Source organism: Castor canadensis, chromosome 11 (assembly GCF_047511655.1).
Source record: "Castor canadensis chromosome 11, mCasCan1.hap1v2, whole genome shotgun sequence".
NCBI classification, from domain to species: Eukaryota; Metazoa; Chordata; class Mammalia; order Rodentia; family Castoridae; genus Castor; species Castor canadensis.
In genome coordinates this window covers 58,988,078-59,131,937 of record NC_133396.1, presented here as the reverse complement: position 1 = coordinate 59,131,937, position 143,860 = coordinate 58,988,078, and the positions used below count along the sequence as shown (strand labels likewise).

Below are 143,860 nucleotides of genomic sequence, written 5' to 3'. Positions count from 1 at the left end.
ACTGGTGATAAGAGGTGGCTGTTGCCGGTTGGGCCAACCCAGACAAGTTGAGCTCAAAGATCAGGAGTTTTAAAGCCAATTCTAAATTTAGAGTCCAATTTTTGAGGAAGCCAAAATGAGCTTTCCTAGCATGAGATGTGTCAGAAGAATAGAAGATACAAACCTGACTAGTAGAGAGGGGGTGGGGAACCTCTTTGCAGCCAGAGAGACTAAAAATAAGATCAACCAGGGTTTTTTCTTTCTTTGATTCTTTCTTTTTAAACTTAGTATCTTTTCAAGCTAAGAGCTTTGAAAGAACAAAACACTACCTTCTTTCTTCTTTCTCCCCTGCTGCCTTTTAAAAATTGTCTCTTCAAAGCAACTCAGGGTATATGTGGAGGAGGGAAAGTACAAGCCCAGTCCCAGTCTAACCTGGCATTGACCAGGCCTCAGTCTCTTCGAGGGGTCTCCTCCTGGCAGGAAAGAATGCAGGCCACCCACCACAGTGGGCACTTTTTACCTCAAGCCATGTGACCTCTTAATGAACAACTCAGGGGATTGACATGGACACCATGTGGAAGTCAATGTGCCTCCCACTTCCACTGTGCTTGAATGGACTAGAGCTCCATTCCAACCCGGGTCCCTCCCCCACTTAATCTTTAGCACTATGAACTCTTAGCAGAAGCTAAGAGTTCTCTGTTGGGAGATCTTGGAAGGTTAACTTCTCAGAGCCATAATGTCCCTAAAATACCAAGTGTGTCAGCCCCCCTTCCCCCACACCATGTGATGCCTCCTGTGTTTGTATCTACTCTGTTCCCTCATGTGCTATGTAGGTCAGGTCATGGTGACCCTCACAGGGTTCATCTCATTTATTGGGCTGCCTCCCTTTACTTAGGACACATGGGGCTGGACAATTTTCCTAAAGTTTAGTCCTGGCTGGTCACTGTGCTTAGAACCTTCCCATGGGTCCCCACTGCCTGTGGAATCCAATTGAAATAGCTAAACCTGGAGTTCAGGGTCATCCACCATCTGGCCCCAGCCTACATTATTTGTCTCACTGGTTTCCTGACCCTTCTCTAGGTTTTCATGTCAAAGGATCACTCGCTCCATTTAATCTAAAAAGTCCTTTCCCACACTTCTTCACCCAGAGCTTAATTGTTAGCTATATGGCCTTCTGCAAGTTATTTAAACTCCATGTCTTTTTCTGAAGATGGCCACAGCAATGATCTTGATCATGCATGCCAATTGTCCATGTCAGTTTTCCTGCCACTTGAACCTGGGCTGGTCCTGTGATATTCATTGACCAATCAAATGCTATGTCACTTGCAGTCTGCTTTGTGCTCTGGAGAGCCGGCCACCATATAAAGAAGTTCCTGCTATCCTGCTAGAGAGAGTGCTCATGTGAAGGACAAGCAAAGTGCCCAGCTGACAGAGGGAGCCCATGCGACCTTCTCGATGCTCCCAGCTCTAGCCAACCACCTGACTCACACTGAAGAACAGATGATCTAAGCCCTGCCTTAGTTCCTGACCCACTGAATTGTGAAAAAAAAAAAAAAAAGAAAAGATGACTGTTGTTTTAAGTCACTTGGTTTGGGGACAGATTGATACACAGTAACCGCAGTGGTTGATCTCTTCAGCTCTGAAATGGGGATAATAATGGTTCCCTGCTTACAAGGGCTGGAGGCTTACATGACTCACTCTGTATGGAGCCCCTAGAAGGAAGTCTGCACATTGTAAGCACTTGATAAACACCAGCTCCTTACTGCATGAAATTATCTCTTTTGTCCCTGTTTCTTGTTCATCCCCAAACCCTTCTCCCCAGTGCTTACCATGTAGAAGGTACTCAGTAAATATGATTGAATGTCAAATGTCCCTTCCTTCATTAAGCCTTCTTGGATTACCTCATACCAGTTAACAGCCATCTCTCCTCCCCTGGCTCCCCTTCCCACAATAAAGACTGCATTCAGCCCTGAACTCTGGTACATCTGCATAGACAGTGAGCTCTTTGAAGGCAATGACCTGTCCGTGATACATGGGCAATAAATGTTGGTTGAATGAATGAATGAATGAAAAATGGGAGTGATGCTACTTCTACGAGTCTCACCGGCTTGTAATTCAAAAGAGGAGAAGAATGGAGACGAGCTTGGACACCTCTGGGCCTCCTTCAGAGCATATCTAACTGTGCATTTGCTGTTTCTGTGTCTTCCTGTCCTGTCTCTGTGAACTTTATACTTCAGAACAGGAGGGACTCTAACACAGCATTCCTGAAGGAAGTTTTCCTGTTTCCTGTTCTAAGAGCTGCTTGGCCTCAAAGGCTGTGGAAATATAGGGTGTGATGTCACAAACCTGGGAAGGAACTGGTGACCCTTAAAATCCGTTCCCATGGCTGACAGATGCGTGAGGCTCCACCAGTAGCGACAAATAGTTGATTCCTAAACCATAATTCAATCAGATGTCATTTTCATACCTCCAAGACTTGTGTAGTCTAGTTGGGCACCAGTGGCTCACACCTTTTATCCTGGCTACTTGGGAGGATTAAGGTTTGAAGTCAGCCTGGACAAACAGTTCTAGAGACCCTATCTAGAAAAAGCCCATCACAAAAAAGGCTGGTGGAGTGGCTCAAGGTGTAGGTCCTGAGTTCAAGCCCCAGTACCACACACACACACACACACACACACACACACACACACACACAAAACCAACAGACTTGTGCAGTCTAGCAAGAATGTAGAACATGAAAGAAGGCAGGATTCCTTTTGGGTCAAAGGTCTTTCATGTTAGAAATGACTTCACCAATCTTAAAACCAAAGGCATGCAAAATTGAATCAGGTGGTAAGGGGTAACACACAAGGTAAATTTAGGTGTCTAGGTTATGTAGCACCTTCTTCATAGTAATGAGAGACAGGCAGAGGGTAGTTGTTATATACTCTCCGGAGAAGTCAGGGAAGCAATCCCCCAAATTGGAAATGATCTTACAGCTTCTTCGGTGGGTGAGAATCTTTTAATGACACAGAGATTTAAAATCAAGTGTAGAAAACTTCAGGGAATCCAAATGTGGTATTAGTGATTTTTATGTAAAAGAATCTACACACACACACACACACACACACACACACACACACACACACACAAAGAATCTATACACATTTATGTACTTATAATGCTTAATAGAATTTAGCCTATTCTGAGCAAAAAAGCTCGAAATTCCAACTGAAAATAAATATTTAATTGATTCAAACTTGTGATTTTAAACAAAAAGCTTCCTAAACTTCTCTGTGCTATTAAAATATTTAAAAGAACTCAAAGTTTGCCATATTTATAAGGTTAATTCATTGGATAAATAATTGAAATTTAAGACTGGAAAGGTTTCATTTGTTAAGTCAGATTATTAAAGTTCATAAAAGGAAATTGAATACAATAAATGACTGAATGCAATTTAAAATGTTTAAAAGGAGTTTAACTTTGTAATTGGGATCAAACATTCAAAATTCTTTTAAAAGTGATACTTAAAATACACTGGACACAAATAGAATGAGGTTTGCAAGTGAAGCTTGAAGAACGACCTTATTTGAACTATAATTTCAATACATTAAATATTAATTTTAAAAGCCAGTCAAACCTCTGGATCATCTTTTCTTTTGTCTATGAAATGAGATTTATGGTAATGAAACAGGAGTTTTGGACCTAAGGTCCAAACTCCTGAGATTCCATATGCCAGGTCAAGCCACCCGCCCCCAAACGCCAAATAAAGAGGCCTGGTGAAGGCAGAGAAAGGAGGTTTATTACACAGCTCAGGTCATGCTGTGGGAAGAGGCAGTTGAGCACTCAGCCCATCTTCAGCCATCTTTCGGGGTACAGACATGAGCTACAGGTTTAAGTAGACAAAAGAACTGGGGGCGGGGGACACAGGTATGCATAGTTAAACAGTGCAGTTACAGGTGTGTTCTGGTTGACAATGACCTCAGTCTGAGAGTTCACGGGGGGTCTGGAGAAGATGTCATTGCTGTCATCACTTGAAGGAGTAGTCTGGTTCTCATGAGATGATTGCTTCTGCCTCACTGTGCAGCCTCATCATTAGAGGTAATTGTCCTCATTTGGAGGGGTGGTCTTTCCTGCAAGACTCTGTTCCTTGTGGGACGTTTCAGTTCCTTCTCATAAAGATGTTATCAAGTTCTAGCTGGGTGCTGGTGGCTCACGCCTGTAATCCTAGCTACTCAGGAGGCAGAGGTCAGGAGGATCCTGGTTGGAAGCAAGCCTGGGTAAATAGTCTGTGAGATCCTATCTCAAAAAACCCATTACCTAAAAAGGACTGGTGGAATGGCTCAAGGTGTAGGCCCTGAGTTCAAGCTCCAGTACAAAAAAAAAAAATGTTATCAGCTCTGTCCTTTCTGGAATCCAAGGTGGTTGCAAAGAGAATGGCTTACAGCAAAGACAGATATAAAATGTAGGCAGAGATGCCGACCTTCTCTTGTTTTTGGTTAATTTGTGGGCCCAAGTAAGAAATCAGTGCTTCGCAATAAAAGCAGTTTGAGAGCCTCTTATAGTAATACCAGCCTTGTTGAGGGGATTAAATGAGACCCTGAGGTTAAATTCTCTGGCCTTGTGCCTGTCACACACAAGCATTCAATGTAACATGCTGGCAATTACTAATACTGTTAATTCTTCTTTAGAGAAGAGTAGAAAATATTTTGAAAAAAAAAAAGGAATATGGGTGTGTTACAGAACATAGGTAATTCTGGTGGCAGGGGCAAAATAGTCACCATATACTTTTGGCCCTCAGACCTGCTCTGGCTAGCAAGGTTCACCCTCATCTTGTCAAGTCTCCTAGGTTATTAGGCTCCTTTAGCACGGGAAGTGTTTAGTTCATTCCTAACACATCACCCAGTGTTCTTTTGCAAGGGCCATAGAAGCCATTTCTCTTAGGTCCCTCATTCATCTATCTTACAGGCATCTGTTCACGTTGTACCCAGCATCCTTCTAAGCAGAAAAAGGATGCTGCAGCCAATGACAGAGAAGAAAACTCCCACCCTATGGTGTTTATTTCTGATAACAGAGGCAGCCCATAATTGAAATCAAGTAAGTTATGCATATGTCAGGAGAGGGTATGTTATGGAGAGAAGGAGTCTGGGGAAGTGGCTCGAGTAGTAGAGTAGAGCACCTGGCTAGCATAGCACTAGATAGGCCCTGAGTTCAAACCCCACTGCTGCCAAAAAAAAAAGGATGGGGGCATCAGGGTGAGCATTGGAATTTTAGCAATAGTCGACCCCATTGAGAAGGTGACTTTCAGGAGGTGAGAGGGCATTCTGCACCTGGGACAAGCAAGTGCAAGATGAGGTGGAGGTGTGCCCGGCAGGCTAAGGAACATGGAGGAGGCCAATGAGGCCGGTAGGGAGAGAGCAAGGGGCGAGTAGAAGATGAGGTCTGAGAAGTGATGGGGGAGGAGAGGGAGCTATCGTAGAGGGCCTCATGGCCTTTGTAAGGATTTGGCTTTGATTCTGAATGAAGTGGGAGCCATTAAATCACTTTGGGACAATTGACAAAATTCCAATATAACCTGTGTATAGATATTATTTAATGAATGATAAATTTCTTCCCGATAAATTGAAATAAAACTCTTGGGTATTGTTATGGACTGTTTGTGTACCCCCAAATTCATATGTTGAAGCCCTACTCCCCATGTGATAGTATTTGGAGGTGGGGTCATTGGGAGGTAATTAGGGTATGGCAAAATCTGAAGGTAGGACCCCATGATGGGGTTAATGACCTGATAAAAAGCCTTATAAAAGCTGAGAGAGAGAGAGAGTTCTCTCTCTCTGAGCACAAGGAAAATTCATGTGAGCATAATGCAAGATGGCTACCACTTACACACCAGGAAGAGGCCTCAACTTAAACCTACTCTGGTAGCACCCTAATCTTACAGCTGTGACGAATAAATTTCTATTACTTAAATCACTCAGATTGTAGTATTTTTGTGATGGCAGACCAAGCTGACTAAGGTAGGTGTCACTGTGGAATCATGATATTTATAGGTTATTTTTGAATGTTAGGCAAAAAAGAAATTTAGCTATTAGTAGTAATCCATGAGTGGCTGTTATAACTGGAATTGTGCCCGCCTCATTCATATTTTGAAACCCTAGACCTCCCATGTGATTGTTCTTAGAGACAGCGTCTTCAAGGAGCCAGGCAAGGTTGATTGAGGTCACAGGGTGCAGACCTAATCCAATGTCTTTTTTTTAATTATTATTTTTGGGTGATATTGGGGTTTGAACTCAGTGGCTCTCAATTTCTAGGCAAGCACTCTACTACTTGAGCCATTTCACCAGTTCTTTTTCACTTTAGTGATTTTTCACTTTAGTGTTTTTGCCCTGGGCTGGCTTCAGACCTGTGTCTTTCCAATCTCCACCTTCTGAGTAGCTGGGATTACAGGCGCAAGCCAGCATACCTGGTTTGAATCCAATACCTTTATTAGAAGAGAAAAACCAGGGAAAGTGTGCAGAGAAAAGGCCATGTGAAGACACAGTGAGAAGGTGGCCATCTGCAAGTCAAGGAAAGAGGCTTCAGGAGAAAACAGTCCTGCCAACTGATCTTGGACTTCCAGCCATCCGATCAGTGAGAAAATAAAGTTCTGTTGCTTAAGCCATCCAGTCTGATATTCTATTACAGCAGCCCTAGCAGCAATCCACTAGCAAATTCCTCAAATTGAGAGGCTTAGAACAATAAGATCACTATCTCACATGATTTCTGAGCATTGTAAATCTGGGAGCGGCTCAGCTGGGTGGTCCTGGCTCCAGGTCTGTAATAAAGCGCAGTCAGGATGTTGTCAGGCTACAGTCATCTGGTGGCTTCCTGGGTTCACTCGTGTGGAAGGAGGCCTAAGTTCTTTACCAGGTGGTCTTCTCCATGGGGATACTTGAGTGTCTTCATGATACCGCCACTGGCTTTCCCAGACTGTATGAATCCAGAGAGAGAGCAAGGAGGAAGCTACAATGCCTTTTATAACCTAGTTTCAGAAGTCCCTCACCTTCACTTCTGCTGTATTTATGTTGGCAATGAGTCACCACACTCATGAGGGGGAAATTAAGCTCCTTCTCTCAAGGAGCAGAGTGGCAGAATTCTCCAAGTGCCATGCAATTTGCTATTGTAATTGCTATTAGCAATATATTTAACTCTGTTGGTTCTTCCCATGGCCGACCTTCCTCTAAATGGTTCTCAAACCTCTCTTGATGATTAGGTACCTGAGAGAAGCCTGAGAGGGAAGAGAGGACAAATATGCGGGGAAGAGTTAGGATGCTGACCAAAAACTCAGCCTGAGAACAAGAATTAACTTTTGCTGTGCCTTGGGAAGGAAGAGGTCATGAGGAGTTACAAGTTTCTTCTGTGGACTCCAAATTCTCTTGTGAATGCTTCCTCAATGCTATGACTTGGATGAGCGTCCCCTAAAGGTCCATATGTAAAGACTGGATCCCCAGGCTGGTGTTATTGGGAGTGGGGAACCTTTAAGAGGTGGGATCTAATGAGAGGTCCTTAGGTCATTGGGGGCATGCCCTAGGAAGAAATTGTGGGACCCCCAGCCTCTACTCTCTCTCTCTCTCTCTCTCTCTCTCTGCTTCCTGACTTAAGATGTGATGTGTGCTCCAGCCATGATGTGGGGCCCTCACTAGAGCCCCAAACCAGTCGGGGCCACCTGATCTTGGATTGAACCTTTAAAATAGTGAGCCATTGCCTCATTCCAGATGAGAGGGGGCACTGTTGATTGGTGTCCTAGATTGGCCAATGTGGCTAAATTGAGACACAGGTCATGCTTCCATCACAGTAAATGCATTGCAGTGGTGACAATGAGATCTGTAACATTTTGCTTAAGCTCATGGATGAAAAGATGCAATGAGAAAAATGTTTCCTAGAAAAACTTGGTATTTATAAAGTGCTTTCTATAATTAATCTCCTAGGACATAACAATAAATTGCTTCAGGAAATTAAATCCCACAGGTCCTCAGATGGGGAATTTTGAAGTTGCCATCAATAATTCCAATCTGCAATTCAAGTGGCCACGTTAAAGACGAAGCCCAAATTTTGTGGACAACTGGATTAAGCATCTATTAAAGAGGGCTATCCTGGAAGAAAAATCAACTTTAAAGGTGACCTTGATGTGCAGTAAAACCAACCAAAACATGTAAAATTATTAAATAATTTATTGACATTAAATAATTTTGCCTATAAACACTGTAAAAAAAAAGTGAGCCAAAATAAATCTTTCTTTACATCATAGATAGCCTGCATGAGGCATTTTTTATAGTACAATGGAGGTGACTAATATGCCCAAGGATGGCCTGGGCAGCAGTTACTGGACATCCATGGTCTTCAGTAGACCACTCTGGTGCTTCATGTCACAATTATGGGAGCTGTGGTATTCAGTCAGTGTTTGATGATGTTGAAGATATCAAGAGGTTGGCTGAATCTTCTTATCTATCCATATAGTCACTCAATGCTTGTTGATTCATTGAGGGTCATAATTTTGATGAGAGACAGGACTCATGATCTCAATTATCAGGCTTCTCATAAAAACGTGAAGCAGAATGATGGCATGTGAATTCCTTTGGTCATTACAATAATAGAAAATACTGAATATTTTCCATGTCCCAGGTTTTGTTCTAAATAGTGTACATGCATAGTAATTTATTTAATCCTCAAAACAGCCTTATGGGCTATCCTTCCCTCCATTTTACAGAAGAGGAAACAGGCACAGAGAGGTTAATCAACTTTCCCAGCATGACAGGGTTCAGTGTCTGATTCTAAGAGTCTATCCTTAAAACCAGTGGACTAGAGTGCCTCTCAAAAATTGCATAATGCATCTTTCACATTTTACAACATCTGAATACAAGCAGGAGGTGATACTTAAATAATATAAATAATTGAGAGCAAGAGTTAGGAAACTAGAAAGTTCAGATAACAGAATGCTAAGCAGGAAGGAACCTAAGAAATAACAGGGCTGAGAGTTTTAAAGCTGGGTTCTAAAGAGTCCTAGTCCCTAGATCCAGTGGTGTCTCTGGATCTGCATGTCAGGAGCCAGGGAAGTCTTTGGACTCCATCACCTCAGTTCAACCATAGTACCTCACTCACATACTATTCCTTTGAACAAGTTCAAGTTTGCTGGGACCATGGAATCAGCCTTGGGTTTTCAGGAAAATTTACAAATGACTTTGATATAGGTAAAAAATATAACTGGGTTTCCTTTCAATGGCGTGGTCTCTAAGGATCTTTCTTGGGGGTTTTCTGATTCTATGGAGGTTTTCTGATTCTATGGGGGTTTGTGCCTTTCTTTGTAAGTCTGTAGAGATGGAAGTTAAGTTGTAGAGATGATGCAACTGATTCAGGTTCATAGAAATTCAACTGAGTTTTGTGTAGGGAAGATGTGGCTAATTTCTGCCCTGTGGAAGAGATCATTTCTGTATCTCTGCAGAATTAGCAAATTAGTTGTAGTATTTCTATCCATGTGTATTTTTTCTTAAATTCTCCTTCATATTGGTTATCTCAATAAATTACATACATGTCCATTTTATATTTATTTGGCAGTCATTATTTTACTTTATCCTTTAACAAGATGCATCCACTCAGGCTTCCTTCCTTGCATCCCCTACCCCATCTAATCCATGAAGGAGCAGGTTTAGCTTTTCCAGGAGCATAATTGATCATGTTTCTTGTCAACTGAAAACTGATACCTGATATGCTGCTGTTAGAGTTTGGATCTTGAGTGTCCCCTAAAGACCCATGTGTTTGAAGTCTTGGTCCCTAACCTATGGTGCTATTGGAAGGGGATGGAACCTATAATAGGTGGAGCTTAGTGGAAAGAAGTCAGGTCACCAGGGGGCATGCCTTTGAAGGGGATATCAGGACCCCAGCCCCTCCTCTTCCTCTCCTTTGCTTCTTGGCCACAATGAAGTGAGGGCTTCCTCCATGCATGCCTTTTGATCTACCACTTCCAGATCCAGGTTCATTTCCCCCTCTTTCTGCTCCTTCTCACCATTGTCTAGTTAAAAAACACCTGTTTATTAAAGTCTCTTTCTACACATTACATTGGTGGCTCTCTCAGAAAGACTTGGTTGGGTTCCACACCTCTCCTCAGATAAGATTCTATAGCACCAGCTCTTCTTGACAGCCAGTGCAGTGACAATTATTTAGTGGCTTAGCTATTTAGAACTATTGGCTTAATGGCTCTCTTTCTTAAAAGGCTATAAGCTCTAAGAAGCAGGAACCGTATCAATTGTTTCATGATTGACAGAAGGGCTCTTTAGTTCAGGGGTGAGTTTGGGGAATGATACATTGGGGTTGTGAAGAGACTTTTTACCTCAGACAGTGAGTTATGTGATGATGACTACCTGGTCCCTCATGGTCCAGCCTCCTTCCCCTCAAAGTTTGAGCAGTCTGTCATTGAGTATTATATCATCAACCTTGAACTGTTCCTAATCATTACTTCACCAAATCCTGGTTTTCCTTCTGCTTCTTGCCAGGCTGGACTTCCTTTTTATCAATTTTCCATTGGTTTCTGAAATGAAAATTCTCCCATAGCATTTTTAAATGCAAACAGTTTAGCAGGTGCTCAAGATGTTAAACATAGAGTTACCATATGATTTAGCAATTCTGCTCCTAGGTAGATACCCAAGAGAAATGAAAACATATGTTTACACAAAAATTTATACAAAATGTTTCTAGTGGCTCTAGTGGCTCTTATGTTTCATAAGAGTCAGAAAGTAGAAATTACACGAATATGTTATTGAATTAACAAAATATAGTATACCACAAAATATTATTTAAACATAAGAAGGAATGTTGTACTAATACATGCTATGTCATGGATGAACCTTGGAAATATTTGGGAAGTGAAAACATTATATTATGTACAAGACCATATATGTTATATAAATCTGTTTAGATGAAATATCCACAATAAGCAAATCCATAGGAACAGGAACACATCAACAGTTTTCTGGGGCTGGGGCTGAGGGTGGGAAAGAAACGGGAGTGATTATTAATGGGTATGGAGTTTATTTTGGGGGAGTGATGAAAATATTCTAAAATTGATTATGTTGATGGTTATACAACTTTGTTAGTATACCTAAAAGGACTGAATTGTATATATTTGATTTTTTTTTTAATCTGGCAGCACTGGCAGTTGAGCTCAGGGTCTCATGCTTGCTAGGCGAGCACTGTACTGCTTGAGCCACTCCACCGTCTGAATCATATACTTTAAATGAGTGAGTTGTATGGTATGTAAATTTATATTTCAATAAAGCTATTATTTAAAAAATCAGTAATTCCTAACCTCATTTGTTTAAAATTTCTGGGAGAATTCACTGAAAGTTACAAATGTTCTGTCCCCAGGCTCAACTATGTTGAGAGTGAAAAACTCCATGCATGTATATAAAAGTTTCATAAAAACACTGGGAAATTCCCAGACTGATGGAGGCCCATACATTGACTCCTGAGAGGTCTCTAAGTACCAGGTGAACACTGCCTTGACAAAAATATCCGTAGTGCATGTTAGGTCAGGTGCTTTCTTTCTATCTCTGCCTCACCTTGGGCCTTAACCACCTTGTCATAAGCCCTCCTTGCCCCTCCCCCTCTTCTCCAGCTGTGTGGACATCCTTTCCCGATCAGTGTGGTAGGAGGAGGATGAACTCCCTGGTGTTCTCACTAGCTATATGGCAAAAGGGAGCTTATGGGGGTGGTGGGGGGGATCATCTAATCACAGGAGTTCTTCAGAGATTTGCTCTGGCGGGGTATACAAAGGGTCAGATTCAAAGCCTGACAGGGACTTCACTGCCATTGAAGATGGAGGAGGCTGTTGGCCTCTAGGAGCAGAGCAGCCCCTGGCTGACAGCCAGCTAGGAAATGGGGACCACAGGCCTGCAGCTGTAGGAACTGCATTATGTCAACAACCCAAATGAGGTTGGAAGTGGATTCTTCCCCAGCCTCCAGATGAGAACCCAGATGGCTGATACCTTGATTCCAACCTCAGGAGTCCTTACCTAGTCTGGCTGCATGGACTTTTGACCCACTACTGCAAGATTCTAGGAGGGAAGAGGGTGTGGATTTAGGATTCCAAGTTTGTGATAATTTGTTACGCCAACTACAAAACTACTATGATCAGTTTTGTATTGCTATGCAGCTGGCTGTCATTCTGTTGATATTTCTAGATCCAGCTCTTTTCCTCATAAAATTCCTAAAATGGCTATTTTTCCTACCTCCCTTTTCAGTGATGTCACATTCTGGATGTCTCTGAGCCTGGCTTTTATTCCTGACTCCACAGTCTACACTGAGGGCCTGCTCCTTGAAACATCAAAAGTTAAAGGGAGGGGACCCGTAGCCCTTGCAGAGAGGAAGTTGAGGGGAAGCCTATGTCTGGCTAGTCCTTGGTGGGCTCTTTCCTTCCAGGAGAAGAGAAGTTGCCAGAGGCGGGAGTCTCATGTGACCCTGTATGATCTCAGCACCCTGCTGTGTACACAGGAGACTCCAGTAAACATGGGCTTGAAAGTCAGAGAGCAAATGGGTTCACTCAAGTACCCAAGCAATCAATCCTAGGATGACTTGAAATGACAGGCAGAAAGTTCCATAGCTCCTCCTAGCTGACCTAAAGCCTTGTCCATAAGATGTGGAACACTGGCCTCAAGCTTGGGAAAGGGCTCTGAAGGTAAAAATTGTGAGGAAAGGGTGTGAGTATAAGGACTAATTGCCAATCCCACAGATGCAGGGGGTCTTTGGCTATCCTAGAGAGACTGAGATCACCCTGAAAGGCTTTCAGTTCTAATCCTGTCCTCACCATTATCTGTATGTATGCTACATTATATGTGGGAATGTCTGACAACCTAGCTGCTGTGGGCTCTACCCTTGCATACCTCTTTCTCTTCTTTCTCCCCCTTTTTTCTTCCTTCCTCCTTCTGTCTACTCCTTTCCCTCAGGGAAAGCTAACAGGTTTTGATGGGGGCAGGGTGCTCTTAGCCCTGAGAATGAGTTCCTGACAGACTTCCTTCCTTTTCCCTCCCTTTATCCATAAAACACCCAGAGCCCTGCTTCCTGTCTTGGCTGATGAGAACCATTCACCTCTGGAAGCGATCAGTTATTTCTGCTCTAATGAGCTCATGTCTTTTCTTGCTGGGAAAACTCCAATCAGACACTTGACCTCATCTTTTGATTCTTGGAAGTCCAAATCTCTTTCAATTGGGCAATCTCGGGCTTCTTCATGTGGGTGCAGATCCCGGGAGCCATGTTGAGGGGTTGGGGAGAGGCTGGGGGTGGAGAGTCTAGAGAGGAGGGATGAGGGCCTGCCTGTGATGGCTGCCCTCACTTGGGTTCCTGAGACTCCTTGTACCTTCTGAGTTTGCTCTCCCCCTTTCTGTAGACTTGGGGATGAGTTCGTGGATTTGTGGTTTCTCTTGCACTCAAGAAATATGCCTAGACCCACAAAATTTCTTCTGTTCCATGGCCAGGCTCATTTTTAAACATGAAAAAAATGCAATAATATCAGAATGAGTTATACACATTGAGCTCTGTGTGATCACAGGAATTCCAAGTGTGACCCTTCTTGATTCCTACTTCAGTCAAGCAGGAAACATGACACTGCAAGGCAGTGGAGGGTGGAGGGAAGCTGAGAGAGGGCCTCTGGCACCTGGCCAGGGCCCTGGGGTGGAGCTGAGGGGCTTGAAATATTTTCAGTCCCAACAGGCTGGACTTCTCAAACACCACCTCTCAAGGACAGCAAAAGGTTGGTGGGGGGATTGTGTATATCAGGGAGTTGGAGGAACTGTCTGTGCTTCACCCTCTCTGGCTTTCCAGGGCCCAGCCCAGGGCCCAGTGTTAGGAGAAGCTATTTCAGAGGCTCCTCCACTCCCCAGGGCCTTGACTCATTACCCTCTGGGCACAATCATGGAACTCCATCCTAGGGTTTAGGGAGATGACCTCTGATCTCCAACCCAGTCCAGAGAGAGCTCCGTTTGGACAGCGCCAGCTCCACTGAAGATTCCTAGGGTCCATACCTCTCCTGTGAAGCGTGGCCTCCATTTCCCCAGGGTGAAATGGAAGTAATGGCCTGTGGAGGCTTGTGACTAGAGCTGGACTAGGCTGAACTCTGTTCCCTGGAATTCCTCCTCCAAGGTGTTTCCTTTTAACGTGGGTCAGAGAGCTTCCCTGGGAGAAAAGCTGGGAGGGCAAGGGGAAGAGGCAGCCGTGTTGCTGCTTTGCCAACTTGTCTCCATGGCAGGGCCTTCAACTGCTTCATCTGCTGGGGTGTGTGTGTTCAGTTCTGTAATAAAGGACCCTGGCTTCTGCAGGATACCCACATCTCCCAGTTCAGAAGCAACAACGACTGTCACGGGCTTCTGTTTGTCCCGGGGTGGAGATCCAAATTTTCTGACTTTTTGCTTGATCTTCCCCACTTCTCCTCAATGTTTCTTTCTCAACCACCTCCCCTGTGAGTTCACGCCCCAGTATTAGACGTGAATGCAGCAGCTTTAAAGAGACTGCTTGACCAGCGACCACATTCCTATAGCAAAAAAGCTGATACTCAGAAGTATACAAATAGATAATATATATATAACTTAAAAATTCAAAATCTAAAATGCCCCCAAATCCAAACTTTCTGACTGTTCATGTGATACCACAAGTAGAAAATTCCACTCCTGACTTGATATGATGGGGAAATCAAAATTATTAAAAATATTTCATAAAATTACCTTTGGGCTATGTGAGACAAATGAGTATGTCATTTTAGAGTTGGGTCCCATCCCTAAGGTATCTCACCAAATGTGTATGACAATATTACACAATCTGAAAAATGGTGAAATGTGAAACACTTCTGGATTTTGGATAAGGGGTACTCAACCTGTACAACCTACTTTACGTCTCTGACTCAACGCAGACGGGTAGGTAGATCTGACCCAAAATGGATGGAGACGATTGGAGCTCAGGTGCTTAAAAGTGTTTAGTCATGGTAAAGCAAGTGGTTCTCCATTTAAAAAAAATTTTATTTTGGAAACAAGATTTCTCTATGTTGTTCAGGCTGACTTTGAGCTCTTGGGTATGTTATGTGATCCTTTTGCCTCAGCCTCCTGAGTAGCTGTGATTACAGGTGTGCACCATAGTACCCGGCTTGAGCATGCATCGGAATTGTGCAGAGGGAGTGCTTGTTAAAATCCAGATCACTGGGTCTCACCCCCAGAGTTTCTGACTCTCAGGTCTGGGTTGGTACCTGAGAATGCGCAGGCCTAACAAGTTCCCACGTGATGCTGCGGCCCCTGGCCAGAAGACCACACCTTAGGACCATGTGAAAGCCATTGCACACCAAGGTGAGGGGTTACTGTGACCCATCCAGGGCAGCTGCAGCAGTGCCTGCCCTATAGGATCACTGGGAGAAGGAAGAAACAGAATCCCTGTTAGGGTTTGCGCCTCAGTCAGGGGAAAAGACACTTGAAGCACCTCTGTCTTTTGGAGCAGGGTAGGAGGCAGACCTCAAGTGTGAGTCCCGGCCCTGTCCTCCATAGCCAGTGTCCCTGGGCAAGTGTCCTTGAAACTTCAGGAGACAGACCCTGTGGTGCCTCACAGGGTCTTCACGATGCCCACATATATGAAGTGCATGTTTCCTCCCTGCTGCTGATTTAGAAATGCGTGATTAAGGTTTTGAACTTAAGTCCAAAACTTTACATTGATCTATTCAAGTTAGTTTTGCTGGCTTTAGTCACCATCCCTGCCTGCTAAGATGCTCCTGAGCCTTGAGGTTGACCTTGGCACAGCAGTAATCCCTCACTGGTTATCCAGCAGCCACTGGCTGTTTCTGCATTAGCACTGGTGACACTTTTCAGGTGCACAGGGGCAGGGAGCAGGGCTTGCTCCCAGCCCAGGGAAGAGTTTTTAACTCAGCGTCTTTAGAACTTTGACTTGGGAAGCTGCCTTCCTAGTTTCTAGGGAGTGTTTGCACCCTAATTAGAAACACCACTCTTTTTTTTTTTTTTTTTTTTTTTTTTAATTTTGAAGAGATAGAGGAGAGAAGGGTTCCCTGAACTGTACTCACCTGCTGGCTTATTGCCTACCTGCACTCTTACTATGTTTAAGTCCACAGACAGGAGACACTGAGACCTAAGGCATGGTTTCCAGCTCCCCAGCAGCCTGAGTGACCTGCTTTGAAAGAGTTCTTGGGGGTTCTCCCCTCACTGACTTTTTTTCCTCATGAAAAAAAGTCAGTGAAAATTTCAAACAGAGAATTTCAAAACAAACTTCTTCGGACATTTAATGCTTTCAGGGCTGGGAGGGACTGAGGTCTGATGTGGTAAATGGCAAGGTGTTCACCAGCAGAGAGCCACCAGGTCCTTGGGACTGGGCCACAAATTCACCAGGAACTTATTCTGCCACAGTCTCTGTCTCAGAACATTCTGGAAATATGCTGTCTCCTTACACCCGGACTTGCTGTTGTTCCTTCTTCTTTACCTCTGCCCAGATGTCTGACAGGTCTTGGATAAACTGCTGGATCTGATAAGACAAGGAGATCAGTTAACCCCAGCCAGCCAGAGGCCTCCCCCGTCCCAAGACAGAGTGTCTCCTTGGAAGGAACTCATTGATCTCCCACACTTGATTTCCAGAGGCGGCCACATGGCCTCATTTGACTTTTCCTAAGTGAAATTGCATATTGAGTTTCTCACACTAGAAGCCAGAGTAGGGACGGAGTTGCAGCCTCCTAGAGGCAGATGTACTAGGAGGCACAGTGGCAAGAAAGAGAGAGGATCACAGACGGGCCACAAATAAAGGCATCTTGCAGGCAGGGCCCACAATGGCTTTGTGCAACTTCAAAGCCCTCGGGGTGGTCGTGGGCTTGGAGCCCAAACCTGATGTTCACTCTGATAACCTTGAATCATCCAGGGAAGTTTAAATTCTATTCACTAGCTCTGGGGAAATCATTTCATCCTTCTGGGACTCTTATTCTTTTTCAGGGCCTTATGTATGCTAGGCATGTGTTCTACCACTGAGTCACATCCCCAGCCTGGTTTCTTCATCTTTAAAGGTGAAGCTCAGAGGTAGAGTATGTTCTTTGTCCTAGATTTAACCCCCAGAACTCAAAAAACACTTTTTTGGGGGGGTAGGGTACTGGGCTTTGAACTCAGGACCTTGTGCTTGCCAGGTAGATGTTCTACCACTCGAGCCTTCTGTTGCTGTGTTATTTTTCAGGTCTCACATTTCTGCCTGGTGCCAGTCTAGACTATGATCCTCCTACCTATGCCTCCTGTGTACCTGGAACCACAGGTATGAGCCACCATGCCTGGCTTCTGGGTTGAGACTGGGGTCTTGCTATCTTTTTGCTTAGACTAGGCTTGAAGTATGCTACTCCTGCCTCTGACTCCTGAGTAACTGGGATTATCGGTGGGATCCACTATACCCAGCCAATTTTTTTTTTTTGGAAAGGGAAGAGGGAGGAAAGGTTAGCTCGATGACTTCTAGGACATCAGTTCTAGCCTGTCTCTGCAGTGAACACCACATGACTTTCTCCAAAGCTCCCAACACCTGGTCAGCTGCTGATGCTGTTACTCCTACTACCAGGATTCCTATTTAGGAAATGAAGAAACCGGACCTAATAAATTAAAGCAACTTCCCAAAGATTACAGAGAAGATAACTTTAGCATCTCCTGAGCTATCTTCTTGTAAAAGTCACATACCCCCAAAGGGTGTGGTGGATAAATAAGTTTTAGAAACACCCATCTGCTTAAGAATCTCAAAAGAATGGAACCTAGTAAAGACTCCACCAAACTCAGTATTTTTTTTTAAATCTGAACTTTTTAAAACTTAGAATTAGATACATTAGTCAGTTTTATTCATCTCTCCCTCCCTCCCCCAGAAGACAGTATCTCAGGATTCTAGGATTTGCCAAGCATGGAGCAGAGCTTGTAAGATGCTGCTCCAGGTAGTTTGGCTTTTATTCTTCGGTAATTCTAGACCCTTCACAACACAATATATGAATTCAGATAGTCTTGGCCTTTTCCTAAGGGATACCATGAATCATATTCCTCCTCCTATCTACACAGCTACCATAGGAAGCCCATGTCTGTTTTTGAGAACTTTATTCACTGATTGCCTCACTGAGAATTTCCAGTTAGAGGTAAGTGTCTGGAAAAGGTATGCTCTCTCAGGAGACCTTATGTTTTCCTGTTTTGGTAAAAGAATTATGTGTTGCTTTTCACTGGCTACTGGGAAGCTCAGAGTCCCTACCGAAGGACTTCACTATCCAAGAATCAATGTATTCTGTACTTGTCTTTCTGTAGCCTGACCTCTGACATTTGCTTTTATTTTCCCAGGTCTTTATTTTTTTTTAGGCTACTTATCATGAGTATTTCTTTCAGTAAGCTCATACCCTCTGGGAATAAGGTGTGAGTATTTTAAGACAAGCTTTCGGGCAATATGGTGTACTGCTGTTGAGGCAAATCAAAGCTGAGATTTCTGAATGAGAATTCAGAAAATCATTAAGGATTCAGAAAGCTCAAAATTTGGAATGGTTGGATTGGAAGCTCTGCTCTGCACAGGGAATGCACAGGTGGGAGTACAGAGCTGCAGGCCACCACCTTCCCGGGCACATTTCTTCATAATGTCAAAGGAAGGGAGCTGAGCACCCTTGGAGCCTCTGCATCTCTGTGAGGATGGGGTATGTGAGGCCAAAGCTTGCAGGAACACCAAGATCTTCTTTGCTTTTTTTCCCTCTTATTCTCTCATGTGCATACAGTGAGAACAGTCATTTAGCATAGTGGGGGTTCCATGACGTGTTGTCATGACAGAACAACCCACCTGCTACTCAAGGGGATTTGCCAAAGCGTATTTTGTGTCTCCTCACAAAATATGAGAATTTTTAAAAACAAAAATGCTATTTTGGTTAACATACTTTTCACCGTTGTTTTAAAATGAATTGGTTTCACAAGTATTTAACATTTTTTTTGTTTTAATTGTAATTTGGTAACTATCAACAGATGTGACCTATAGAAAGAAAAGCTCTCAGGGAGGGAGGAGGAATCATGGATAAATATTAAGGTATCCTGATACCAAAAACTCTGAGAATTGCTGCTTTGGGAACAAACTTTCTTGGAAATCCTCTTTTTTGAACTATAAAATAACTCTGCTCTAATATGCCTAAGGATGCAAACTATGTGTTTCTTCCTACTGGTCAGTGGGTACAATCCCAGTCCCCACCCCCTGTCTTTTTAAAAAAAAATAGGGACAGTGCATCTTGGTCAATTCCTTTTATTGGCTGTGCTTCATATTCATTCACCAAATACTGATTGAGTTGTCTACCATGTGTCAGGCATTGTCCAAACAAAAACCTCAGTCCTCAGGAGCTTTCCAGCATTTCACGGTAGAGCTAAGACATTTTGCCAAAGGAGCAAGTAACTCAGTAGTCATCGTAGTTCTGTGCGGGCCAGAGGAACCACTGATGCATCTGCTGGTACAGTTTCCAAAACGTGCATCATGTGTAAATCTGGCTACGATTTGAGGTGGCACAAGGACATGGGTGACATTAAATAACTGAACTATACAATGAGGAATTCATTTCTTTTTCTGTTCTCTTCCAGTACTTCTAAGAACACCTCAGTTTGGTGCTAAGCTGACTTTAACACGTGTCTAAAGTTGCCAGTTTCCCTTTTTAACAGAGTGGGCCTCCAACACAGGCTCTCAGCAAGCCAGTGTCTCTCTAGAGTGTAGTAAGAGTGTTTTGTACAACTAATGAATTCAGTAGTGGGTCCTTGTTGCTATCCTGAGATAGGGGCCAGAAAAGGTCTTTGCCCTAAGTGCTTCTCAAAGTGTGGCAACCTGATCGGCAACATTACTTGAACTTGCCAAATATGAAGATTCATAGGTTCTCATCTCAGACCTACTTAGTCAGGACAGTGGGGTGGGGTCCAGCCATACTCCTCACCCCCAACCACGTGCTTGCCAGGCTGTTAACATCTGAGAGCCACAATTCCTCCATTTAACCATCTGAATCTGCTTGGCTAGCGGCCCCGGGCAGTCTCAACACCAGTATTTCCCTCCTACCATGTCCAGCTGTTTGTGCGTGTCCTCCAGGGACACCTGGGCTGTGTCCTTCTGCTGTTTGCTCACGATCTGGAAGAGGTTCAGAGTGGCCATCTTAATGGTGCCAAGGAGGAGGGTCTTCTTGGCGGCGGTGTTCTGGATGTGCGCCCAGCGAGATTCCTGGGGAAGAGATGGGGGGGGGGGGGGCGGTCAGTGAACGCGATTTTGTGAACATATCTGTGTGTGCATGCACTTGTGTGTATATGTGCATGTGCATATGTGTACGCATGCATGTGTGTGTGCATGCAAGTGCGGACCTCGCGCACCCAGAGCGCTGGACCACCCACTTCCCAGCCTGCGTGGCGCGGGCTGCTCACCCAGAAGATGACGTCGCTGCGGGCTCGGTCGAAGCGCATCTGCAGTCGCGCCAGCTCGTTGTTGTGCTGCAGGACCTCGTCGTCCTTCTCCTCGGTGTACCGTGCCAGCCGCGCCTTGGCGCGTTCGATCTTCTCCTGGCCCTCTTGTGCAGACTGCATGAGGTCGTGGCGCATGCTCACCAGTGTCTTGTAGCGGGCGATCACCTCGTGGATCTCCTCGAACTGAGGGGGTTGGAGGGTAGGGCCATTGCACACTTGGCTTCCTAGTGCCCCGTCCAGCACCCCAGCCCGGAGGCCAACCCCTGGGCAGGGGCAGACCGTGGGCCACAGTCAAGAGCACAGGCTGGGAGGATGTTGGGCTTCCACCGCTTGCTTCTTCTGGCTTTGTATGTGCCTGCCCCTGAGTTGACGCACAAGTGGACCCCATTTGTTCAGGATTCTCAAGCTTAGCTGCGTGTTACAATCAGCCGGGGAGCTTAAAAAAATCATACCTGCCAAGTTCCACTCTCAGAGATTTGGGTTTGTAACAGATCTAAGGTGGCCCCTGCTATCCGAATTTTGAAAAAGCTTCCCCAACTGATCTAGGCAGAACTAGAGTTGACAATTGCTGCTGGAAGTCATTTTGAGAAGTCTTTTAAGTCAGCAATTATCCCACTCAACAAGAATGTGCCAAGAACCACTTACAAGCCAGGGTCTGTGCTAAAAGGCTAGGGCCAGCAAGAGATAAACAAAGCCAGACCTGCTCTTCCCAAGTTTTCAGGTGCGGGGTGCTGGTGCGGTGGAATGGATGGTGGTGAAGGGAGGACAGATAGACAGACAGCCAGACAGACAAGTAAACAGTCAGTTACAATACAGAGCAGTTAGCCCTATCTGAGATGAGAAGTGGGGCTGAGCAGAGTCTGAGCAACAGCTTCAAGCATGGTGCTCTATGATGGGTGTTCAAATTTGTGGTGGGAGAAGTAGGGGGGCGGGCAGTGGGGCAGGTGGCCTGCTAGGTTTGGCTCACCTCCTTAGTGTGGTCCAGAACCGTGCCCCTCTGGCCCTAATCCACAGACCTCACCCAGTAGCACAAAGCCATGCAAACTGCCCTCTTCAGAAGGAGATAGGAGCTCCAATTCCAGGATGCCAACTCACCTCCCTGGGGGCTTATCAAAGTGTACCTTCCAGCTACTCAGGGGACACACCCTGAGCACTTGTCTCCATATCGTGACATTTTCTAGTGACAGATTGGTATCTGGGAACTGCCCTGCTGACCTTTCATTAAATATGCATTTTTAGGGGAAAGCCACCCAACCAATGTTGGAGGAGGTGGGAACAGGCAGGAATGGGCACCAGGAAGAAAAGATGGTGGATATGAAACTGGAGGTATGAATAGAAGATAGCCAAGCGAAAGCGTTGTGTGTGTGTGTTGGGGCGGGTGGTGGTGAGGCTTTGTTACAGGTAAAGGGAATGGCCTGAGTAAAGACAAAGGGGGGATAAGGGGGCCATGTTCAGACTGCTCAAGGTAGTTTAGTGTTAATTGCCTGAGTTGAGAGGTGAGAGGGAGGAAGAAAAGACCTGGAAAGTTTTTTTTGTTTGTTTTTGTTTTTAAAGTGCCTGGTAGAAGGTAGAAGGGAGTTGAACATTATCCATTGAAGGATTTTAAAAACTAGAGAGACAACTTCATGTTCACTCAGACACAATGTAGCAGCATACAGCAGTTGAAATGAATGAATTATATCAGAGCCATTAGGAACGAACCTTGAAATCTTATTTGCTATTAAAAGGATGCAGGTATCAGCTTAAAGAGGTTTCCAGTGTCCAAAGAGGGGACAATTTGAACATCAATAATCATGAAGGATTGAAACATACCAAATATGTTTTAAAAATCCATGAATTCATAATGATACTAAAAACATTACTGGTCATTTTTGGAGGATGCTGGAAAACCTGATTTATTATCCTGAACACTGTAAAGAATCAAGAATTTAACAAGATTTTTCTTTAAGAGCTATGCAGTAATCAAGTAGTCAGTCAAGGACTTCTCTTTATGGTACTATTTTAGCTAATAAATGAAGAAGGGTACCAGCGTATTCCTGCCCTTCCCAGTCAGCATCTGTCCTCTACCCCGAGAACCCAAAATTTGGACTTTCATGAACAAAAAATTTGAAAATTCATCAATGGACTCATAGAGCATATCCTTTTTGTGTCTGGCTTGTTTTGCATAGTGTAACGTCTGTGCAATGTGGGGCAAACCACTGTACAAAAAGCATTATTGTAGTAACTGGGGAAATTTTAACATTGATTAGATGGATATTTTGTATTGAGGAATCTTCATCAATTTTTTTAACCAGGTATGACAATGGTATTGTCTTAGCAACAGTTCTTATCTTTTAGAGTGCATACTGAAATACTTATGTATGAAATAAAAAGCATTTGCTTCAAAATGGCAGAGGTGGGAGGGTGTGGGGGATGTGGTTATTTTTAACACAGGGTCTTGCTTTATGCCTGGGCTGGCCTGAACTGCAATCTTCCTGTTTGTGCTTCCCAGTGTACCTGGAATGACAAACATGTGCCACCAAGTCCAGTCATTGGTTAAGATGGAGAGTCTCTCTAACATTTTGCCTGGCCTGGCCTTGGTCTTCCTAATCTCTGCTTCCTGGTAGCTGGAATTACAGGCATGAGCCAACATGCCCAGGTGGAAAGAATCATTTCTAATGTTCTATACAGCACAGAAAGACAATTAAAACTGACAATAATTAATAGTATATTTCAAAATAGCCAGTAGAGAGGATTTTAACTGTTCCCAACACAAGAAAATGAATGTTTGAGGTGATGGATATACCAGTGACATTGACACGATCCCTATGAATGGTGTATATATATATATATATATATATATATATATATATACCATTTATATATATAAATATATATATATATATATATATATATATATATATATATACCATTTATATATATAAAATGTCACATTGGACAATATGTACAATTATGTGTCAATTAAAAACAGAAAATATATATTAAAAGTCACTGATTAAAAAAAAAAGTAACAGAAGGATAAGTAGTACTACACACAGTTTACAAACAGGTGAACAGGTGATATGTCACAAAGTAATAAAGATGGGCAGGAAAATGCAAAGTTTAAAAATTAGGATACTGGTTATTCCTGAGGAGAGGAAAGGAAGAAAAATTTGGAAGAACACAGAGGGCTTTCAATTACTAGTGGTGGTGTTTCATTTAGGAAAAAAGAATCAGGGGAAAATAAGATTTGACAAAGTTATGTGGTGAGTACTTGGGTACGTTTCTCTATACTGAACAAAATAAAAGAGAGAGAGAGAGAGAGTGAGCTGAAAAATGCCGACCAAACAGCAGGCTGCCCAGAAATGACCCGGAGCTGACTCCAGATGAGGTACACTGATGGGGAAGGGGGAGCAGATGGATTCCAGAAATACTTAGGAGGGGGAATTGACCAGATCTGCTGATTGATGGTTGCAGGCTGAGTGAGGGGGAGGAGTCAAGGAGGAGGTGGAGTTCTGGTGGAGAGTGTTCTGGTGGCTTTGTCGCTTACCAGCATGGGACCACCAGCAGCAGAGATGGCCTGGGAATGGCAGGAAGCAGATAAGTTGTGGACGGGATGAATGAGGTCCAGGGGCTGAAGCTTACCAGCCAGTCTACTTAATTCCAAGACAGTCATCTTACTCACTCAGACTTCAAGACATATGTCACAATTTGTCTGCTGCTTTAATATGGTGACCTTTCTTCACCCTCCACCTGCACCCCTAATCTTGAAGTGAACAATTTCTCTTGCAGTAGGTAGGCTGTAGCTTATTTATTTCCTTTTATGGTACTGGGGATTGAAGACAGGGCCTCATGCTTGCTAAGGAGGCACTCTACCACTTGAACCATGCACCCAACCCCGACAGTATCTTAAAATGGGGGAAATAACATAGATTTGGGACTCCTCATGCATTTGGGACCTAAACACTTAGGTCGGTGTTTGTATATGGAAATTGCAGGAACTTTACAAAGCCACATGTCTTTTGTTTCCCAAAACCCTCACAGGACATTGGTCTCAGCCCTTACTGCACCCTGTTGCTGGTCCCATGAGGGGGGGGGGGGGCGGGGTAATTACTGATGACGTAGCATCCATGGGAAGGCCCAGGAACTGCTCAGGGAGAAAGCAGAGAGTCTGAGGCAAAGACCTAGGAACATGTAAGGAAGGACCTGGGAAGAGGAGTACCTAGAAGAGCCTGAGTTGGGGGCAGAGGTAGGAGAAGAGGAGGGAGATGTCACAAAGTCAAGGGCAAAGTTAAATTTCATGGAGGAGCAACAACAGCAGCAAATGTTGTAAGAAGCATGGTAGGAGGAGACTGAGAAGTTCCCCGAGCTCTGACCACAGGGCCTGCGGGAAAGCTGTGGTGTGGCGGGGTCCACAGAAGACTGGGAAAAATCACAGGCTCTGCCACTTACAAGCTATGGGACCCTGAGCAGGTCCTTTAACCTCTCTGAGTCTCCATCTCCTCTGTAAAAGGGCACTCAGAGTGCTTTCTCCAGAAGGCCATGTAGGATGTAGGGAAAAAAGAACCCTCTTACACTGCTGGTGGGAATTCAAACTAGCACAACCACTCTGGAAAAAAAATTGGAGGCTACTTAAAAAGCTACACATTGATCTACCATTTGATCCAGCAATACCACTCTTGGGGATATACCCAAAAGAATGTGACACAGGTTACTCCAGAGGCACCTGCACACCCATGTTTATTGCAGCACTATTCACAATAGGCAAGTTATGGAAACAGCCAAGATGCCCCACTACTGACGAATGGATTAAGAAAATGTGATATTTCTATACAATGGAATTTTATGCAACCATGAAGAAGAATGAAATATTATCATTCGCTGGTAAATGGATGGAATTGGAGAACATCATTCTGAATGAGGTTAGTCTGGCCCAAGAGACCAAAAATTGTATGTTCTCCCTCATATGCAGACGTTAGATCAAGGGCAAACACAATAAGGGGATTGGACTTTGATCACATGATAAAGTGAGAGCACACAAGGGAGATATGAGGATAGGTAAGACACCTAAAAAACTAGATAGCATTTGTTGCCCTCAACGCAGAGAAACTAAAGCAGATACCTTAAAAGCAACTGAGGCCAATAGGAGAAGGGGACCAGGTACTAGAGAAAAAGTTAGATCAAGAAGAATTAACCTAGAAGGTAACACATACGCACAGGAAATCAATGTGAGTCAACTTCCTGTATAGCTATCCTTATCTCAACTAGCAAAAACCCTTGGTCTTTCCTATTATTGCTTATACTCTCTCTTCAACAAAATTAGAGATAAGAGCAAAATTGTTTCTGCCGGGTAGCAAGGGGTAAGGGGGGGTAAGGGAGGGAGCGGGGGGGGGGGGCGGGGGGGCGTGTAAGGGACGGGGCGGAGGGAAAGGGGAAGAAATGATCCAAACATTGTATGCACATATGAATAAAAGAAAAATTAAAAAAAAAAAAGAAGGCCACGTGGGCAAAGCTGTAGGCTAATGCGCATAGAGCACCCAGGCTGTGTGGTAGGTTCCATGTTTTTCCAGTTTCTCTCTCTTCCTCTCCCCAACTTACTCTCCAGTAAACAAAAGATGACAGGGGAAGGGGGAAGCAGGGGATAGACACAGGCAAAGCTTATGTTGGTGCTTCAAATCTACATTCCTCCAACACACACACATGCACTCCTTCAAGACACACGTGCAGATGTAAACACACAACTCATGCATGGACATTTATAGTTGTCATGCACACAGACACACAAAGATATACCAGCAAGTCCCCACCCTTTGAGAAACACACCCAGCCACACTGGGGCCTTGGCTAGCTGCCCTCCAGGACTGCCACATCTCCTCAAAGCAGAGCGACCATCCCTGAAGAGCCTCTGGAGGCCCTAAGAGTCTCCAAGCCCCACCCAGCTGAGGGGAGAAGGGGGTGCTGAGGAAGAGACCAGGATTCCCCCTCCCTGCCCCCTGCCCCCTTCCACTGGGATCCACCTCGGAGTTCTCCACCACCTTCTCTAGGTACTTTTTGAAGATGGAGTACTTCTGCAGCTTGACACTGAGCCGCTGGTGCTCCAGCCGCAGGGCTACCATCTCCTGCTTGGCCTTCGCCAGCTCCCGTAGGCGCTGCTTCTTCAGATCTCGCTCCTTGTTGGCTTTCTTCAGGGCACGGATCCGTTTCTGGTCATTCTCCTGAGAAGAGGGAGGTGGTGTGCGACAGGCAGCCTCTTGTCCTCCCTGGGGCCCTGGCCTGCCTGGGGCTGGCAATACCCTCAGCTCCCCCATCTGAAGAGCTTGGCCACTGGAAGGACAGGCCAAGCTTTCTGGGTCACCCATGTGGGAGATGAGGTACACAGGAAAAGGATTTTCAGGGTTAACCAAAGCTAGGTTTTGGTTATTGAAGGAACTTATTGAAGCTAAGGGATTTCTGTGGACTGTGGTGGGGCTCAGGAGGCTGTGAGCACAGAGGTTTAGTTCAAAGTCAAAGAGGTGGCCTTGAGAGGAACAGACAGGAGATGATCTTGATTCTGTGGGCTTGGAGCTATGGACTTGAGAGAGAGAAGAAACAAGGGTTGAGGAAGACCCATATTGCATCGGGCTCAGTGTCTGGAGAGCACTCAACTCTGGGGAAGGCTGAGAAAGTCCAGCAGTGGGAGCAGGAAGCCTTCTGACAAAGCTTCCATTGTTTCTGCTCTTAGTGGTGGCCATTTGTCATTGAGCAGATGGCTAGGCCAGGATTGGGAAGCCCAAATATTCCTTGATTTGGTACTTAGAGCTTCAATTTCTCCAACTGTAGAAATGTCAAGCAGTAGCCACTCTCTTCCTTGAAAAACCCGAGGAACCGTGATGGAACTCCAAAGGGAAGGAGATGTGTTCCTGGGAGCTTGACCTGGGCCAGGGCTGGGGGAGACAGCACAGGCAGGTCCTTGCCCTTTAGAAAGCAAGGATCGATCAGTGTGAGCCTGACTTCTTCCCTGTGCAAAGCCCTCCCTTGAGCTGAGGGGCAAGCCACCCCTTGCACTGTACTCCTGGGAGCGCTTTGATTCCACATGGATGGGCACGAGTGGTGGTAGTATTTGGAGGACATGGAGAAAAGCACATGGAGGCTTTGAACTCTACCCCAAAGCACTGGAGAGGCCTGATAAGCCCTCTCCAGTGACTTTTGAATCCACCTGTACATCCGAATCACTTGGGGAACTTTTAAAAACTACAGATGTGTGGAAACAACCAAGGTCATCTGTATTTATAATAAGCTCTATGGGATTCCACAGTTGCTGACCTTTGAAAGTCATTTGCAGAACCCCTCACCCCCAAATCCCATGTCATCCCAACCACTCCACCAGCTTTGCTCTGGTCCACATGGGCTGGACTTCAGAATAATGTGCCCAGCCAGTCTACTTCCTGTCTGCATGGTTAGGCATACAGTATGACAGAGTGCCTTAAGAGCAATGATGCTCTGTAGGAGAGGACAACAATTAGTTCCCTGCAGCCAGGCCAGGCCCTTCAGGGCTCTGTTACTGCAGCAGGAGAGAATCTCTGGCCAATAAATGCAATAAATCTGAATGTTAAGATATTAAATCATTCTTCTAAGGTTGGATTGAGAGGGATTGTCTTGGAATGTTTAGCAGTTCCCCACCGTTGGTGTAAGGACAAAGGCAAAGAGGGAGGGTGAGTGAAGAGACTAGAACCCTGTATCTCCAAATCTTATCCATCCATCCATCATCCACCACATTCATCCATCCACTCACCCCATCCATCCACCCATTGGATAAATTGTCCCAGATACTGGCAAGGAACTAAGAACAGCCATTTGGAGAGACTGACAGGTAAATAGGACATTATGAACAACATAAGTACAGGGGACACAAAGGATGCCCGGAAAAGCACAGGCATTGTTGGAGTACTGAGGACGCTTTTCACCCAAGATGAGGAGACTACAAAATCAACAAAGAAGAGGGGACAACTTGCTGACTGCAGAGTGTAGATGAGCTGGCCCGCTGTAGCCCAGGATCATACCTGGATGAACTGCTCGAACTTCTGGATGTGGGCCTTCAGCTGCTCTTCCTTCACACCCAGTTCCTCCCAGCGCAGGTTCAAGCTTTCCATTCTGCGCTTAAATGTCTTTGGGGTGCAAGAGCAGAGAGACAAGGGGAACCTTGACATGAGAACCCAAGAACATGCCAGAATCCCCTGCTCCAGAGTCTCCATTCCCAGAGGCCCAAAAGGATCTATAGGAGGCCTCCAATTTTGTGCCCCATGCCTGACTCAAGAGAAGAGCATCCTAAGACACTGGATTCCTTCTCTTCTCCTCAGACAGAGCAAACAGACCAGAGTCACAAGGCAAACTCTGGCTCCAGTTGCCCTCACCCACAAAATAGAGAGCTGTCCACCCACTGTCTCTGAGCCCCAACCAGATCCCTCTCTTATCCTGCACCCCTGCCTTCATCCTGCAGCCCTCACTTCACCTCCTTTTTCTGCTCCATGGCTTGATGCATGATCTTGGCCTCCTTTTTTTTCTCCAGTAGCCGGATGGATGGGGACTCTGACTGCTCCTCAACATTGGGGAACTTCCTGCCCAAGACAAGTGGGTTATGAGGATGGGGCAGGCTGGGGCAGGCAGTAACCTGGGAAGGCAGATACCCCCAAGGAGGGAAGGGGGTCTTTCCCCCCACCTGAGTGAAAGGAACGGTGTGTTGAGGGGAAGTGAAGGCCACACTGGTTCTGTGGGGCAGGGAGAGTGGGTTACAGGAGAGGGGATGCAGGCTGGGAGGCAGGGCATGGTGTGGGTGTGGGTAGTCCCAGGCACTGGGCATGGGGTAGGCCAGGGCCCCAGACACTCACTGCAGCAGTTTCAGTAGCCGCTCCCGGTACTGCAGCCTGAAGTACTCTGCCAGGTCCTCCTCTTCCATTATGCCCAGACTCATGGTGGCAGTGACCTGAAGGCCCAGGTGGCCTGCTCTTCACAGAGAAATGTGGGTGGCAGAGCCACAGGGGATTCAATGGGCTCTTGTTTCTCCCTTCCTCCTGCCTACAGGGTGGCAGTTTGGGAGACTCAGCAGAAGCCAGCCAGAAGCCAAGGGTGGGCAGTTCAGGATGTGCTTGGGTGGTGATGGGAGATCTGGTTACTTAGCAACAGGCTGCCTGGTTCTGTGGACCATACCTGAAACCCACACTTTGCCCTCTGACCTCTGTCCTCATTAACCTCTTCACTCCCCCCTTGCTGGGACTGCATGTGCTCTCTGTTCCTGCCCTCACCCCTCAGGAACTCTGGGAAAAATTTAGGCATGATTACATGCTGATTGCCATGGTGCCCAGGACAAGGAGGCAGAGTACGAGCATCCCTGGCTGAGAAGGGGGATTTGGTAGAGAGAAGTGGAGTGTGCAGAGCCTGTCTCCCAAGTCCCCCTCCTGGGGTTCAGGGGTATGTGAAGGAGAAGTAGAGACAGGCTTCAGTCAGGTGGCCAAGATGGAAAGGAAAGGAGGAAAGGAGGCCTTAGCTGAGGTGGGGAGGGTTGGGGTGGGCAGAGAAGAGGAGAGTCTGTGAGAAGATGGGAAGAGGCCTGAAGTTAGACCCAAAAGGTGGACCAAGGATGCGTAGAGGTGTGTGTGTGAGGACCAGCAAGAAGCATGGGGCCAACTAGGGAAGAAGGGCTCAGACATGGTCCCTGGGGCTGTAAGGGACTGGGTGGCATCAATGCAGGTTTTTGAGGTTCTCAAAATATTAAAAAAAACAAAAAAGTAGAAAACTCAAAAGACTCCCAAAACCGTAACAGAAACGTTCCATATTTAAATGGTCTTCTTCATGATGGCTACCTTCCTTGATCCCAGACATGAAGTCATTTGACTTGAGGTCCCACGTGTACTTGAGACCCTGTGTGAGGGGACACCATGCCGGCTCCTTGCTCTTGGAGGTGACCCGGCGCCGCGGCTCTCCTGCGCGCACTTGGCTCGGCTCCCGCGTTTTGTCCCCTCTCTGTCGCGGGCGGGACCCAGGGCGCGTGGCATGGGATATGGAGGGTCCCGGGCTGTTGTGTCCCAAGCTCGGCAACCGGTCCTCTGGCGCCCCCTGCTGGCCTCCCCCACCCCCGCTTTAAATCCCGCTGGGAGGGATATACTTGGTGGTGGAAGTGGGGGGTGGCACTGACCACCTCTCTTGCCCCTTCCATTCTGCCCAGCCTCCGCTCTAGAGCCGGCCATAACACACACCCTGTTGCTTCCAGCCAGCCCAGTGGGCTCAGCTGAGGCAAAAGGACAACCCCCCACACACACTCAGAACACACACTACCATCCCCTCACCATCCCCACCTCACCCTGAGTCCCTAAACCTAAGATGCTTCTCCACTGGGGCAACCCAGAGTGATAGACACCGCAGAGCGACAATAAGACAGTCATAACGAATCTAAGCTCTGTAAAGGGGAGTGTTTCTTCCTTGTTTATCCAGACTGCCTGGTGCAGTCAATTAGGGGATCCCCCTCCAGGTGGTAGCTCAGTTTAGTGGGCTTCCTGATGCCAGCCCTTGAGGAAGAGGTCATCTGATTCTAGAACCACCTGATCACCCTGGGATATAAGACACATCCTTGTTTGTCTGTGGGATCAGGTGGACCAGGGCCAGGTTGGTCCATTAAAGTGGACCATTCTTTTTTTTTCCCTGCTTATGTGTCCCCTCCTGTCTGCAAGCTCTTTCTGCTGCTTCATGAATCATGAGAATCTTGATCCATGTCACCTACTGTCATCCTTCTTTGGGGTCCCACTGTTGTCACTCTGGCTATGGAGCAAAGCATGGGGCTGTCAGATTCACACTCATCTATGCTCCCCCAGCACCTCTGCCTCCCCTGGTGAGTTCTGCTTTCTTTTAAAGCCACCCCATCGCCTACCCCACCTGCCCACTGACCTTTTCTGTCTTGATAGTTGCCTCTCCTACTGGATTCAGGTAGCTGGAAACTAATAGGCATATTTTGTTTTCTGTCCTATCCTCCCTCTGAGACAGTTCTCTACTTAAAAGTAAAGAGGGGAAGAGTATCAGGAGAAAAAAAGGTATAGGTTACTATCCCAAAGGTATTGTCCTGGCATACAGACCAACACAGTGCTGGTACACAACCCCCTGGTTCTCCTGGGAGATGCTCTTCCAGACAATGATGAGGAGTCTAAGCTTCTTCTATCTCAAAGGCCTTCTCTGTTCACCTGGGACCGCCAAGGTCACGGTCAAGGGGGAAAAAGAAAATACAGAAAAGGACCTTCTGCTCTTAACTCATTACTGCCTCACTCATTGACTTCTGATGGGAACTTGTCACATGGCTACTTGCACTGCAAGGGGATAGAAATGTGGCTTTGCTGTGTCTCCAGGAAATAGAAATGACTTTCATGAGCACAAAACCAGTCGTTGCCATATTCCTTTGATGAATTAAAAGGATGTTTGGAAGGAAGCTGAAAGCAGAGCTTCATAAAGGATTTAATGGTAGACAAAGAAAGAAAGCAGGCCAATCACAATCTCACATATGAAAATCTTAATGGAAACATTATCAAGTTTAATTTATTCACACAACCTCTCTGCTCTTCTGGGAGGTTCTCTTCTGTGCAGTGATCAGGAATCTAAGCCCCTTCCATCTTGCAGCTTTGTCATGTTTGCTGTGACCTTCCAGTTAAAAGAATAATTTAAAAAGGACTTGAATGCAAAATCATTTAATACTGCGGAATCAATTAATAAAGTTAGTTATACCCATCAGTCTCAAAATGGATGCAGTTACCATAATAGATGCCAATGCAGCATTGAAAAATACAACATCCGTGCTTTAAAAAACATTAGTGCACACAGGCACTTTAATAACACAATAAAAAATATCCAAACATGACAGACAGCATTTACATCAAAGACATTTTCCCTCTAGTTGGGGACATGATAGGCTTTCTGCCCTCACTGTGATCATTTCACATTGTTTAGGATGCTCTGCTAGTGCAGAAAGATGAGAAAATTAAGTTTTCTTTTCTTTTACACAATGGCAGATGCTGGGATCATGTACTATGAAATTCCAAGAGAATGATTAATTAATTAAAGTGGTTTGAATTTAATGTGCTGCTATGCAACTTACAAGAAGAATGAAGTTGATTTATATGCATGGGCATTGGAACAGTATCAGTGATAAATTAAGTGACAAAAAGCAAGATGCAGAACAGTATGAATCATTGATGACGTGTGGGTGTGGCTAAGTATAAGAGAAGCTGTGGAAGGACATGACTAGACTTCTGGGGACAGGAATGGTATGGGGGTGAGGGAAGTTATTTGAATGATTCTTTGACTTTTTACTTTATGCTGTTGGCTTATATTTGCATTGTTTGATTTTTTCACAATAAGTATATATTGGTTTTGTAATTTTGGAAAAAAATAGAAAAAATATATATTTGTATTTGCAGTAATAAAGAAAATTCTTAGAAATAAATTTAACAAGAAATATGCAGGACTTTTAAAAAGAAAACATGGGGTTGGGGGCAGAGCTCAATGGCAGAGCATGTGTAAGGCACTGGGTTCAATCCCCAGCCCTGGAAAAGAAAGAAAGAGTGAAGAAGAGAAAGAGAGAGAGAGACAGAGAGAGAGAGAGAGAGAGAGAGAGAGAGAGAGAGAGAGACAGAGAGAGACTCTTACTGTAAAAAAGTAAAAAAAGAAAACTTGAACAGAGACATAAAACTTCTGAATGATGACTCAATATCATAATGATGGAATCCTATCTAAATTAGGAAATATAGTGTGATTGCAGCCCAAACCCCAGGGATTATTTTTCCTGCAGAAACTGACAAAATATTGTAAACATTCACCTGAAGAATCAGTGTATATAAGGAAATATCAAAAAAGAAGAATGAGCAGGAATGTCCACTGCTAGATCCTGAAATGTGTTCTGAAGATGCAAAAGTGAAAACAATGTGTTGAAACACTCCAGGCAGAAAAATTCCAAATGCCCTAAACTGAGACCAGTAACTGGGTTTAAGACAGCCTGATTCTGAATTGCCTCATGCCATTAAGATGGGAAATTTCAAGAAATACCTCTAGTCAAGGGTAAAACACAGCAGGAGGCCTGATTGGGTTCATAGGGCCCCAGTTTGTGATCCTTGATACAAGGAAACAGAATGGAAGGCCCAGAGAGAGAGAGAGAGCTAGGCTTATTAAGAGTGCATTATTTGCCAGTCAGCCAATGGAGAAAGTGGATTATTCAACACATGGTGCTGGACTGTCTAGCTAGCTATTTGGGGGAAAAAAAGATGGACACAAATAAAATTCTATGCATTCTAGTTAAATGTCAAAATAAATTCTGTGATAGGATATCCGATGGAAATGATAATTTTCATTTTCTGCCCCTGGGGTGAGAGGTGCTATAATAATAGTCTTGACCTCATCCAGCTCCTAAGTCATTTTTGAGTCTGGAGATTTTGCAAGTCTGATTTGTAAGTTTAACTTCTGACCCAAAATGTGCTGAGTCTTCATTTTCTGCATCGGCACTGCTATGGGCTGAGTGTGTGTGTGCCTCCAAAACTCATATGTTGAGAGCCCAGGTCCCAAGGTGGTGGTACTTGGAGGTGAGCAGGCCATCAGGATGGGGCCCTCTCTCTCTCTCTCTGTCTCTCCCTCTCTCTCTCTTTCTCTGCCATGTGAGGATGCAATGTGCTATGGTTTGATTGTTGCTCAGTTTCATGTGTTGGAAGCTTGGTCCCCAGTGTGGCTTGGGAGATGGTGTGGAGTCCTTAAGATGACAAGCCTAGTGGAAAGTTCTTGGCTTATTTGGGGTGCTTCCCTTGGATGGGAAAACTGGAGGGAGTTCTCCTGAGAGTGAGTTGTGGAAGTCTGAATCTCTCTCTTACTTCCTGTCTGACAATGTGATCACTTGTTCCTACCTGCGCTTCTCCCATTGCCATCTGCCATGCATGACACAGCCAAGAAGGCCCTCACTGGCACTGAACCAAAGCAGACACTATACTCTTGAACCTCTCAAGCTAAATAAGCTTCTTTTCTTCATATTTAGCTGGCCTCAGGCATTTCATTACAGCAATGAAGAAACATTGAGAAGACAGCCATTTGCATTCTAGGAAGCAGGCCCTCACCACCACCTTGATCTTGGACTTCTCAGCCTCCAGAACTGTGAGAGATAAATGTCTGCGATTTGAGACACCTGGTCTGTGGTAATTTGTGCTAAGAAGACACTCAGCAACACTGTCATATGATACCAATCTCTAAAATTTTTGCTAGTCTGATAGATGCAGTTATGCATCTCCATGGAGCCATTCTCCTTCTGTGTTTCTTGTCTATGCTCAATGCTCATTTATAAAATTGAGTTGTTTTGAATTTTTAATGATTCTAGATAGCAATCTCATCTGGAATTGACCCCAGGGTCTCATGTTTGCTAGGCAAGTGCTCTACCAGTTGTACTACCAGGCCCCATAATCCCTGATTTTGATGGTCATAGTTACTCTTCTTAATATTTTAGGTGTATTAGAACCTCATTGGATGCAGCAATTGGAGAAGGCCACCAAGGCAGTAGCCAAGGACAAGCTGACTGACACTTAGGAACACAAGGTGACTCACCAAGTAACCAGAAGACTCAACTGCATCTTTTCTTAGTCAGGATTCTCTAAAAGCAGAAGTGGCAAAAAGCAGAGGGGGTCGTGGTTTGGTGATTTGGTCTATTTACCCTTGAACATGTCCCCAAAGCTTTGAGTCCTTGAATCCGGTGCCCGAGCCTCTAATTAATAACCCAAGTCCATAATAAATAACCCAAGTGGGTTCATTCTTTGACGTTGCACAAATGCCCCCAGATTTCCTCCTAGACCCTCCTCGCCTCGTTTCCATGAGGCTTATAGGGCCAACTATCTGAGGGCTGATCCTGTAGTGGAAGTAATGCAGACTGCCCCCTGTGTATTTCCATTTACTAGAGTAGCTGTTGTGTGCTCTGCTTAGCCACTCTTGGGGTTACAAACAGGTCCACACTCTGCAGTCCTCTCCTGCTATCGTTGTCTCCCACTGTTTCCGAATTCACTGACTTCAGCCATTTGATTTCTACTAACGAGTATGCTTCTGTCCTCTCATGCAGTACTTTTCCTTATGACTCATTCTCCCTCCACATGTGTGTGTGTGTGTCACCCAGTCTATTTGTCTTTGAATTTTGCTTGCAGTGTCTTTTATCATAGAAATATTAAAAATGTTTATCTAGCCAAATCTATTGTGCATTCTTTCCATTTTTCTAAATTTTGTGCTTTTCTTAGAAAAGTCTTCTGTCCTCAGAGTTATAACTCTATTCCAACCCATTACTTTTAGACTTGTGTTATTTAAATTTTATTTATTTTTAATTGCAGTAAAATACGCATAACATGAAATTGACCATTCTAAGCGTAGCATTTGGTATTGTCAGGGATATTTACATTGTCAGGCAGTGACTGTTCTCCAGAAAACTTTCACATTGCAGAACTGAAACTCAACAACTTCCTTCCCCCAGGACTTAGCACTCACCATTCTAGTGTCTGTGTCTTTGATTTTGACTACCCTGTGTACCTTATTTGGTAGGAGTCATACAGTGTTTGTCTTTTTGTACCTGGCTTATTTCACTTAGCTAATATCCTCAAGGTCCATTTGTGTTGTAGCATGTATAAGAACCTCTTCCTTTTGGCCAGTTGTGGTGGCTCACGCCTGTAAGCCCAGCTATTCAGGAGATAAAGATTGACATCCAAGGCCAACCTGGGTAAACACAGACCTTATCTGAAAAATAACTAAAGCAAAAGGTGGGGGGGAGTGGGGGGATGCTCATGTGGTAGAGTGCTTGCCTATCAAGCATAAGACCTTAAATTTAAATCCCAGCACTATTAAAAAAAATCCTCTTCCTTTTTAAAGGCTAAATAATATTCTATCGCACCACATTTTGTCTCTCCATTCACTCACTGGTGGACCTTTGGGTTATTTCTACCTTTTAACTATTATGAATAACGCTTCTATGAACATTAGTGTTCAAATATCTCTTTGAGACCCTGCTTTGGTTCTTTCGGATATATACCCAGAGGTGCAATCATTAGATGTAGTAATTCTGCTTTTAATGTTTCAAGGAACACCTTATTGTCTTCCATCGTGGCTGTACCGTTTTACATTCCTTCTAATAGTGCACAAAGGCTCTAATTTCTCTAGATCTTTCCCAATAATTGTTTCTGTTATTTTTTTCCTCTATGGTTACATCCTGATGGGTGTGAGGTTGATACTTCATTGTGAAATTATGTTATTTTTGAATTCCAATGGTAACCCTCAATCCATTCTGATTACACATCATTTGAACGGTACAGATCCAACTGGAGCCGTCTTTGTACTGCTACCCAATCCCATATCCCAGAGGTGACCAGGCAGCTAACAGATACTTGTGTCCTGTACCTGTCATGTTCCTGACACTCTTCTAGACGGCAGCTAAAGTGATGAGCACCAGGTCCCCACTGTTAGAGCAGCCCAGGAGGAAGAAACAAGCCCTACACAGATTGTGGTGACTGCACACGGGGGTGTTATCTCCAGGGTACTGCCTTGCTACCACCACGAGTGACCATTGCTGGGGAGGCAGTCGATGCCCACAGACATGAGCGTACCACCTTCTGCTGGGCTGCTGATCCTCCACGCCTGTGAGCACAGGGCCTATGAGATTTTCAGGAACTCCAACAATGTTTAAAGCCTAAATATAATCATTGCTTCTAAAATCCAAAAATCCTGACCATGAAATAGGGAAGAGCTGGTTAATGAAATGTATACAGATGTAACCTGCCAGCTTCATGAAACATTAATGTTAGCGATCATACAGCATTTCACACATTTGAAAATCATCTGTGGATTTCATTTCCTCACTTTTTAAGAATTCTCAACTATGCACAGATTCTTGGAAAAAGAGAAGAGCACATTGTGAATTAAATGAGTTACTCAGACATAAAATTTCTAAAGCAAACTTATAAAAAGTCTTTCACTTTCTCCCCCATGTTATTTTAATGTCAATGGCAGTGTATTTTAATCCATTTGTTATGGCAGCCTTTGGGACTTAGTTATGTCCCTTGTAGGGTTGGCATCTAAAGATGGTGGTTTTTCGTGAATAGACTTGTGCAAGGCCAGGGGTCTCCTGAATCCAGCCACTACCACCTTCTCTGTCTTCTCCTTCTCCTCTGTTATTGATTATTATTAATTTTTTTTCTTTAACTTAGCAAATACACCTTGACTAAGTGATCAAGTGATTGCCAGTAACAAGACACACCAGCATCAGGTTCCCATCCAGTCTTTCACAGAATCGTTCTGTTGTTTCATTTTGGCAGCTTGCTGAGGCTGAGGACCAACAGGCTCCCCTCAGGGATGGCTGCAAGGACCATTTACAGGGACAGGGTAAGGAGGAACCCCACAGGCTTCCCTGTAGCTTGTTCCTGAAGTGTTAAATGGCTCCCTGTTCCCTTCTGATTTCCCAATGCTGGTGTTTCTCCCAGGGAACTCCCAGGGGTCCAAACTGACATCTCTGCCCTGCAGCAGCTGAAGTCAATGCCTTCCTCCTGACCTCAGGAAGATAGCTGATGCCTTCCGTCCCTCTGTGGAAGTTACTGCCAGTGGCCGTGTCACCTAGGAGACCTAAGCAAGCAAGAGGAAATTCTTGGGCTTTGACCCAGGTTATTCCACTCATTTTATTCTTCTCACCTGGGCTCCTGCAGCAAGCACGCCTTGCTTAACCTCCGCGATTTCAATGCTCATACCCCTCTGTCTTCAAACGGCACATCTGTTTTTGTTTTTTTAAATAGTGCAAAGCTCCACTGGGAATAACTACTGAGCTATAATGGTCACTGCCTCTTGGTAGGGAAGGGACATGGGACCATGAAATGGTGACTATCTATTGGTAATGAGTAATATTTTAGACTGGGCACTGGGGACACGGCATCCATTATACTGTTCCGTGTATTTATAATAAATTTAAAAGAAACTATTGAATCTATTCCCTTGCTGGGTTCATCATGACGGTCATTCTTAAGATTTGCTGATTCTCCCTCCTTTTTGTTTTTTTGAGACAGGGTCTCACTATGCAGCTCAGGCTGGCTTCATCCTCTTGTCTTAGCCTCCCGAGTGCAGGAATTTCAGGTGTGCATCACTTGTCTGGCTTCCAAGCTGACTTTTGATCACTTTTCCTTTTCCCTTGTGAAATTCTACCGATATCTTCCCCCTTCTCTGTATTCCCTGAATCTTGATTGACATCCCATCCTTTCAACCTGACACCCATTCTTGCTGCTAACTCCCACTTGGTGGGTATTCCCCCATTATGTTGCTGTATCTGCTTGGAAGCTGTGTAGTCTTAAAATATCTTCATGTCCCTTATCTGCTACCTCTGCACTTATCATATAGACTCACAGAATTTTAGAGCCAGGATAACTGGAGATCATCTATTTCAAACTTCTCATTATATAAAAGAAAAAAAGGAAACTTGAAGATTCAACTTTGTCTTTATCAGTGGCAAAGTCAAGGTTTCCTAGAAGACTGCAAACAGGGAAGGTTTTACTTCTGTCCCTGAGATGCTGCTGATGTGGAAGGGAGTTTGGTGTACTGGAACTGAAGACCAACAATGAAGGAAACCCTAGGGAGATAGAAAGTGGCGAGATGCCTGTCTGTGCATGTGTGCACACACATGTGTACCTGTAGATGCAGTCTAAAGCAGAGGACAGATGCTGAGGGTGGGGTGAGGGCCACGGTGCCATTTCTCTCCTTCACGTTGTCTGGCAAGACCACTGAAACCCTGTCACCAGTGTGTGGCAAAACCCAGAAACAAACAACCTCCTCAAAGCCAGCACCAACTCAATGCCAATTTAATGCCAACCTCAAGTAGCAAAGTGAGTGGAGTAGCTCTGCAACTGGTGCCAGGGCAGTGAGGCAGCCCCTCATGTCCCTCTGTCCCATTATTGGGACAAACCTGAGTGTTTCCTCTTCCATAGGTGCTATGGACTGAATTGTGTCTCCCCACCCCCCCATTCATGTGTTGAGACTCTGACCCCCTCAAGACTTATTTAGAGATAGTCTTTTGGAGGTAATTAAAATGAGGTCCTAACAGTGGAGTTCTGATTCCACAGGATTAGTGGCTCTTTAAGAAGAGACACCAGAGAGCTAGCATGAGCCCTCTTTCTGTGTGTGCACAGCAGAAAGACCAAGCGATGCACATGGTGAAGGTAGCCATCTGCAGCTCAAGGGTTGAGCCTTCACCAGACAGCAACCCTACTGGCACCTGGATTGAGGACTTTCAGCTCCACAGCTAAGGGAAAATGAATTTCTGTTGTTTAAGTCACCCAGTCTGTGGTATTTGGTTATAGCAGCCTGAACAGATGAATATAACAAGACAGGCAGTTGCAATCCTTGGAAAATCAATGTCTGGGGAGAAGGTTCTGGAAGCTTTCCTGAAGAAAAGAATTGCCTAGCTGGGGGAGGCAAAAGGGAAGTGAGTGCTCTCAGATTGCAACACCAGCGGTGTTGTCTGAGGAGGGCAAACATCATACAAGAGATAACAGACTGAACAACTGTACTAAATGAAATGGAACCAATAGACTAACAGGATAAGTATGTAAAATAAGCAAAGCAAATATCCTTAGAGAAGGGAGCAGGGTATCAGAGCAATGAAGCACAAGCAAGCATGAATGATGCAGAAGAAACCAGATGGACAGCCTGAACGTAAAAACAGAGTGATACTAAAGAACTCAGTGGAAGGGTTGCAGAGTGACTCAAGTAGTAAGAGTGTCTGCATAGCAAGTGTGAGGCCCAGAGTTCAAACTCCAGACACACACACACACACACACACACACACACACACACACACACACATGGAGTAAATGTTAGGTATATTAGTTTCTTTTCCATTATTGTAACGAATGATTTATTTGGCTGAGAGCTCTGGAGGTTCCAGGGCCTTGGTGTTGGCTTGGCTCCAGTGAGGGCTCCGTGGGAGACAGCTGCATCCTGGGAGTGCTTGTGAAAAGGGATGGTCACGTGGAGAAAGGAATCCAGAGCTCAGGGAGAAGCCAGTAACAATCTCCTACTAAGCCTCACCTCATTTTTTTTGGTGCTACTGGGATTTAAACTCAGGGCCTTGTGTTTGTGAGGCAGGTGTGCTGCTGCTTGAGCCATGCCTGCCGTCCTTTTTGTTCTGATTATTTTTGGAGATGGGAGTCTCATTTTCTGCTCAGGCTGGCTTGAACCACGATCCTCTAGATATTTATGCTTCCTGCCGCGCCTGAGATGACAGGCTCGTGCCACCACAACCACCTTTTTACCATTGAGAGAGGTATTTTTGCGTGGGCTGTTTTTGAACCTGCATCCTCCTGATCTTAGCTTCCCACATAGCTGGGATGATAGGCTCACACCTCCACACTCAGCTATTGGTTGAGATTGGGTCTCCAGAACTCTTTGCCTGGGGTTGGCCTAGAACTGTGAACCTCTTGATCTCAGGCTCCCAAGTAGCTAGGATTATAGGCATGAGCCACAAGCTACTGGTTTAAGCCCCACCTCTTAAAGGTCCCACTACCTCTCAACACTGAGGACCAAGTTCCTTGGGGGTGCTGTTCCCATCAATAGCATGAGGATACAGAGGAATAAGATGTAAAATCATAGTAATAAGACGAATCTCATATGAGGAAAGATATAGGGGAATAAGATATTTGAATAAAAATGACAAAAAAAGTCCCCAAAGAGACTTCAAATTGCCAAAAGAAACCCATATCTAAGAAAAACAAAACAGTCAGACACTGGTGGCTCACAGCTGCAATCCTAGTTACTTGGGAGGCTGAGATTGGGAGGACTGTAGTTTGAGGCCATCCCTGAGCAAATAATTCATGAGACTCCCATCTCCAAAGTGATGGACTGAACTCAGCTCAGTAGAGTGAGCTGAAGGTGTGGCTGAAGCAGTAAAGTGCCTGCTTTTCAAGTGTGAGGCCCTGAGTTCAAACCCCATACACAAAAAAGAAGCTCTAGCTATACCTAAACCTATTATGGTAAAATTTCAGAATATCAAAGACAAATAGAAAACTTTTTAACTTAATTTTTATTTTGAAGGCATAATTCATTTTCAGAGTTCAAAAAAATTAAAAAAAGGCTATCTACTGCAAAGTTTAATCTCTTCTTTATCCATCCATTCCCACCCCTTTCCCCACAGATAGCCACTCTATTAATCTTTGTATTTTCTGGTTTATTTATGCATGCAGGCATAAAAGTAGGCATTTTCCCTATTGCAAATCTACAAAGGAATCATTCCACATCTTCTTCAAATACTTTCATGGATTCACTTTAAAATATTTTTTATCTTTTAACTAATTGGAGTTTATTCTGTTATATGAGATAGGAATTTCACTTTTCCTTTCATCAGATGAATGTCCAATTTTCTCCAAACCATTTACATATGAGCCCTTCTTTTGTTCCCAGAAACTTTCTGTTCAGTTGGTTTGCCTACTCATTTTCCTTTATATACCAAGACTTTAAATGTGCTCTTACATCTTTTAGTGCTGGTCCTGTCTTTTTAGGCTTCTTTTTCAGCTTTCATAGATATTTTTGAATTAGCTGTTCTAGTTCCACTAAAATTTTAAAATCAGCTTTTCTAGGTCTAAACAAAGCAATCAACTAAATAACAGCAATGACAAAACCCAGTTAATATTTTATTGGGATTACATTAAATGTATAAATTAATATAAATAAAATTGACATGATTCGATACTGATTCAAAGTTGGTATGGCTGTTCATTTGTTCCAGTTTTCTCTTTGCTCTTTCAACAGAATTTTAAAGTTTTTTTTATATAGGTCTCAAACATTTTTTGTCAAGTTTGTTCCCAGGTATGCTGTTATTTTGTTGTTGAGCGAGAAAATTCTAAAAGCTTTCAGAAAAAAAGAAACAATAACCATAGTGACAACAGACTTTTTAACATTGAATTTAATGCAAGATAACAATGGAGTCATACATTCAATGAACCGAAGTACAAGAACTTTTCAAAGCCCACAAGTTTGTATGCATTTTTTACTGCTATTAAAATGTGCCCATGATTTTCAAATATTGTCCAGCCATAGAAATCCTCAAAAAATTTATCATATCAACACATTCTTTGAAGCCATTTAACAAGTCATTTTCTTCATGGCTGCTCTGGGGATTATAATTAACCTTTAATTTTTATTTCTAATTTTTGGTATTTTTGAGACAGGGTCTTACTATGTATCCCAAGCTGGACTTGAACTCAAGATCCTCATACCTCCACCTCCAGAGTGCTGGGTTTATAGGCATGCACCACCACACCTGACCCAATGAGCCTTTTAATTTAAAAATAGTTAGTTTGGATCAATATTAACTTAATTTCTACAGTTCACAAAACTTTTACTCCAATATACCTCTGTCCTCCTCTTCCTCTACTTCCTCCTTCTTCTCTTCCTCCTCCTCCTTCTGATAGAACGAGGATTTGAACTCAGGGCCTCATGCTTGCTAAGCAGGTGCTCTACCACTTGAACCACACCCCCAGCCCAACTGCATTTTTGCAGGAGAGTTTTGCTGAGTATAGAATTCTGAGTTGACAGTCTTTTTCTTTCAACATTTTGAAATGTCATTCCACTGTCTTTCTATTGCCATGATTTCTGATCAGAAGTTAGGTGTTAATCTTATTGCAGAAACAAGATAGGTTCTTTTCCTTCTGCTGTTTTCAAGACTTTTCTCTTTGTTTTTGCCTTTCACCAGCTTGACTATGATGTTTCTAGGTGTAGATCTCTTTGAATATTCTACTATAAGAATGTTACATGCCAATGTGAAATATTGTGGGTTGGTGTTGAGGGTCCTTGCCTTCACAGGCCAGAGAACTGGGTCATGAGGCAGCTGATTGACTTGTGAGCCAAAGCCAGTATACAAGGTAGGATTTATTAGTGAGAAAGGAAAGGCTACAGCTAGAGCAGTGCAGTGGAGCCTGGAAACTGGTGGCTTCCTGCTCAGGTGAAGGCTGGGGCTTTTGTGGATATTTTAACTCTGGGTTTGGGTAAGGGTTAGGTGGCTGTGGATTTGTGGGCTTTCTTAGATGAGCTGGTCTGTTTGCCCCTTATTGGGGGGAGGGGACCAATCTTGAGAGCATTTTGGTCATCAGCCCTGTGGCAGATCTATGAGACCCTGTATCTATCTCCTCTTCAGGATGCAGGAATGCAGGTTTACAACTCCTTCTCAGGATGCAGGAATCACAGTGCTCTCCATGGGGGATGGGATACTCACTCTGCCTTAGGTCTCCAGACCCAACAAGTAGAATAAGCTTCTTGGGATATTTACTTTAATGATTGTACTACATTTCAGGAGAGTATCTCTTCAAATACTCTTAATTCTTATACTTTTTCTCCTTCTAGGGCCCTCATTTAGGCATGCAAATATGCTTGATGTTGTCCCATAGATCTCTGGTTGTTGCTGTTTTTTCTTTCTTTTTTTTTGTTACTGTTTTTCCTGTTGTTTCTTTGGTGACTTTTCTGGATTACTTCAGTGCATTCTATACTCTCTCTGGTGTGAGGGCCCTGAGTTTTCTGCTAGCATTTCCTTTTAAAAAAAGGAGTTTTTCTTTTTTATTTTTAAGTTTAGTTTCTAGGGTTCATTTTCAGGTCAGTATAATTTAGTGGTCAACCAACGATTGTGCTAAAGATCTCCCTAAATGCCTTTTCTGTGTGTCTTCCACTCTTTGCCAAAGGGATCTATATCTGAAGGCACACTTTCAAACTTCAGGCAGTTTATAGATGGTCTTAGCTTTCTCTTCCTTCTTGCATAAGGACTGAAGGTCAGCCAGAGGTGAATGACTGAGACCTTCTTCCTAATGTCTTTCCCAAGCATGCTCATATACCTAGACTTCTAGATTCCTGGAGAATATCAGAGTTTGAAAAAGTTTTCTATAGTTTTCTATTTCTCAAAGATTTCCTTTTAAGCTTTTATTGTTGTTGGCTAGGCTCTTGTTGGCTGCAACCAAAATCACAGACTTAGGCAGCTAAGATATTGCCTGATGGCTATTGTTTTGTTTTGTTTTTGGGTAATGTCCCAGGGGTAATTCTCCTCACCCCCCACCTCCAGCTGAGTTGTGGTCAAAAAAACATAGCCACAATGCTCTGGGAATGGAAATTTTCCATGTAGCTGCTGATTTAGACAAAATATTGTGCTGCAGTGAAGGGGTTTTTGACACAGCTCCAAAAAAAGGTTAATTGTCTCTATTAAATATGAGATTGTTAGCTCTTCATGACTACTGAACCACCAAATTACAGTGCCTTAGACACCCCTATCTTATTGAAAGTCAGTATTTTCTCCTGGATAGGTAGTTTTCAGTTCATTCTGTAGCTATGGTACATTTCCAGAGTTCTGAAACTTTTTTTAGTTGTTTTGCCAGCACTTTTTTGTTGTTGTTGTTTTTAAGGAAGAGTGAGTGGTTCACCACAGTTCTCACTTCACCATTCCAGAAGTCTGTCTCCCTTGAAAGTATTTGAAAAGGGGAAGTACCCCAGAAACATGGCAAATGAATCCAGGAGAACGCATAAGCTGTGCAAAGTAAGTGGAAGAGCATCTTGGAAAACTGCATTGTTACCTAAGTTAGCAATACCTCTACCCTCCCCCTCCAATTATATGTTATTCAGACATTAAGCCTTGGACTGGAAGCATGACTGGGGAAGGGAAACGGACTGCTGGTTGAAGAAAAGACTGGAGAGTGATGAGAGGACATTAGCACTTGTCCTGTTTGTGGAAACATATAGATGTTGTTCACCTTAAGAAATCAACAAGGGAAAGAATCAGCGTGAGTAAGCAACTGCAGTAAGTTAAGGCTAACCATGTGAAGACTGTAAATAGCATGTGTTAGTTTCTAAAAAACTAAATTTGGTTTAGTTCATGGAAACTGGAAAACCCAAACTTTTTGATGGAAGGAAGAAAATTTTGAACAAGTCCAAAGAAGATGGAAAGAATTACAAAAAAATATAGTAAATAGAGAACACAAAATGACATAGCAGAAATAAGTCCTCAAATAATACAATTGATCTAAATGTAGATGAATTAAACTCACAAATCAAGACTGATTGAATATAAAAGCCAAAATTTTGTGATATATTGTTAGCAAGAGAACATTTAAGTAAAACTGGAAAATAAAAGGTTAAAAAACCCAGGCACATTTGAAAAAGAAGAACATCAGGGTAGCAGTTTTTAATATCAGAATAAAAATTAATTTACAGTGAAAAATAATGTAAAGGACAAAAAAGATGTTATGTAATAATGAGAAATAATAAAGCAAGAAGAAATAAACATATATACACTCAGCAAATATGTTCTCAAAGTGTATAAAGAAACAACCAGCTAAAAAGGGCAGAACTGGTATGTCAACAATTAAATTTGGAGTTTCAGTACACCTCTTTTAGGATATGATAAATCAAGAAGACTAAAAATAAATGTATTAGTTTTCTGCAAATTCCTAAGACCAGTACCTGTACAGCATTGCCTCTGGTGAGGGTGCCCCTGGCTGTGTGGTGTGTGGCATCATGGCAGCAATGCATAAGTGAGAGAGAGAGAGATCATGTAGTGAGACAGGAAGTCAAAGAGCACTGAGGCCACTCTGGTGACCTCCCACTTTGGTCCCACCTCCTCAAGTTCCCACCCCTCCAAGACATTGCTACACTGGGGACCAAGCTTCCAACACATGAACCTTAGTGGACACACTCAAACCACATCCAAACTATCACAATAAATAAAACAGAATATTTGAATAGTACAGTTAATAATCCTGAACTAAAATAGGCATGCATGTACACACACACATACACACTTTAGGTATGCTTGTATACATACATACACACTTTATATAGCTAACAAAGGAAATCTCCACAAACTACAAAAACAAATTACAAAGAAATTATATTCTTAAAATACAGTGAAATAAAGTTAGAATTTAATAAAAAGGAAGCACTTAAAAATCTCATATTCCTGGAAAAAATTTAAATTGCCTTTGAGCTAAAGAGGAAATGACAAGGGAAATTATAAAGTACTTAGAACCAAATTACAATGTCAAAGCTTGTGCTGAATCATGATGCCAATATTTGTACTAAAGTGGTACATAAGAGAAATTAAAATTTTTGGTCAATTTATTGAAAGATAAGAAATACTGAGAACTTTTTGGTAAGTGTGCAACTTAAGAAGAAAAGCAATGGAGTGAACTCAGAGAAATGAGACAGAGGGAACTAATAAAGATACAACAGAAAAAAAAGAAAAGAACCAAACCAATGGATAAAATGAATAAAACCCAAAGTAATTTTTTGACAGCATTATACACACAATAAGAGGAAGTGAAAGCGGGGTGGGAGTGTGACTCAGTGGTATAGTGCTTGCCTAGCATGTGTGAGGCATACAATTCAATCCCTGGCACCCCACCCCCAAAAGAAAGCAAAAAAGAACTGTATTCAACTAAGTATAGGACTTTCTAGCTCTTGCTTGTCACCTCATGATTGTGAGACAGCTGTTTGTCTTCTAAGGAAAGGGAAAGAGGAGGAGACAGAGCTTATCTTTGGAAAGCAAAAACTTTCCCAGACATCTTTTCAGACTTCCAACTGCAGAGGAGTCTGCATTTTGTTTGAATACTTGCTTCTAGGGACACAGTTCAGGTAAAGAAGAGGAAATGGGTATTGAGTAGACAAGCCATGTTTTTTGCCTCAACAATTGCACAACAAGATAATGGAAAATGTGAGTACAAAAGGATAAATTTCCAGAAAAATTAAAATGTTATAAGAAGAAATAGAAAACTATGTAAACAACTTGTATATAAAGTTTTTAGATGCAAGAAAATTTGTTCTACCCTAACCAATCTTCAGGCACAGTGAGTTTTAGCATATGTTGAATAAATAAGTCCCATCTTATACAAGTTGTTTTATAAAATAGGAAATATGAGAAGGAGGGTAGTCTGCTTAATTTATTTTATGAGGCTAGTATAACCATAATGGAAAAAACTGAAAGGAAAGAAAATAAAGTTAACATTAATGCAAAAAGGCTTAAATAGAATGCTGACTATGCCTGGGCATGGTGGTTTCACACCTGTAATCCTGGCTATGTGGAAGGCATAGGTTAGCAGGATCATGGTCTGAGGCTGACCCTGGGAAAAAAGCCCAAAATTCTATCTGAAGAATAACTAAAGCAAAAAAGGTCTGGGAGGTGTGGCTCAAGTGGAGCAGCACCTGCCTAGCAAGCCCAAGCCCTGAGTTCAAACTTTGGTACTCCCTTCTCAAAAAAATATGCATATAAAAGCATATATACAAATATATATGTATATATATTAGTCAAATCCAATTCTGTATTTGAAAGACATAATTTATGAGAACCAACTGGAGTTAGCTAATAATTCATGTTTAATTAAAAATCACAAACTACACTGATATCAAATTGAGCATACAAATGGACCAGAGAAGAAAAAAACCACATGATCCTTTCAACGGATACCCAAAATTTTTTGATAAAAATCTATGATCACAATGTTATGAAAACTAAAGAAAAATGAACTGTAGTAGTTAATTTTCTCATCATCATGACAAAATATCTGACACAAACAACAGAAAGAAAGAAGGATTTATTTTAGCTCGTGGTGTCAGAGATTTCATTCCATAGTCCTTGGCTCAATTGATTCTGAGTCCACGGTGAGGCAGACCATCATGGTGGCAGGAACACGTGAAGAAGGAGGCTGTTCACTTCATGGTGGACAGGAAGTAGAAAGAGAGAGAAAGTGACTTGGGACCAGGTAGAACTTAAAAGGCACACCTCCTGAAACCTATTTCCTGCAGCTAGGACCCACCTCCTAAAGTTTCCACAACCTCCCAAAATAGTACCACCAGCAAGTCCAGCTCCAAGAACAAAAAGTCTTAACAGTTCCAACGTTATTCAAAAGTTGAAGTCTAGTTTCTACTGAGACTCGAAACAATCTCTCAGTTGTGATGCCCCTATAAAATGAAAAGAAAGGTACATACTTACAAGCTACAATGGCTCAGAGTACACATTCCCATTACAAAAGGGAAGAACAGGTGAATAGCAAGGAAGGACTGGACCAAAGCAAGACCAAAACCCAACAGGGCAAATGATGGATGTGTAGCGCTATGCCCAGCATCTGGGGCATGTGGTGTTGTGATGTGCACTCCAATGGGCTTGGACAGCCCTACTCCTGGGACATTTGCAGCCTACATGGCCTCTTTCTTGGGCTGGACCACTTGTTGCCTGCAGCTTTCCTTGTAGATGTTCCATGTTCCTGGCATCTCTGACTTCCTGGGGTCTCCAATGCAACTTTGGCTTCACCCTCACAGCTTCACACATTGCTCTCTCAGGGAATGTCTGCAGGGACTCTGACCTTGTTACACTGCCTGACCTACCAGGCCTTACTGTGAAATCTGGGTGGAAGCCTCCACAATACTGCAAATCTTGGATTCTACATGCCTGTAAAACCAGCATCATGTGGAGACAAGGTCTGCCAGCAGCTGGAGCACTAATTGGACCCAATTGGACTATGGCTGCAGCAGCTTTGAGTGCCTGGGTGGTTAAATAAGGTGAAAAGAATCCTGGGCAGATATATTCCTAGGCTGCCCTTTGGTAGCACAGTGCCTAGGAGATACTCTCTTAAGGGAAAGGCTTTCAAATGAATTTACTCTTTCATACCCTTGATCCTGAGATGTGTGAGGTCTGGTCAATTCTGAGATGCCCTCAAGGCATCTTTCCTATTGTTACAGTGCTAAATAATTCCTTCCCTCCTTCCTTCCTTCCTTCCTCCTTCCTTCCTTCCTTCCTTCCTTTCTTCCTTCCTTCCTTTCTTCCTTCTTTCCTCTCTCCCCTTCCTCCTCTCTCCCCTTCCTCCTCCCTTCCTCCCTCTCTCCCTCCCTTCCCTCCTACCAGAATCTGAACTCCTACCAGAATCACCCATTAAGCACTGCTGACAGCATTCTGGGCTTTGTCTAGCCTTTTTTTCAAAACTCTTCAAATTCCTCCCACAAACCAGTTGCAAAAGCTTAAGAATGATATGATCAGGGTTAGTCACAGCAATGACCCCATTTGTACCAATTTTCTGTATTTGTTACTTTTGCATCATTGTGACCAAAATACCTGATATAAACAACTTAAAGGAGGAAGGGGTTTTTTTAGCTCATGTTTTCAGAGATTTCAGTCCTTGGCTGTGTTGATAATGAGCCTGTGGTGAGATAGAACATCGTGGTGACAGGAAGGGACCAGGTATCATCTTCAAAGGTAACTTGGTACCTACTTTCTCCATCTAGGCCCCATCTTTTAAAGTTCCTACAACCTCCCAAAATAGTACCACCGGTTTGGGACTAAGCATAGAACACATGAGCCTGTGGGGGTACGTTTCATATTCAAACCATAACAGATACTTCTTTAGCTTAATAAAAATGTCAGCCAACATCATACTTAAAATTTTAAATGTGAAAGGAAAGGAGCAAGCCCTGTGCACAGCATTTTGGGGACACAAGGTATTCTGGGAGCATGGCCCGACATCGGCTAGATTCAGGCATTCACTGTGGCAATATTTGTCCAAACCAAAGAAATGGAGGACACGGCTGCAGTATAGCTCTCTCCCTGCCAGGATGTCTGTTAGTGTGTCACTTAAAGTCCTGCCACATCATGATGTGTGAAACAAATGCCAGTGAGGTCTGTCAGAGGACAACACGAACTGCCAGGTGTTAAACTTCACAGTCATGTACAGAGACAGCTGAGTGGCACAGCTGGAGCAGGTATGCAACCATGGCGGCCAGATCTGCTGTCTGATTTTGCCCGACATGCTAAAAAGGCACCGTTGTTGAAGAGCAAAAGACATAAAAATGAAGGGTCAGGAACCGGCAGAGGAAAAGCTGCTATCCTGACAGCCTGAGTGGCCAGCAGAGGAAGAGAGTGAAATGGGGTGTGAAAACCTCTCCCAGAAGGGAAGAGAATAGAACTTTGGCCTTTTTTGTTTTGGGTTATCTGAGTTCATTGGGGGAGGGGGTTGCCTGTGTCTTAGGTGTCCTTTGGACACCATAGATCAGAGGAACTGTTAACTAAATAAATGTGGCTGCTTTGTTTTTTTGAAGAGAAAAACCTTTAGATGTATTCTTTTTAAGGTTAGGAACAAAATAAAAATGGTTCCTTTACCACCACTGCTCAGTATGGTACCAGAACATAGCAAGACCTCAGACACCACCACTATCAAGTGGGAAGAGGATAAAGGCAAAACTGTTAGACATTTTTAAGTGTAAGTTCAGTAGTGTGAAGTATATTTATGTTGTTGTGCAACCAATCTAAAACCCCTTTGTCTTGCAAAATGGAAGGTGTGTACCCAATTAAACACCTCCTTCTTTCAGCCCCTCGTAACCACTATTCTATATCCTGGCTATGAATTTCACAATTCTAAGTACCTCATGTAAGTGGAATCATACAGCATTTGTCTTTTTGTGACTGGCTTTGTTCACTTAGCATAACATCCTCCAGGTTTTCCTTCTTTAACCTGAATGATGCTCTTTTGTACATAGACACACACTTTGTTACCACTTACCCGTCAATGGACACTTCTGCTTTTCTGTGTTTTGGACTGTGAGTAATGGTGCTGTGACCATGAATATAAAAGTATCGCTTTTGGCAGTACTGGGCTTTGAACTCAGGGCCTTGAGCTTGCCAAGCAGGTGCTCTACACTTGAGTCGTGCCCCTAGCTCTAAAAATGTCTCTTTGAAGCTGGGCATTGGTGGCTTACGCCCTGTAATCCTATGTACATGGGAGGCCAACAGTGGGAGGATCTCAGCTGAAGGCCATTCTGGGCAAATAATTCATGAGACCCCCCCCATCTCCAAAATAACCAGAGCAAAATGGATTGTGGACTGGAGGTGTGGCTCAAGCATTAGAGAGCCTGCTTTACAAGCACAAAGCCCTGAGTTCAAACCCCAGTTCCACAAAAGAAACACACACACACACACACACACACACCCCTTTGGGTAAATACCCAGAAGTGAGAATGCCAGATCACACCATTTTCTATAGCGGCTGCACCATTTAATGGTGCACAAAGATTCCAATTTCTTCACACTTCTGGTTGTTTTATTTTTTCATAGCATCTATTGTAATGGGTGAGAAATGGAATCCCATTGTGCTTTTGCTTTGCATTTCTTCCTAACGAACATCTTTTTTTTGGTGGTACTGGGGCTTGAACTCAGGGCCTCATACTTGCTAGACTTGCTAGGCAGGCTCTCTACCACTTGAGCCACTCCGCCAGCCCTCCCAGGGAACCTTTCTACGTTTGTTAGCTTTTTGTCCATCTCCCTAGAGAAGTAGTCACGTTCATGTCCTTTGCCCATTTTACACCGGGTATGAGGCCACTGTCTTTTGCTGCTAATATAATACCACAGTCTCGGGAAGTAACAAAGAAAAGGCGTTTATTTTGGCTCACAGTTCTGGTCAAATGTTGAGTGGCTGTATCTGGTGATGACCTTCCTGCCAGCAGAGCCCCAGGCCAGCACAGGGCATCACCGTGGTGAGAGGCAGGGGTGTGGGTGTGTCCTCTGGTCTCTCCTCCTCCTCTGCCTCCTCAAAGATTCAATCATGGGGCTCCACTTTGAGGGCCTTATCTAACCCTAATACCCAAACGCCCTACCTGCCTGTCAATGCTACAGTCAAACTAAGTTGCTACCCTCTCAATACTTCACAATGGGGATTATATCCCAGCATGAGTTTTGGAGGAGACAACCCATATTTAAACCATAGTATGGGTTTCTTGGGGAGGGCAGTACTGGGGTTTGAATTCAGTGCTTCACACTTTCTAGGCAGGTGTTTTTGCCAATTAAGCCACAACCCCAGTCTTTTTTATGCTTTATTTTTCAGATAGGGTCTCACTTGTTTGCCAATGGCTGGCTTACATCTGTGACCTTCCTACCTGTGACTCCCAAGTAGCTGGGGTTATAGGTATGCATCATTATGCCTGACTTGTTGAGATGGTGGTCTCACTAACTTTTTCCTTAGGTTGGCATTGAACTGTGATCCTCCCCATCCCCGCTTCCTGAGCAGCTGGGATTATAAGTGTGTCATTGTGCCTGGCCTTTTGTTGTTGTTGTTGTTGATATGGAATGGTCAAATTGTGTGAATACTTCTCAGCTGCATATTAGCCCCTTACCAGATATGATTTTCTACTATTTTCTCCCATTCTATAGATTGCCCTTTCACTCTGCGGTTAATGACCTTTGGTTCTAGACCTGCCTCTTTGCTGTATGGTTGCTTGAATGTCATCCACTCCATCGCTTGTTTCCATTGGTGGTGATCATGGTAGTGGTGGCGGTGGTGAATGTAGCAATGGTACCTGGTACCTGGTGGCATTTCTTTCAGAAGATGCCCTTACATAGATTCCTTTGGTTGCAATGAGACAAAGAATTCTTGGCACAAATTGACAAAGAAGAAGAGTTGTTAGTGTTTTTAAAATTGTTTTGTCTTCTAAATGTTGCTTTCATCCCCATGCAAGACACTGCTAAGCGAAATGCAGTTATCACTACCTCTGGCTTTCTGTGAGTGCCCAAACATCCGAGCCCCAAGTTGGTCTGGCTTACTAGTCCCCAGAACAGACACACTGAGGGTTATTTGTGCTGGCAGCCAAGCAAGATGGGACAGTTATTGGCAAGGGAAAGGCATTCAGATCTCTCTCACAACTTTCCTTAAAAATGATGGGTCTAGCCTCTTCAACAAAAGTTGCTGGGAAAACTGAATATCTGCCTGCAAAGAACGGAAACTAGATCCATGCATGTCATCCTGTACAAGTATCAACTCAAAGTGGATTAAGTGATGCACGGATGACATGCGTAGGAATTTCAGGTGCTCAGTGTTCTTGAGCCTGCTCTGAGAATGAAAGCACAGACAGACTCTAACAGCAGAGGTCAGAAAGATTTTATTTGTAGAGAATTTAGTTGGAGAAGAGAGAAGAGAAAGACTGCATATTGGAGAATGCAGGGGGACCCAAAACCGGTGATCCCATGGGTCAGGGTGGGGAGTGGGTTTTATAGCCTATTTTTGCATTGCCTGAGGGTGGAGATGCCTTTCAGATGCAAACAGGCATTTCCTAGGGAGCTGAAGTGTCTCCTTGACCTCCTGCAGTCTGTCCTTCAAGTCCCCCCTCTCAGTGACCACCCCAACTGCTGTTAGGGATAGGGATGATGAAGTCTGTTCATAACAGCTTCCTGCTGACAGGGGATGATGAAAGGCCCGCAGCGTCAGGGCTGACCACGAGAGGGGTTGTCAAGGGGACCACGGTAGTAGGTCGTTTTCATCTCCACCAGAGGCATTTGTAGTTCGATGGATTCTAGGCGAGAAGAAACAAACTTAACAAGTAAGTTTAAAATGCAAGGCCCAAACACAAGCAAGAGGATAAGGGCAACTATAGGCCCCAGAAAGGGTAGGAACCAAGTCCTGGAGGGAAGCCAGGATTTTATTTGGTCCCATACCTGAGTAGAAACCTGAGTTTCAAGAGATTGCTCCCGGAGCTCTTTAGCCTGTTGGAGAATGTAATCTGTACGTTCCTCTACAATGCCTGAAGTGTTTATATATGTGCAACAGGAGGTATTGGCAATGGCACCTACCCTCCCTTGCTTGGCCAAAAGAAAATCTAGGGCCAGGCGGTGGTCCGTTACCATACAGGCAAGGGACGACAAAGACCTTTGCATGTCCTTAATGGCAAGGCCTACCTGGTCTGAGGTGTCCTCTACCACTTTGGTTAGGTTTTTTGCAGTTACATGATTGGCAATCACCCCATAGCTGATTCCAGCAAGGGCTGCAACTAATGCTGTTATCTCTAAAACTATTAAAGTAACCTCTCTTATTTCTATGGGAAGCTGTTCCTGTTGTAGTTAGCATTCCTCTTTTCTTCCAAATGGCTGCATGAGCATGCAGGATCAGGAAGGAAGGTATACTTAGAATCTGTACAGATGTTGACTCTGTTCTTTTGACAGTCTTAGGGCTTCTGTTAGGGCCACTAATTCTGCCAATTGAGCACTTGTATTAAGAGGAAGAGGACCTGATGTGAGGGTGCCAAATTCTGTCACAACTGCAAACCCTGTATGTCTGACACCATTCTTGACAAAGGAACTGCCATGAGTGTATAATTCTAGATCTGGGTATTTTAAGGGCTGATCAGTTAAGTCAGGTCGGGCAGCATAATTTTCCATAAGTACCTCCTCACACGAGTGCTCAGGATTTCCCTCTGCCTCTGTTAAAAGGGATGCAGGATTTAGGCTCTGACAGGTCCTTAAAGTTATGTCTGACCCTCCCAGAAGCTGGGCCTGATATTTAAGTAGATGGCTGTCAGATAGCCACAGTTCTCCTTTTGAGTTTAAAATTCCCCCTAGGTCGTGTGGGGTATAAACCGTTAGGGGGCGGTTTAGGATAAGTTTCTGAGCTTCAAGCACTAGAAGGCTTACTGCGGCCATTGCTCTGAGGCATCCTGGCCATCCCTTGGCTACCTGATCTAACTCTTTGCTTAAGTAACCTACTGGCTGGGGAGTGATGCCCTGGAGTTGAGTCATCACGCCCAAGGCCAGTCCTCCCTTTTCATAGACATATAATTGAAACTTGTCTTGTATTGGAACCCAGGGCAGGAGCTGTCATAAGGGCCTTCTTTAACCTGTGGACTTGTCATCCCATTCAATAAAGGGCTGGGTATCCTTCTGTGCTTCCTTAAGGATTTGATATACAGGTCTGGCTAGGTCTGCATATCCCAGGATCCAAATTCTACAGTATCCTGTGACCCCCAAAAAGGCCCTCGATTGTTTTAGAGTTTTAGGTAGAGGAAACGTCAGGATTGGATGGATTCTGTCTTCTCCTAGAGATCTCATTTCTTTCTCCAGGACATGACCTAAATATGTAACCCTAGACTGACACAATTGGGCTTTTTCTTTAGAGATCTTATAACCTCTATCTGCTAAGAAGTTTAGTAAGGACTCAGTGGCTCGTGAAATGACAGGCTCATTTGGTTCACAGAGCAGGAGGTCATCTACATATTATAGCAGAGTAGCTTGTGGGTATTGCCATTCTGCCAAGTCTTGGGTTAGAGCTAACCCAAAGAGGTGGGGGCTATCTCTGAATCCCTGGGGGAGGACAGTCCAAGTGACCTGTCCAGACTTTCTTGTGGGGTCCTCAAAGGCAAGGATAGGTTGACTTTTAGAGTGTAAGGGAATGCAAAAGAAGGCATCTTTTAAATCCAGGACAGAGTAGTAAGTAGTACCCGGAGGTATTTGGGCTAAAAGCGTATAGGGATTTGGAACTACAGGGTGAAGAGGCACTACTGCTTTGTTGATCAGGCGGAGATCCTGGACTAGCCTCCATTTGTTAGGTCCCTTCCTGACACCAAGAATAGGAGTATTATATGGGCTGGAGCATTCTATTAGCAGTCCCTGTCTCTTTAAGTCTTTGATTATGGGAATTAGCCCCTCCTTAACTTTTGGCTTTAAAGGATATTGTTTTTGATGGGGAAACCAGGAGGGGTCCTTGAGATGAATTAGGACAGGGGCAGCTGTTCATGCCTGTCCCACAGTGTGTCCATCCATCCACACCGTGGGGTCTACTTGTTCCTCTATTAGGGGCAAGCAAAAAAGTATTCTCCTGTGGGTAAAAGTAGCTGTACCCCCAACTTGGATAGAAGGTCTCACCCTAGCAGAGGAGTAGGGGTTTCTGGGACAATTAAAAAGGAGTGACAGAAATGGAAATCTCCCCAGGAGCAGGCTAAAGGCTGAGTGAAATAACGTTCTAGAGGCTGGCCTGATATGCCTCCAACAGTAATTTTCTTGGAGGACCTGGGTCCAGGAGAGAAAGGAATAGCTGAGATGCTGGCTCCAGTATCGACAAGGAGGCTGACCTTGTGCTTTTAAATCATGAGTAAAACCTGGGGCTCACCTGCTTTTATGGTTGTCAGAGAAGCCTGTATGGGAGGCCCCAGAACCCACCATTGGGTGGGAGGCTCTGACCTCGGTTCCCCTGGGAACTGGGGACAGTGTGCCTTCCAATGTTTTCCCCGACAAATGGGGCAGGGTCCCAGAGGTAGCTTTCTCTGGGGGCACTCCCTCCTAAAATGGCCTGCCTGTCCACATTGAAAGCATGTTCTTGGGTTTGGACTTTGCCCCCGGGAGCCTCTTGGAGCACTGCGATCAGAGCCTCCTGCTGCTTATCCTTTCTCTTTTCCCTTTCCAGGTCCTTCCTTTCTTTTTCTAAGTCCCTGTTATAGTATACAGATGTGGCTACATGGGCCAGTTGGTCCAGATCTCTGCTCCCTTCAGCCACCAATTTCTGAAGCTTTTTATGGATATCTGGTGCTGACTGTGTTAGGAATTTATCTCTTAGGACAATTTCCTCTTCCTGTGTCTCTGGTATAATGTTGGTATGCTTTTGTAAAGCATCCTTAAGTCTCTGTAGGAAAGCTACTGGAGTTTCTAAGGGTCTTTGCTGTACAGCTGTGACTTGGAGTAATTAAGAAGTTTTACCTTGGCTCTCCTTAGACCTTCAAGAATGCACTGGATGAAATAGTTATGACTCCATTTATCCTTGTCATTTTCAGGGTCCCACTTAGGGTCATACCTAGGCATTGCCTGATCTCTTCTTCCTCCCCCTCCTCCTCCTGTGAGGGCCCAGTCTGAGACAGGCCTGGAGGGCCGCTTTTATCTAAGTGATGATTGTCTCCAGCTGTGACTGCCTGATCTAGAACCCGCTGTTTCTCCAGAGAAGTGAGGGTCTGCTATAGCAATAGCATTACATCTTTCCAGCTCAGTTCAAAGTTTTGGCTGACTTCTCTAAATGCCTGGATGTACTGATCTGGATTTTCTGTGTAATTTCCTCAATCCTTTTTTATTTCTTTAAGTTCACTCACTCTAAAAGGAACATGAGCTCTGTCCCCTCCGGGAATTAACTGGAGTGGGTAGAGTCCTGTGGGACAGCGTCTAGTGTGTGAGGTGGCTGGGTAAGGGGGAAGAGGGGGAGCTGATGGAGCATTAGATGGGTTTTTTTGCTCAAGGGAGTTTGGGGGCTTTTTGCAAAGGGTTACCATGGTCTGGGTATCTAGCCTGCATTTGTTTAGCCATTCTGGGTGGTCTCTTAGGAAAAAGAACAATTGAACGTAGGAACTTCGGTCCACTTTCCCTCCTTTTTACAGAACATATCTAATTGAAGAGTGGTATTATAATTGATGCTCCCTTCTTCTGGCCATCTTTCCTCATCTCCCAGAGGATACTGTGGCCAAGCCTGGGTGCAGTAAAACTTGAGTTGCTTTTGCTGAAGACTTTCTGGATCAAGATCTTTCCAATGTTTTAATAAGCAGGCAAAGGGGGGATCCTTCCTGGATCCTTGAGGCTTGATTTCCCATCTAAAAAGGGAAACAAGGGAAAATTGGTCACCTTAACAGAGGTTTCTTCTTTTATATAAGCGTCCCCAGATAAGGAGAAACTCTAGTGGAAGAGGGCGTCCTGCTCTCCCTTGCTCCTTCCACTGCCACTCATGGGTAGAGTCGGGAGGATTTACAGATAGATATCTCAGTTGCACCCACCCCCCTGAGATGATCTTTGACCAATCTCTCATCTATTTTGACTTGCCTGTTTGCCCTGCGACCCAAGTTGACCTAGTTCTCCTCTACCAGCTGAATGCTTGTAATTAAAAAAAATAACTCTATCAAAGTAACCAAGAGGGCTTGCATGGCCAGAAGGAGGACCCCTTTAGAGGCATGGATGGGGACTCTTGATGAAGTAGACTTTTGTTCCCCTATATATCCTGTGAGGCATATATGCTTTCTATGAAAGGAGAGAGAGAGAGAGCATCTGGAGGCTTTTGCTCTGTTAAGGGGCAAAAATGGAGATCTGAAGTTGTTGCCTTTTAACTGTTTTTTTTTCTTCTTTCTTTCCCTGAGGGCAGGCTTCGGAACCTGCTTAACCAGTTAATCTGATGCTTGACAAAGACAGTCAAGCCTAAATTGGAGATTATCACTTTCTGATGCCTGTCTGGATTTTTCCCAAACTCCCTGAAGAAAGAAGCTCACTATTTACAGCAAAGGTGGGGAGGGGGACACTCATCCTGAACTGCCTGGGAAAGGGGAAGGAGAGGCTGAGGGTTGAGGAAAAAGAGAGTTTCCAGGCTCAATGCATGAGGGATTATTGATCATCCCTGCTGTCCAGGTCCATCCTGCCCAAAGGCAGTACTGGAGCACTGGAAGCAAGAGGTGACCTCCACTCTTGGGCCACGGAAACCATGAAGAAAGCATGAGAGATCTGATTGTCTGTTTGCCACGGACATGGCTGGAGAGCTCCAAGACTTAGCCACCTTTGGGGCCTCAGGGCGGGTCAGGAAGTTGCGTCTCCAGCCTTTGGGTGACACCGGGGAGTGTCCCGGCCAGAACATCTTTTATGGCTTGAAGACAAACTTTCCTTTCCACTGGCTGTTTTTGGACCTCCTCTTAAGCTGCTAAGATCTTGAAAGAGGGTGTCAGCGTTTAAGGAAAGGAAAAAAGAAAAAGCCTCGGTGCACTGAAGTCGAGTTCTGCCCACGTAGCATTGGCAGTGCAGTATAAACCCCTGCCTGGCCTCTGAGTTTCCTCAGATTGCCTGCCATACAGCTGTAGTGGGCTTGAACCTTTTCCTCAGTTTCCCAAGGAGGAAACCCTCCTTAACAAGACAGAGAGAGAGGGAGAAAAGGTTGACCTGAGAGTTCCACTGTAGCTAGGCTGTGGTGGGGGTTCTCTCCTGGAAAACAGATTCCACCAGAGTGCCAGACACTCTTGGTCACATTCCTAGGCAGTCTTTCCCAGTGTGGCACAACCTGTACCGACCTCAGGTGATGGTTGGTCCCTTTGTGGTCGCCAAATATGATGCACGGATGACACGCACAGGAATTTCAGGTGCTCAGGGTTCTTGAGCCTGCTCTGAGAATGAAAGCATAGACAACAGACTCTAACCAAAGAGGTTGGAAAGATTTTATTTGTAGAGAATTTAATTGGAGAAAAGAGAGAGACTGCATATTGGAGAATGCGGGGGGGACTTGTAAACCGGTGATCCCGTGGGTCTGGGTGGGGAGTGGGTTTTATAGCCTATTTTTGCATTGCCTGAGGGCAGAGATGCCTTTCAGATGCAAACAGGCATTTCCAAGGGAAGAGAAGTGTCTCCTTGACCGCCTGCATTCTGTCCTTCATAAGGACCTTAACATCAGACTTGAAACCTTGAAGCTAGAAAAGGAAAGACCAGGGAATACACTGGAAGCAATGGGTATAGGCAATGACTTCCTCAGTAGAACGCAAGTGGCTCAGCAACTAAGAGAAAGGATTGACACATGGGACTACATGAAATTAGAAAGCTTCTGTACAATATAAAAGAAATGGTCTCTAAATTGAAGAGGCTGCCCACAGAATGGGAGAAAATCTTTGCCAGCTATACATCTGAAAAGGGACTGATAAATAGAATACATAGGGAAATCAAAAAATTAAACTTCCCAAAAATCAATGACCCAATGAAAAAATGGTCAAATGAACTGAACAGAGCCTTTTCAAAGGAAGAAATCCAAATGGCTAAAAAACACAAGAAAAATGCTCACCATTCCTCGCCATAAAGGAAATGCAAATCAAAACCACATTAAGATTCTACCATACTCCTGTTAGAGTAGCTACCATCAAGAATACAAATGACAACAAATGTTGGCGAGAATGTGGGGAAAAAGGAACCTCCCACACTGCTGGTGGGGATGTAAGCTAGTATAACTACTATGGAAAACAGTACGGAGGCTTCTTAAAAACTAAAAATAGACCTGCCATATGATCCAGCAATTCCATTCCTAGGGATATACCCAAAGGAATGTGAGTTAGCTTACAACAAAAGTACATCTATGTTTATTGCAGCACTATTCACAATAGCCAAGCTATGGAAATAGCCAAGATGCCCCACTACTGATGAATGGATTAAGAAAATGTGGTATTTATATACAATGGAATTTTATTCAGTCACAAAGACGAATGAAATTTTGTCATTTGCAGGTAAATGGATGGAGCTGGAGAACATCATCTTAAGTGAAGTTAGCCAGGTTCAAAAAGCCAAAAGCCACATTTCTCTCTCATCTAACACAAATGCAGCAATATGAAACACTGGTCACACTAATGGGAGGTCACACATGGGAGGGGTAGGGAAACTATGAATTTGAATATGGGTGATATATTCTCTATACAAGAATGAGTATAGAAATCTTAAACTGACTGAAACTACCATAAGAAAGGGACTAAGGTAGAATGAGGAAAATTAGAGGAGATAAACCAATTGAGGTTATAATACATGGAAATATCACAAGGAATCTCCCTGTGTAGCTACCTTTATCTCAAGCTAAAATGTCATGTTTTTTGTTTTACCTTTTCTCTTTTTTCTTCTACAAAATTGGAGAACAGGAGACTGGAACAAGTCCTGCCCAGGGGAGAAGGCTGGCACCAGTGGGAGGGGGGAGGTGTTGGGGAAAGGGGGTAAGAGGGCGAATATAGTGTGAAAAATGTGTACACATGTAAGTAAATGCAAAAATGATACCTGCTGAAACTACTCCAGGAATCAGCAGGGAGGGAGGAATGAGAATGATGAATTCATGTATGATATATTTGATACATTGTAAGAACCTGTGTAAATGCCACAATGTACCCCCCCATCACAACAATAAAGGAGGGGACAAAAAATGGGTCTAGCTGGGCGCCAGTGGCTCATGCCTGTAATCCTAACTACTTAGGAGGCTGAGATTGGGAGGATCATGGTTTAAAGCCAGCCTGGGCAAATGGTTCATGAGACTCCCATCTCATTCAATAGCTGGATATGGTGGTGTGTACCTGTCATTTCGGCGATGGTGGGAAGTCTAAAATAGGAGTCGAGGCTGGCCTGGGCTAAAAACAAGACCATATCTCCAAAATAATCAGAGTAAAGAGGACTGGAGGCATGACTGCCTGCCTTGCAAGTGCAAAGCACTGAGTTTAAACTCCAGTACCACTAAAAAAAACCCGAGTCTTTGGTAGTACCATTCAGAGCTCTTTTGTCTCATTTGAGGTCACTCAGTAGACCTCTTTCCAGCTCACCTCCCTTGCAAGCCAGTTCAGCCTCCAAAAAAGGGGTTTTAGGCAGAGGAGGTGTTAAATTTTTTCCCCCCTGGAAGTGTGGTTTCTTTTCTGGGTAAAGGACACACAAGACTTTGGTGTAACCTGCCAAAAACAATATAAAGAGGCAGTTTGTTGATGCCATCTGCTTCCCTAGAGAAAGAAGACATTCTAACATGGTGGTAGCAGAGGTCTCCAGATTTTCTCCAAGTTCCCTGGTGACAAATCTTCTCCTGTTTTTTTTTTTTTAACCACAGTGGGGATCCAGTGAACACCTGGTGAGCTCAGACCCATTTGTAAATACTTGGGAAGTCTTCTCTGCAGGCCACCACACAAAGAAAACAAAACAAAAAAAACCCAACAAAACCTGGTGAGACTTGGGAAGGTAGGGTTGGAGGGGATGGGGGCTGAGGAGCAGGAAGCAATTTCTGTGAAACTGGTTTATTATTCTGACTCTGACCTCATGTGGCCCCTCACCAGCCCTGAGACTCCAGTGGTGCAGGCAATCGTTTTTACTGCTTCTTCCCCTTCCCTGACTCTGCCCACTCTAATCAAGCAGAAAGCAGCACTGGATAGCCTATGTCCCTGGGAAGGGACACCCCAGGCTGTTCTAGGCTGGCATGGCTGAGAATACTTGTGTTTCTTATGGGGAAATTCTAGTGAAAACCACTGCACCATGGCTGTCCCACATTCTCTTTGACCCACTCCTGTCTCTCACAGGCCAACTCAGCAGCTCACCATGGGTTTTTGTGTAGTCCAAAGTTCCAATAGCTAAAAGACTTTAGGGAACCAGCCTCATCATGAGCTGGAGCTTTGGGAAGGGCATGGGACCAGGCTGCCCAAAGAAGTGGGCTACCTGAGGGAAGTTCCCAATCCCCTCCCCCCTTCCTGTCCTGATTGCTTTCAGGGGCCCTCTTCAGCCCCAGCTCATAGCCATCCTTCCTTAGAGTGTGGGGAAGTCAAAACCAGCTTTCCAAGCCCATGAAGACACTCCCATCCCTTGCAAAGGGCAGAGGCCTGCTGGTGTCCATAGCCTGTAGTGGTTGACATAGGTAAAACCAAGGGACATGTTGAATGCCACAGGAAGGCATCCTTTCCCTGATGGTGCCTTCCTAGACCTTCCCTTTCACAACAGCCACCATGCTGGAATCCTGCCCATAGGCACAAAGTTCCAGCTCCACAGGTTGCCCCTCTGCCTTACCCCACTACCCCCCTGGCCCTGGCTTTGAGAACAAGTGTCTCAGCCTATGGGCTGTGCTTAGACCACTCTGTACACATACCAGGGACTTAGTGCCAGGTTCAGGGGACAGAGATGAACATTCATTGGATGGCTTGGCATCTCTGAGTCCAGAATGCCATGCTATTCTCCTGGGTGAGGGGGAGTGACCTTGTCTCAAAGGAAGGAACCATATCAAGGTCAAGCAGCACCACTTAGAAGGTCACAGAGGAGCCAGATACCTGTGGCTCAGGTCTGTAATCCTAGCTGCTTGGGAGGCTAAGATTGGGAAGATTGAGGTTCAAGGGCAGCCCGGGGTGGAAAAAAAGGGGCATGGTGTTGCATGCGTGTCATTTCAGTTATGGCAGGAAGCATAAAATTGGAGAATGGTAATCCAGGCCCAAACAGGCAAAAAGCAAGACCCTATCTCCAAAATATTCAAAACAAAAAGAGCTGGAGGCATGGTTCAAGTGGCAGAGTGCCTGCCCAGCAAGTGCGAAGCCGTGAGCTCAAACCCCAGTACTGCCAAAAAAAAAAAAAAAAAGGTAATAGAGGCCAAGGCTGTCCTTTTCCGGACATAAAGCAACTAAGCTCAGTGAGGAAGTGACCTGCTCAAGGGACCAGAAGACACTCATCTCATTCCTGTCATGGGTCACGGATTCCAGGGACTGAAAAGAACTTCAGTCTGTGTAAGCTCAGGACTCCAAGCCGTTTCACGATGACACAGGTTCCGTAAACAAGGCTCGGGAACGGCTCCAGATATTAGGATTTCTTCTGCTTGTCCCATCACAAGTATCAACAGATGACCGTCAGTGACTGCAGAAGGAAGCTATCGGAAAGTCAGTAGAAACTAGCTTGCTGTAAAGTCTAGAACTCTCACGATCTGTGCATTAGCTCAGGTTTTGTACTGAGGGCTTCTTGGGCTACTAGGCTCCACCAGTTTTGCATATTTCTCTCCTTACCTCTTGGTCAAAATCACCATGACCCTTCCTTCTCATTATCCAATCAATAGCCAAGGGGAATTTTATTGATTCCACCTCGGAAACTCATTCACTTACATTTTGTTGTCATTTGAGCCTCACCCTCTCCCCCACTTTTTTTTTTTTTTTTTTTTGTCGGTATTGGGGATTGAACTCAGGGCCTCGTCCTTGCTAGGCAAGTGCTCCACCACTTGAACCACGCCCCCTGCCCTTTTGCTTTTCCTTTGTTTTTCAGATAGGATCTTCTGTTTTTGTCTTGGCTGGCCTCAGGCATAGATCCTCCTAACTCTGCCTCCTGAGTGGCTGGGACCACAGGCATGTACCACCATGCTTGGCTGCAGTCCCTTCTTGCCTGGGCAATTGCAATGGTCTATCCAAAACAGGAGTCTCAGCCTCCAGGACCCCTCAACTCAGACTCACTGTTCACAATGCAACCAGCAAGAGAGAGTCAAAAACTTTTGGTGCTTCTCCACTGGCTGGTAAAATCTTCACTTCCAAGAGGCAGTGTGGTAGTCAAGGGAAGGACCAGGGGATTTGCAAGGTCACATCTGAGCTTAAGCCATGGCTCTACCATCTAATAATTGTGTGCTGGGCAACTAAGACTGTTAACCTCTCTGTGCCTCGGGTTTTCCTGCTGTAAGTTTACCACTGACGTGTCTCTCCCTCTGATCTTGCTGCTTGCAAGGAATAGCTGTCCACTTACCTGAACTGGTTTAGCAGAGCAGTTGAAAGGACAGAGTCCAAGGTCAGCCAGGTATGGTTTTGAACTCTCACCTTTCTGAGCCTCAGTCGTTTCACCTGTGAGTCCATAGTCACGTCTCATTCCATAAAAGCAGTACTCTGGTACTCTTGGTATTCTGACTGAATAACTTCTGTGAGCTGCAGGGTGGCTCAAATGGTGGAGCACCTGCTTTACAAGTGTGAAGCCCTGAGTTCAAATCCCAGTCCACCAAAAAAAAAAAAGTAGGTTTTGTGGAGATCTTAGCATGATGCCCAGGATTCTTGTCAGCCTGGGAGCTCAGATAGGACCCTGAGCACCAACCCTGCTGAGTTGAAAAGGTCGGCCAGACAACTGCTAACACTGGTATTTCTGAAATGTCTCCTTGGGCACACTGGTTCTTTAAGATGGCAGCTGTGCTGTGTGGGAAGAAGGTTGTGACACCAAATACATGAGGAGATTTACAGGTCAGACAAAGCTGAACAAGTTTGTTGACTACTGGGGCTTGTCAGAGTCTTGTTAATATGCATTTTAAGCTTCTAAGAGATAACAATAATTTACATTCTTTTCCAAAGTTGTTTGGCCACCTGACTCCTTTTTACTCGTCTCTCCAATCCTCCAACACCACTAGCATCAAGTATTCTGTCAACCTCACTTGGAAAATAATGGTCTAAGTAAATCTGAGCATAACCACCCATGACTCATTCAATATTTACTTTCCTCTTAGCTGGAACCAAGAAATACCAGGATGTTAGCTTGGAAGCTCTGAGGGCTAAGAAGGCTGGGAGCAAGAATATCATTGCCTTTGACTTTGTGGAACTTACCTGACCTACTGACTTGAGCAGTTGAGAGAGTACAAGTCAAGACTCAAGGTCAGAGAATTCCAAGATGGCGGCTAGAGGGAGGAAGCAGAAAGCGAGCCTCCTATAGTGAAATCTTGGAGAGACGCTGGAGACACACTTTGCAGGCATAATCACCGAGAAAAGGCATAACTTTGACCCCTCCACACCTCCAGCCGGCGCAGAGAATCTCCACTTCACGTTAAACGGAGAACCGAGGAGGCCCCCGGGGCCGCCAGGGGCCGGCGCCCATACGGCTTGGGAAGATGCGGACCAGGTGAGCTTCGCGGTACCGCGGTTCCCCCACAGACAAGCCTGGGCCAGAGCAGCATAGCCCCCTGGACAGACTGACCTCCACCCGGGAAAAAAGAGAAACTGAGTACTAAGCAATAAGAACAGTTAAGACACGCTGGAAAGAGGGTGGGGCGCCCTGAGCGCTGAAGATTGGGGGAAGGGAATCCTTCCCGGGACTGTAAATAAACGAGCCGGGCGGCCGGAGAGCCTCTGGCAGGAGCGGGGCGCGCACCCAGCAACCAGGAGCGGGGAAGCTTGTGAGAGGAGGGAAGACCCACTTCCCACGTGAACTGTAAATAAACACCCAGGCCTGACAACGCCGGGCAGTGGCACCTTTCCCAGTGCTTGGAAAGGGGAAAGCCTGTAGCAGAGGCCGCCGCACAGGAGAATTCTGAGCAAACAAAGCCTGTGGGACCAGGTGAGTGCTAGCTCACCCCAGAGATCTGCATAAATAACGCCGCCAGCTACAGGCTGAGAGCAGCAGGCAGGCAAGCCACAGTTGCAGATACCACTCTCAGAACTGCCTCCAGACGCTTTTTTTTCTTTTTCTCCCTACCTTTGATGAGAGAACAACCGAATTACACCTGCAAGCCGAAAAACTTACTGAAACTGTATTGCATTTGAACTGGGGACACTTGGTGGGACTTTTTTTTTTTTTTTTTTTTTATCTTCTGTGTGTGTGTGAGTGTAGTTTTGTTCTACTTTATGCATCCCCTTTGATGAGACAACTACAGAACAACATCTGAGGCACCAACTCCAGGACTGGAGATTGAGACGGACATCCAAATTATTAAGACTGAAATTGCATAGCATATAAACTTGGAAGTTTTTTGGTTTTTTTTTTTTTTTAATTTTCTATTTTCCATTTTATTTTAATTCATTTTTATAAATAGATATTACTTTCATATACTTATTTTTAATTTTTTTATCTTTGATTTTCAATCCTCTCTCTGTCACTCTATTGTCTGTTCAGTTTACTGTCGATTAGTACACTAACACTCCCTGTTTATACCTTTGAAACTCTCTTGTCTGATACCTTGTTCTGCTTTCTCCCTCTTGTCTGTATATTTGTTTTCCCCTTTTCTTTAACTTCTTGCTTTCCATCTCAGCTCACTCTTCCATTCTCAATATTACCATTGTTATTATTACAAGCTAGAAAATACTTAATTACACACAGTACAGGGACGGTAACAACACCAAGGACAATGACAGGAAGACAGAAAAAACAAGGAAACCAGTTTCCCCACAGCAAAAAATTAGTACAGGAACCAGAGGGGAATGAAGAGAACAGAAACTCAGAGCCAGACTCTAACAAAATGAAGATAAACTATGCCAAAGGACCCAATGAAGCCTACAAGAATAATTTAAAAGAAGACATACTACAAGTACTCAATGAGAATTTTATAGTGATGATACTGGATAGGGTCAACCAAAATGTACAGGAGACACTCAAGAAATTCCAAGACAATAAAAATAGAGAATTTGAAAAAGCAAAAGAAGAAATAAAGGAAACCATAGAAGCACTGTATAAACACCAAAGTGAAAGAGAGAACACAATGAATAAATGGATAAATGAACTCAGGACAAAAATAGACAACAATAAAGAAGAAAACAGCCAGGATATGGAAAACCTCAGAAAAAAGAACGAAACAGAACTGCAAAACAAAACGGAAGGCCAATCCAGCAGAATAGAACAAACAGAAGACAGAATCTCAGAACTTGAAGATGAAATGGTAATTAAAGGAAAAACTGAAGAACTATTAATTAAACAACTCAAGACCTGTGAAAAGAAAATGCAAGAACTCACTGACTCCATCAAAAGACCAAACTTGAGAATCATGGGCATCGAAGAAGGAGAAGAGGTGCAAGCGAAGGGAATGCGTAATATATTCAACAAAATAATAACGGAAAATTTCCCAAATCTAGAGAAAGATATTCCCATACAAATGCAAGAGGCCTCCAGGACACCAAACAGACCAGATCAAAATAGAACTACTCCACGACATATCATCATTAAAACAACAAGTTCAGAAACTAAGGAAAGAATATTGAAGGCTGCAAGAGAGAAAAAACAAGTAACATACAAAGGTAAACCCATCAAAATCACAGCAGACTTCTCAACAGAAACATTAAAAGCAAGAAGAGCGTGGGGTGAGATCTTCCGGGCACTGAATGAAAATAACTTCAACCCCAGGATACTCTACCCAGCAAAGCTATCATTCAAAATAGATGGAGCAATAAAAGTCTTCCATGATAAGCAGAAACTAAAACAATATGTGACCACAAAGCCACCATTACAAAAGATTCTGCAAGGGATCCTGCACACAGAAAGTGACACCCAACTTAACCATGAAAAGGCAGGCAGCACCAAACCACAGGATAAGAAAAAGCAAGACAGTAGAGAGTAACATCAAGTTAGGTACACACAATCAAACCTTCAAACAACTAAGATAACTAAATGGCAGGAATCACCACATACCTATCAGTACTAACACTTAATGTTAATGGACTTAATTCACCCATCAAAAGACACCGTTTGACAAAATGGATTAAAAAAGAAGATCCAACAATTTGTTGCTTACAGGAGACTCATCTCACCGACAGAAATAAGCATATGCTTAGGATGAAAGGCTGGAAGAAGATTTACCAAGCCAATGGCCCCCGAAAACAAGCAGGAGTAGCAATACTTATCTCTGACAAAGTAGACTTCAAACCTACATTGATCAAACGAGATAAAGAAGGACATTCCATACTAATAAAAGGGGAAATAGACCAAAAGGAAATAATAATCATCAATCTGTACGCACCCAATGTCAACGCACCCAATTTCATCAAACATACCCTGAAAGACCTAAAAGCATATATAAACGCCAACACAGTGGTTGTGGGAGACTTTAACACTCCATTATCATCAATAGATAGGTCATCCAAACAAAAACTCAATAAAGAAATCCAAGATCTAAAATATGCAATAGATCAAGTGGACCTAGTAGATGTCTACAGAACATTTCATCCAACCTCTACACAATATACATTCTTCTCAGCAGCCCATGGAACCTTCTCCAAAATAGATCATATCCTAGGGCACAAAGCAAGTCTCAGCAAATATAAGAAAATAGAAATAATACCATGCATACTATCTGACCACAATGCAGTAAAAGTAGAACTCAACAACAAAAGTAAAGACAAAAAACATGCAAACAGCTGGAAACTAAATAACTCATTACTTAATGAAGAATGGATCATCGATGCAATAAAAGAGGAAATTAAAATGTTCCTGGAAGTCAATGAAAATGAAAACACAACCTACCGGAACCTATGGGACACAGCTAAGGCAGTCTTGAGAGGAAAGTTTATAGCCATGAGTGCATATATTAAAAAGATTGAAAGATCCCAAATCAATGACCTAATGATACATCTCAAACTCCTAGAAAAACAAGAACAAGCAAATCCCAAAACAAATAGAAGGAGAGAAATAATAAAAATAAGAGCTGAAATCAACGAAATAGAAACCAAAAAAACCATACAAAGAATTAATGAAACAAAAAGTTGGTTCTTTGAAAAAATAAACAAGATCGATAGACCCCTGGCAAACCTGACTAAAATGAGGAGAGAAAAAACCCAAATTAGTAGAATCAGGAAAGCAAAAGGGGAGATAACAACAAACACCATGGAAGTCCAGGAAATCATCAGAGACTACTTTGAGAACCTATATTCAAATAAATTTGAAAATCTAAAAGAAATGGACAGATTTCTAGATACATATGATCATCCAAAACTGAACCAAGAGGAAATTAATCACCTGAATAGACCTATAACACAAAATGAAATTGAAGCAGCAATCAAGAGTCTCCCCAAAAAGAAAAGTCCAGGACCTGATGGATTCTCTGCTGAATTCTATCAGACCTTTAAAGAAGAACTGATACCAACCCTCCTTAAACTGTTCCATGAAATAGAAAGGGAAGGAAAACTGCCAAACACATTTTATGAAGCCAGTATTACACTTATCCCAAAACCAGGCAAAGACACCTCCAAAAAGGAGAACTATAGGCCAATCTCCTTAATGAACATTGATGCAAAAATCCTCAACAAAATAATGGCAAATCGAATTCAGCAACACATCAAAAAGATTATTCACCACGACCAGGTAGGCTTCATCCCAGGGATGCAGGGGTGGTTCAACATACGAAAATCAATAAACGTAATAAACCACATTAACAGAAGCAAAGACAAAAACCACTTGATCATCTCAATAGATGCAGAAAAAGCCTTTGATAAGATCCAACATCATTTCATGATAAAAGCTCTAAGAAAACTAGGAATAGAAGGAAAGTACCTCAACATTATAAAAGCTATATATGACAAACCTACAGCCAGCATTATACTTAACGGAGAAAAATTGAAACCATTCCCTCTAAAATCAGGAACCAGACAAGGATGCCCACTATCTCCACTCCTATTCAACATAGTACTGGAATTCCTAGCCAGAGCAATTAGGCAAGAAGAAGGAATAAAAGGAATACAAATAGGTAAAGAAACTGTCAAAATATCCCTATTTGCAGACGACATGATCCTATACCTTAAAGACCCAAAAAACTCTACTCAGAAGCTTCTAGACATCATCAATAGCTATAGCAAAGTAGCAGGATATAAAATCAACATAGAAAAATCATTAGCATTTCTATACACTAACAATGAGCAAACGGAAAAAGAATGTATGAAAACAATTCCATTTACAATAGCCTCAAAAAAAATCAAATACCTAGGTGTAAACCTAACAAAAGATGTGAAAGACCTCTACAAGGAAAACTATACACTTCTGAAGAAAGAGATTGAGGAAGACTATAGAAAGTGGAGAGATCTCCCATGCTCATGGATTGGTAGAATCAACATAGTAAAAATGTCTATACTCCCAAAAGTAATCTACATGTTTAATGCAATTCCCATCAAAATTCCAATGACATTCATCAAAGAGATTGAAAAATCTACTGTTAAATTTATATGGAAAAACAAGAGGCCACGAATAGCCAAGGCAATACTCAGTCAAAAGAACAATGCAGGAGGTATTACAATACCTGACTTCAAACTATATTACAAAGCAATAACAATAAAAACAGCATGGTACTGGCACAAAAACAGACATGAAGACCAGTGGAACAGAATAGAGGATCCAGATATGAAGCCACACAACTATGAGCAACTTATCTTTGACAAAGGAGCTAAAAATATACAATGGAGAAATAGCAGCCTCTTCAACAAAAACTGCTGGGAAAACTGGTTAGCAGTCTGCAAAAAACTGAAACTAGATCCATGTATATCACCCTATACCAAGATTAACTCAAAATGGATCAAGGATCTTAATATCAGACCCCAAACTCTTAAGTTGATACAAGAAAGAGTAGGAAATACTCTGGAGTTAGTAGGTATAGGTAAGAACTTTCTCAATGAAACCCCAGCAGCACAGCAACTAAGAGATAGCATAGATAAATGGGACCTCATAAAACTAAAAAGCTTCTGTTCATCAAAAGAAATGGTCTCTAAACTGAAGAGAACACCCACAGAGTGGGAGAAAATATTTGCCAATTATACATCAGACAAAGGACTGATAACCAGAATATACAGGGAACTTAAAAAACTAAATTCTCCCAAAACTAATGAACCAATAAAGAAATGGGCATGTGAACTAAACAGAACTTTCTCAAAAGAAGAAATTCAAATGGCCAGAAAACACATGAAAAAATGCTCACCATCTCTAGCAATAAAGGAAATGCAAATTAAAACCACACTAAGATTCCACCTCACCCCTGTTAGAACAGCCATCATCAGCAACACCACCAACAACAGGTGTTGGCGAGGATGCGGGGAAAAAGGAACCCTCTTACACTGTTGGTGGGAATGTAGACTAGTACAACCACTCTGGAAAAAAATTTGGAGGCTACTTAAAAAGCTGGACATCGATCTACCATTTGATCCAGCAATACCACTCTTGGGGATATACCCAAAAGACTGTTACTCCAGAGGCACCTGCACATCCATGTTTATTGCGGCACTATTCACAATAGCCAAGTTATGGAAACAGCCAAGATGCCCCAGCACTGACGAATGGATTAAGAAAATGTGGTATCTATACACAATGGAATTTTATGCAGCCATGAAGAAGAACGAAATGTTATCATTCGCTGGTAAATGGATGGAATTGGAGAACATCATTCTGAGTGAGGTTAGCCTGGCTCAAAAAACCAAAAATCGTATGTTCTCCCTCATATGTGGACATTAGATCAAGGGCAAACACAACAAGGGGATTGGACTATGAGCACATGATAAAAGCGAGAGCACACAAGGAGGGGTGAGGATAGGTAAGACACCTAAAAAACTAGCTAGCATTTGTTGCCCTTAATGCAGAGAAACTAAAGCAGATACCTTAAAGCAACTGAGGCCAATAGGAAAAGGGGACCAGGTACTAGAGAAAAGGTGAGATCAAAAAGAATTAACCTAGAAGGTAACACCCACGCACAGGAAATCAATGTGAGTCAATGCCCTGTATAGCTATCTTTATCTCAACCAGCAAAACCCCTTGTTCCTTCCTATTATTGCTTATACTCTCTCTACAACAAAATTAGAGATAAGGGCAAAATAGTTTCTGCTGGGTATTGAGGGGGGGAGCGGGAGGGGGTGGAGTGGGTGGTAAGGGAGGGGGTGGGGGCAGGGGGGAGAAATAAACCAAGCCTTGTATGCACATATGAATAATAAAAGAAAAATGAAAAAAAATAAATAAATTAAAAAAAAAAAAAAAAGACTCAAGGTCAAGGTCTTTATGGCCCGGCCCTTGCTTCCTTCAATATGCAGGTTTGCTTCCAAATCCCCACGCGGGTTTTTCTGAGCATCTCTGCCCCCAGCCATCATGCCTGCCCCATACCCCCTGAAACACTGTTTGAACATGCAGCTCGTCCTGTCTCATTCTGTTTGTGTATCTGTCTTAAGTTAGACCTTGACTTCTAAATTGTCAGCTTTGTTCCCAGCTAGGCTTCATCAAAGAAGCAAAACGCAGTTCGAAGTTTCACCTCTGCACAAATAGAGTGGGTGACGTTGGCACCATATTCCAAGGAAGTTTCCATTGGGCATTACTTTGATTCCACACGCTCGACCTCAACCAATGACTGTGGCTGAATGATGAGCTTGGACCCCAGTATTTCTGTGTGTCCTGAAGTTCTCCCCATAGCCTTCACCTTGAACTCCCCTCCACCCCAGCCTCTGATTTCTGTCTGCCTCACCCAGTCATCACTGGCATGAACACAAGAACCTAGAGGGCTGAACAAGGCACAAACACAGATGAAGAGCACTAGGGAAGTCTGTGAGAGCAAAATTACTGCTTGTGGGGTAAAGGGAAGACAAAATTAGAAAAGCAGTTTCAATTTGGGGCTATTGGCAAGATTTAGCAGAATAATCTGTCTCAAGTGAGCAGACGTTTAATTAATCTGAGGCCAGTAAATGTTTTGGTATTGTCCTGATTGTAGGGATTTTTTTCGACCCATGAAATAGGATGAGCATAAAAAATGTGATGTGTATATTTCAAGGGAGAGCAGCCATGACAGTGTTTAGATTCTTAAAAAAGGGTTATAATTCTTACAGTGTTCAACTACTCTGGAACAGGGTCACAGGGTAATGGTAGACAGCATTAGGTGACATAAAATAGAGACAGTGATCAGAGAAGGCTTTGGATTTCTATAAAGTATCTCTGTGAGAAAGACAACTATTTAGCTAGGTGTAGTGACTCATGCCTGTAATCCCAGGTACTCAGGAGGTGGAGATAGGGAGGGTTGAGGTTCTAGGCCAGTCCTGGCAAAAAGTTAACATGACTCCATCTCAAACAATAATCTAGGCATGGTGTGTGCACCTATCATCCCAGCAATAGCAAGAAGGGTAAAATAGGAGGATGGCAGTCTGGGCCTGCCTGGGCAAAAAGTGACACCCTATCTCCAGATAACCAGAGTAAAAAGGACTGCAGAAGTGGCTCAAGTGGGTGAGCGCCTGCCTAGCAAGTTGGAAGCCCTGAGTTCAAATCCCAGTACCACCTATACACACACACACACACACACACACACACACACACACACACAGGTGTTTCAGTATCCAGTGCCACTCTTACCTGCTCCTGACCCAGCTTTCATAGGACCAGGCTACTGCTCTATGATCCCTGGGAATGCCCAGGTCTCATCCAGGTCAGCCACCCTCTCTGCCAACTACATCCTGCAAGTCCCTTGCCTTCTTGGCACTGCCAATTTGATGTATCACTTCATCCATTCCTGGGTCCAACAGCACCAACCAGTACAGTTAAAGCTCTCACAAACCTAGGTCAAAATGCAACAAATGCAAAAGATTTTTTTTAAGCAAATGTATTTTCCTCCATTATTTTAAAAAGATTGAATGGGGGAAAAAAAGGGTCAAATCTCCTTTTACTACAAAAGAAAATCATGCCAAGAGATGATCCTGTTGGGTCCTTAGTGTAGACATGGCTTCTCTTCCCCCAGGTTCCCTGCTGTCCAGGGCAGGATTCTGTCCTCCAAGACTGTGTTCTGTCCAATCTATTAAGTGCCTTTCCTGATCAGTGTGTGGTGACCTGCTTTCAGCCCTTCCATTCTGAGTGCTCCTCCTTCATGGCCTTCACAAGCCAGTCCCGCTCTGACCCCTGCTCCGAGTCGCTGGTATCACTTCCCTCCACAGCCAGCAGCTTCGAGTAGTTTATTTTTCTCTTTTTGGGCAGCCTGGGGTGGACGGACAGAAAGAGGACCAGCCAGAGCAACAGGACCACACAGCTGGCCTGGTAGAGCACAGCCAGGCTGAAGCGCATCACCACAAAGCCCCCCACAAAGCTGCCGATGCTGCAGCCACCCCTATAAAAGTGGCTTTGGAACATGGCACTCAGAGATCTCTCTGTGCCAGGGGTGGCCAGGTCCTCTATGGAGGCTGCCATGGCCCACCACAGAACCCCACTGCTGATGGCACCCAGGATCTGAACAGGAAGGGCAGACCACCAGCTCCAGAGGAAAGAATAGTAGAGCAGCTGCCCAGCCAGACAGCTCAGCCCCAGCCCCACTGCACCCACCCTGGATAGCTTCCTTAGCAACACAGTTTTGAAAGGATGCAGCAGAAGTTCTCCCAGCAAGCTGAGCGCCACTGAGAAGCCCATGACCAGCTCACTACTGCCGTGGTCCTTCATGTGCCAGAACAGAAAGTTCTGTACAGTGCTGGCGATGGCTCCTATCAAAAAGACAGTGAAAGCCAAGAGAACGAGGTGGGGGTCCCCCCCTACGAGAGAGAGTGCTTTGATGGTTTTATAGCTGAGCTCTTGCCGCTGGTAGATGGGAACAGGAAAGGCAATGCTCACCAGTGAGGCCAGGATGCTGACCAGCGCATAGCTGTAGAAATGCATCACACCCTGAGGGCCATTTGTCATCAGGAAGCAGTCGAGCTGCCCCACCAGGGCCGTGACGCCACACACGCCTGCAGACATGCCCAGCAGCCTCCAGATCCACAAGTTTCTGTACCCATCAGTGGCGTCCACAAAATCCAGGTATTCATACAGGCTGTCATCTGCCACCTGCTCCAAAGGGGCCGTCAGCAGCTCCCAGAACACCATGAAGCCCAGGGAGAGGATGAAAGTCCATCGCAACCCTTCCAAGGAGAGGTCAAGGGGCTGGCCTTCTTCCTTGGCCACTGACAGGTTGACTGGACTTGCTGGCACCGTGTCTCCGGAAAACAGCGCAAGGGCAGCATCGACCACTTTGAAAGCACTTTCCCAGGAATTATCTTTTGTCCCTGAAGTGATAGGATAAAGAACTTGGGACGTGGTCCTGGCTCCTTCCATGGCACCCACTAAGTAGCCCTGTAGACCACTGAGAATTTCTAGATCACTTTCACTGGGTCCATTTTTGAAGCCGGAGGCTTCCCCAGCTCCAGTTCTCCTGGCTGGGAGGCTGGGCGCCCCTACTGGGTGCTTTGAAGTCCACTCCTGGACGGAGGTGATGGTCACAGTTAGTGTGAACCCCGGTGGCTGGAGTGTGGTGGTCACCCTTCTGCTGGCATTACAAGAGCGGGACATCAGATCTCTGTCCAGCGGTGGAACCAGCACCATCAGGAGGCTGGCTCCCGCCGAGCCCAGCAGCAAACCTATCACAAGCACTCTCCTTTTCTGGTGGCTTTTGGCCAGGAAGGCACAGAAGGGAGCCCAGCTGGCGGTGACCAGGTGTTTGGCTCCCATGAGGATGCCCACCCAGGGCGCAGCCAAGCCCAGCTGCCTCAGGTAGAGGGTCAGGAACGGGGTCACGCAGGCGTCCCGGACCCCGCATACCAGGTGGAAGAGCCTGGCCACCCCCAGCGCCCTGCTGATGTCCCACTGGGGGTTGGCGCTCATGGCTGCCAGGCTCGGTCAGATCCGGGCCGGTGGACGGCGGAGCAGAGCGCAGGGCGGGCGCGGCGGCGGCTGGAGAGGGCGCGGCTCCATGTCCCCGGGAAGGAGGTGCGGGGGACCCCGGCTCAGACCCAGGCCGACAGCGCCTGTGGCCCACGGCGGCGGCGCGGTCACCGGGTCAACGGCCGCCCCGCCCCCACCGGCCCGGAAGTGGCCCCGCCCCGAGGGGCCGGCGCGGCGAGGGCGGGGCCGGCGCACCTGCTAATTGCACCTGCCACGTCCTGTGGCCTCTGCGGCCCCACCCGCCCCGACGTGCCCAGGTGCAGGAGGGGAGCTTCCTGTGGTCTTGCGGGGTGCGATCGGAGCTAGGCCACAGGCTCCGTCCGACCCCTGGCCGCCCCGTGGCTCCCAGAAGCCAGGGCTAAATCTCTGGACTGCTCCAGGCAAGAAAAACTGTCAAGGCCAAGATGGGGTGGAGGTGGTAAGAGAGAGAACGGAATGAGCGATATCCATCACGTTCCCTACCTCATCTTCTGGCCTTTACTGAAAGGTCTCCTGATCAATGACCCCGCAAGGAGGTCATCCCTTGTGAAATTCACCCTAGGTGAAATTGCAGTTCCTTACCACTCCACAACAATCAAGTGCACCATGGTTTATATTTCTTGTATTTACTTTGTTTATCGTGTTTCCATCAGAATCCAAAGCTACAGGAAGGCAGGTAGTTTTGTTCTAAGACTGTTTCATTGTATGCAAGCTGCCCCTGGAAGAGGTGTGAATTTGGTGACTCTTTTTATTTTTAAGCCAAGGACAATTTCCCAAAAGGACTGATAACTGAGGATATCCAGATTTCATTCTGGTAGCCCCTCACTGTCCCCCCAAAGTATGAACTGTACTGGATAGTTTTAATTTACACCTAAGGGTGGTCACCTGCCCTATTTGGGGGTACACAGTTCAGAGGTGCTGAGCTAGCATTTAATCAGAAGCCACACTCCAGAGGCAACTAATGCAAGCACTCTTAACAATTTTAAGTCAAGAGAAGTGACTTCATTGACCAGCATAATTGGTTTTACAGGTGAATTTAGTGGTGTCTAAGTCATGTGAACTGGAGACAGTTTCTCCTCCCAGAGGCATTTCCTCTTTCGCTTGAACAGGGTATGAGAATCTAGACAGTCTAGCAGTCCAAGCCCTTTGGAAGAGTGCCATAGACTTCATGCCGGAATGGTCAGTGTTCAAACACTGATTTGGAAAACTCTCTCTCTCTTGTTTTTTTAAATCAAACCCAGGGCCTTGCATGTGCTGGGCAAGCACTCTGCCACTGAGCTACAGCCCTAGCCTCGATTCAGTAAACTTTTAATACATGTTTTTAGAGACCACCTAATTTGTCTGTGCATTTGGTATGGAGCAAGGTCACTTGCTCACCTGTCTGCGTATGTAGCAGAATTTGGTTTAAGATTTGCTTCTACTGTAAGCTGGTAGAGAGATAGCTGGAGAGGAGGCCAGTGCCCTGACCTAAACTTAACAGTTGGTAAACTCTGCAAATGTTTACTTAAAGACCTAATGATTGTGAACGCTCGAATGGATATGAAACAGTTAACATCTCCCCAACACAGCGAAAAGAAAATCCAGCCACCTTCAGATGAGCTCAAATGGTACTGGTAGTCATTTCAGATTTCAGGATGCCTCAGCCGCACTGAGGACTGTCTCTAGTCCCTCCCCTGTCCAGGTCCTGCAGCAGTCAGGGCAGTGGAGGACTTAGCATCCATCTCTATCTTGGTTTTGACCTGTCATGGGCTGGTTTGCACTGGGACTTCACCAGCTGCTGTCTCTCTGGTGCCCATGTCTACATCTGGCCTTTGGGTGCTGAGCTCCAAGCTGCTGCCCACAGCTATACCCTTTTACTTTTTGAGATTCCCTGGGCTCATCTTCTTCCAGATTACCTGTGAAAACCTTTGCCTGCTTCCCATGCCCCATGGAGATGCAGAGACTTTCTCGAAGGCTAGGCTATCTATTCAAGAAACCCAGGCAGCCCTTCTTATATCCTTCTTTCACTTTGAGAATGTGCCTTGGTACTTGGCTCCACTCTCAGGACATTGAGGCCAAAGTCAAGAGCCTACCTTTCTACTCTTGGATCCCCAAACTTCAAAGAGATTCTTCTACCACCTCCATCTTCACCCTGGACTTTGTCCAGGTGATAGGCATGGGCTCAAGCCCAAGATTTTGTGTTCCTCTCTTACTCCCCACCCCAACCCATTCCTCCTCATGCAGTTGGGGACACTGGTGCTGTGTCATTGATCTTTCCTATTTTATACCTGGATGTAAGGTTTGTCTTTAATCTCTGGCTGCTCTGGAAACTACCCTGCATTCCCACCTCTGTTTGGGGACAGTGCTGATCAGGAGAGTCCCTAAGTTCATGAGAAGGAGAAGAGGAAGGGGGAAGGAGACAACACAGCAGGTAATATTTCACAAAACTATAACCTGGTTTAAGTGGCTTCTGTTAAGTCATGCCCTCTGATTTCTATGAAAATACAAATATTGCTTGATGTTAGACAAAAGCAGTAACACTTTAGTGTGCATTTATTAACTCTGACATTCTCCTCTCCACTGAGAGACACCTGCTTCGGTGTGGGTGGGGTGATGGGGTGAGCAGTGGCCTGAGAACAGGAAGGGGAACAGACTCAGGAAGGAGCAGGTGCGGTAGTCTTTACCTTTTTCTACCTTCCCCTCCATTGTAGCGCACTGGCCAAGACAGCAGCCTCATGCTTGCTAGGCAGGCACTCTTCTGTTTGAGCCACTCTGCCAGCCCCTGATGGGGGCTGAGTGAGGAGCTTGCATGGGCCAAGACATGGGAGAGGTGGGAGATGAAGATAAATTCAAGTGTGGACACTCATGTGAGAAGCTGGTGGTATGTGCCTGCTCCCGTTCATCCTAGCTCTGCCTGGTAATCCCCAGCCTTGGTGTGGGATCTTCTTCATCATGTGCCCTCGCACCTGGGCTCGCAGGTGCCCACTGGCCCCTGGTCAAAGAGCCATCCAGTGGAGCCAGGCCTTCATTCTGGCTGTTGGTGTGAGTGTTGGGAGTTAGGGGTAGTGTTTCCTTCCTCTTGAGCTTGCTGCCTCTGGACCCAGATCGTCCCCTGTCCTGGTAGCAGGCTCACTGGATGAGGCCCGAGAATGTGTTGATGGGCATCAGAAGAGGTTTGGGCTTGGCTTTGGTTCTTTCCATTTCCTTTTGCCCATGTGAATTGAGCCATGACGTCTTGGACTTCTGGGCCCCAGCACATGGCTCTGGGCAGGCATCAACCTCAAATCTGTGGTGGGCAAGAGACCAGCTCAGGGGACAAGCAAATTTAAAAGGTAGACTCATTGTGTTAAGGTATAGAGGAGGGAGCCATGCAGAAGAAGAAAAGTCAGGAGAAAGAAGGTGATAAGCCTGGGACTCTGGGAAGGAGGAGATGCCTGGATCAGGTTGTCTCTGTGTCTGCCTTTCTTACTCAAGTACCCCTCCCCTGGGGAAACCTGAAAGGGTCACATGAACTGGGCACAGATGACCCAGAAGGGTAGCTGTGTGGGAGGGCTGGTGGCAGCAGAGGGGTTTGGCAGGAGGGCTGCAGGCTGAGAGTGCTCTTAAGAATCTCAACCTCTTCCTGGTGCCAGCTTTCCATTTGCTTCCTCTTCCTGGATTCTAGTCATAAGCCAGTGGCCTAAGCCATGCCCACCAGGGACACCTGCCTGACTTCAGGCTGTGCCTGGCCTCTGATAAAGTACTCTGGGCTCAGGTTTATCACTGGAGCCTGGAGCCCGAGGGGCGCAGGCCCTGCTTACCTAACCACATCCCTGAAAGTACGCCGGGTATCTTTGTCCAGCGATAGCGTCAGCAGCCTCTGGTCCTGGCTCTGGACCTGGATGTTGGATGTCCGGAAGGTATTTGTCACAGTCTACAACAGAAAGACAGCTCATGTGAATAGCACCTTTGTTGGCAGCTAGATGGCCCTGGCCTGTCCTGGAATCTGATGTTTCTTCTGTCCTGCTCCAGGAATCCCCTGATTTCTTCCTGCAACTGACTCTTAGCAGTGACAAGCTTGCATAAGCTGCCTCCTGGCTGCCCTGCCTTTGGATCACATGTGGATTCTGCAGTTCTTTTCCCAACCAATGTCCTTCATTTTGAACACAAGCCAGAATGCTGTGGACAGTGTGTGCAGGTTAGCAAGGTTCCTGAGTGGGTGTGTGGGTGTCCTGAGCACCTCCTACATGATGGGTATACTATATGAGTGGGACTTGGGACTGTTCAGTCTGTAAGTCCCAGCCCCAGTTCTCAGCATTAAGTTACACACAAAATTCTTTACCCGAGGCACACATAGAGGGTCTTGAAACCCTCAATCCTCAGACCAGTCCAGAGGGAGGCAGCTCCCAGGCATCCTTTAATCCCAGACCTGAGGGGGTTGCTCCAGAGAGGTCCCTCCAGTGGGGCAGAGGACTTGGGCATCATGGATGCCAGGCAGGGCTTGCAGAGGCCTTGTATCTCTGACCCATTCCACACAGACAGAAGCTTTGCGTAACTTATAGTCTTGGAACCTTGGAGTTGCAGGAGTCTGTTTCCAGAGTTCTCAACCCTGTCTGAGTGTATGAGTCACACAGGAAAGATTCTACTTTGAGCCTAGACATGGACATTTTAAAAAGAAGTCCCTAGTGTAGGCATGGTTGAGAAACACTGAGCCACTCGACTGTTTCAGTTTCATTGTCAGTGGGGGGAGGGGAGCTGAGGATTCAGTGGGTGAGGCAGCCTTTCAGCTGAGCCTTTGTGGGCATGGGGTATGTCAGGCAGAGTGCACAAGAATGTCTAAGGGAAGGAATTCCAAGATGGAGGCTAGAAGGAGGAAGCAGAAAGTGTGCCTCCTAAAGTAAAGTCTTGGAGAGACGCTGGAGATACACCATACAGGAAAAACCACTGAGAAGAGGCAAAACTGTGACTCCTCCACACCTCCAGCCTGCACATAGCATCTCCATTCCATGTTAAACGGAGAAACCAGGAGGGCCCCCGTGCTGCTGCCAGACGCCAGCACCCAGACGGCTTGGGAAGACGCGGACCACAAGGTGAGCTAAGTGGTACATAGTACTCAAACAGACAACCCCGGGCCAGATCAGCATAGTCCCCTGGACAGACTGACCCCTACCCAGGGGGAAAAAAAAACTGAATAATAAGCAATAACAACAAAAAAGACACATAGCAACAAGGGTGGGGTGCCCTGAGTGCTGAAGAGGTAGGGAGGGGAATCCCTCATAAGCCAGCTGGAGAAGGCAGGAGCAGTGGCACACACCCAGCAACCAGGAGTGGGAAAGCTTGTAAAAGCAGCGGTGGGAGGAAAACTCCACAGGAGAGGGGAGAAGACCCACTTCCCATGTGAACTGTAAATAAACATGCCGGCCTGAGAAAGAGGGTGCAATGTCATCTCTCCTAGTGTGCTTGGAAAGGGGAAAGCTTGTAGCAGTGGCTCGCACACAGGACTCTGAGTAAACAAAGCCTGAGGGGCCAGGTGAGTGCTAAGCTCACTCCTGAGATCTGCATAAATAACGCCTCCAGCAACAGCAGGATGACAGCAGCAGGCAGGTGAGCCAAAGCCTCAGACAGCCATTCACAGACCTGTCTCCAGACTCTTTTTTTTCTCTCTCCCTACCTTTGATGAGAAAACAACCGAACTACACCTGCATGCTGAAAAACTTACTGCAACTGTATTGCATTTGAACTTTGGACACTTTGTGGGGTTTTTCTGTTTTGTGCTGTTTTGTTTTGTTTTTAGTTTTTGTTCCCCTTTGATGAGACAATGATAGAACTACTTCTGAGACACCAACTCCAGGATTGGAGGCTGAGAGATGAACACCAAAATTATTAAGACTGAAACTTTATTACATTTGAACTTAGAGATTTTTTAAAATATATATATATATTTCATTTATTTATTTATTTATTTTTATTTTTTATTTTCAATCCTCTCTCTGTCTCGCTAATGCCTCTTTAGCTTACTGTTGATTAGTACACTATCTCTCCCTGTTTATATCTTTGAAACTTTTTTAATTGTTTGTTTGTTTTGTTTTTTTCTACTAGTTTATTTTGTTTTTCCCTTTTCCTTTAACTTCTTTGCTTTCCATCTCCTCTCACCTTTCCATTCTAAATATCACCATTGTTATTATTACAAGCTGGAAAATACTTAATTGCACACAGTACAGGGACAGTAGCAACACCAAAGACAATGACGGGAAGACAGAAAAAAACAGGGAAACCAGTTTCCCTACAGCAAAAAATTAGTACAGGAACCGGAGGAAAATGAAGAAAACAGATATTCAGATCCAGCCTCCAACAAAATGAAGATAAACTATGCCAAAGAACCCAATGAAGCTCACAAGAACAATCTAAAAGAAGAAATACTACAGGTACTCAATGAGAATTTTATAGAGATGATACTGGATAGGGTCAACCAAAATGTACTCCTGTACATTTTGACACTCAAGAAATTCCAAGACAACAAAAATAGAGAATTTGAAAAAGCAAAAGAAGAAATAAAAGAAACCATAGAAGCACTGTATAAACACCAAAGTGAAACAAAGAACACGATTAATAAAGAGATAAATGAACTCAGGACAAAAATAGACAACATTAAAGAGGAAATAACTCAGAAAAAAGAATGAAACAGAACTGCAAAACAAAATGGAAGGCCAATCCAGCAGAATATCCAGCAGAATAGAACAAACAGAAGACAGAATCTCAGAACTTGAAGATGAAATGGTAATTAAAGGAAAAACTGAAGAACTATTAATTAAACAACTCAAGACCTGTGAAAAGAAAATGCAAGAACTCACCGACTCCATCAAAAAACCACACCTGAGAATCATGGGCATTGAAGAAGGAGAAGAGGTGCAAGCAAAGGGAATGTGTAATATATTCAACAAAATAATAACAGAAAATTTCCCAAATCTAGAGAAATCTATTCCCATACAGATGCAAGAGGCCTCCAGAACATCAAACAGACCAGATCAAAATAGAACTACCCCACAGCGTATCATCATTAAAACAACAAGTACAGAAACTAGAGAAAGAATATTGAAGGCTGTAAGAGAGAAAAAACAAATAACACACAAAGGTAAAGCCATCAAAGTCACAGCAGACTTCTCAACAGAAACAATAAAAGCAAGAAGAGCTTGGGGTGAGATCTTCCGGGAACTGAATGAAAATAACTTCAACCCTAGGATACTCTACCCAGCAAAACTATCATTCAAAATAGGTGGAGCAATAAAAGTCTTCCATGATAAGCAGAAACTAAAACAATATGTGACCACAAAGCCACCACTACAAAAGATTCTTCAAGGGATTCTGCACACAGAAAGTGAAACCCAACATAACCATGAAAGGGCAGGCAGCACCAAACTACAGGAAAAGAAAAAGCAAGAAAGTAGAGAGTAACCTCCACTTAGGTACACACAATCAAACCTTCAAACAACTAAGACAACTAAATGACAGGAATCACCACATACTTATCAGTACTAACACTTAATGTTAATGGACTTAATTCCCCCATCAAAAGGCACCATTTGACGAAATGGATTAAAAAGGAAGATCCAACAATTTGTTGCTTACAGGAAACCCATCTCACCAACAGAAATAAGCATAGGATTAGGATGAAAGGCTGGAAGAAGAACCAAGCCAATGGCCCCCGAAAACAGGCAGGAGTAGCAATACTTATCTCTGACAAAGTAGACTTCAAACCTACATTGATCAAATGATATAAAGAAGGACATTCCATATTAATAAAAGGGGAAATAGACCAAAAGGAAATGACAGTTATCAACCTATATGCACTCAATGTCAATGCACCCAATTTCATCAAACATACCCTGAAAGACATAAAAGCATATATTAACGCCAACACAGTGGTTGTGGGAGACTTTAACACCCCATTATCATCAATAGATAGGTCATCCAAAAAAAATCAATAAAGAAATCCTAAATCTAAAATATACCATAGATCAAATGGACCTACTTGATGTCTACAGAACATTTCATCCAACTTCTACACAATATACATTCTTCTCAGCAGCCCATGGAATCTTCTCCAAAATAGATCATATCCTAGGGCACAAAGCAAGCCTCAGCAAATATAAGAAAATAGAAATTATACCATGCATTTTCTCTGGTCGCAATGCAATAAAACTAGAACTCAACAACAAAAGTAAAGATAAAAAAATCAATGAAATAGAAACCAAAAAAACCATACAAAGAATTAATGAAACAAAAAGTTGGTTCTTTGAAAAAATAAACAAGATTGATAGGCCCCTGGCAAACCTGACTAAAATGAGGAGAGAAAAAACCCACATTAGTAGAATCAGGAATGCAAAAGGGGAGATAACAACAAACACCACGGAAGTCCAGGAAATCATCAGAGACTACTTCGAGAACTTATATATATTTTTTTGTTTTTGTTTTTTTTCTTTCCTTTTTCTTTTATTATTCATATGTGCATACAAGGCTTGGGTCATTTCTCCCCCCTGCCCCCACCCCCTCCCTTACCACCCACTCCGCCCTCTCCCTCTCCCTCCCCCCACCCCTATATTAAAAAAAATTGAAAATCTTAAAGAAATGGACAGATTTCTAGATACATATGATCATCCAAAACTGAACCAAGAGGGTATTAATCACCTGACTAGATCAATAACACAAAATGAAATTGAAGCATCAATCAAGAGTCTCCCCAAAAAGAAAAGTCCAGGACCTGATGGATTCTCTGCTGAATTCTATCAGACCTTTAAAGAAGAACTGATACCAACCCTCCTTAAACTGTTCCACGAAATAGAAAGGGAAGGAAAACTGCCTAACATATTTTATGAAGCCAGTATTACACTTATCCCAAAACCAGGCAAAGACACCTCCAAAAAGGAGAACTATAGGCCAATCTCCTTAATGAATATTGATGCAAAAATCCTCAATACAACACATCAAAAAGATCATTCACCACAACCAAGTAGGCTTCATCCCAAGAATGCAGGGGTGGTTCAACATATGAAAATCAATAAACGTAATAAACCACATTAACAGAAGCAAAGACAAAAACCACTTGATCATCTCAATAGATGCAGAAAAACCCTTTGATAAGATCCAACACCATTTCATGATAAAAGCTCTAAGAAAACTAGGAATAGAGGGAAAGTACCTCAACATTATAAAAGCTATATATGACAAACCTACAGCCAGTATTATACTCAACAGAGAAAAACTGAAACCATTCCCTCTAAAATCAGGAACAGACAAGGATGCCCACTATCTCCACTCCTATTCAACATAGTACTGGAATTCCTAGCCAGAGCAATTAGGCAAGAAGAAGGAATAAAAGGAATACAAATAGGTAAAGAAACTGTCAAAATGTCCCTCTTTGCAGATGACATGATCCTATACCTTAAAGACCCAAAAAACTCTACTCAGAAGCTCCTAGACACCATCAATAGCTACAGCAAGGTAGCAGGATATAATATCAATATAGAAAAATCATTAGCATTTCTATGCACTAATAATTAACAAACTGAGAAAGAATATATGAAAACAATTCCATTTACAATAGCCTCAAAAAAAAATCAAATACCTAGGTGTAAACCTAACAAAGGATGTGAACGACCTCCACAAGGAAAACTATAAACTTCTGAAGAAAGAGATTTGAGGAAGACTATAGAAAGTGGAGAGATCTCCCATGCTCATGGATTGGTAGAATCAACATAGTAAAAATGTCGATACTCCCAAAAGTAATCTACATGTTTAATGCAATTCCCATCAAAATTCCAATGACATTCATTAAAGAGATTGACAAATCTACCCTTAAATTTATATGGAAACACAAGAGGCCACAAATAGCCAAGGCAATACTGAGTCAAAAGAACAATGCTGGAGGTATCACGATACCCGACTTCAAACTATATTACAAAGCAATAACAATAAAAATAGCATGGTACTGGCACAAAAACAGACATGAAGACCAGTGGAACAGAATAGAGGACCCAGATATGAAGCCACACAACTGTAACCAACTTGTCTTTGACAAAGGAGCTAAAAATATACGATGGAGAAATAGCAGCCTCTTCAACAAAAACTGCTGGGAAAACTGGTTAGCAGTCTGCAAAAAACTGAAACTAGATCCATGTGTATCACCCTATACCAAGATTAACTCAAAATGGATCAAGGATCTTAATATCAGACCCCAAACTCTAAAGTTGATACAGGAAAGAGTAGGAACTAGTCTGGAATTAAGAGGTATAGGCAAGAACTTTCTCAATGGAACCCCAGCAGCAGAGCAACTAAGAGATAGCATAGATAAATGGGACCTCATAAAGCTAAAAAGTTTCTGCTCAACAAAAGAAATGGTCTCTAAACTGAAGAGAACACCCACAGAGTAGGAGAAAATATTTGCCAGCTACACATCAGACAAAGGACTGATAACCAGAATTTATAGGGAACTTAAAAAACTAAATTCTCCCAAAACTAATGAAACAATAAAGAAATGGGCAAGTGAACTAAACAGAACTTCCTCAAAAGAAGCAATTCAAATGGCCAAAAAACACATGAAAAAATGCTCACCATCTCTAGCAATAAAGGAAATACAAATTAAAACCACACTAAGATTCCACCTCACCCTCTATTAGAATAGCCGTCATTAGCAACACCACTAACAACAGGTGTTGGCAAGGCTGTGGGGAAAAAGGAACCCTCTTACACTGCTGGTGGGAATGTAACCTAGTACAACCACTCTGGAAAAAAATTTGGAGGCTACTTAAAAAGCTAAACATTGATCTACCATTTGATCCAGCAATACCACTCTTGGGGATATACCCAAAAGACTGTGACGCAGGATACTCCAGAGGTATTTGCACACCCATGTTTATTTCATTCCCTGGTAAATGGATGGAATTGGAGAACATCATTCTGAGTGAGGTTAGCCTGGCCCAAAAGACCAAAAATCATATGTTCTCCCTCATATGCGGACATTAGATCAAGGGCAAACACAACAAGGGGATTGGACTTTGAGCACATGATAAAAGCTTTAGCACACAAGGGAGGGGTGAGGATAGGTAAGACACCTAAAAAACTAGATAGCATTTGTTGCCCTTAATGCAGAGAAACTAAAGCAGATACCTTAAAGCAACTGAGGCCAATAGGAGAAGGGGACCAGGAACTAGAGAAAAGGTGAGATCAAGAAGAATTAACCTAGAAGGTAACACACACGCACAGGAAATCGATGTGAGTCAACTCCCTGTATAGCTATCCTTATCTCAACCAGCAAAAACCCTTGTTCCTTCCTATTATGGCTTATACTCTCTCTACAACAAAATTAGAAATAAGGGCAAAATAGTTTCTGCCGGGTATTGAGGGGGTGAGGGGAGAGGGAGGGTGCGGGGGGGTAAGTGCGGGGGTGGGGGCAGGGGGGAGAAATGACCCAAATATTGTATGCACATATGAATAAAAAATTAAAAAATAAAAAAGAATGTCTCAGGAACTGGGTCAATGGCAGTCAGTAAACTATTCTGCCAAGTTTCTAATTCTGGCTCTGCCACTTATTAGCTGTGTGACTTTGGGCAAATTTCTTAATCTCTTGGTATCATTTAGGAAAAAATGTTGCAATAACAGAAACTGCCTTGGAGGACTATTCTGCAGGTTAAATGAGACAGTGTATGTTAAGTGCTTGGAACAGTACCTGAGACATGGGAGAGCTGTGTTAATGTCGACTGTTTCTTCTTATTATTATTGTAATTGCAATTTCCCAAGAAGGAGTCAAGCATAATTAGTGGTTCCAGCCTTGGCTGAATTGTCAGAGGGGGAGGGGAACTACTTTGGATTCTTTTTCTCTTTAATTTGTCCTCTAGCTTAAGCCCCCTCTCACCACCACCCCATCCCCCCAAGTGTGTGAATCCAAACAGGTGGACTGTGAGTAAAATCAGAAAGATTTACTATGAGCCAGGGGAGGGGAGGACACGACTCATAATAGAGGGGATCAAGGGGGTGGGGGAGACTTGTAGTTGTGCAACAGAAGTCAGCTTTGGTGCCCTGGGGTGGTTGTATGTGGGGGACGGACGGCGGGGGGGCAATGGGTACTAACTGGACAGCTAACAGGAGGACTGTCAGCACTGGGATATTACCAGTGACCTAGAGAGACTGTAGGTACTCCTGCCTTCCCCACTCCAAAGCCCCATTTCTTCTGGTCTTGCCTGGTTTACCATTGCATCTCTATATGAAACTGGCACACCAGGCCAGCCACGTCGCTCTTGCCCATGCTGTTCTCTCAGCCAGGGGCATCTTCACTCCAGCTCACCTCGAACTTCCCCTGCTGCTCAGTGTTTGATTCTCCTGAGTATACGTTCCCAGGGAGAAAGCACAGCCACTGGACTTTCCCCAGCAAGTCAGCGTGGGGATGAAAGGCAACTTGCAAAAGTGGTAAGTTTACACGTTCAAAACAACCCTGACCAAGTTGTTTAATGAGATCATTCAAAACAGAAACCAGTGCAAAGAACTGACTTTGAAAGAGGAAATACAACATGAGAGATAATGGGTCACCCTGGAACTTCAGGTTCAAACATGGTGCTGCCCTATGGGAAGGCAGATCTCAACTACAGACAGAAGACCTCGGAGCCCATCTGAGCTCTGCTACAGTGCATAGTCGCCTCAGGCTGAGAGGGAAGGTGACTCGCAAACATCTGGTGAGCCCTGCTTCGCGCTAAACACACCGAGTGCTAGGGAAACAGGGAGGACTAAGGCTAGGACCTGAGCCCGGAGGACGTCCACGCTATTTGCAGAGTTGCAAATGCTTCCATGGCTGCATCCCTAGGATTTTAGCAGAACATAGAAGTTGGGCATCCAGCTCATCAGGGAGTGTGGGAGGGGTAGGCGGGGGAGGGAGGGAAGGAGAAGAGAACAGGAGAGGCCCAAGAGAGGCCTCCCAGGGAGATGACATCTGAGTCTCCCCTGGCAGGATGAGAAGGACTTACAGGCAGGGAGGAGGAAGAGAGGAAGGATCTGCAAGGCACACATACAGTGAAGGCGCAGAGGTGTGACTTCTGTATACGCACTCTGACTTCTCGACACTCCCAAGCCTGGCAGAAAGGGCTGGCAGGTTTTCATACATTCTTTTTCCGTCCTCAAAAAAAATCAAATACCTAGGTGTAAACCTAACAAAAGATGTGAAAGACCTCTACAAGGAAAACTATACACTTCTGAAGAAAGAGATTGAGGAAGACTATAGAAAGTGGAGAGATCTCCCATGCTCATGGATTGGTAGAATCAACATAGTAAAAATGTCTATACTCCCAAAAGTAATCTACATGTTTAATGCAATTCCCATCAAAATTCCAATGACATTCATCAAAGAGATTGAAAAATCTACTGTTAAATTTATATGGAAACACAAGAGGCCACGAATAGCCAAGGCAATACTCAGTCAAAAGAACAATGCAGGAGGTATCACAATACCTGACTTCAAACTATATTACAAAGCAATAATAATAAAAACAGCATGGTACTGGCACAAACACAGACATGAAGACCAGTGGAACAGAATAGAGGATCCAGATATGAAGCCACACAACTATAAGCAACTTATCTTTGACAAAGGAGCTAAAAATATACGATGGAGAAATAGCAGCCTCTTCAACAAAAACTGCTGGGAAAACTGGTTAGCAGTCTGCAAAAAACTGAAACTAGATCCATGTATATCACCCTATACCAAGATTAACTCAAAATGGATCAAGGATCTTAATATCAGACCCCAAACTCTAAAGTTGATACAGGAAAGAGTAGGAAATACTCTGGAGTTAGTAGGTATAGGTAAGAACTTTCTCAATGAAACCCCAGCAGCACAGCAGCTAAGAGATAGCATAGATAAATGGGACCTCATAAAACTAAAAAGCTTCTGTTCATCAAAAGAAATGGTCTCTAAACTGAAGAGAACACCCACAGAGTGGGAGAAAATATTTGCCAGCTATACATCAGACAAAGGACTGATAACCAGAATATACAGGGAACTTAAAAAACTAAATTCTCCCAAAACTAATGAACCAATAAAGAAATGGGCAGGTGAACTAAACAGAACTTTCTCAAAAGAAGAAATTCAAATGGCCAGAAAACACATGAAAAAATGCTCACCATCTCTAGCAATAAAGGAAATGCAAATTAAAACCACACTAAGATTCCACCTCACCCCTGTTAGAATAGCCATCATCAGCAACACCACCAACAACAGGTGTTGGCGAGGATGCGGGGAAAAAGGAACCCTCTTACACTGTTGGTGGGAATGTAGACTAGTACAACCACTCTGGAAAAAAATTTGGAGGCTACTTAAAAAGCTAGACATCGATCTACCATTTGATCCAGCAATACCACTCTTGGGGATATACCCAAAAGACTGTTACTCCAGAGGCACCTGCACATCCATGTTTATTGCGGCACTATTCACAATAGCCAAGTTATGGAAACAGCCAAGATGCCCCAGCACTGACGAATGGATTAAGAAAATGTGGTATCTATACACAATGGAATTTTATGCAGCCATGAAGAAGAACGAAATGTTATCATTCGCTGGTAAATGGATGGAATTGGAGAACATCATTCTGAGTGAGGTTAGCCTGGCTCAAAAGACCAAAAATCGTATGTTCTCCCTCATATGTGGACATTAGATCAAGGGCAAACACAACAAGGGGATTGGACTATGAGCACATGATAAAAGCGAGAGCACACAAGGGAGGGGTGAGGATAGGTAAGACACCTAAAAAACTAGCTAGCATTTGTTGCCCTTAATGCAGAGAAACTAAAGCAGATACCTTAAAGCAACTGAGGCCAATAGGAAAAGGAGACCAGGAACTAGAGAAAAGGTTAGATTAAAGAGAATTAACCTAGAAGGTAACACCCACGCACAGGAAATCAATGTGAGTCAATGCCCTGTATAGCTATCCTTATCTCAACCAGCAAAACCCCTTGTTCCTTCCTATTATTGCTTATACTCTCTCTACAACAAAATTAGAGATAAGGGCAAAATAGTTTCTGCTGGGTATTGAGGGGGGGAGCGGGAGGGGGTGGAGTGGGTGGTAAGGGAGGGGGTGGGGGCAGGGGGGAGAAACAAACCAAGCCTTGTATGCACATATGAATAATAAAAGAAAAATGAAAAAAAAAAAAAAAAGAAAGGGCTGGCAGGGAGGGGCCAGAGCTGCTGGTGGAGAGGAAAAGGAGCCAAGGCAGGCAACACTGAGGTTTTTCTGTACTCATGTTGCTTTTGCTGAAAAGTCCTGACTCCTTACTTGGGCCCACAAGTTAACTAAAAACAGGAGAAGCTTGGCATTCCTGAATCCATTTTGTATCTGTCTTTGCTCTAAGTCATTCTCTTTGCAGCCACTTTATAATCACCTTGGATTCCAGAAAGGACAGAACTGATAACATCTTTATGACAAAGAATCAGAGTCACCTGAAAGTGCCACTTTTCCAGTGAGAACAATTCACGTCCCAAACCAGAGTAATATTCTCAGACAGGAGCCAAATTACTCCCTCCAGGTGATTACTTCCCCAACCTGGACCAGACCACCTGCCTAACCAAGACTGCAGCTCAGCCAGTCACGAATCCACCAGAACACACCTGTGACTGCACTGTTTAACTATGCATACCTGTGTCCTCTGCCCCCAGTTCTTTTGTCTACTTAAACCTATAGCTCATGTCTGTACCCCAAAGATGGCTGAAGATGAGCTGAGTGCTCACTCTGCCTCTTCCTACAGCATGACCTGAGCTGTGTAATAAACCTCCTTTCTCTGCCTTCACCAGGCCTCTTTATTTGGCGTTTGGGGGTGGGTGGCTTGACCTGGCATATGGAATCTAGGAGTTTGGTTCTTGGATCCAAAACTCTGGTTTCACTCAGAGAATAAGAAATGATGGAAGGGCTTTAAAGGTGGAGTGACATGTCAGAGTTGTGTTTTAGGAAGGTTGCTTGGGTGGACTTAAGAGGTTCATAGTAGAGGCAGGGAGACCAGCAGGGAGGCTACTGCTTTTGCCCAGCAAAAGGGATGGATGAAGGTCTGGACCTAGACTGATCTGCTTATTCTTATTTACCTAGAACCTTCCTGATTTTAGCACTGAAAATCCCAAATTCCTTCCATCCTAGGTAAATGAGGATGACTGGTCAACTTGGCTGGACTAGAATAAAGAGGACAGAGAAGAGAAGGGAGATTTGAGAAGTGTTTGAGAGGAAAAAAAAAAACCCAAAAAACCAAAAAAACCCAGCAGACATGGGGAGTAAGAAAGAAGGGGCACCTGAGATTTCCCCGTTTCTGGCAGAGGTGATTGATTGGTTAGCGATGGTTCCAGTAAATGAGAGAGGGGATATAAAGAGGAAGAAATGAAATAAAAACAACTGCAACACATACACAGTGCTTACTCAACGAAACGCTCTTTTTTTCAGGCAGTACTGAGGTTTGAGGCTCAGAGTCTTCTAGGTAGGCACTCTGCCACATGAGCCACACCCACAGCCCTTTTTGCTCTAGTTAATTTTCAGACAGGGTCTCATGCTTTTTGCCAGGGCTGACTTCAGACATCAGCAATCCTCTCATCTGTGCCTCCTGAATAACTGGAATTATAGGTATGTGCTACCATACCAGGCTTGTTTTTTTTCTTGAAATAGGATCTGGCTAGCTTTTTGCCTGAGCTGGTCTTGAACTTTAATCCTTCTATCTCCACTTCCCAGGTAGCTGGGATTACAGGTGTGAGTCACTGCCTTTGGTTCAGGCAAGCACTCGTCTAAGAGCTTGGTATGCCACAATCTCTTAATCCTTACAACCAGATTAGGTAAAATTATTGTCTCCATTTTATACAATGAGACTGAGGCACAGAGAGATTGACTAATTTGTATAACGTTACACAGCTGGTAAATGGCAGCGCTATTTGAAGGCACTGGCTTTGGTTTTAAATACCCTGAGTTACAGTGTTCTGGGATGTCCAGTTCATACTAATTTATTTGAATGCAGGAGTCAGAAACTCAGGGGTAAAGATCAGAGCAGGGGTACAGAGTCAGGAGTCCTTAACAAATTGATCTAAGTCCTTGGGAGCTTGAAAATACAAGGAACAAGAGACAAAGTAGGCCATGGATAGACACTGAGAGCAGTAGCTACTTCAGGAATGATTTAGGAAAGAGTTCAGGGAAAGAAGCCAAAAAGCAATGATCAGACACGAGGAAGGAAAACTGTAAGACAGTGGTGTCTTGGAACTTAGGGATTTAGGATTTAGACTCAGGAACAGGGCTTGTGTTCTAGTGGTGGGACTCTGATAAAATTGACTGAAGGAATAAAATGCTGGGGAAAGTATCAAGTGTCAGAAGCCAGTGTCACTGGAGCATTACCATATAAATAGAATTTAAAATGTACATCTTTTAAATTTAAAGGTAATCACTGATAGGAAAAAATCTACACGTAACTTCCAAATGGGGGAGGAGAGAAGTGTGGATCAGCCAATGAAATGTGAGCAACATTGCAAATGAAACAGCAAAAAACACTAAAACAACAACAAAACAAAACAAAAAAACCCCCCAAGAACAGAAAGCACAAGGAGTAAGATCAAATAGCACATAAAGATAGTACTGATGGATTAAACTCTCATTTGTTAAAAGAAAATATGTTTTGCAGCAATGGAGAATATACTTAACACCACTGACTGTATGCTTAAAGGTACTTAAGATGGACCACGTGTGGTGCTATGTGCTTGTACTCCCAGCTGCTCAGCAGGCAGAGATAGAAGGACTGCAGTGTGAGGCCAGCCTGGGCAAAAAGTTAGTGAGAACCCTATCTCAAAAATGAATTAAAAAGGCCTTTGGGCATGGCTCAAGTGGTAGAGCTCTTGCCTAGCAAGGATGAGGCCCCAAGTTCAATCCTCAGGGTTGCCAAAAGACAAGAAATGGTTAAGATAGTGAATGTTATTGTATCCTGACCTATATTCCTTTGGGTATATGCCCAGAAGTGGTGTCACTGGATCACATGGCAGTTCTAATTTTAGTTTTAAAGGAATCTCCATACTGTTTTCCATAATGTTGAACTAATTTGTATTCCTACCAACAGTGTATAAGGGTTCCTGTTTCTCAGCGTCTTCACCAACATTTGTTGTTGCTTTGCCATTCTAATTGTGGTGAGGTGAAATCTTCATGTAGTTTTGATATGCATTTCTTTTATGGGCAAGGAAGTTGAGCACTTTTTCATGTATTGACTGGTCATTTGTACCTCTTCCTTTGAGAATTTCCTGTTTAATTCGTGTACCCATTTCCTCTTTGGGATGTTGATTTTGGGGGGATTGAGTTTTTTGAGCTCCCTGTAGATTCTGGATATTAGTCCCCTATCAGACGAGTAGTTGGCAAAGATTTTTTCCCAGTCTCTTAAGTCTAGTGACATTCTTCTTTACAGCATGGTTCACAATAGCCAAACAGTGGAAACAACCCAGATGCCCTACAACTGATGAATGGGTTAAGAAACTGTGGTAAATGTATACACTGGAGTTTTATTCAGCCATAGGAAAGAATGAAACAACGTCGTTTGAAGGTAAATAGATGGAATTGGAGGACATCATGTTAAGTGAAGTAAGCCAGACTCAGAAAGACAAAAGCCACACGTTTTCTCTCATACATGGGAAATAGATCCAAAGATAAACATGTACACAAAAACGAACATGATCACATACAAACTCAGATATAGAACATGTTTGTAACAGTGGAACTACTCTATGGAACTTGGGGGAGGAGGGAAAGGAAAAGAGAATGACAGAGAGTCAACAATACCCAAACACATTATGTCTGCACAGGTAGAGGATATGATATGTACAAAAAGCTGATGAATAATGGGAGTTGGAAGGAAACGGGGAAAGGGAGGGTAATGGATGGGGTTGAACTGATCAAAATCAAGTAGACTCACAGCAGGGATGCACTGAGACACCCTTTTAACATTGACTTTGGAATTAATAATGAAAGACAGGACTGCGAAATAGGTACAGTGTATGTGTGGGGGTACTTGTGGGAGGGGGAGGTGAATGGAGGAGATGAAGGTGAGGGAAGATGGTCGATGGGCTTCATATACACAAAGGAAATAGAATGATGAAACCTCCTGTAATTGCTTTAAGTGGGATGGGGAGGTGGTGTTGGGGGGATCGGGAGGGGGTGATCTAACCAATGCACAATGTAAGGTTATTCAGAATTGTCACAACAAATCACCCCCTGTACAATGAACATATGCTAATAAAAATGGAGGAAAAAGATGGTGAATCTTGCATTATGTGTTTTTTTTTTTTTTGACGGTACTGGGGTTTGAACCCAGGGCCTCATGCTTGCTCGGCAGGTGCTCTAACTCTTGAGCAATCCCACCAGACCTTTTTTTGTGTGTTGGATATTTTCAAGATAGGGTCTCTCCAACTATTTGCCCAGGGCTGGCTTTGAACCAGGATCCTCTTGATCTCTGCCTCCTGAGTAGCTCGGATTATAGGCTTGAGCCACCAGTGCCTGACACATTATATTTTTTTAATCATATAAAACAAAGACTTTAGACTGAGTCATAACAAAACCCAATTATATGCTACTTACAAGATGTGCATCTAAAATAAAAATGTTTTTAAAATAAAGGGATGAGATTTCTGATTTCAAAATGGCAAAGTACATATTTTTTCAATTCTCTCTTGTTATTCACCTCAGTACAAGAACTCTTTTCCCCCTCACAATTTTTATTATCATCTATTAATTATACAGGGTTTTATTGTGATATTTTCATATGTGCTTACAATGTATCTTAACTAGATTCACTCCCTCCATCATTCCTGACCCCTCCCCCCTTCCTAGAACAATTCCAACAGGTTTCATTGTTCTATTTTCATATACTTATACAAAGTACACTCACCATATTCACCCTTTCCCTCTACTCATTCTTGAGTACTTACCCAAGAATGGGGGGGAGGTGCACCTTTGATGAGATTTGAGGACATCTAAAGCCCTAGACTACACCACTGTGGTACAGAGTAAGGGTAGAGAATTGCCAAGCGTAACTTATCACAGAGGGTAAACTTATCCTTATCATAAATAAGGATCAAAATCCTGGAGTTTCAGAAAGACTTACAATTTGGAGGCACCAAGTTCACAGATGTGGGGAGTGAGGAGCCTGGCAAAGGGGGAACTGGCCAAAGGGTGGTATGGGGAGCAGTTAGGTGTTTCATTTCATTCATCCTGTAAAGCTAAGCAATGGACTGTTTCCTTGCCACAGGGATCAGAAAAACGAAGACAGAGATTACAGTTGGGGACACCACAGTTGGAGGAGGATGGAGGAACGGCTGCACTACAAATAGGTAGAATACTTGGAAGTTTGCTCAGGAATGGGGAGGTCCCTGTGCTCTTGCCTAAACCCACTCATAGCAATCCACACCAGCAGGCCCATCCCCCAGCCCTTCACTCCCCAAGGCAGGAGGCTGAGGACTCTCTGGAAACACAAAGCTGTCTTAGGAAAATGATTTTCGGGTAATGACAGTTGGGTTTCTCCCTTGGAAAAAAGGACCATTGCTATCTGACTGCCCACCACACTTGAATTTGAACAGTCAAGGATCACATGGTATCTGGAGATATTTACACACACACACACACACACACACTGAGGAAGAAAAAAGAGAGAGAACAAGAGAACAGAAAGTGGCCAGAGTGCTGGAAGCTCATGTCTGTAATTCTAGCTACTTGGAAGGCTGAGATCAGGAGGCTTGAAGTTTGAAGGCAGCCTGGGCAATAGTTCGAGAGACTCCATCTCCAAAACAACCAGAGCAAAATGGACTGGAGATATGGCTCAAGTGGTAGAGTGTTGTCTGCTTTGCAAACTCAAAGCCCTGAGTTCAAACCCACCAGAACAAAAACAAAAAAAGGAAACAGAAAGCAGGAATTCAGAGGAAACAGATACAAATCAAGGGGCAGAAAATTTCAAATAAACCATAATTAGTAATCAGAGAGATAAGATGTTGCATCCATGAAGCAGAGATAGAATGCTATTAAAAGTGAGCAACCAGAAAACAAGATTTCTTTTTTTTTTTAAGAGTAGTCTTCTGTCTTCTGCTTTTTATTATTATTTTATTATTCATATGTGCATACAAGGCTTGGTTCATTTCTCCCCCCTGCCCCCACCCCCTCCCTTACCACCCACTCAGCCCCCTCCCTCTCCCCCCCTCAATACCCGGCAGAAACTATTTTGCCCTTATCTCTAATTTTGTTGAAGAGAGAGTATAAGCAATAATAGGAAGGAACAAGGATTTTTGCTAGTTGAGATAAGGATAGCTACACAGGGAGTTGACTCACATTGATTTCCTGTGTGTGTGTGTTACCTTCTAGGTTAATTCTTTTTGATCTCACCTTTTCTCTAGTTCCTGGTCCCCTTCTCCTATCAGCCTCAGTTGCTTTTAAGGTATCTGCTTTAGTTTCTCTGCTTTGAGGGCAACAAATGCTAGCTAATTTTTTAGGTGTCTCACCTATCCTCACCCCTCCCTTGTGTGCTCTCGCTTTTATCATGTGCTCAAAGTCCAATCCCATTGTTGTGTTTGCCCTTGATCTAATGTCCACATATGAGAGAGAACATACGATTTTTGGTCTTTTGGGCCAGGCTAACCTCACTCAGAATGCTGTTCTCCAATTCCATCCATTTACCAGGGAATGATAACATTTCGTTCTTCTTCATGGCTGCATAAAATTCCATTGTGTATAAATACCACATTTTCTTAATCCATTTGTCAGTAGTGGGGCATCTTGGCTGTTTCCATAACTTGGCTATTGTGAATAGTGCCGCAATAAACATGGGTGTGCAGGTGCCTCTGGAGTAACCTGTGTCACAGTCTTTTGGGTATATCCCCAAGAGAAAACAAGATTTCTTGAAGCTTAAACATTTAGTAAAAGGACTGGAAGAAAACTACCCCCAAAGTCAAGGAACAACAAAGAGAATGATAAGGAGAGAGGAGAGGAAATGAGAACAGCAACCTAAGAGGCCTGACTTCTGCCTATTGTGGCTCCAGAAAGAGACAGCAGAGGAAGAAATAAAGGAAGGAAATAATTTTTTTAAATTATTTTAAAGGATATCTCAGAACCAAAAGATGCAAGTCTCCAGATTGAATTCTCATGAATGGTCCATAACCAATTAAAAAAAAAAAGATGACACTAAGGTCAATTCCTGTGATGTATCAGAATCTTTTATGAAATGAAGCATCTGAAGCTCCAGAGGGGGCCCCGCCCTAGTCTCATACTAAGACTGGAATAAGAAGGAATTGTATTTCACAGCAACAGTGTGGAAAAGTAGAAGACAATTCAGGTTCCACAAAGTCAAGAGAGAGCTGACGAAATCAAAACCACAGGGGATATATTGACCGACCTCTCTCATCATGTGGATGAAGTGGACAAAAAATTTAAAAGCCTTTGTCAATTGCAGTAATCTAATGTATTTGATGTAATAATAAAGCACCATATTTTGTATTCTATGGATGGAAAGCACACATGTATTTTTTTTTCATTGCCACTGGGTATTAAAATATTCATCACATACCAGGCAACAAAGAAAATGTCAATACACTCTAAAGAAGTCAGAATTACATAAGTCAGCATCTTTGGTTGTCTCTGAGGCATTCGATAACCTAGGAATCAGAGGCTGGGGCTCAACAGCTAGGGAGAGGGAAGACAAAGCCTAGGACCCACGTGATGCAGGAATTTGAAACTGAGATTCCCTTTAAGGCCATTTGAAGGTCACACTAGATTAGAACAAAGCATGCTAGCAAAAATAGATCACAGGGAAGTTGTCTGCTTTGCTTGTGTTATAGGTGAGGAAGAAAAGTCTTTCCTGAAAATTCCTTGCTGCAAGCCTGTCCTGATGTAGATTTGGGGTACACATTTACTCTGTCTGTATGATCTGGAAGTTTAACTATGGTTCTGGGCTGATCACATCACTCTGACACATTGTAAGAGCAATGCAGACTTTTTCTAGAAGGACAATTTTTTCCACTCAGGCTTCCCACAGACAGAGCCCCAACAAATATGACTCATAATTGAGGAATTAAATTTCTGTGAGGGTCAGTGAACCCAATAACAAGAAAGATTAGACTCCCAATAATTATAGATAATGCAATTACATAAAGCACAGTATAACATAATATATTGAAAATGAGCAAAGAAATAAAACCATGATATCTATACACAATAGAATTTTATGCAGCCATGAAGAAGAACGACATGTTATCATTTGCTGGTAAATGGATGGAATTGGAGAACAACATTCTGAGTGAGGTTAGCCTGGCCCAAAAGACCAAAAATCATATGTTCTCCCTCATACGTGGACATTAGATCAAGGGCAAACACAACAAGGGGATTGGACTTTGAGCACATGATAAAAGCGAGAGCACACAAGGGAGGTGTGAGGATAGGTAAGACACCTAAAAAATTAGTTAGCATTTGTTGCCCTCAACGCAGAGAAACTAAAGCAGATACTTTAAAGCAACTGAGGCCAATAGGAGAAGGGGACCAGGAACTAGAGAAAAGGTTAGATCAAGAAGAATTAACCTAGAAGGTAACACACATGTACAGGAAATCAATGTGAGTCAACTCCCTGTATAGCTATCCTTATCTCAACTAGCAAAAACCCTTGTTCCTTCCTATTATTGCTTATACTCTCTCTTCAACAAAATTAGAGATAAGGGCAAAAAAGTTTTTGCTGGGTATCAAGGGGATAGGGGGAAGAAAGAGGTGGGTGGAGGGTGGTAAGGGAGGGGGTGGGGGCAGGGGGGAGAAATGACCCAAGCATTATATGCACATCTGAATAATAATAAAAAAGAAGAAATAAAACCATGAGAAAGAAACAACACATTCAACAGGCATGCTAGTTCCATCAACTTGAAGACACAGCCTCCCATTTTTACATCTGTAAAATTAGGAAGCATTTTGCCACCAATATGATTAGAAAACATTGTTCATAGTTGACGAAGCACTGTATACTTCTCAGCAGTATGTAAAATTATATGTTTTGAATTCAATGAGATATACTGCTCAGATATAGATATGTATAATCATGTCATCAAAAGAAAATGATTGGTAAATTTTGCTACTGCTACTTTTTTTTATTTTGACAGTACTGGAGTTTGAACTCAGAACCTAGCATTTGCAAGGCAGGTGCTATACCACCTGGGCCATGCCCCCAGCTTACAACATCTAAATATAAGGCTATTTTAGGGTAAAAATTTAAAAGATGAACTAGGAAAAGTAAAATCCAAGATACGTGACAGATAAAGGATTAATCTCATTTTATAAAAACAGGGACTATACAGTATTAATATGGTATAAGCATATAAGCAGGAAGCGCAGGAGTGAAGAAGTAGAAATTATCAATGAATATAAGAAATCATTTGACTTTACTAATTGGAAGTGACAGTAATGCAAATAAAAATAATGAAGAGTTTGACAATCAAATTTGCAAACACAAACAAATCAATTTCCTATATATAAACTGTGCTATGAAATTGGCATGTACACACTACAATGAGAGTGGAACTTAAAAAGCCCCAAAATATGGATGCCGTCTGACACGAGATTTCACTTCTAGGCATTTATTTAAAAGGTATAATCATGATTTTTAACACCTATTTAACCCTAAGTCTGTTCCTCACTGTATGCTTATAATAATGAAAGAAGAGCTTTAAAATGTTTTTGAGTAAACACATTGTAACAGACCATTAGGCACTGTAGCTATCAGTTATATAAAAATGTGTAGAAAGAATGCTGGTGTTTACCTTCGAAAATGTTAACAGCCATCTTAACCAGGTATTGGACTAGTACTGAACTTACTTTTCATTTTTGGTATTTCCCAGAACAAATAAGGAAACGTCTATTTATAAGTTAAAACATCTTACAAAGAGGATAAAAAAAATTGAAGGACTGAGGACTGTTGGTCTTGGCAACATGGAGGTGACTTTGCTACATTGGGGTGGGCTGAAATCATGGGTCAGGGCCTGGAAACTTCTAAAGGTATCTTTTAAGAAGCTTGCCTGAGAAGGGGAGGAAAGAGATACAGCAGGTAGCTAGTGCGGTAGTGAGGTCATAGAGTCTCTTGCTTACTTTATTTTTTAGCATGTAGAAGACCTGAGTGTTTATAGGCTAATAGGAAGGAGCAGGAGAGAGGGAAAGGTCAAAGTGAGAGAACAGAGAACTGAAAACAGACCAGAAGAGCCTCAGAGGACAGACAGGAGAAGGGCTGAGTTGGTCAACGTGGATGCAGGATTTATTCCAGAAGCTCTCAACCACCTGGGCATACAGCCTGCCTGGGCAGCTTGATCTAAACTGAGTATCTGCCTGGTGGGTGGTGTATAGGAGTTGAGGATACCATTGAGACCGAGTTCCCAGAGAGTGAAGTTCAGAAAGGCCATTAGAAAGGGAGAGAATGGATCGGGCTCCTGCCTTGATCAGTAAGTATCAGTCAAGGCAAAGCCAAGGGTGAGGGTGGCGGTACAGGCAACGAAGGTGAAAGGTTGGGATGCTGTTTTGTAGGAGTCTGACTGCTGTGTAGTGTCTGGGGTTGACTGACAGACTTCAGTGCACTGTGGTTGTTAGGGGATTGTTGAAAATTCTTGATGGTCAGCAGATGGAAGGCAGGGCCTTGACTCTTCAATGCTTTACTTATACTTACTTAATTGGCTGATAGGAAAGCCAATTATTTCTGAGAGGAAGCCCCACTTCAGTAATGAAGACCCAGAAATCACTTCTTCTCCTCTGAGTACCCTCCCCTAGGGCTCCCAGCCTCCCCTACCCTAGCCAGCTCTCATCTGGCTGTCCTTTCCCCCTCCATTGGAACTTACTGAGAAGGATCTTCCTGCCAGGTTGGAGGACTTAACCACTTCCATCACGCTAACATTCAGATACGTGTGGTCCATGACAGGAGCAGCCACTGGGGGGCAATGGGGGAACCCTGAAACTGAATGAGATCGGAGGGACTGTGAATGTTCTCCAGGGAAGTAAGGGAGTTGGAGATTCTGGGCCCTAAGAAGATCACTATAGTTCAATCCTCTTTACCCCGATTTCCTGATTCCGCCTTGGTCTTAGCCAGGTTTCAGTTCCTTCCTCGTCACCCATCTCCTTCCCTGATAATCAACTCAGGGAAGGACCCAGCAGCCATTGCCAATCCAAACCCTTACACAAGCACTTTCTTCATCACCCAGCACCCCCCTTCCAAAGGAAGAATGTTATGTTGAATTTCTCTGCAGCTAATGGGCTGAAAATTAAGAAACACCTACTCAGGTGTCGGGGAGGTAGAGGCACCAGTGATGAGGAGGGCATTAGTCCCAAAGGTTGGGATTATTTCTTTAGGCTGGGGGGGGGGGTGGCTCAAGCAGTAGAGCACCTACCTAGTAAGTGTGAAGCCCTGAGTTCAAACCCCAGTACCATCAAAAAAAAGGGGGGAATTGCTTCTTTGACTTTTTTTGGTAATATTTTCTCCCTTCCTTCCTTCCTTCTTCCCTCCCTCCCTTCTTTCCACTGGGAATCAAACCCAGGGCCTCTCACATGCCAGGCAAGCACTCTGTCACTGAGCCACATCCCAGTCCCCTACCCACCAGTTTTCTAATACTGTATGATGTGTCAAAAATCAAGATTGTTTGACTGCTGGCAGGCCTGGTCCTTCCCTGCCAACTAGAAAGGGTGCTTAGGTGTCTGGGCCTCTAAGGACGGCTCTGGCATCACTAGGCCTGTGATGATAAAAGTTTAGGGTGTGGGGAGGGGTGAGCCCCCTATGAAAGAAATAGAAAGAGTACATTTTTAACCATTTGAGCTCACATTTGTAGCCTACTGCATGCACACAAATTAATGTTGATTATCTTTAGTTTAGAAATTTAAAAAGAAGTAGAGAGGTCATGAGTAACTTGTCCAAGGTCACACAGCTGGCATGTGGCAAAGCTGGGTTTTGAACTTTGGCTCCACTGCTCTATGCCTTGAAGTTAAGAGATTTTGGCAGAATAATGTGTTTCTTTCCATGGTGTTTATAAGTAAATAAGGTCGTGTTGTGAGAGTTTCATGCCACCCACAATTCTAACTCTACTGGAAGCGATTTTATCAAGAAGTGATATTATTTCTTGAGTTTCTTCTTTGTGCCAGATGCCAAGAAGACTGAGGTGCTATGATCCCCCTATAAGAATATAAATGCAAGAGACTGAGGCAGGAGGATGGTGAGTTCGAGGCAAGCCTGGGCTACATAGTAAGATGCAAAACAACAAAACGAGAAAAGAACCAAATGCATTACAGACAGAGAGGGAATGGATAGCAAGCAAGCCATGTTGCATTTGGTGAGGAATCATTGCTGGCAGTTGGATAGTGAAGAGGGATCAGAGTTGGTTTCTTCATAAGCATTCCAGCCTGTCATGTGTAGTTCCATTCTCTGGAATTCCATTATTCTGGAATATTCCCAATTCGTTCAGTTTTTATTATTTTTATTTTTATTTATTTATTTTTTGGTGGGACTGGGGTTTGAAATCAGGGCTTTCTGTTTGCAAAGCAGGTGCTCTATTGCTTGAGCCACTCCTACAGTCCATTTTGCTCTGGTTGTTTTAGAGATGGGGTCTCTTGAACTCTTTATTCTGACTGCCTTGACCCACGAGTCTCCTGATTTCAGCCTCCCAAGTAGCTAGGATTACAGGTGTGATCCATGGGTTCCTGGCTGATAATAATTAAGCATTTTCTGAGTATCTCCTATGTGCCAGGACAGGTACTGGACACTGGGGACAAAGTAGCAAACAGGATATGTTTCTGCCTCGGTGATCTTTCTTGTTTGCTCAGAATTAATCTTCTCCAAGCCTCTGTGGGTCATATCCCTGCAGCCGTCTGTGAGAGTTGGCAGTGCTAGGGAGGCAGTGTGGGGTAGCAGTGAGAAGCAGAGTGTGAAGATGCCTGCCTGCGTCTGAGCCCCAATTCCGACTTCCACATGGAGGTGACCTCAGGGAAGTTACCTTCTTTGACTCATTTCCTCTCCAAGAAAAGTATCTAATGCTAATAAGATCTATGTCATAGGGTTAGCATGCATGAAGGAGTTCATACTCTAAGCAGAACATTGTGGCCCCTGGAAATGTGTGCCACGGTTAGTGATCCATGTTGCTACCCTTTCCATCCTGCCAGGAGGCTAGGGATCTCATGGTGACAGCTAATATTTAGAACTTAGTATAAGCACCTAAATTAGCATCTTTTATTATCTCCATTTTTTTTGGAACAACATTCAAAATTCAAAATTTCCAAACAGAATGCAAACAGCCCTGCAGACCCAGTTCCAAGGCAGGTGGCCACCTCTAGTCCATTCCTGTGTCCCTCCACCCTCCAGATGCTCAGGCCCAGTCCCAAGGCCCAGGATAGAGTCTGGGTTACTGACAATGAGCCACCCAAGGGCCAAGACTCTGCTTTTCAGTCAGGGTAGCCTGGGCTCAGCTTACCCCAGCTGTTCTGTGATGGCAGGGCTGATATGGGGCTTCTCCCTGACTTCCTTATCTTATGTACTTTCCTTGACTATCCTGTCTTGTCCCCTCTCTCTTCTCTCTGTACCCTCAGCTCCTTACCTTCAGTGTTGCTATCTGGAATGGCTTTCAGGACCAGCCCAGTGGCCTTTAGGGAAACAGCAACCTCTTGGGGTCGATGGCTGAGCAGGGCCTGGGGAGGGAGATTTGGGAACAGGTGGGGTCCTTGGGATGTGGCTTTCCCTCCGAATCCTCACACCCCCTCAGGACCAGCAGATAGAGGCTTAGAGCATCCCTGGCCGCAGAGAGCATGCTGCCTTCTAGTCCGAAGAGCACAAGTCTCCAGTGAGATCAGTATTAGGGATCTGCTCAGCTAGTGAGGAAGAGTTTTTTGAGCCAGTGGACAGCCCTCCCACTCCTTAAGTCATATCACTTTCTTGTCTACATGTAAGGTTACCTTGACCTCCTCACTCCCACCCTATTCCTGCAAACCCCACCCTGCCCACCATGAGAGACTCTGACAGAAGCTTCAAGAAAAGGAAAAAAAGGTTCCTTTGGTTCTGTTGCTTCCCTCCCCTGCTCCCATGTTCTTGAGGGTGCTTCTATCAGCTGTACCTCCTGGCCACCTTCTGGCCTCCTCCTGGCTTTGCCCGTGACACTAACCTTCTGGTATCGAATGGAGAGCTCAGCGCCCAGGCCCTCAGCAGCCCCTCTCCTCCGGGGTGAAGAACCCTCTGAGGGAGGACAAGAGGAGGTGTAAAGCATGCAGCCCCAGACCCCTTACCTCCCCACACACTGAGGCATAGTTTAGCTATGGATTGACCTGGCAGCTGTCCTTGTACAGAGAGGCAGCACCTTAGGGGATCCAGGTGGCCTTTCGTCTGGGAGAGCTCCAAGGGAGGGAGGTAAGGGCCTTTGGTGGAGGGGCAGAGAAAAGCAGGGTAGACAGTGGGGGGTGTCATCAGGTGCCAGGTAGGGAGATGAGCCAGAGTGAGCTTTGGGAAAAGGGGAGCTCACCTTTGGGGGATCTGGAGTCTTGGACCTTCATCTTCAGTTCAGTGAGGAAAATGTCATCTGTAGAGTCTTGGCTCAGGTCACTGAAGATCTGCAGAGAGGAAAGGACAGGGAAGTAGAGAGAAGACTGACTCACTGAGCCAGAGCCAGCTCCTGCATCTGACCACCACAGCCCAAGGATGTGCAGGAGCAAGGCCCAGTGGCCCTGCCAGTGCTGGATTCTGAGGTCCCCAGTATGACCACCTGGGTCTGAATCCATCCGTAACTACACTAATGTAATATACAGCCGTGTGCTGGACAGCCATGGGTCTGTCAACAACAGAATGCATTTTCAACAGTGCTCCAGTAATATTATAATAGACTGAAATTTCCCAGCACCTAGTGACGTCGTAGCATTTATAAGGTCAGAGCATAGCATGTGACTCACGTGTTTGTGGTGATCTTGGTAAGAACAGACCTGCTTTGCTGCCAATTGTATAAAGGGAGAGTGTGTACAATTATGTACACAACACTTGATAATGGTAACACACAACGAGGCTACAGGTTTATGTACTTACTACACTATACTTTCATTATTTTAGATGGTGTTCTTGCTATGTATAAAAAACCAGTGACTGTAAGGCAGCCCACCCTGCTGTGCCAACAGCAGCCTCCTACATCTGGTGTTTACCGTGTATCTTGATTACATCAGGAGGCCACATCGAGTGATTGACTTAGACCATTTAGATTTGTGTAAATATACATACTCTATGGTGTTTTCACAATGACAAAGTCATTTAATCATCTCAAAACATGTTCCTGACATTAAGCAACATATGACTATTTTTAAATAGTGGAAGAAACAGTTATTGAAAGCCAGGCACTGGTGGCGATGTCTGTAATCCTAGCCACTTGCTCAGGCAAATAGTTCATGAGACCCTATCTTGAAAATAACCTCTATCCCGCCACCTCCACGAAAAAACAGGGGTGGTGGAGTGGGTAAAGGTGTAGGCCCTGAGTTCAAATCCCAGTACTGCAAAAAAAAAGAAACTTATTGAAAACCCAATCTAGTAGTGACTACCACTGTCTAACAGAGAGGGCAGGAATGGGGACAAAATTTTTGTCAGGGAGGGGTAATAAGATCTCTTTTAACACTGGTAAGAGAGCAAGTGCCAGCAAGAACTCAGTCCTTCACTGTGTACAAAGAAGCCAGGGCTGAGTGAGGGAAGGGCTGGTGAGAGCTGGTGTGACCTTGGGGACATTCTAACAATGAAGGGGCACAGAAGAGACAAGAGGCCAGGTGTGGCTAGGGGAAGACAAAGGATATCCAAACCCTATGGGAAAAGGACTTTTTTTTTTTTTTTTGAGAAACATAAGAATTTAGTAGATGAAATTAATTCTCCAGCACAAGCAAGGTAAAGACTTTACATGGAGATGGATCATTGCATAATATAAATGTGACTTCCTTGCTGCCCAATTAGAAATAAAATGTTGTGGATGTGCTGGGGTGAGGGAGTGATACCACAACAAGCATATCACCTGTCTTCCATTTTCTAGTCCCCACTGTGCATGGGCTGGTGGGTACCTAGGCTCTTGTGTCCATGGCCCTGACTTTGGAAGATTCCTCCTGAGTATTTAACATGGGTTGGTGTTCACTTGCGATTTCTTTGGTATAAGTGAGGAAGGGGATCACTCATTCACAGAATTGGAACTCACTGGTAGAAGTGTTCTGGGTGAAGACCTCTCCCTTAAAGCCCAAGATAGCAGGGTGCAGCCTGCATATATGGCGCAGGCCTAGTCCCTCTGTCTCTCCCTGTAGTCTACATCTTGGCACCGGTGTGATGCTACTCTAGGTCCCTAAGACACTGGCTCAGAAATTGACAGGGTGACACTATGCTCATGGTGCTACCCAGGATGGCCCTTCACACTGCCTTGCCCTCTGCACTCACAGCTGCCATGCCACCCAGGAATTTCTCAGTGACAAAATCCACCAGCCTGCACCAGGTGGCCAGAGGTTTTTTTTGAGAAGAGGGATATAGGAAAGAGAAAGGCAGTCCCTGACTGCTGGGAGCTGGCCTGGCCTTCACGGCTGGCCATGCTGTGTTCGGTTGACCATTAACTTTACAGATGCCAACATTTTTAGCTAAGGCCACTAGGTGACCAAAACCCCAAACCAGCCCATTCCAGTCTGTGTCTAAACACAGACACAAAGACAGGGTGTAGCCATCCATCCTGTTTCCTCCCATCCCAGAGATATGAGGACTGTAAGAATTGCGAGTAAGAATTATTGAGGTGCCCAGTCACAGAATTACTGCTTTTCCTGCCAGCATCCAATCCAGAGCAAAGTCTTGCTTTGGGGAACCCTCCCCCAAACAGGAGCCCAATCCCAGAGTGAGTTCTTCCTGGCAGTCCCATGGCTCCCCCTGGTGGTCATTCTCCCTTTTTGAAACTAGTCCGCAAACCCAGCTTTGTGCAGCTGAGTGTGTTCTGGGGGCCAGGGCTGAAGATCAGCAACAGGTGCCAAACCTTTAATTTTAAGTTATTGATGTTGAGGAGAGGTTTACACCCTTTACGGTTGTGAGAGGGGAGGAGAGGGGAGGAAAAGGGAGGGAGGAGAGGGGGTAGAAGGTGGGGGGAAGGGAGGAGAGGAGAGACATCCTCAATGAACTCTCAACCTTCTGGCCTACTTTGTGTTCAAGTTCCATGCCTTTGCTGGCATTAGAGGAAGAGAACTCAACTTTTAAGCTCCAAAATGACCCCAAGAAGACCCAGTTCTTGTCAGCTGATATAGGTAAAAGGACCTGCTTTAGAAGGCCATATTTTCCTCTTTCTCTGCCCTAAAATGACTGATCATTGTCACTTTCTCACGGGCCCTTACTGCAGACCACAGGAAGTGGTCAACATACACCTACATCCTGGCTTTATTCTGCCCATCTCCTTAAAGCTGCACTCTCAGGAGGCTCACTGTGTGAGTCTGGGCTCCTGCAGGCAGATTCCTAAGTCCCTAACCAGGAAAAGGAGTCTCACTGTCTCCACCCTGCTTGGACTCAACCAGTTGCTCATTTTAGCCTCTTCAATTGCAAAATTCTATTCCTGGTTCCTGTTTTGTTTTAAAGAATATTTTAAGGTTCTGTTTTAAATGAAAATGCTTAAATATATTTTTGGTTCATAAATGAATATGTTTGTTGGGTGATGTCATAAAGAAAAACAGATGTCAGTAATTAATGTAAGAAATCATTTGAGTTATCTTAAGATTCATTCTTGAGGGGGCTGTGGTGTGGCTCAAGTGGTAGAACACCTGCCTAGCAAGTTTGAGTCACTGAGTTCAAACCCCAGTACCACCAGAAAAAAAAATTCAGTAATGATTTGATTCATATAGACACTAAGAAGATAAGTCAACAACCAAGAGCATCTGGGCTCTTCATGACTTGCACCCTGGTGACTGGTGTTTCCCCAGAGACAGGGTAATATTTAGATAGTGGGACTTGGAGTCCAGCAGGCTACATGGCACCCTTGGAGCACCATGTGGAAGGATTACCTTGACCCTGTAGATCTGGAAATAGATGGGTTGGGTGCCCATGCGAACATAGTAGGTGATGACATCCAGGATGAAGGGGTCCACAGTTCGGGATGTATCCAGGCAGGGAGGCTGTGAGGGAGACAAGGAATGTCTTCAACCCCCTCATCCAGGTTACTGTGGGAGGAGCCATTTTCTCAACAGAGAAACTCCAAAGTCCCCACAGACTCTGCGATGCACAAACCCAGCTGGTCCTTTGCCACACTCCAAACCATCCTGACCACCTGATTTCTACTCCTAATCAAAATATACCTGCCCCGAGGTCTACCTCCCCAGGCAACCTGATTCATTTTACTCCCACAAAGACAGAGTGAGCATCTCCATGTGCAGGGCGCTATGCTGGGTGCTCACAGGAGGTAAGATACTTAGGGTCTTGTGCTTTTGCACTGGGCTGGCCTCAGGCTACAGTTCTATCTCTGCCTCAGGAGCTGGGATTATAGGCATGAGCCACCATATCGGGCATTATACTTTTTGAGGCCTGGGTTTTCTTCAAGGGGAAATAAGAGGTTGAATTACATGGTCTGATGTCTCCAGCCCTGGCAGTCTCTTAATCTATTAAATAAATTAATCAGTCAAGTCTGAAGGCCTGTGCCTATAGTTCCAGCTGCTTGGGAGGCAGAGGCAGGAGGATGGTGAGTTCAAGGCCAGCCTGGGCAACCTAGACCTTGTCAATCAATAAATAAATAAACTAATAAGGCTTACATGTTATTGGCAGTGAAACTAGTGCTTTGTCCTCTCATTGTTTCCCCAGCCCTGTATGATTGTAAAGCAAATGATTGGGGTTTTCAGGCAAACAGAACAGCACATCTGCATAGAATGTGATATAACTGAGGACCCCTTAGCCAGGATGCTTAGGACCAGAAGTGTTTCAGATTTCAGATTTTTCATATATAGATAATGAGATAATGAGATGATGAGGCTCACGTTTAGACATGAAAATTCGTTTTGTTTGACATGCATGTTTAATACATTTTTTGTGTGCCTGTGTTTTGACCAAGACCTGTCACATGAGGTCAGTTGTAAAATTCTCCACTTCCAGCCTTGGGATGGTGCTCAAAACGTTTTGGACTTTGCAGCATTTCAGATTCTGGATTTTTGGATTAGGGACGCTTGACTTGGAATATCAAAGTTGAAAGAAGTCAGAGTTGTCTCATCCTAATTCTATAAATTCTCTTCTGGCTCTCACATCTGGTTTAGTGAAAAGGTCACCAAAAAGGTCACCTAGAGGACAATGGACTAATTTGGATAATGTTGCAGTGTTCCATCTCTTCCGGTGGGAGCTGGTTTTGGAGCATGCATAGTGAGTTACAAATTGTTAATTATAAGGGGAAGGGTAGAGGGAAACCCCAAAATCTCACCATGTCCAGGCAGGAAAAAAGCTACCAACTCAGGAGGACCAAAGAGACCTGTGCAAAAGTTCCTCCTATAACATCCTCCAATGCTCAAGGGGGAAAAAAAAGTATTTTAATACCCAGCTAAACATTCTTTTATGTATGCAAAGACATCTTCAGGTGAGATAAACATGTGCCCTCAAATATCTTCATTTGAATAAAATATATAAGAAGACATTCCAACCAATCAAGTGAGAAAGCAAAATGGAAATCTCAGTACAGTGACAAGTGCAAAAATGAATGGGTGAAAGATGGTGAATGTTGTGTTTTAACCACAATTTCTAAAAACAAAAATAAATATGTATAAATCAATAGCCTTTTTTCATACTAGCAATAGGTTCTACCCAAATATAACGAGAGAAAGATACGCTTTACAGCTGCAAGAAATACTATTAATACAAGGAAGAAATTTAGTAAGAAATGGGCAAAAGCTGTGTGATGAAAAATTTTCAATTATACTGAGGGATATAAAAGAAGAGTTTCATAAATGAAGAGCTAGATTATGCTCCAGAGAGGAAAACATAATATGCTAAAAATGCTAATTCTCCTCCAAATGTCAATCGAAATCCTAATAGAATTTAAAAAACCCAAAAAGCTTGAAATGCAATTCTAAAGTCTATCAGGAGAGATAAAGAAACAAGCATATTCTGAAATGTTTTATAAAAGAAGAGTAATGATGAGGCCAGATATTAAGATATTAAAAGGCCAATTTGTACAGAACTGCAAAGATCAATGAGAGAGAAAAGGTATCCAGAAATAAACTCAAGCAGAGGTAAGAATTTAGTCAATGATTAGAGTGGTGTATCAGATGGATGAGGCAAGGTGGCTTGCCTGGAGACACCTTTGGAAAAAAATCAAAGTGACATGCCTCACATGGGATACTAAAATTAATTGCAGATGAGGTGATGATTTAAATGCAAAAATGAAACTCCTAAAAGTGCTTGAGCAAATTAGTGAATTATTTAATCTCAGAGTAGGGAAAGGGCTTTCAAAGCAAGACTCCCAGAGAAGGCAGAAACTATAAAATAGAAAATTGCCACATCGGACTATATGAAACTTTGAACTTTTTAAGTCAAAAGACTGATTGGTGAGTTAAAAATGGCTGTGACAGTAAAGAGGGTGTAACTGTACTAGATAAAGGTCTTGGCAGAGCAGTCTCCCTACCCCACTGCTACCAGCTGTGTCGTGGGATGGTGGTACAGTTTGTTCTCCTAACAGAGGACATGGTGTGGAGTCAGGCCGCCTGGTTCTGAGGGGAAGCCACTACTCATTTTGTTCCGTTGGGCAAATTATGTAATCTCTTTGTGCCTTGGCTGCTTGGCCTGTAAAATGGGGTTATGGTGACAATAGCAGCTGGTGCAAGGACTTGGCTTGGGTGGCTGTGGTAAGGGCTCAGAAATGTCAGCTATACAGTCACAAAACATGGCCCGCAGAGGCTCACGTTAACTGGCTAAGCACCTGGAAAGACCGATAGCTTCTCTTCCATAGAGCTCAGGTCCAGTGTGTTTCCAGAGAGTTTAAAACCTCTGGCTGGACAGGGCTTCTCTTTTGCATTCCCTTCCTGCCTGTCTCACCTGCCTGTCTCAGCTGCCTTAGGGGTGATGTTTGAGGTCAAGGATGAAGTCCTAGAAGAAGCCTCCTCTAGAGCCCAGCCCACCCTCCATCCCCTCTGGGCTCTTCTGTTCCCCTTCCCCATCTCCATGCTCAGATTCCATGCTCCTCTTTCCCTCCCCCCCTCGCACACTTGCTGCCCCTACCATTTCAGCCAGCTTGTGGATGGCAGGACACAGGGTGTTGACAGTGTTCTGGTACCACGGGTCTGCGCGGCCCAGGAAGGTGGCCAGCTCTCTCAGCTCCAGCTGCCAGGACACTGCGGGTTCCTGGGATGAGGGATGGGACAGATGAGCTGGGCCCTTCCTTCTCAGTTTGGGGGCCCCCCGATACCATGGCCTGTGCTTTGTGAATGTAGCCAAATCACTTAACCTCTCAGGGCCTCCATTTCTGCACCATGTGAAGACAAAGCAGTGTCTGTTTTATAAACTCAGGGGACGTGGGAAAAGCTCTGGGTGACAGTCACCTGTCAGGGACACTGAAAACCGACCGGGCTTGTTAGCTGGGCATGATGCGTGCCTATCAGCCCATCTATGTGGAAGGCACAACTAGGAGGATCGCCTGGTCCAGGCAGTAGTAGGCAAAAGAAGACGCCCCACCTGAAAAACAAACTGAAGCACAAAGGGCTGGGGGCGAGGCTCAAATGGTAGATCGCTTGCCCAGCAAGTGCAAGGCCCTGAGTTCAATCCCAAGTACTGCCAAAAAAGCAAAAACCAAAGCAAAACACACTCACACCCAAGGTTTGTCAGCCTTGGAAGTGGAGAGACAAGCATTGCTTTGGTCTTTCTGCTCTGGCTAAGAAGCAGGGCAACAGGAAGTGACATTGCAGTGACATTGCCGGTGTGGCTACATCACCCACTGTCAATGAACTTCTGTCATTCGAAACTTCCTCGTGTGTGTGTGTGTGTGTGTGTGTGAGAGAGAGAGAGAGAGAGAGAGAGAGAGAGGGAGAGAGAGAGATAGAGACCAACGTGAGAGGAGCAGCTCACAACTAATTCCATTACAAAACCAAGCCAAACCCAGCAGTGGGCAGGCTGCTGGGAGAGAACCTGCCTCTGGCCTTACTGCCCCCAGAGCACCATCTTGTCCAGCAAATCAGAAGACCCCCTGAAGCCTCTTCCAGTGACTGCAGTCCCTGGGCAAGGGGTGCTGGTTCAGGGGTGTCCAGGCCCCACTCTGCCGCTTCTCTACCCAGCTCCTGCTCCTGATCCCCCACCCTCTACTCCTTGCTCATGGTCCCCTCGCCTCCTCCCCTGTCCAGTCACCTTCAGTGCCAGCACAGGGATGTAGTAGAGCTGCAGGCTGAGTCTGGGAGTGAGGCAGAACTTCTGTGTTTCCCGTTTCCTGGAAAAAGGCAGCAAAGCGGGTGACAGCGGGATGGGGTGTGGGGGTGGGGGGAGGGGAATGACATCAAACGGACATGGCTCTGCCATTTATTGTCTCTGACTTATGGCAATTTACACCATTTCTTGGAGCCTCTGTTTCCTCATCTATGAAATGGGTGTAGCCACGATACCCAGGGTGGTGATGAGGATCAGGAGGGTTGACAAATGCACAGTAGTGAGCACAGTGCTCTGTGATGGCCAGGTACTGGGCATCCTGCACAGTGGCCTTCCCCTGCCTCACCCTGGCCTCTCCTCCTGACCTTCTGTTGTGCCCCGCCCCCCACCACCCATACTAGGCCCACCTATGCCCCGACCAACCCCGGTCCCTAGTCTACGCTTGGGGCCCTACCTGAGTCTGTGGTAGGCCTGGGCCAGGCGCCCTAGCATCCTGTCATCCCCCAGAACCAGCACCCGGGCAGTGTGCACCCTGGAGACTCCAGGCAGCAGCTCCCCGTCCCCACCGGGCCTGCCAGTTCTCCGGTGCAGCCCAGGTGGCCCGTCCCAGCTGCCAGGCATGGAGAAGTCTGGGGGCCATATTCGCTTCTTAATGCCCCCTTTGCGCTGCAGCCCGGCCCGCTCCGTCTCAGGGCTGCTGGGGGCCAGGAACTCATCGCCCCCCAAGGAAAGGTCCCGTTCAATGCCACTGTCAGTGGATAGCACAGACACCCGGGCCAAGTCCTGGTCTGGCCTGAGGCCCTGCAGATCCAAGGCCTCCAAGTCAGCGCTGAGGCGCAGATGGGAGTGTGGGCAGAGGAAGAGTACCAGCTCCTTCCCTAGGACAGGAAAACAGGGGACATCAGTGTGGCAAGGGCTCCTCAGCATGGCAGGGTCCCTCCCCAGAAAAGCCTGGGCCCCATGTTTCTCTAACCCTGTCCACCCAAACAGAAGCCCACAGGGTACTCCATAAAGGAATGAAGGTCCTGTGGTCAAAAAAGAACCCTGCACAATCCTGCTACCTCTGGTTGAATCCCATTAGTAAATATATTGAAGGTTCTGAGAAGTCCTGCACTAAAGAAATCAGCTCACCCCAGCACCTCCTTCATTCGGCTGACCCTGGAGTGCTCCCAGTCCTCCCCTTCCTGTGGCTTCCTCTGAGACACCAAATCCAGACCATCAGTTCCAGGGAAGATTTGAAGGCTTTCTAACTCAACTTTGTTTTATTACACATGAGGAAACTGAGGTCCAGCTCACAAAAGGAAGTGTCAGGTCCCTGGTCTAGAACTTCTAACCTGACCTGCATCCTTGTCCTCTCCTTCTCCTTGAGAAGAGCCAAGAGTGGAGGGGAAGTGTCAGCCAGCAGGTCTCCCTGGAAGGGCCCTCCAGTTCTGGGAGCCATAACGGTTTGCATGTGCCTCCCTCTTAGGGACATTGTCATTATGGGCTTTGGTACATGAGATCAGCAGCTAACACCCTGAGCTATGCCAACTTGGAGAAAATGTGTCCTTCCAGACGTAGAACAACTCGGAGAAGAACACAGAGCAAACAGCCATCACACAGGTGCACAGAGACACACATAGAAACAAGAGACGCTCAGACACGTAAAAAAGCACACGTGAACACACATGGCCCATCCCAGCCAGCTCCCATAGGGAGGGCAGAGGCACAGTCACGTACAGAGCTGCTCCTGGTCGGTCCACAGATGGAAGGTGATATAGGGGCTGGGCAGGGGGATGCTTGGTGGCCGGTCTTGGAGAGAGTCACCTGAAGAAAGGAGCAGGTGATGAGGACCACGGAGAGGAGCTCCAGGCTCCTGGGTATGGGCCTGGAGCCCTGACAGGAACCCTCTCTGGCCCAGGCCTGGACTTGTGGAATCTACTTTTCTCTTTCTGCCACCATTAGTTCCTCAGGGCCCAACACTGCTGCTGTCATCTCCCTGCTCAAAAACACTTAGGGGCTTCTGTTTTAATGGGTAGAGGATGACAGAAGTCCTGCACAGTCCAGGGGAGAGATCAGGGCCATTCCCTCCTTCTAGCCTTCCTTCTAGAAGCATCCTGAGCACTCCAGTAGTCTACGGTGGTCATGCTCTCTAAGCAGAACTCATAGTCTGCTCCTTGGGAACACCTACCCTGTGAACCTGAGATATGGTTTTTGATTCCCGTTGAACTTCTACACAGCCACGGTTCCCTTCCTAACAAGCTGTGAGCTTCCTCAGAGGAGAGCAACTGAGGCTCACCAAATGCTTCCTACCTGCCAGGCAACATCCTGCTCACCCGGCAGACATTGTAATTACCTCTCTGGATTGTGCCAATGATCCTGGAGGACAGGTAAACTTATCATCCTCAATTTATAGGAAGGAGTCAGGGCAAGAGAGGTTAAGTAACATATAGTAAGTGGCAGAGCCAGGAGTTTGAGCCTGAGCAGCCTATCTTTTACCCACTGTGTCCCACTGTGTCCTATAGCTGCAGGGGCTCAATGGGGGCACTGACTGGTCACTAAGATGCTCAGGTCAAGCCTGTGTAGAAGATAGGTACTCACAGATGAGGCTTGGATGTTAGGGATGGCTCAGAGGGTCTTCCCTGGTCCAGCTTACTAAGAAGCCTTTTCTGTGTGGTGATCGCAGGCAGTTTAGAATTTTAAAGCAAAACAAAAGAATGGAAACCCAAGAGGATGGAGTCCAGGCATGGCTATCCTGCTGACTTCAGCCAGACTGCTGCGCCTCCATCCAGCTTGGTTTGCCAAGTTCAAGTCCTCAGTCTGGCACATTAACCTGTGCTGGTGGTTTCCAGCCCACTCCCCAGCACCTTGTAACTAGTGTGCACCATATGTGAGCGTGTGTTCTGAGACATGCACGCTGACGTGCTCCATGGAGATTGTGGGACACAGCAGGACACACATGGGAAGCATTCAGTAACAGCCAGAGATATTTCTCTCAGCCATTCCTATCAGTGTACGTCATTATCTTATATGTAAGTAGAAATGCAGAATAAAAATCAATGACATCAGATATCAATGATGCTGATGCCTACTGTTTTATATCCTCTGGAGAGGGTTTTCTGGGTGACAGAATCGTTGGTTGCGGTAGCAGAGTGGGGACGAACTAGACAGCCTGGATTTGAATCTGTGTCATTTGCTAGTTGAGTGATCATGGGCAAGATTTTTAATCTCTTTCTAACTCAGTTTTCTCCCTTGTAAAGTGGAGGTACTAATAGTTTCCAATAAAAATAAAAGTTTACTGTGACAATTAGTTGATTTACTATATGCAATAGATTTAAATCTATCTAAAGTGCTTAGCACAGTTAATTGGGGTGTGACAGGTGCTCTGAGGTCTATCATGACCAAATTAGTTACCTTCTTAGCCCCGATCCTACCAAGTTCCCCCGGTGCTCCTCTGGGCCCCCAGGTTCCAGAGATCTACCAGGACCCGCCCTCCTGAATTACACAGGCTCGAGGCAGGTAGAGTGCTGCTCTGGACCCACTCCATCCCTCTCCGCGGTCTGCTGTCCTAGCTGGTCCTCGGCGCGTCCCCACCGGCCACTTACCATCGCAGCGCCCCCTCGCGGCCCCCGGCCCCAGCAGCGAGCAGTAAATCTCCTCCAGCCTCTCCAGGTGTCGCACCCTGCTCTGGCTGGGTTCGCTGGCCGCCTGCTCCACGGCTGCCACCACTGCGTGGAAATAGTGCTCCAGGACGTGACGGGAACTGGCCTGCGGGGAGGGACGTCAGAGCCCAAGTCCTGGCCCAGAACCCACCTACCCCAGCTCCTATGCCAAGTCCACAGTGTGGCACCAGTCCTTTGCCCCTGGGAGGCTTCTGGACCTCCCGTCCAAGAAAAGGATCCTAGATGTGGGATTTGGACTGTGGAGAACCCCAGTTGGAAAAGAGCAAGAAGAGCAATGTGTCCAGTGCAGTTTGATGGGTAAAGCAGGGTCTGGGTCATGGACTGAGAAAAAAAAAAAAAGACCCTCCATCCTGGGACAGGAGAGGTAGGGGACAGCTAGACCCTTGAGGGCACCCTTCCCTCTGGGTGTCTGGCCCCTCAGCTCTGAGTCCTAGCAGCTCCAACCTTAGCTGTCATTTAATCCTTTTCCAGCCTTCTCCAGTCACCTACAAGAGGTCACTCTGACTGGCAGCAGTTCTCCCCCACCCAAGTTCAGGGCCTGGTGTGCACCCTCTGAAGATCTTCAGACTGCTGTATTTCTTGGGCCATGTACAGAGGCCAGGGCTGAATCAGAGAGAAAAGCTAGGGAATAAGTGAGTGCTGGGAACAGCCCAAACGCTCCACAGAAGGAACCTGGCATGTGCTTATAAGAGAGTATTGTATTGTACAACCATTAGAAGTACATATTTTTCCAGCCAGACATGGTGGTGCACGACTGTAATCCCAGTTACTAGGGAGGAGGACTGAGAGTTCAAGGCCAGCCCTGGAAAAATTATATAAACAAAGTTTATACACAAAAGGGCTGGGGGTATGGCTCAAGTGGTTCAGTTCCCCAATACTACAAAAGATGTATTTCCCAAGGAATACATTTCCCTATGTCAGGTCTCCACTGGCACCAGAAATATTCATGTGTGTCTGTATACGCGGTTTTTATAATGGTTTCAGTCTGACATCTCAATTTGTTAAAAAAAAAAAAAAAGAGTGGGGATGGATATTGGAGGGCAACTGAATATAAGCTTCACATCAGATAGACCAAGGTTCAATTCCCAGCTCAGTTTCCTTGAACCTGTGTAACTATGAGTAGACTATCAACTACTCTGTGCCTTAGTTTCCCTATCTGAAAATATAGATGATAGCTGTATTCATTTCACAATGTTGGGATAATTTCAAAAAGTGACAGGTGTAAAGTGTTTGGCACAGTGCCTGAAGCACAGTCAATAACTGTTATATGACATCATTATTAAGGAAATAATAGCAAGATGTTAATTGCTACTATTTGTAGGAAGAGAAGTTCTGATTGATTTTTATTTTCTTCTTTAGCCTATCTGCATTTTCACATTTCCTTAGTAAACAAGTATTCACTGTTGATTTATGGGGGAAAGGTGATAAGAACCAGAAGAAGGAAGACTACAGGGCCGATTGGCAGGACCTATAGGAAGGGGGTGTCAATTACCTGCAGCTTGCGGTGCACCGCGCCTGCGTGGCAGGCGTCCCCCAGCGCTGCCTGCAGGGTGTGGGCAACCACGTAGCGCATGCAGGCCTCAGGGGTCTGCTGCTCCTGGGCCGCCTGGATCTCCAGCAGCAGCGCGCTGCACACGGAGGCTGAGACCAGTTCAGGATCCACGAAGAGGAACACTCTGAGGGCAGGAGCAGGGGGAGGGCCGGGCTGAGAGAGGGGCCACGGGGTGGGCTCCTTCAATGCTTTGTAGCACCCCAACAAGTTATTTAATTCCTTTAAAAACAAGAGGCTGTTTAGCATAAACAGCGAAACAAGAAGAACCTTAAATTCAAAGTCTACAGGTGGGACAACAGACAGTAAAGACTGGTGAGGACTGTGGAGAGTGGGAGCACGCATAGCCCTTCAGAGGGTAGCGCTGACCCCCAACTGCCCTAATCCCCTGTCTAGGGAAGTTCTAGCCTAAATCCTGCCCCTCCCTCAGCATTCTGACGCAGTGACCTTTACCCTCTGGGGGTACCCAGAACTGGAGCTCTGAACACTGAATGAACCATCTTCTCTTACTGTGCTGATTCACCAGAAAACAGACCTCACCCAACTGGGCCACCCCCCACCTCTCAATACTAACTGTGCTCCCAACCCCTTCCCTGACCCTGGAAGGCAAGCTGGGCCTCTCAGTGTCAAGTCATCAGAGGCATCTGCAGCAGAGGGAGGAACACCCTCCAACTTTGTGTCCCCATACAGCAGCTGACATTCCTCAGTGTTATCTAAAAGATGGGTCACACACAGATGAAAGCACCAGGCAACGAAATCACCAGGTAATTGTGACACCAGTCCTGCACTGAGGACATTCTGGAACCGATGGGAGTGCAAGACTAGGACTTCAGAGTGGCCCTGGGGTCATGGTCACCCTCTGCTTGTGAGCGGGGTAGCTCTCAACCCAGCCCAAGAAAAAAGGCCCATCTTCCCAACCGTCTCCCGAAAATGTCATGGCCTGGTCAGCACACTCCAGGGCTCTGCACCGGACTCTTCTCTGTCCACACTTCTCTGGTTTTCCTGCCAGTGAGCTGTCGCACAGTCCCCAACACCTGGAGGCTGAAGGCAGCAGCCATTCTGGCAGGGCCTCTTACCTCTCCTGGTAGGGATACAGCTCGCTCATCAGGTTCTGTTCAGCAATGACCGTCCTTTGGTACAGCATTCCTGCAAACTGGACCATGTTAGTCCCCCAGCTTCTGAGTCTCTGATTTCCTACCTCCCTCTCCCCTCTCTCCCTGCAAGGTGCTGAGACTTGAGCTCCCTGGCATCCTGGAGGAAAGGGGCAGTACTCAGGTGGTGCTGGTGTGTCATTGTGGGAGAAGAGGGTGTGGGAAATGAAGACCCTACTGCTCTCACCTGGGACTGCCGTCTCCATTTTCAGCCTGATGGCACAGTCCAAGGCGACCGTACAATAGGGGACAGGCAGGGTGAGTAGCCTGGTGCAGAAGGCGTAGGTTCTCTGATACAGCTCTTCTGTGATGCCTATGGCCTGAGTGAGAGGGAGGAGTTGGGGCGCTCAGAGCCCTAGGTCAGGAAGGGTCTTGGGTGACGTGGCGGTAGGTGGGAGAGGAAGAAGATTGGGCCTGACAGCTGGCCTGGCTCACAGCTCTCTTCAAATCCACACCTCCAGCCTCTCAGCCCAGCATCTGTAAGACCTCCCTTTGATGTCTTACTCCAGCTTACCAAGGCAGAAATTCATATTTGCCTTCAGCCAGGATGAACTCCCCTCCCCACCCTATTGCTCTACCCTAGTGGGTATTTTTGGGGTTCCCCAGGCCCAAAATCTTAGAGTTACTTCTAGAGTCTCTGTTGCTCCTTCTCACATCCCATGGATATAAGAAACTCCACAGTGCCCCAGAGGCTCCCCTTCCTCTCCCTCTCCGTTTCTCTCTCCCTCTTCCTCCTCTTCCTCCCTGTCCTCCCTTTCCTTACTGTGCCCTCTGCCTCTGTTGGAGCCCAGCTCCATCCTGATCCCGGATGCTCCCACCACCCCAGGCTTGCTCTTTCTGCTCCTCCTGTCCCTCACCACCCACTCCACCCCTGAGACTGCATGTGGCTCCTGATTATTTTTCCTGAGACATGAAAACATTGTTTCAATTATGTCTCTTCTCTATGCAGGGCCCAAGGATGTTGAGCATATGAGTGGTCCAAGGAGCTCATCCTGGCCATGGAGGCTCCCTCGGCCTCCTCCCCACCTTCCTCCTCCTCCCCAGTGCTGTGGGGACCTCCCCACCGCCTCTTTGATTCACCTCTGGGCAGGCATTCCAGGAGTCTAGGCTTGCCTGGCTGAGATTAGGTGTCCACTAAAGGGAGAGGACAGTGTCCACACGTGGCTCACATTTCCTCCTGGCCCCCATCCCCAGCTTACCTTAGTGAGCACGTACATTAGTGTCTGCAGCAAGGGGATGATGACGTGCCGGAGGTCCTCACTTTCTGCCTGGAAAACAGAAGATGCCATGCCAAAAACTGGAGGGGGCACTTAGCAGGGGGCAGTTTGGGCTGGGGGTGGACAGGAGGTGAGTGGAAGGCAGCGTTGCATTACCCCAAGGGGACAGAAAGGGCTACAGGCTGCTCTGGATAGAGGAGTGGGGTAGGATTAGACAAGGAGGGGGGAATGCAGGAGACCCCATGGGGGAGGGGTGGCACTGACTTAGGGCAGGAACCAAAGCAAAGTGACAAGTCACCAATTTGAAGCTCTCTTCAGTGCGACATGTCCCAAAGAGTGGCCTGCAGGACATGGAGTGGTGTGGAGGGTAATATGTAATGTTTAGAGTATATACATACATGTGTACATACAGACACTTCCGTAGCTATATACAGATATGCACACATTTACACGTACTTCTATTTTTGCTGAGTGAGATGGGTTTTCCATTTATGGTCATGTTACGGATTTCTTTTTGAAGTATGTTAATTCAAATTAAACCACGGGGGGTGGATGTAAGGAAAATGTTGCTTACATAAGTCTAGGAGGGAGACAGATCAGGTAAAAGTCAAGCAGATGAGCCGCAAATGACCCGAGTTTGGGGACACAGAGCTGTGGGGGACTGCACATGCAACCCAATGGGCTCCTCTTTTCCTCTCATCCTGTCTGCCTCCCCCTCAACCAGAGCACTCACCTTCTCCAGCTCTCTGAGCAGAATGCGGACCAGCACTGGGCTCTTACCAGGATCTCGCTCCACCTTCTTGTGCAAGGACCATCTCCACATGCCTGGGCCAGGAGAAAGGGGAGCCCAGCGTGACCAGGCAAGGCAGGGACTGTGACTAAGACCAGCCATGTCTGACCCTACAGCCAGGACTGGGCCCCAGCACATAGGGCAGGGTCCTACCATGTGGGGTCACATCTGATCTGCAGCCCTTTGTAACAGAGTTTCCAAGGCAGAAATAATGGGAGGGGGACACAAGTGAGGACAGGTGGATCCCAGAGCAAAGACTGCAGGTGTCTGTCTCAGTCACCTTCTGGAGGCTTTGTGGGACTAGAGGGGAATTTTGTTGGGGTAAGTGGTTAAGAAAGAGAGTGGCAGGTTCCTACCATCCTTGGCCACAGCTGCTGGGATGTGAAACCCGCGAGCAGGGAGGCCTTCTTGGCCCTTCAAGCTCCAAACAGAAATGCAAGCTCCAGGATGGGGGCCTGAATGTAGGGATTGGTGGCAGGGGTGGGGAAGGAGGGGGCGGGCTGCCACCTGCCAGCCAGCTCTCACCCTGGTTGCTCTGCAGGGCTGGGGCCTGGGTGCTGAGCTCCCGCAGCACAGCCTTCACGCTCCTCTGGAGGTCCAGCTCCACATCTGGAAGGGAGGGACTTTAAGGCCAGGAGTTCTGGAGTTCAGTCCAACTGGTCTCACTGCTACCCCCACCTCCATCCCCCTGAGAATGTCCTCAAGAGATGTCCTGAAGTAATCAACCAAGAGCTGCAGCCAGAGCACCGCCCAGGGCTAGAAGACAGCATTTCCTTCAATATTTCTGTGCTCCATTGTAAAACCAGCATTTCCCAAAGTTGCAGATGTAAGGTGGTCCTCCCGTACCCAAAGTTTTGCTTGCTGCAATTTCAGTTACCCATGGTCAACTGTGATCCCAAAATATTACATGAAAAATTTCAGAAATAAACAATTCATAAGTTTTAGTTTGCTCACTGTTCTGAGTCGCATGACGAAATCTTGCATCATACCTACTTCATCCTGTCTGAGACATGGATCATTCCTTTGTGCATTGTATCCATGCTGCATACGCTACCCACCCATTAGCTACCCACCCATTAGTCACTTAGTAGCCATCTTGGTTATCAGATCAACTATCGTGGTATAGCAGTGCTTGTATTTAAGTAATTCTTATTTTACTTAATAATGGTCTCAAAGCACAAAAGTAGCGATGCACTGAGGCACCAAGGCAGAAAACTTGAAAGACAGACTAACTCTCGGCACTATGTGGCAACGCTTCAGGGCATGTAGGAAAAAACACAGTACAGTATGTAAGGGTTGGGTACTACCTGTGTTTTCAGGCATCCAGTGGTTGGATTCCCTGTGGGTAAAGGGGACCTACTGTATGCCACTGGTGGTATGCAAAAATTAGACAGTACACAAGCCATCTTAAAATTTGAACACTTATGCACTGATTTTATTGTGTATTAGAAAAAATCTAACTAGTTCCTTGATCTATGCATAAAGCTACAATCGAAAGTCAATTTAAAGAAACATCAGCTAAATACCATAATATGGTAACAAAGACTCCCCTTGACTCATTCTTGTCAACTTCCTCTGAACCTTCTTCTCCACTTGGCCTTGACTTTGGTCCCTGTCCAGTCCATCCCAACTTTAATAAGAATTCTGCCAAATCAGTCTTGACAGAATCTCCTACCCATGATATCCTCATTCTCCACCTTTGATGCGTAAGAACTTGACCTTCCTTTAGCAAGGGTCCTGTTGAATGAGTTTAGCAAGACTCCCCGACCCCCACAGTCCCCTCTTAAGAAGTTTCCACCGACTCACCCTTCCCTTTGCTCATTGGCTATAAATACCCAGCTGCCTTTCCCTTTTTCATAGACCAATCTCCTTTCTCTCCCCCACTGCAATAGTCTTGAGGAAAGCCTTCCTTGTCATTTTGATAAGCATCAGATAATTATTTTTGTGAGTAGTGGAACATTGACATGGCAGAAACATGAAGGTGGAGCATACACAAGTGACTTTGGGAAAGTAAGGTGGCCCCATGAGAATGTACCTCACAGATCTTTCACTGCCAGGGGCTTAATTGACCCTGGTGCCAGGCTGCAGTGCTATGAAATCCATCGCTCTGTGTGGAGCCACCTTCCTGGCAGAGATTCCCAAGGTGTCCCCCAAAAGACACCTGTAGTAATGCCTAATTTTGACTCCAACTTCCCTGACCAACCTGCTGACCATGCTGCTGAGCCGTTCCTGGATTCCTGTCAAGGTAAGACAGTTCCATCCAGCTCTACTTCCCCTTCTCCTTCACTGGGGCCAGATTTGCATCCCAGTCTGACACCTCACTCTCCCAGCTCCCTTCCCACTTTCTGTCTCACAGGTGTTTCCTTCAGTCAATCTATGCACATCTAATTTTGTTTTGATATCTGCTTCTTTGGAGGATCCAGACTAAGAGAGGAAGTGCAGGAAACACTCCCCACACTATAAATTCCCCTTCACAGTGGGCTCCCACCAAGAGTTTGTCTTCATAGATGAGTGTCTTGTCTCTAGTGGTCGGACAATAAAAACCACATGTCTCACGGCTTCCCTTTTTGACTTGGGTGCCAGGAAATGTACAGGCAAGTTGGGGCCCCGCCTTAAAAATAAGCTCATCTCACTAGACAGGGATCTTTCTTCTTGGCTCTTCTTTGCCACCTCAGTTTTGTGCTCTCTTTATTGTCTGATTCCTTTGGAAGGAAGTTGGATAGAAATTTACATTTGCAAATATGAGCAGGTTGTAGTACAAGAGTTAAACTTTGTTTGGGCCAAGGTATTCTGTGTCCTGGTGCTCATCCAGTGGCCCTCTGTGGCTCTAGGGGGGTGCCCATGAGAAGGCCATATGGGTCACCTGGCTCTCGAATGTCACCCTATGAGACACCTGTTACTGTCAAACCCTGACCCCAAGCCATTTTGAGGCTGAGAGTAGATGGGAGTTACAGCCACATCTGTCCACCTGGCCACTCTGCTGGGCAAGGCAGCATCTCTCCCCAAACTAGCCAGAAAGTCATTTAGCCTGGCATGGAGGCTGGCCCAGTCTGTCTTCCCATCTGCCCATCTCCACCTTGCAGGAAGATTGAGTTACTGCAGGGTGAGTTAATAAGAAATTTTTTGGTTTCCATTCTCTCTCTCTCTCTCTCTCTCTCTGTCTCATCTTCCTCTCTTTCCCTCCTTACTTCCTCAGTCCTCTCCTCTTGTGGATTACATAGAAAGAACCTAAAACTGTGACAACTATGATTTCATCCTCATTGGAAGGAAAACCAAGCTTTTTTCAAGTCCTAGATTCCCCTGTTTTGTGAAAGGAGTTACATTTTTATGTTTTAGAGAAAAATAGAGAAGTTGCTAGGAGTCCTGGGAGACAATCTCAAACAAACTTTGTTTTTGAAGGTCTAGGTAGCAGGAAGAAACTCTCAGGTTTTGGTCCCCATCTGGCTTGCAGATGTGTTTTGTTTGGACTTGTGTATTATCTTCTAAAAAATGAATTTGCCACCACTTATGAATCAAGAGATTGTGCATGAAAGTTTGGGTGCCTGGCATCTCTTGAAAATCAGAAACTCATATTGACACTGGGCATGATTTCTTCTGGAATGGCCAGTTGACAGGGGCTGGGGAGCCCCTTGCAATGGCACAGCTTCTCTAGTTCTACCAGTCCCCACTCTCCTTGGGTCACTCACATCCTCCACCTGGCCTCTGGAGGCACATGGGTTGGAGGCCCCCAATTAACTGAGTCCATCAAGCTGTTTTGTCCAAAAGGCTGGGAATGATGCTTCTAGCTTAATGGTGGGAGGTTGAACTACACAAGACCATGACAGAACAAGAGTTATGGGGTTCCAGGGAATGGGGAAGACCAGGGTTGGCTGGAACATAGTTTACTAGTGCTGACACAGATCAGATGAGGGTGTCCTGTCTCTTTGAATGCTACAAAAAGGGTCTTCTGGACCACTTTTGCCAGAGCACAAGAATGTTCCCCAAAGGAGCCATGCAAGCCTGGCCAACCAGTTCTGGAGGCCTCAGCCAAGCAGACAAAAGACCTCCAACTCTTCCCTCTACCCAGACTTGGTAAGCCCTGGGTTTCTCACAAGCTCCCAAGGAGTGAGGAAGCACCCCAAGGGGATGACACTAGAATTCATGTCCATCTTGGAAACTGAGGTCTGGAAGCTGGATTTGATTTGATTAAGCAAAAGAAAGAAATGGGATATTTCTTGTGCTCCAAGTGTCTCAGAGCTGTTGGTAACGATATGTACAACTAACATTATGGACAACAGTCAATAAACAAATGAAATGCACTCTCATTAGCCTCTTCTCTACCCAGGAATGCAGGATATTACTATTAGGTATTATCAGTAATGTTTAAATAGCATTTGAAAGAGAGTATTCCACTGGTGTGACAAGATAATATTGCATGCTCATCAAATCCATTTCATTTTCATTGCAGTTAGACAGGAAGACTACATTCCCAGACTCCCCTGTGGTTAGAGAGGCACTATGTGACTAATTCTGGCCTATGGAATGTAGTAGAAGAGATGTAGGTCACCTTCAGGCCTGGTCATAAAATCCTCTGCTCTATCTTCTATGCTGTTTCCATTCTACCTTGGATGACACATGTTGAAGACGATGATGTTACAGGAAGGAAGAAGCCACAGACCCTGAATGACTGTAGCCAAAATTGGACTGTGATGTGAAGGCAAAAAAAGTATTGATTGTGTTATTCCTTTGCTATTTGGGGGTCATTTGTTATAGCAGCAGCTAGCATTCTTTGACTGACTCATGGACATACAAAGAATTTTCCAACGTTCACCTCATTTGATTCTCGTGAGAGTCCATGAATTTAGCATGACAAACACTGTTCTGTTTTACAGATTCCAAGTTTAAAGCCTTGGAACCCTTGTTTCATATTGCTTCTCTAACTGCCAAAGGTCACACCTAGAGGGACCCAGAAGCTCTCTTTCCATTTCACAGATGGAGAAATTACTCTTGGGAGGACAAGTGATTTACTCAAGCCTGCTGAACTGGTGGAAGCAGAGCTTGCTACATCTAATGCTCTTCCTCCAAAGCTGCAGTCTTACACAGGACTGTCTGCTGACTGGGAAAGAGAGAAGCGGGCAGCTCCAGGCAGACGCTGTGTGTATGTCTGTCTATATGCACATGGGTTTGAAATGTAGAAATAAACACCCTGATAAGGTTGCCTGAAAAAGGTCACCAGCTCTCACGTAGGTGCTATTACAGCTAAAAAGACAATGGTGACACTATTCACAATAGCCAAGTTATGGAAACAGCCAAGATGCCCCACTACTGATGAATGGATTAAGAAAATGTGGTATCTATACACAATGGAATTTTATGTAGCCATGAAGAAGAATGAAATGTTATCATTCGCTGGTAAATGGATGGAATTGGAGAACATCATTCTGAGTGAGGTTAGCCTGGCCCAAAAGACCAAAAATCGTATGTTCTCCCTCATATGTGGACATTAGATCAAGGGCAAACACAACAATGGGATTGGACTTTGAGCACATGATAAAAACGAGAGCACACAAGGGAGGGGTGAGGATAGGTAAGACACCTAAAAAACTAGCTAGCATTTGTTGCCCTTAACGCAGAGAAACTAAAGCAGATACCTTAAAAGCAACTAAGGCCAATAGGAAAAGGGGACCAGGAACTAGAGAAAAGGTTAGATCAAAAAGAATTAACCTAGAAGGTAACACACATGCACAGGAAATCAATGTGAGTCAACTCCCTGTATAGCTATCCTTATCTCAACTAGCAAAAACCCTTGTTCCCTCCTATTATTGCTTATACTCTCTCTTCAACAAAATTAGAGATAAGGGCAAAATAGTTTCTGCTGGGTATCGAGGGGGTGGGGGGAGAGGGAGGGGGTGGAGTGGGTGGTGAGGGAGGGAGTGGGGACAGTGGGGAGAATTGACCCAAGCGTTGTATGCACATATGAATAATAAAGCAATAATAATAATAAAAAAGACAATTGGGGGGCACAGTAGAAAGACCAGCAAGGTCCTAACCACAGTAGAACTCCCATTGCCCATGGTAGGACCCCCTACTGTCCATGGTAAGACCCTCATCATCCAGAGCCTGCTTCTCAATTTCAGGCTGTTCAAATTTGCCCCAAGACTTGACAATTACAGCCCTCCTGTTCCCTGTGATCCTGGGAAGAGAAAATTCCTCCCCCACTCCTCTCCTTAAGGATGTTTTACCTTTCCCTTAGTTTGAAACCTTGGCTGCACATTACAGCCACTTGGAAAGCTCTTAAATTTCTACTACTACACAGCCCCTCCCCCAATTAACTCAGCTCTCTGAGGCTGGGGCCAAGTCACTGAATTTTTTTTTATAGCCTCCCGGCTTCTGCTATGCAGCTGGAGTAAGAAGCAGTGTTGTAAATGGTCACCTTGAGTTCCATGTCATTGATCTACTAGATAAGAAGAAGTTCAAGTGAGAAGATGCCCAGGGCTCACAGAGGACAATTATCTGAATCAAGGAGGAAGGTCACAGTGTCAGGATGGCAATGCTCCTGGCTGTCCTGATGGTGGGAGGAGCTTCAAAAGAATGCAAATTTGGAGAAAGTCAAGCTTTGTTAGCTTATTTTGCAGTAGGTTTATCCCTTGTTCATAAATGTAACCCTTGGAGCTGAGTGGTAGACAGCAGAGCCCAGTTCTCTAGGGGGTCAGCTCTGTCATGAATAAAACCTTCAAAGCATTTTTTTTTTTACAGGCAGACCAGTCTTTATCTTCTTGAAGGTACCTGATACCCACTTGTGATGGTGAAATTTATGTGTCAACTTGTGCCACAGAGTGCCTAGATACTTGGTTGAACAATGTACTTGGTGTTTCTGTGAGGGTATTTTTGGATGTATTTAAATTTAAATTAATAGACTGAGTAAAGAAGATGTCTTTCCCAAAAATACATGTCTCAGTTTCCCCTTCTTTGACAGTGACAGTAATAATAACATCTAGCTTAGGGATTGTTATGAAGACCAAATGAGTTGATGTTTGTTGAGTGGTTTTATCTCACCTTGATACATGGTAAGAGCTTTATAATTCCTTGTTCAATCATGAGAGTTTGGTGATAAACCTTGACCTTGGCTGTTCTTGTCATTTTTCCCATTGTCTAGTTCAGCGACCTGCAAGCACTTGGGATCTTACCTAGTATGGATGTTCATCTCTTAAGATGTCCTCACTCTCAAGCAGCTGAATTGGGGTCTCATAGCTGTAGGAGCAGCCAGGCTTGCTAGGAACCCCCCCTACAACACACACACTGACCTGAGGTCTCCATGGAGCCTGTGGGGTGTGCGAGGAGGATATGGTTGTCTCTGGCAGAAGAATGGAGAGCGGAGTGCTTGTTTTTCTGCACAGGGGAGGCTCTGCGAGGTAAGAGGTAGCCAGTCAGTGTGCGTGGTGAGAAGCTGCAGGAGACAAGAAGAAGGTTTCTCACACGAGAGTGTCTCTTAGATGCTTAAGTGTGAGAAGTCTAGGTTTATTTAGAAATGGTCAGCTCCCATACCTGTGGGTTCCACATCTGTAGCTTCAACCAACCACAGATGGAAGTGACACATCTCCCAGAGATCCCTCTACCCTTGTAAAATAAAATGAACACACAGGTAAACTTCTGCTCAGGTGGGATCAGCTAATAATGAACACAGAGTAGTCTTGAAGGAAAAGAAGTTATACGGATAAAGAGTAAAAGAGAAGCATACATTCAAGGAGCAAGTGTGGAAAGGTGAGGGTGTTCCTTGGATGATTTTCAACTGAAAATAAAATTCTAAGAAGCTTTAACTATCACGCCCACAAAGCTTTATTTGTTTTCTCATTCATTTATTCATTTGTTCCCTCATTCTCTCATCAAACATCTGTTCAGCATATATATATTCCTGCAAGTGCTGGGGATGCTTTGTGCATCCCCCTTCCTCCTCCCACAGTGGGACTCTGAGATCTACTTCCTGTCCTTTGACCACACAGCATGGGAGACAGCTCTCAGGGGACCAGCTTGCACAGGGACAGGAAATGGCAATGAGCAGAAGCCTGCTCCTTCTCAAAATGCACCACCAGCTCATTCACTTTCTTTTGCAGGAATTAGATCAAATTCTCAGGAAATAAAAGCTTGCCCCCTTAAAACCAAACACCGAAGTGTCTTCTCTAAGAATCCTGATGGGAGCTGATTGATGCAGTGTGCCATGGAACAGTGAAGCGTGCATGTGCTGTTGGTGGAGGAAGCATGGCCTCCTTCCTCCACCCAATGACTCCACTCTGACTTATCTGTGATTCCTCAGCTCCACAGGGTCACTGTGCCCTGCACATAGCGGTGAGTGGGGCAGCCATTCAGCCAATGCTCTGCTGGCCTTTCTGCAATCTACCCAGAGAGGGAAGGTAAGGTTTTGCAAGTCATCCATCAAAAGAGGCACTCGCTGTCATGGGTGTGCTCAGAGGGTGCTTCTTTCTGTTGGTTGCAGCCCTGCCTCAGTCGTCTTTTCTCCTCCACCCAACTGCCAATTTTCTGAAGACTGGAAGCCACATAAACACATGCAATGGTCTTGAATGTAAAATACAGAAGCAAGGCCTGAGAAACCCATCTATGAAAAGGGTTCAAAACTTCCATCCTTGCACTGGGAACGGAGAGGAGCTCAGAGGTCCCTCTGGCTTGCTTCCTAATTCTTGGCAGTATTTTGGGTGCCTGAGGCTGGTGAGCAAATCAAAGAGCATCTGTGGAATACTATCCATGTGATCAAAATTGTGCAAAACCTGAGAATTTAGAAATAAATGAATGTGACACAATCCTTTTCTTTAGGAGCTACTGGTCTACCAGGTTGTAACTTTTTAATGACCACAGCATGGTTCTACCTGTCCAAGACTCTTGGAACAGGCCTCACACACTCCTGGCCCACCATTAGGACACCAAGAGTCTCTTATATCATGTCTGCACATACTTGTGATGGTTAATTTTTTTGTGTCACCTTGATTAGGCTAAGGGATCCCCAGATAGCTGGTAAAACATTTTTTCTGGGGAAGTCTGTGAGGGTGTATGTTAGTCAGCTTTTCATTACTGCAACAAAATATCTGAGATAATTGACTTATAAAGTAAAAGGTTTACTTTATCTTGTAGTTTTGGAAGTTTTAGTCGTGACCAATTGGCCCTGTTGCTTTGGGCCTGTGGCAAGGCAGCACTTCAAGGCAGGAGCACATGGCAGGGCAAAACTGCTCACTTCACAAGCCAGGGAGCAAAAGAAAAAGAGGAAGGGGCTGAGGTCCCACAGTTCTCTTCAAAAGCACACCCACAATGTCCCAAAGACCTCCCATTAGGCCACCACCTTCCAAAGGTGCCACCACCTCCCATAGCACCCTCTGGGTACCACAGCTTTACCACATGAGCCTTTGGGGACATTCAACATTCAAACTACAGCAGTGTTTCCAGAACGATGAATGTTTAAATCAGTAAACTGAGAAAAGACCCCCCTCACTAATCTCAATCTTTGAGAGCCTGGACAGATCAAAAGGGCGGGAGGCAGGGAAAGTTTACTCTCTGTGCTTCAGTTGGGACATCCGTCTTCTCCTGCCCTCAGACAGTAGGATGCCTGGTTCAGACCTGATAACTTGTGTGGTGGCTGCCCTGGTTCTCAGGCCTTTGGACTCAAACTAGACTACACTGAGAGCTTTTCTGAGCAGTTTGCTTGTTGATGGTGGGTTGTAGGACTTCCCAGCCTCCATATTCATGTGAGCCAATGGCTCACAGTAAATTCCCTTTTATGAATTTATGCATACCCTATGAGTTCTGACTGCTACAATGCTTAACCAGACTGTCCATCTCACAGACCCGCATGGTGGGGCCCTGGAGACTATGATCTGCCTAGTACATGCTGAAACTTCAATTTTCACACTAAAAACTGTGCATATGGTAAAAATCCAAAAGGTGTGAATGGTTCCACAGTGAAAAGCAAGTGTCCTTCTTACACACCCTCTGGTCCATCTGCTTCCTCACCCCCGAGGAAGCCCACAATGTTTGGAAATCTGAATTGGTGGCCAACATAGATAAGTCAGATTTCACGTAAAAATGACAATTTGAACTTTTACTGGAAGAACTGAGCCCATGGTTTCTCATGGCAGTGATCAGCTCCCTCTGAAATGTAGTGGCCCCTGTTAAAGGGCCTCTGTGCCCCCCCATCCACCACCCCGACAATACGGAGGCTTAGGGCAGCACAGTGCCTCCTATGCCAGCACTGTCGGCTTGTCCACATTGTTTGTGCTTTCTAAAACAGACCGAGGGCCATCCATGAGCGACATGACTCTTTAATCCTTAATTCTCAAAGAGAAGAGCTAATCGGAGAATGCCTGACAGGAGCCGGACATTAGGCTTATCCCATGGTGTCCCCTTAAGTCACTCAGCAAACAGTGATGGTGCATCTCTGTGCCTCTCCACAGCACCTGATTCATTCCAGTGTGTTTGTTGTTGTCTGGTTGTGTGTTCTAAGATGCAGCTCCTCAAGGCGGGAGTCTGTGTGTCCCTGACATTGTTTATATCACATAGCATAAATATTGTTGAATGAATGAATGACAGGTGCTCACAGGAAGACAGTCTCAGGCTAGGGGGCAGAAACAAGTTTGCTGGGCACAGTTGGTATAGCACAGGGAACAGATTACAGTGATGCTCAGGCTGCTGGCAAAGACACAGCTGTCTCTTAGGAAGTGAGGAGATGGACACAATGGTGAGATGGGCATTGTGCCTTGCCACACTCACATGGTGGCCACTTCTGTCACCTACGTGACCAAGCTGTTTTGAGTTCCATCTTGGACAACTCAGGCTACAGTATCTGGCTGCTGCTTTGAACCACAAAGTAATAAGCAAACAATCAGATGCTTGTCAGAGCTGTCTCGCATGTTCCACCCTCCCCCATTCCTCCAGTAACCACAGGATGTAGTCTCGCAGGACAGCAAGACACCAGCCTTTGCCAACAGCCGGGAAGAGTCCCAGGATGAACGCCAAGAACCAGGGATGGTGGCCTGAGCTGGCCTCCTGAGGCACATGGCCTGCATCACACATTCACTATCTCACTCAGTCAGTAGCTCTTGACCGTCTATTGTGCCAGACACTGTTCTACAGACAAAAAGGAGGACTTCAGACCTTCACCCAAAGACTAAAAGAGTGGTGGATTCATCCATTTGTTCAGCAAATATTTATTGAGCCCCTTATGGCAAGACTTAGAATAGACCAAAAGGCCTGCTCTCGGTAAGGCCGCACCATAGAGAGGGAGTAGTGGTGGTGGATAGGACAGATGATAAACTAAATAATTAAGTCGTGTATTAGATGATGATGAGTGGGAGGTTCCAGAGTTGGGGAGCTGTACTTGGGATTTATTTTATGTATATTTTTTATTTTAAAATGATTGTAAATTGGCGGTTTGTAATTTACGCAAAGCATTGTTATGATGTACGTAGGATGTGCAACGATGATATCAGGCTGAATAACTATCTGTTCCCTCACATACTTAACATTCTCTGGCTGAGAACATCTGATATTGACCGTTAGCAATTTGGAAATACAGAGGCTCTTCAATTTATGATAAGATTATGTTCCAATAAACCCATCATAAACTGAAAATACATTGCATCAAAACCACTGACCATCACAGCTCAGCCTACTTTAAACACACTCAGAACACCGAGGTTAGCCTACCAACCATAGGCAAAGCCTACTTTACAGTGAAGCATCGAATATTTCATGCAATTTATTGAATACTGTTCTGAAAGTGAGAACCAGAAAAGTTGTGTGGATACGCTTCTGTGCCACTGTCAAGTCAAAAAGTTGTAAGTCGAACCATCGTAACTCAGGGACAATCTGCATACAAGACACTATTATCTTTTTTCTTTTTTGGTGGGACTGGGGTTTGAACTCAGGGCTTCAAGCTTGCAAAGCCACACCTTTAGTCCTATAAGGAACTATTGTTGATTAGGTTACCATGTGGTGCAAAGTGTCTCAAATAACTTATTTCTTCTAATGGAAATTTTGTTCCCCATCACCAACATCTCATCTCTCCCATCCCCCGGTGTGTGTAAAGGCTTTTAAATGGCAATTAGGGAGGTTTCTTAAGGGGCGACCTGAAAGAGACAAGGGCCAGCCATGCCATATTTGCAGAGAACAGCAGAGGCATGGTCCTCAGTTAGGAGGGTGGCTGTGTCTCCAGGGGACAGTGTGGCCAGCACAATAAGCTAGGGGACAAGAGGAGGTTGTTGGGAGACATCTCTCCATAGGTGAGGACTGGGGACAGCTTAGGGACTTTTTCAGGTATGCATGCGAACAGCCTGGGGAGACAGAGAGCGTCCCCCTCATGGCAGCACACATTATCTGCAGTCCTGTGCAATAGGACATCTCCCTTACGGCGAAGGCTGGGCAGCTCTGTTTGCAGCTCCCTGCCCCTGCCACCTCACAAAAGCCTAGAGTGTCTACACTTCGGGTTCCTCTGAGGTGATGCACAGCATTCATTTGAAACAGCCTCCATGCTCCCCCAGGGGACTTGGATGATGTGCAGGACCCTCGGGTTGGTGGCTGTGCAGTGAAAAATAAAGTCTTTTGTCTCTGACAGTGGAGTCTTATATTGTGCCAGCATCCACACAGTGTGGCAGGCTAACTGGTTGGTCAGAAATAGGGCAGAAAGATCCTTCACTGTTCTTGTCAGAGGGAGGAGATCGGAGACAAGTGAACAGAGGAGTGAACGAGTGAATTGGAGGTAAGAGAGCCTTCTTTCTTAAAATCGTTCTTAAACTCAGAGCATTAAAAATGATCAGATGTCAGAGGAGGCACATCCACTGCTGGCTACTGCAAAACAGGTCCAAGAACCCACTGAAAAGGGATGAAAAGCCCGTGGGCACCTGCAGTGGTATGTGATTGCATGGTGACAACTTCCTGGCTACAAAGGACAAAGAAAGAGGACTTGGAGGAAGAGCCAAGGAAGCCTGGCTCTGGATCAGTGCCTCAGTTTTGGAGAAGCCAGGTCTGCCAGCCCCTGCTCTCTCCATTCCTTGCTCCTAGGGTGGGCTGTTCAGACAGAAGAATGCACTGTCTCAGCTGTGGCCTTGCCTGCAGGACCAAACCCTGAGAGAAGACAGGAGGCTTCTCGGGACTAGCCCTCCTCCTCCACCCTGCCCACCCAGTGCACAGGCACGAAGATCAGGGACTGCAGAGCCCGTGTCACTTCCCCACTGGGGACTCCCCTGCCTTCTCTTCCCACCAGAGCCTCACCTCCAGGGTCTTATAGGCAGATCAGACTTGCTGGATAACAGAGCCAGATTTTTGGCTTGGAGTGCGATTAGTGAGAGGGGAGGGAGAGGCAGAGCTCTGAGCTTGAGGGGTCCCACTCAGCCTGGACCCCCCAAAAGTCCCCAAGAGTTCTGAAACTTTCTGAGGACCCAGGGAGGAGAGGGCCCTGCTTCCTTGGCTGGCCCTGTAGAGGTGGCAGTCTGTTTCTTTATCTGTGCCTGTCTCCCTGGCTGGGAAGGAAACACCTGGCCAGGAAGGAGTCCCTGATGGGAGGAAGAAGGGAGCATTGTTCCCCGGGTCAGGGAGCCTGGGCGGAACCGTAGGGCCTGGATGTGAGGGACCAGATGTGGGGGTTGCAGCCTGGCATACCCAAGCCAAGGTGGCAAGATGCTCCCTGGGAGAGAGCGTGGGGCAAGCTGCAGGTCCTAGTGAGAGGTGGCTGGCACAGCATCCAGGCTACACTGCCTGGGTTCTAGTCTGCTCTGTCACTAGGGCCACTTGGGCTGGTGGCTTCAAACCTCTGTGTTTCAGTTTCCCTATCTTTAAAGGAGACCTAATTGCAGCACCTACCTCATAGGACTGTTGTGAAGACTAAATCAGGTGATATTTGAAAACTGCCTAGACCTAAATAAATGAGCAGACCAGAGCCACGTAACCTGGAATCCGCTTCGCACAGAACCTCTAGGTGTCTATTCCCAACCTTGACTCGGGTACCCACTTTCTTGCCTCTGTGGGTTTGCACACTTTGCTCCCTCCACTGGAATGCTCCTGGCCTCATCTTTGCACTCCAGGCTTGCCCTCTTCTGCAGCCTCACCCAGGTGATGTCCCCAGAGCCCTCCCTGACTGTTCAGCAGACATCTCTCTCCCCCACTGCTACACACAGCCTTGCCTCACTGGGGCCCCCCAGTGCCTTTCCCTTTCTATGGCAGACACTTGTGGCTGTGTCTCAACTTCTGGGGCAGATGGTCATCTCCTCGGAGACAGAGACCAGACCTCTGTCAGATCAAGCTACACCGGCTGCACACAAAGATGCTCCATCCATGTGTACAGAGAGCTTCCACCAGATGGTATGGCCATCGCTAAATACCCTGGAGAGGGAAGGGACACAGGGTGTTCCAGAAGGGGCACAGGTGGGGACCCAGGCGATTCATTTTGAGTTCTGCTGCTCACTTAGCCAGTCTGTGATCTTTGGCAAGTTGAGCCTCAGTCTCCTGACCTTTAAAATGAGCATGAAAGCACTCACTCTGATTGCTAGGGAGAATCAAATGGGTTAAGGAGGGTACTGCAGAGCACAGAACATGTCTCGTTAGGTCTTTTGTCACGGGCAGGCACAGGATTCCAAGAGAAGAGAGGGCCCCCACAGGGGCCTTTGATCATCTGAAAATGGGTTGAATAGTCACAGCCAGGCAAAGTGGTCCTAGTAGCTGCCACATCTGGGAGCTCTTCTCAGAAAGACTGACCCCTGCAGTCCAAAACTGGTTCCTAAGAACCCAGGGTGCCTTGCCCCTTAGGGCCCCCACTTCCAGCATGCTCACCCACTGCTTGCCATCTGCTGGGCTCAGTTCTATCCCTTCTGACCCCTCTCTCGAGACCTCTGCCCCAGCCAGCACTTACCTTGATTCGGCCACAGCTGCCCCGCTCCCTAAGTCCTCTGGCCAGTGAGCTCCCTGTGAAGCCAACACCCCCAGAGGACCAGACGTCTTGGAGGAGACCCAACAGGATTTTTTAGTCCTGACTGCCTCTTCAGATCTGCGGAGAAAAGCCCTGTGTCTCACAGGCTAGCTCTGGCCCTCCTCTTCCTTCCCCTTCCCCATGGCCCTTGAAGCTCCTCCCAGACACACCCCTCTGCAGGATGTTTTCGGAAGAGGTTGCTGTGGTCACCCACATGGCTAGAAGTTCTTCATTCTGATCTGGTACAAGCAACCCTTCAGGAGAGACAGGTCACCTCCACGGAGACCCATCTGAGTACTGGGGGACAATATGCATGAGACTCCACCCAGCCAAGCCCCACCCCAGACATGTATGAGTCAAGTTCATCACTTCCCCATAAACGTGTTCCCCATTCCTCACCTCAGCATAGAAGTCTGGAGATCACCTGAACATTTCCCCTCACCTGTTGCACTTAAACTGCACCAAGGTCTGTCAGCATCTCACAAATCACCCACTTTTCTCACCCCCACAGCTATCTCTGCCTCATCAGGCCACCGTGGTCTTTCTCTTTGAACACTGGGACAGCCTTGCTACTTCTGTCCTGCAGTCAAAGGTCTCTTTCTGATGCATTACACCCCTGCCACAACCTTTAATGAGAATGGTCAAATTCCTTAGCATGATTTGCAAGGTCCTTCTTGGTCTGCTCTTTTCTTTCTTTCTTTTTTTTTTATTATTCATATGTGCATACAAGGCTTGGGTCATTTCTCCCCCCTGCCCCCACCCCCTCCCTTACCACCCACTCCACCGCCTCCCTCTTCCCCCACCCCCTCAATACCCAGCAGAAACTATTTTGCCCTTATCTCTAATTTTGCTGAAACAGAGTATAAGCAACAATAGGAAGGAACAAGGGTTTTTGCTGGTTGAGATAAGGATAGCTATACAGGGAGTTGACTCACATTAATTTCCTGTGCGTGTGTGTTGCCTTCTTTTTGATCTAACCTTTTCTCTAGCTCCTGGTCCCCTTTTCCTATTGGCCTCGGTTACATTTAAGGTATCTGCTTTAGTTTCTCTGCGTTAAGGGCAACAAATGCTAGCTAATTTTTTAGGTGTCTTACCTATCCTAACCCCTCCCTTGTGTGCTCTTGCTTTTAACATGTGCTCAAAGTCCAATACCATTGTTGTGTTTGCCCTTGATCTAATGTCCACATATGAGGGAGAACATACGATTTTTGGTCTTTTGGGCCAGGCTAACCTCATTCAAAATGGTGTTCTCCAATTCCATCCATTTACCAGCGAATGATAACATTTCGTTCTTCTTCATGGCTGCATAAAATTCCATTGTGTACAGATACCACATTTTCTTAATCCATTCGTCAGTGGTGGGGCATCTTGGCTGTTTCCATAACTTGGCTATTGTGAATAGTGCCGCAATAAACATGGGTGTGCAGGTGCCTCTGGAGTAACCTGTGCCACATTCTTTTGGGTATATCCCCAAGAGTGGTATTGCTGGATCAAATGGTAGATCAATGTCTAGCTTTTTAAGTAGCCTCCAAAATTTTTTCCAGAGTGGTTGTACTAGTTTACGTTCCCACCAACAGTGTAAGAGGGTTCCTTTTTCCCCTCATCCTCGCCAACACCTGTTGGTGGTGGTGTTGCTAATGATGGCTATTCTAACAGGGGTGAGGTGGAATCTTAGTGTGGTTTTAATTTGCATTTCCTTTATTGCTAGAGATGGTGAGCATTTTTTCATGTGTTTTTTGGCCATTTGAATTTCTTCTTTTGAGAAAGTTCTGTTTAGTTTACTTTCCCATTTCTTTATTGGTTCATTAGTTTTGGGAGAATTTAGTTTTTTAAGTTCCCTATATATTCTGGTTATCAGTCCTTTGTCTGATGTACAGTTGGCAAATATTTTCTCCTACTCTGTGGGTGTTCTCTTCAGTTTAGAGACCATTTCTTTTGATGAACAGAAGCTTTTTAGCTTTATGAGGTCCCATTTATCTATGCTATCTCTTAGTTGCTGTGCTGCTGGGGTTTCGTTGAGAAAGTTCTTGCCTATACCTACTAACTCCAGAGTATTTCCTACTCTTTCCTGTATCAACTTTAGAGTTTGGGGTCTGATATTAAGATCCTTGATCCATTTTGAGTTAATCTTGGTATAGGGTGATATACATGGATCTAGTTTCAGTTTTTTGCAGACTGCTAACCAGTTTTCCCAGCAGTTTTTGTTGAAGAGGCTGCTATTTCTCCATCGTATATTTTTAGCTCCTTTGTCAAAGACAAGTTGGTTATAGTTGTGTGGCTTCATATCTGGGTCCTCTATTCTGTTCCACTGGTCTTCATGTCTGTTTTTGTGCCAGTACCATGCTGTTTTTATTGCTACTGCTTTGTAATATAGTTTGAAGTCAGGTATTGTGATACCTCCTGCATTGTTCTTTTGACTCAGTATTGCCTTGGCTATTCGTGGCTTCCTGTGTTTCCATATAAATTTAAGGGTAGATTTTTCGATCTCTTTAATGAATGTCATTGGAATTTTGATGGGAATTGCATTAAACATGTAGATTACTTTTGGGAGTATAGACATTTTTACTATGTTGATTGTACCAATCCATGAGCATGGGAGGTCTCTCCACTTTCTATAGTCTTTCTCAATCTCTTTCTTCAGAAGTGTATAGTTTTCCTTGTAGAGGTCGTTCACATCTTTTGTTAGGTTTACACCTAGGTATTTGATTTTGTTTGAGGCTATTGTAAATGGAATTGTTTTCATACATTCTTTTTCAGTTTGCTCATTGTTAGTGTATAGAAATGCTAATGATTTTTCTATGTTGATTTTATATCCTGCTACCTTGCTATAGCTATTGATGATGTCTAGAAGCTTCTGAGTAGAGTTTTTTGGGTCTTTAAGGTATAGGATCATGTCATCTACAAATAGGGATATTTTGACAGTTTCTTTACCTATTTGTATTCCTTTTATTCCTTCTTCTTGCCTAATTGCTCTGGCTAGGAATTCCAGTACTATGTTGAATAGGAGTGGAGATAGTGGGCATCCTTGTCTCATTCCTGATTTTAGAGGGAATGGTTTCAGTTTTTCTCCGTTGAGTATAATGCTGGCTGTAGGTTTGTCATATACAGCTTTTATAATGTTGAGGTACTTTCCTTCTATTCCTAGTTTTCTTAGAGCTTTTATCATGAAATGGTGTTGGATCTTATCAAAGGCTTTTTCTGCATCTATTGAGATGATCAAGTGGTTTTTGTCTTTGCTTCTGTTAATGTGGTTTATTACGTTTATTGATTTTTGTATGTTGAACCACCCTTGCATCCCTGGGATGAAGCCTACTTGGTTGTGGTGAATGATCTTTTTGATGTGTTGTTGAATTCGGTTTGCCATTATTTTATTGAGGATTTTTGCATCAATGTTCATTAAGGAGATTGGCCTATAGTTCTCCTTTTTGGAGGTGTCTTTGTCTGGTTTTGGGATAAGTGTAATACTGGCTTCATAAAATGTGTTTGACAGTTTTCTTTCCCTTTCTATTTCTTGGAACAGTTTAAGGAGGGTGGTATCAGTTCTTCTTCAAAGGTCTGATAGAATTCAGCAGAGAATCCATCAGGTCCTGGACTTTTCTTTTTGGGGAGACTCTTGATTGCTGCTTCAATTTCATTTTGTGCTATAGATCTATTCAGGTGATTAATTTCCTCGGTTCAGTTTTGGATGGTCATATGTATCTAGAAATCTGTCCATTTCTTTAAGATTTTCAAATTTATTTGAATATAGGTTCTCAAAGTAGTCTCTGATGATTTCCTGGACTTCCATGGTGTTTGTTGTTGTCTCCCCTTTTGCATTCCTGATTCTACTAATTTGGGTTTTTTTTCTCTCCTCATTTTAGTCAGGTTTGCCAGGGGTCTTTCGATCTTGTTTATTTTTTCAAAGAACCAACTTTTTGTTTCATTAATTCTTTGTATAGTTTTTTTGGTTTCTATTTCATTGATTTCAGCTCTTATTTTTATTATTTCTCTCCTATTTGTTTTGGGATTTGTTTGTTCTTGTTTTTCTAGGAGTTTGAGATGTATCATTAGGTCATTGATTTGGGATCTTTCAATCTTTTTAATATATGTACTCATGGCTATAAACTTTCCTCTCAGGACTGCCTTAGCTGTGTCCCATAGGTTCCGGTAGGTTGTGTTTTCATTTTCATTGACTTCCAGGAACTTTTTAATTTCCTCTTTTATTTCATCGATGATCCATTCTTCATTAAGTAATGAGTTATTTAGTTTCCAGTTGTTTGCATATTTTTTGTCTTTACTTTTGTTGTTGAGTTCTACTTTTACTGCATTGTGATCAGATAGTATGCACGGTATAATTTCTATTTTCTTATATTTGCTGAGACTTGCTTTGTGCCCTAGGATATGATCTATTTTGGAGAAGGTTCCATGGGCTGCTAAGAAGAATGTATATTGTATAGAAGTTGGATGAAATGTTCTGTAGACATCAACTAGGTCCATTTGATCTATTGCATATTTTAGATCTTGGATTTCTTTAATGATTTTTTGTTTGGATGACCTATCTATTGATGATAATGAGGTGCTAAAGTCTCCCGCAACCACTGTGTTGGAGTTAATATATGCTTTTAGGTCTTTCAGGGTATGTTTGATGAAATTGGGTGCGTTGACATTGGGTGCATACAGGTTGATAATTATTATTTCCTTTTGGTCTATTTCCCCTTTTATTAGTATGGAATGTCCTTCTTTATCTCGTTTGATCAATGTAGGTTTGAAGTCTACTTTGTCAGAGATAAGTATTGCTACTCCTGCCTGTTTTTGGGGGCCATTGGCTTGGTAAATCTTCTTCCAGCCTTTCATCCTAAGCCTATGCTTATTTCTGTCAGTGAAATGGGTCTCCTGTAAGCAACAAATTGTTGGATTGTCTTTTTAAATCCATTTCATCAAGCAGTGCCTTTTGATGGGTGAATTAAGTCCATTAACATCAAGCGTTAGTACTGATAGGTATGTGGTGATTCCTGTCGTTTACTTGTCTTAGTTGTTTGAAGGTTTGATTGTGTGTACCTAAGTTGAGGTTACTCTATACTGTCTTGCTTTTTCTTTTCCTGTGGTTTGGTGGTGCCTGTCTTTTCATGGTTAATTTGGATTTCACTTTCTGTGTGAAGAATCCCTTGAAGAATCCTTTGTAGTGGTGGCTTTGTGGTTACATATTGTTTTAGTTTCTGCTTATCATGGAAGACTTTTATTGCTCCATCTATTTTGAATGATAGTTTTGCTGGGTAGAGTATCCTGGGGTTGAAGTTATTTTCATTCAGTGCCCGGAAGATCTCACTCCATGCTCTTCTTGCTTTTAATGTTTCTGTTGATAGGTCTGCTGTGATTTTGATGGGTTAACCTTTGTATGTTACTTGTTTTTTCTCTCTTACAGCCTTCAATATTCTTTCCTTAGTTTCTGAACTTGTTTTAATGATGATATGTCATGGGGTAGTTCTATTTTGATCTGGTCTGTTTGGTGTCCTGGAGGCCTCTTGCATCTGTATGGGTATATCTTTCTTTAGATTTTGTTAAATATATTATGCATTCCCTTTGCTTGCACCTCTTCTCCTTCTTTGATGCCCATGATTCTCAAGTTTGGTCTTTTGATGGAGTCAGTGAGTTCTTGCATTTTCTTTTCACAGGTCTTGAGTTGTTTAATTAATAGTTCTTTGGTTTTTCCTTTAATTACCATTTCATCTTCAAGTTCTGAGATTCTGTCTTCTGTTTGTTCTGTTCTGCTGGATTGGCCTTCCGTTTTGTTTTGCAGTTCTGTTTCATTTTTTCTGAAGTTTTCCATATCCTGGCTGTTTTCCTCTTTAATGTTGTCTATTTTTGCCCTGAGTTCATTTATCTGTTTATTCATCATGTTCTCTCTTTCACTTTGGTGTTTATGCAGTCCTTCTATGGTTTCCTTTATTTCTTCTTTTGTTTTTTCAAATTCTCTATTTTTGTTGTCTTGGAATTTCTTGAGTGTCTCCTGTACATTTTGGTTGACCCTATCCAGTATCATCTCTATAAAATTCTCATTTTTTACCTGTAGTATGTCTTCTTTTAAATTATTCTTGTGGGCTTCATTGGGTCCTTTGGCATAGTTTATCTTCATTTTGTTGGAGTCTGGATCTGAGTACCTGCTTTCTTCATTCCCCTCTGGTTCCTGTACTAATTTTTTGCTGTGGGGAAACTGGTTTCCCTGTTTTTTCTGTCTTCCTGTCATTGTCTTTGGTGTTGTTACTGTCCCTGTACTGTGTGCAATTAAGTATTTTCTAACTTGTAATAATAACAATGGTAATATTTAGAATGGAAGGGTGAGCTGAGATGGAAAGCAAGAAGTTAAAGAAATGCGAAAAACAAATACACAGACTGGAGGGAGAAAACAGAACAAGGTATCAGACAAGAAGATTTCAAAAGTATAAACAGGGAGCTTTAGTGTACTAATCGACAGTAAGCTGAACAGACATTAGAGAGACAGAGAGAGGATTGAAAATCAAAAATAAAAAAAAGGTAAGAATAAAAAGAAAAATCTATTTATAAAAATGTATTAAAATAAAATGAAAAAATAGAAAATTTAAAAAAACCGAAAAACCAAAAAACCAAAAAAACCTCCACGTTCAAATGCAGTGAATTCTCAGTCTCCAATCCTGGAGCTGGTGCCTCAGATGTTGTTCTGTAGTTGTCTCATCAAAGGGGACACAAAAAGCAGAACAAAACTACACACATGCACAAAAAAACCCCACCAAGTGTCTCAAGTTCAAATGTAATACAGTTTCAGTAAGTTTTTCAGCTTGCAGGTATAATTCGGTTGTTCTCTCATCCAAGGTAGGGAGACAAAGAAAAAAAAAAAAGAGTCTGGAGACAGTTTTGAGAATGGTATCTGTAACTGTGGCTTGTCTGCCTGCTGCTGTCAGCCTGCTATTGCTGGAGGTGTTATTTATGCAGATCTCTGGGGTGAGCTTAGCACTCACCTGGCCCTGCAGGCTTTGTTTGCTCAGAGTTCTCCTGTGCGGGAGCCTCTGCTACAAGCTTTTCCCTTTCCAAGCACACTGGGAAAGGTGACATTGCACCCGTGTTCTCGGGCCTGCGTGTTTATTTACAGTTCATGTGGGAGGTGGGTCTTCCCCCCTCTCCTGTGCAGTTCTCCTCCCACCTCCGCTATCACAAGCTTTCCTGCCCCTGATTACTGGGTGGTGCTGCTGCTCCTGCCAGCCGC

At 44.7% G+C, this 143,860-nt stretch overlaps 3 protein-coding genes and 1 non-coding gene across 9 annotated transcripts; 1 reads left to right on the top strand and 3 right to left on the bottom strand.

The window, feature by feature from the left end:
• Positions 1–7,699: 7,699 nt before the first annotated feature.
• Positions 7,700–7,832, top strand: LOC141414455 (small nucleolar RNA SNORA1). Its single transcript, XR_012439482.1, has one exon. It is a non-coding gene; the product is annotated as a small nucleolar RNA SNORA1 (small nucleolar RNA).
• Positions 7,833–16,413: 8,581 nt separating this feature from the next.
• On the bottom strand, positions 16,414–29,352 carry Ccdc42 (coiled-coil domain containing 42). Of its 2 annotated transcripts, XM_020155238.2 has the most exons (7): positions 29,270–29,352; positions 28,894–28,999; positions 28,445–28,549; positions 26,423–26,620; positions 20,388–20,609; positions 20,032–20,190; positions 16,414–16,491 (listed from the first exon to the last, which is right to left on the bottom strand). In XM_020155238.2, the coding sequence occupies exons 1-7, from the start codon at positions 29,350–29,352 to the stop codon at positions 16,414–16,416; spliced, it is 951 nt and encodes a 316-aa protein (XP_020010827.1). The 2 variants fall into 2 exon arrangements, with proteins under 2 accessions (XP_020010827.1, XP_020010828.1); XM_020155239.2 differs by lacking the exon at positions 20,388–20,609.
• A 43,028-nt stretch (positions 29,353–72,380) lies between these two features.
• Positions 72,381–76,170, bottom strand: Mfsd6l (major facilitator superfamily domain containing 6 like). Its single transcript, XM_020180536.2, has one exon. The coding sequence runs from the start codon at positions 75,979–75,981 to the stop codon at positions 74,194–74,196; it is 1,788 nt and encodes a 595-aa protein (XP_020036125.1). The 5' UTR covers positions 75,982–76,170; the 3' UTR covers positions 72,381–74,193.
• A 2,350-nt stretch (positions 76,171–78,520) lies between these two features.
• Positions 78,521–136,777, bottom strand: Pik3r6 (phosphoinositide-3-kinase regulatory subunit 6). 5 transcript variants are annotated; one of them, XM_074046875.1, is made up of 20 exons: positions 136,588–136,777; positions 128,119–129,132; positions 122,232–122,315; positions 121,650–121,741; positions 120,899–120,967; positions 119,887–120,019; positions 119,625–119,694; positions 118,492–118,675; positions 116,922–117,084; positions 115,057–115,143; positions 113,792–114,215; positions 113,323–113,401; positions 112,204–112,326; positions 109,017–109,127; positions 105,503–105,590; positions 105,149–105,219; positions 104,588–104,678; positions 101,852–101,967; positions 79,800–79,912; positions 78,521–79,285 (listed from the first exon to the last, which is right to left on the bottom strand). In XM_074046875.1, exons 4-20 carry the CDS (start codon positions 121,737–121,739, stop codon positions 79,129–79,131), a joined length of 2,169 nt encoding a protein of 722 aa, XP_073902976.1. In that variant the 5' UTR covers positions 121,740–121,741; positions 122,232–122,315; positions 128,119–129,132; positions 136,588–136,777; the 3' UTR covers positions 78,521–79,128. The 5 variants fall into 5 exon arrangements, with proteins under 5 accessions (XP_073902976.1, XP_073902975.1, XP_073902977.1 ...); XM_074046874.1 differs by having other exon boundaries at positions 128,990–129,132; XM_074046876.1 differs by having other exon boundaries at positions 128,119–129,090.
• Between the last annotated feature and the right edge of the window lie 7,083 nt (positions 136,778–143,860).

Coding starts and splice junctions, on each gene's coding strand:
- Pik3r6 (XM_074046874.1), bottom strand. Junction 105,591..109,016: donor TCCAGATCTACAGGGTCAAG/GTAATCCTTCCA, acceptor TCCTCTCTGCAG/ATCTTCAGTGACCTGAGCCA. Junction 105,220..105,502: donor AGACTCCAGATCCCCCAAAG/GTGAGCTCCCCT, acceptor GTCCTCCCTCAG/AGGGTTCTTCACCCCGGAGG.
- Mfsd6l (XM_020180536.2), bottom strand. CDS start 75,981: ATGAGCGCCAACCCCCAGTGGGACATCAGCAGGGCGCTGGGGGTGGCC.
- Ccdc42 (XM_020155238.2), bottom strand. CDS start 29,352: ATGAGTCTGGGCATAATGGAAGAGGAGGACCTGGCAGAGTACTTCAGG. Junction 26,621..28,444: donor AGTTCGAGCAGTTCATCCAG/GTATGATCCTGG, acceptor CCCTCTTCTCAG/GAGAATGACCAGAAACGGAT. Junction 20,610..26,422: donor AGGTGGTGGAGAACTCCGAG/GTGGATCCCAGT, acceptor CAACCCCCTCAG/TTCGAGGAGATCCACGAGGT.